We start from the raw sequence: 121,896 nt of genomic DNA on the forward strand, positions 1-121,896 counted from the left end.
GGGCAGCTATACCTGTGTCGACTCTTATTTTCAGTGGAAAGTTCCCAAACAACATTATAAGGGTGAATTTTCCCCCCAAGCTTGCTAACATGAAGTCATGCCCTCCAGTGGAGTTTCTCTCCCCCTCATGTCTCCCAGCGCTGCGGCTGCCTTCCTTCTCCTTTATAGTGAGCTGTAACTTGGTGATGAGTGAAAAATAACGTCTGGGATTACACACAGAAACAGACATGAAATTCAGTAAGTTGTGTTTTGCTTTGAACCTTGTAGCCTTTTCACTTTTAATTTGTGAAATTTGGTGAAGTCTCATGTCAAAACACCTAGACCAGGGGCGGGGGCTCTGATAGGTTTCTGTGAGGAGGGACCCTGTGACATGTGGAAAGACATGTTGCAGCTGTAGGTTGAGAGGGAACAGGCAATATTTACATTAAAGGGCATCAAAGGAATAGCTGTAGACTGATGTTACAGCAGCGCTCGCTAGACGACAGCCACCATGTGTTCCTCTTAACAGACACAGTGCACGTCCTCGGCTGTAAAAGGACATCACAGCTGTCCCTCTGCACACGTCCCTCTGGGGCCGAGAACATTAGACACATACCTCGTACCCTCAGCCTTAGCAAGGCTTTGTTACAATAAAACTAAGCTCTCGACAACTCTTATCCATTTCACCGGCCTCCTGAGTATCACTGGCATGTTTTTTTTATGCTCCGTGGCTGTTCCAGCTCTCATAATGAGATCCACTTACAGCAGAAAACCACACACTGTTTTAGTTCAACAGTTTTATGCACACAAACCACATCACATTCTTATTTATAATAACTGAAACAGGTGAGAAACAGGACAGCAAATCATAAATATTTCTGTCATCAACTACTCACTATCATTTATATAGACAGAAACAACACATCATAAATTACCTTCCAAACAATGCATAAATACTGATAATGAACAATAAGTTCACATGCCCCTTTAATCCAGCCTTATTGATGACAGACAGTATTGCACAGTTTGTGATGCAGGTGAAGATGTTCGTGCAGGCAGAACTCTTCTTCCTCACCTTACTTTTTGGCGTCTTTCTTTTCTTTCTTGTCTTCTTTAGCAATTTGAGCTGCAAACCAACAGTATATGTAAATACATGCAAATTTACTTTCCACCACCTCTTCTGGGGGGGAATATTTGGCTGCTCAGTGCTCTAACTTAACCAACTTTCAGCCAGTTATTCTATTTATAAAGAATGAAAAAACAGAGGGGAGGATTACAGGAGAAAGGGGATGGATTGTAAGTGGGTCATGAAAAGGAGGACAGAAGCTTTTCTGATACTTACGGCGAACCTCCAGTTTACACTCCACTACGTCTTCCCCGCTGTCATTGACCGCTTTGCACATGTACACTCCCCCGTCAAATGGACAGGGCTTACGGATCTCCAGCGTCAGGACGCCCTGCTTACTGAGCATCCGGAACTTGGGCTCATTTGTGATGTCCATTTTGTTTTTGTACCAGGTCACTTTGGGCTAGCAAGAAGCAGGACCACATATAATTATATTATGACTTTACTTTAGCTTAATGTGACACAATATATTTTATATTCCACGTATTTCCATACAAACAGGCGACTCAGCTGACCTTAGGTATGCCTCGCACTGAGCAGCTGAGGGTGGCGCTGTATCCAGCTATAATAGAGCGGTTCACCAGAGGATGTGTGAACTTCGGAGCCTCTGAGAAGTCATGGTCCTTGTAGGAGGGTGGCTTATAGATGATACCTGAGGACGCAGACAGGCAGACAGATGTGTACTCGGTACTTAAACAGACAGTCAGAATCCTGAGCATGTGCAATCACCTGTTTTCTGGATGTAAACACTGTCTTTGGTGGTGCAGGGCTCAGGGCTGAGACCCACCAGGTTGATAGCAAAGACTCGGAACAAGTACTCATTCCCCATGATGAGGTCGGACACGACGCAGTTGGTTCTTCTGTACTGTTCATAGACTGTGAACCACTCCTTTACATGAACCACAAAAGACAGTTCGGATTCAGTCTTACTGCTGAAACACATGAGTTTCTATGAGTGACCAAAAATAAATTCATTTTCTGGGTTTATTTTTCATGTCTCAAGCTAAATTTAATATCCACATGCATTAAGATAGTCTAATTAGATGTGTTGTTTGTTCACAAGTTATATTTGCCAATTAAATTATTATAATGATCCCTTATGGTGTACCTGAAACTAAAGAAGCTGTTTAATTGCTCATTTATATTTATTTAGATACAAGAATGAAACAGGATATCAAAGAACATGTGTCCTCAGCCTTTGTCTCTCTAACATGTACTGTTATTGGTATCGTGATAATCAACATCCCTGAGCCCGATATAGAATGTTGCGAGTGAAATTAATTTGATCTAATAATGACTACAGTGAAACATGAACCATCAGCTGCGCTGGCAAGGGAACAATGGCCCCGCGTCATCGGTCAGACAATCCAGACCAGGTCAAGGCTATGAGGATAAGATTAGTACATTCCTGGCCGACATTGTCCCTGGCAGCTCGAGGTGGAGGATGGTGGCAGTGGAAACTCTTGCCAAGAGGCCCATAATGCATTGCTGCTACTGGCTCAGAGGGGAGACAGCTTGTACGGGCATTGGCTGATTACAGAATGGGTATCACAAGGGAGACTAAAATATCGCTCTGTGCAGGTGCAGCATTCATCCCCTCTCAGACAACAGGCCATAGTGTGGTTGAGCTAAAATTGGTCATCTATTATTGATCATTATTCGGTGGAAGAACATTAGGAAACAACAGACTTTAGTTTTCAGTGGAAAAATCCACTGAAAAGTGAAGCCAAAAGTGCAAAAGTGTAATTCCCTAAGTGGCCACTTGAGGCTGGCTCCAAAAGTGAGTCAATCCCTGTAGACCCCCATGCTGAATTAAAAGCTCTTTACAGCTAAAATAATCATATCTAGAGCAGTGAGAGTCTCACCATGGTCTTCTTGTCAGCTTTCTGAATGGTGTAACCCGTTATTTCACAGTTACCGTTGTCCTTTGGTGGCTTCCATTCAAGTGCCACATTAAAACCCCAGACATCTGCGATCTTCAGGCCCTGGGAAGGCCCAGGGAGGTCTACAGATAAGAAATACGACTTATTTGTGTGATTATAGACAGTCTACTGATCATTCTCACATACAGCTCTCCATATGTGCAGCTGCGCTTACCAACAATCTGCAGCGTGACTGACGCCGTATCTTCCACGTTCTCAATCTGCACCTGCAGGTCATACTTTCCTGAGTGTTTTCTCTCCGTCTTGCGGATGAAGAGGATCGTATCTACTTCGCTGTTCCTCACACTGGCAAATGTGGGGTTTAGGACCTCCCCCTCTTTGCTCCATGTAACCTTTGGCCTGGGCTTACCCTGCATCACAGGAAACAAGACAAAAACCAAACTTTAAACACTTCCAGGTGATACAATACCTTAAAAACTGTTATAAAGCCTTTCAAAGCTTTTTAAATGTGGTCATTTTTTATCTTATGTATTAATTTTCCATCTGAATGATTTAAAGCTCTTTTAATGCCATTCATCATTCAGTACTGTACCATTTTCAAACCCTTTTGTCCCTATAATCGTCTGGACACAAAAGATGAAGGTTAGCATGTGAGATGAAAACCTCATGGCTGGATAATATTTTACTAAAGGCACCCGACCTGTGAAATATGACCATGAAAATAATGGAAAAGTTGTAATATAAAGTGACATTCACTGGAACAGAAGCCAAACTGTTGAAATGTCATGTAAGACTTCATTAGTTTTGATGTTTCTAATCTGTTTTAAGCGTCGTCGTACCTGGAATGGAATCACAATGTTGACAGTGTCTCCGACTTTCTTCATTAGAGTCTGCCGGAGGTTTCTCGGGAGCCAAATTTTAGGCCGTTCTGTGCGCAAAAAACACAAATGATTAGCAAGCTCTGTGAGAGGCACAGTACATGTTATCATGTCTCATTAAACATCCAACCTACGCATAATCTCTCTGATGGTGACAGGTTGAGCCAGAGTAGCCGGAGCGCTGGGTCCTGCCATATTGTAAGCTCGCACTCTGAACTGTAGTTTGTCTCCGGTTGTGAGGTCTTTGATAACCATTGATGTTCTGTCTGTCAGACCCTGCATGGCTGGGATCCATTCATCAGCTGTGACAACACAACAGTTTATTTTATGAGAGAAGAACAGTGAACAGTAACAGTGTGTATAAACTGGGTTGGTATATGTTATTAAAGCTCTTCCTTATCAAAAGCATGCAGGCGGCTGGCTCCAGCACTTACTGCCCTCCTTGCAGTACTCAACCCCGTAACCCTCCAGTTCAGCAGAGCCGATCCTCTCAGGCTGCCGCCACTTCAGCGTGATGGTAGTGTCACTGACATCGCTGACGCTCAGTCCTATGGGTTCACTTGTTGGCGCTAGAAATGAGGCAGAATGCAGTTTGAGGCAATGCATTAACAATAAATTACTCAACAAGCAAATACACCTAATTAAGAGCTTTGTTTGATGTTGCAACGTTTGTCAGGAACACCTTAACCAACACGTTAGTCCAACCACAGCTCAATAGTCCAGAATCATCTCAAACAGGACCAAACAAAAGGACAGGGTGAGGGCGGTCTGGCAGGTCATAGCAGCAGTAACTGAACAGACTCCTTTGTAATAATCCTTTAAAGTAACAAAAACCCTCACTAGACTTCCGGGCTAATGATAGATCTGGATTTATGTTCATACTCCCACCTTGAGCATGAAAAGACAACATAAAGGGTTGTAAAAATAGTCTCTTTTAAATTTACTGACATGTCATCAGCAGAGGCCGCAACACATAAATTCTCTTACACAACTATAGTGGCCAAAGAAAGTACTGTTGACCCTCAATGTTGAGATGAAGATGTATTACTGCAATTTATAGGCATGTATACAAATGTAATCCTATTATCAAAGCTAATATTCATTTGGATTTTAAATATGTGTCACCTGATATCAATCAGTCCTTTAACCTGTGAGCCTGTGAGTGGTGTCCTCTTTCATACAGCGGTAACATGAGCCGTGTGACTGACCTGCAGCTCACCACAGCGCTCAGCATCTGAGTGCCTGCTGTACTTTGTGTCCCGCGGGGATAAGATGTCATGATTTCAGTTTGCACAAGATATTTGCATCCCACGCAATACTCTCACTACACTACAAGTGTCAAAAGAAAACAAACACTAGCAGCATCATTGTTATTTACAAGCTTATGTAAGTCTATTATAAATGTATGACATTTGGCTGAGAAGGGATATTAAACTAATGGGAGCATTTTGTATTTGTCAGTTTAAATAGCAGGTTAGCCACTTAGTTTAGCACCAACTTAAGGAAATGGTACATTGTTGTACCTGTTGTTGTGACTCATATGCGGTGCGATTGATAAATTTGTGACCTTAACTGGAAGGTGTCAGTTTTAGAAAACATAGCACATTTTCTGAACATATATGCCTCCACAGTATTTATAGAGTAACAGTAGAGGTAAAGTCAGATTCAACAGCATCATATCTGTCAAAACCGCAACCGCTGAGCTTCAAAAGATGTAGTAAAATCTGTCTTTGGTGACTGCATGAAGGCCGTTGTAACTCATCTTCTACCTTATAGGCTGCAAACGTATCAATCACAGATACATGTTAATAATGGATGTGTGTTAATTTGGGCGGCTTTACTCCAGTGTCTCATCTCATATTGCATAAATCTTGGAACCAGAAAAACAAATGTCACCCCTCCATTCCAGGCAATGTTTCAGTCAACTGTATATTTTCATGTTGCTGCAACAACTTGTTGACAACATGTGGACGGACTGAAAGGTGTCAGATTGTAGTTGTGGCCTTCTCGTCACTGAGGCCACAACCTCCCTGTCACAGGAAGCACGCAAAGTATACAGTGCAGGCAAATGATGGGAGCATCTGTCAAAGGTCAAGGGTTTGTGTGTTTGTAGAAAGTCAACCCAGCAGGAGCTGTTTAAAAAGTAGCTCAGGGTAATCAGGGCTAAAGACACAGAGGGTGGACCAAGGGTGTCACTCATATTGTTGTATTTTCAAAAGCATTATAGACCAGAAACACTTACAACACTGACTTTAAAAACAAAATGTATGAATTAAGTGACATTTATAGCACATTATTTTCCAACATCTCAAAATAAAGGATGCCTACTGCAAACAGGTTGTGGCTCTGGCTCAGCAGCAGCAGGAATAGGCTCCACGGGGATCTCCTCGGCCGGGGGTGCAGCTCCCTCCTCTGCAGGAGGACCACTTTCTGTTGGGGGTGTGCCTTCATTCTCAGCGGGAGCTCCCTCTACTCTGCTGGGAGCTGCCTCTGCCGGTGGTTCACTGCTGGCTTCTGGTTCCTGTTCAGCCTCAGGAGGTGGAGGTGCCTCTGTCTCAGCCTTGTTGGCTTCAGCCTCGTTGGCTTTACCTTCGTTGGCTTCAGCCTTGTCTGGTGCCTCCACTGGAGCAGTATCCTCTGCTGGGTCAGCAGGTTTCTTTTCTTCCACTGGTTTCTTCTCCGCTGTCTTTGGAAGCTTAGGTTTTGTCATTTTGTTTTCCCAGTGTGTAGCAGGCCTGCTGCAGGCTGACGGTGCTGGTTGTTTGTGTTGGCGTCTTCTTCTAACCTACGCTCTCATTCTGTCTCTCTCTCACCCTTACAGACTCGTACCCATCCTACTGTCTTTCCAGTAGTTAAAACAACCTCCAGCAGCGATGCACCTCTTTGTGTCAAGCAGCTGGCCCCAGCAGAGTGGAGGGCATCCAGGCCATTATTTATAGAGAGGAATGCCGTGGCTAGTTTCCTAATCAGCTGTCTTACAGACGACTGGCCACCTGGACACAGTGATGTTCCCTCTTAAATCAATGAGTGGAAATCAGAGACTGAATGAAAGGCAATTGAAACTTTAGTCGCAGAATAAGGGTGCTATCATGGAGCAGCTTTGACCCAGACTTCCACAGAGCTGCACATACCTCTGTCTTTGTCCCAAAAATGACAAAAGTGCCAGAATGTCCAGGTGTTGCTGTAAATTTACAGGTGTCTGCTGCATGTCAGGATTTTCTTAGATATAAATACAGCAGAGATTTACAGCAGGGGCATCATAAACAAAAGACACCGGACTCCACAGACAAGTACAGGAGGGGCTAAGTTAGTGATCAGCAGTGGACAAAGACATACACACCGGTAAGATTCTCTGACACTATAGGCATCAGTATTCAATGCTGTAAGTATGACTCATTGTGTGGTCATTTATAAATAAGCCCAGAATGGACAAAGCAGTACAACAACGTAACACAATGACCACAGTATTAAAATAAAACAAACTAATGAAGCACTACCAGAATCAAGTGCGGAAAGAGCTAAAGAGCCACTCAGCAACCTGCTGAGTCACACTGTCTAAAATCAACACTACATTAATCTCTTATTAATGTGACATTAACTTATCAGCACACATGATTCACTTCCTGAATCATCCGTCCACACACACACACACGACTGATGTTAGGAATGACCTCTACATTCCGTATGTGAAACCTACATTTTTGTAACACACACAATCCACAGACTTGAATTACAACAAACGCACAGTAAACATGACCCCGTCCTGTCATGACCACAACTCAGCCAGGCCTCCTGACCTGAGTGAAACTCTACACTGACCACGCTAGACACCAGAGCCCTCAGACATCTCAACAACTGCAGCCATGACAAATCATCGGTCAGTCTGTTCATGACACTGAGGAGCAAGAAGGTGAATCAGTTTTTTCTTTCAGTCTTATCACAGATTCTATGACTTACCGACTGGCACGAACGGCTGCGATGCTGGACTGTGACGAGACATGCCGATGCCGTTGACAGCGTAGACTCGCATCTCATACGGCACACCTTCAATCATGCGCCTGGCTTCGTAGGTCGTACCGGGGTAGGGGTCAAAGTTCAGCCTCATCCACCTGTAGCTCTTCAGCTTCTTTCTCTCCAGCACATAACCTGAGAATTAAACTTAGGCTTGTCAAAAGAACAAAGGAGCTGTTTATGCTAACAAATGAAGAATCTTACTATGTTTTTACCAATGATTGGCTCTCCGCCATTGAATGCAGGGGGCTCCCACTGAACAACGCAGGAATCCTCTCCCACACTGAGGATTGTGGGAGTCTGTGGGGGATCTGGAACATCTGAGGAGGGAAATATTGCCCATGAGATCAGAAAAAAAACCCACTTAAACATTGAGTAGCTTCCTGAGTATGTGAAGTGACTCGACTGTTGCTCTACAGGGTGCGGTAGTTAATTGGCATTGATCATCGCAACACAGTCTTACCAACAACTTTCACATTGATGTCTGCAGTGTCTTCCCCGGCTGGGTTTCGAACCACGACAGAGTAGCATCCTTCATCCTGCCTCTCGGCGCCCTCAATAGTGAAGATGCAGTGGCCTTTGGTGGTTTCCACGTGGACCCTGCCGTCTCCTTCTGTGACCACCTGCACAATGAGAACCAGAGCTGAGGGACTAACTAGTTTGTGTTAGTCTGTTAAACCTCAGACTTTATTTTATGTGTGGGAGACTATTTTGGGCAAGTCATGCTTTACCAAACATCACATGTTGGTTTGGATATACAAGTCCAGATGCCATCATGCAGGACAAGTGATAGAAGTTTCACAGTTGTATTCATAAGAGATTGAGCTTAACTCCACAGGTGGGACATTTTCTTTGCTGTAAAATAGGAGGCAGGTAATTTAAAAAGCTACTTTCCTCTGACTCACATAATATAAAATGTACTTACTAGCTGTTTTCCTCTGATTTGTGTCTGAGGGAAGGATCAGAACATGCTCTTACCTTGTAGGCATGGACCAGTACTGCATGCATTTTTTTTATTTTGCCTCATAAAACAGAAAACACACATGAACATGTATAACCACTAAAGAAGGTGCTTTAAGTGCATGATCTGAAGCTGTCATACTTAGATAGCATTATCTTCATTCAGAACTCACATTTTGTGACCTCTCCTCTGGCTTCATACTGCACTGTGAGGCCACTGTTTTATTAGTGTCAATGTATAAAGTGAAACATGCTGTTTTCATACTAATAATGCCGATATTCACACATGCACACTTACCTCCCCATTCTTTGCAGTCCAGGTGGTCGTGCGCCCTGCTGTCTCTTCTCCTTCAGGTTTTACAGAACTAGCCTACATTTGAGCACAGCAAAGCGGTAAAAGCTGAGGAGGTCAGAGAAGACTTCTCCTCCAATCATAGACCAGTAACCAGCAGAGCATTATTGCTTCAAAGGTACACTTTAAAGCTATTAAGATTGTTAATTTAAAAGTTTTGAAATTTAACAAAACGATTAACCGAATGTGAAGAAATTACTATAGATGTATAGTAAAGTTAGCATGCTAACCTGCTAAACATGAACCATGTGCATCTGTAATACCACTTTGAACCACATGGTGGGATAGTGAGTCAGTGTTCCATGAGGTTTGTCCTCTGTCAATCATGTAGTCTAGGAAGAAACATTTAAAGTAACCATCGGAGATGACAAGATGATTTTCTGTTTTTCTCTCCAACACTTACCTCTTGCTGCTTTTCTTCTTCCGTTCAACTTACAAAATCTCCTTGGTCACCAAGCAGCAAAGGCTTAGAGGCCAAGAGGCTGTTTTATCTAGTCTGCAGCAGGTGTTTTTATACTTTTAATAAAACACTAAGAAACACATGTTTGAATCCTTTAACTTTGTAAAATAGGTCTTAGGGAAGCATTGCGTGTTCCTCCACACTGACCCACTACCCCCATCTTGTGGTACAAAGTGGTATTACATGGTGGTAACGCTAGCTTATTAGCAAGCTAACATCAGTAGATATCTGTGCAGCACTCAGACATCTTGTGTTTTCACATTCTGTTTATAATCTTTGTTATTTATTTTAACAATCTTACAAGTTGTACCTTTAAGCTGTTAGTAGCAATGCGCTGATTCAGCATGGTGAAAACATGATGTATTAGTTTGCATGATATGGAACCCACACAGTACACTTTTATACTTGAATTATCGCACATTATTTAAATATGCTACCGGTTTCTGAAGTGTTGCTTTCCCAGCATGCCTCAGCTTCAGCGTAGACCTTACCAACTCCACCATGGCACCAGTCTGCTGAGGAATAACTCAGGGCTTCATGTTTACGTTTTACCTTCTCTCCTTTGGTCCAGATCACGGTGGGAGCAGGGTCGCCTGTGATGGGGACGTCCAGGCGCAGTTTGTTGCCTGCCACTACTATGATGGTTGAATCGGTAGTGCGACCCATGCAGTCAAGGTGGATCTTTGGAGGATCTGTGAACGTAATGCAGCACCAGTTTAAATGCACTGTAGCTAGTGTGGCTTTCAGGAAAGAGAAAACGTATTTACGTACCTTGGCGGGGAACATAATCAATCTTCACCTCTGCAAAATCAATTAAAAAAGAAGAAGTGAGGAATCATATATAAACATTTAGCTGGTGTTATATTTTAAAAGTAATAAATATTACCCAGGAAATTGAGTTTAGCTGAAAGGTTGAAAGCGTGGCCGTCCGGCACGAAAGTGTAGTCCCCCTCATCCTCAGGTTTGACATCATCAATAGTCAGTTTGTGGATCCTACGTGTTCAGGTGTTTTAGTTCAGGTATCATGTGACAACATGCAGCATGTTCACCAGTAAAAGTGTCCTCACCTTCCAATATGTGTGATATTTATTCTGGCGTCGGGTTTGACTTCCACACCATTCTTGTACCAGATTCCCTTGACGTTCTCATCTGACACCTCGCACTTAAACACTGCCTGGTCCTTCGCCTTCACCGTCAGGTCTGCTATGCTCTGATAGACCTCCAGTTCTTTCTCTGCATGGTCGGAAATAGTTAAAAGTTAATAGAAACTATCAAGGCCTTCAGATGTGATGATGTGTGAGAATAATATGATAGAAAATAATGAAATGCAGCTACTGTATGTGTGGATATTATGGAAATAAAGCTTGAGTATGTCTCTTTGTGTGTTGTATCTTAGCAACAGACACAAGGGGAATAGTTAATTGGATTTATGAAGGAAAATAAAGTGAAAGGAAATGAAGAGCAGATACAGGAGCTTCAGGTTATGACTGTAGATCACAAAGAGAAATGTACATGGGAGTTATTGAAGTTACCCCAAAGTAGAAATTGTTATCTGGGTGAGATAACTCACACCACACTCCTTGTAAAGGTTATAGGGGCTCACTGCCAGGGAGGGCAAATACAGTGGGAATGGCATTATAATGGAGTTCTACTGTGGACTGAGGTGTTGATCCCTGCTATGGGATGGCAGATGGTCATTCTTGGCAGCCTGGATGTTCGATTAACAACCCACACAAACTTAAATGCACTGAGAGCAAGAACAAAGATCGGGTTTAAATCCAGGGCCACACACACACACACACACACACACACATGATGTCTATTGTTTTTGTCTACTGAGATGAAGTGGTTACTCAGTAAAACTATAGCTGGAGTTTAGACTGTATTTGGCCTACGTTCATGTAGGGATGAGTGTGCACTGTCACCATCCACCATTTCTAGATCACCTGTGGATTGAAATTAAGACCTTAAATCTTCCCCTGCAAAACATATCATATCCTATTTAAAACTTGATTTATGTAAGAGACTCACAACATTTTGAGCGGCCCTGTGGAGCTCTTTCATCACCATCACCAGGCTGCTTGGTACTAGAAGAAAATCTATCATCTAGTAATAAAACAACAACTTACTTTTATTTAAAAACATTCTTATCCCCCCCTCTCTTATGGAAAATAGCGTGACAAAAAGACACAGACATCAGATAGGGCCGCCCTTCAGGTGAAATATACATCTTCTAACTTTAGCTGGCATGTGGACTTCTGTCGCTGCGGCAACCTTGGCAGAGTGATGCCGGCTATATCCCAAAGATAGACAGCATGCCAAGAGTTGCAAGGCCTCACAGCTATTGGTGGGGTATGAGAATGTTCACTTGGAGAATTCATCTATGACAAAAGAGGTTCGCACTGTGCTCGCAGCCTGACCGACACTCACCCTGCACCATGAGCTCAGCCATCGACTCGCCGCCGTTTGTTTTAACCTTGTAGTGACCACAGTCTTCTTTGGTGGCTTCGTTAATGATCAGCACGTGCTTGCAGCCATCTTTTTTGAAGCGATACTTAAAGGATTCGTCTCGTGTCAGCTCCACACCGTCTTTCTCCCTACACAGCACCAGAATGATGTTGTTAATATTTCTGTTTTATAGAATCTCTAAACAACAAATCTACATTTATCTGCAGTGGTTCCCATGAATCATTTGTTTTTGACCTTTGGCCTCTGTTCCAATAAAATTATTCTGGAATCAGATCACAAACTCGTGTGCTCTTGCTGCAACTTTCTCCTTCAGAAAAAGGTCATGTGGACCCATAAAGTGCTGACGTGACCTTTTCACTGAGGTGATAATTTATGGCTTGTAGCACTACTTCAGTCTGTCACACAGGTCTGGCATCTGTCTGTAGACATGACCACCTCAAATGCCATCTACTGGGTGTCTGAGCAACTGACTGAAAACTGAAAAAGAATAAATAGAATGAACCCAGTCTGGGTCTATTAATGTTAGTTATTACAACTTTCCTTCAGATATGAACAGTTTGAATTCAGCTTGCACAATATTGATTTGATCCAACCTCATTCAAATGTAACTACTGATCATCAGTGTTGTGATCATCAGTGCAGCTACATTGTCATAGGAGTCAAGTTGTGTTTATAACAACTTGACTTTAGTTTCTTTTGGATACATTTAAGGACATATGCTTAATAATTGTGCAGTAATTTACATTTGAATTATAACTCTTCCAGCACTGCTAATGGCTGAGTCATGATCATAACTTACCATTTAACACTGGCTCCTTCCTCTGAGACTTCACACTCCAGCTCCACCCGCTCACCCTTCATCACCATCTGGTCCTCCAGATTTTTCACAATTGTGACGGGAGGTTCTGCAGCAAATAAAAATGAATTTGAAGAGATATTCAGCTCCTAATATTTTGCTGTTATTGTGCAATAGTCATTGAAACTGTAAATACCTTTAACAAAGAGCTCAGTGGTGCATTTGTCTTCTCCCACCACACAGGAATATGCTGCATCATCCGCCAAGGAGCAGTGGTTGATGGTGAGGTAGCGCATGTTGCCAACACTCTCAAATATGTACCTGCACAAAGAACGTCATGGTTTTCACACATGTGATACATATTATCAATATAAAGGAAATGTTTGCTTTATATTGACACTCACTTGCTAGAAATGTGACAGAAGGATGAAACACAGAGACACCGAGGCGGAGACATGAAACAGAGACATTAGTCTTAAAGGCTTGATGATGTTCAGTTCATGTGTTAAAGAGTCATTCAGACCTTCCAGTTGGGTGGAGTTCTTGTCCATTTTTTAGCCACTTCACCTCAACATCTGAGTTAGCGACTTCGACCGCAAGTTTTATTTTGTGTCCCTTTGAGACTTGATAAGCAGGATCCAGCTTCTTGAGGAAAGCTGTTAAAGAGCACAAAAAAACCACATTCGTCATAATCTTTATTTTTGACTTTTGTCAGCAGTGGATCAGCGATACTAACCTTCACTTTTCTTCTCTTCCTTCTTCATCTTCTTCAGTCTCTTGAGCATCCCTCTCAGGTCAGTTATACCATACTGAAAAGCAATCTTTTCATACTCTGAAGGAGGAGCGCTGGTGAGAATCTTCCAGACGTCCACGTCAGGGTCTGTGCTCACCTGCACCGCTCTGACACCCACAAACCAGACCAGCGAATGACGTTAACACTGATCCCACAGCACAGGCTAGACAGCAGTATTAGTACATATTCCATTCATTATCTATTCTCTATTGATGATGAACACACAATTTCTGACTATTTTATGATTTAAACGGCATTGGTTGGTAATGCATTCTTTGAAATAATCTGTTAGGTGTGATTTAATGTTTACATAGGATCTCTGGTTAATTTTACATTTTATTTGTAAGAATATTCTCCATTCAGCTTTATTATTTCCCCACAATTCAATTTCTCCTTTGAATAATCCTAAAATTTGGGCTAAATTTACAGTATCTGTTTTGCCTTGCATTTAAAATCTGTGACCACAAGTATAACTTCAAACCTTCACAATTCATATTATAGATTAGAAATGAGGTCATCTTACTATGACCTTATTTCTAACTACTAGTACTAGTACTATGGTACTATGCTGTGCTACAGATTATGAAGGAAAACAGTCATGTTATTAGGCAAGCAAGCAAGCAAATAAATAAATAAATAAATGACACACAACAACACAACACAACACATGACACATCACATCACAAGGTTTTTCCTGTGACACCCAGACAGCACGTCAGCAGTATCTTACCGATTGGAGGATTTTAAGAAACTGCTGCTCATTCAGAAGTAGAACCCAAGAGGCAAACATGGCAAGACAAACCAGACAAGTGAAAACACAGCATTTCAATCAGCATATTAGGAATATGCCTTTAAAACGAGTCCAACATTACAACATTAGTTAAACAGCATTGAAGCAAGCCTGCACACATCATGAGAACATACATCATACACTGACTTCATGCTTTGTGTGAAGTTTGAATTCAGTGTTCTTATGCATGGGACTGATGTGTGTCTACTAACAGTGGGTTTGGATTATGGAGGCGGGGTATGATGTGATGGGAGGTATGGACTTACACAAAGACTCTAAAGAGAAGGTTAATGGAGATTTTCAGTTTCAAGGTGAATGGTTGATATCTGATATTGTTATTGTTAGTTATTGTAAACAAAGTATACAATAACTAACCAAAGATGTAAAATGTGGCATCAGTGATGAGGGGATTAGCGTCATGACAATAGAGAGATAAGGTTGGGTGATGCACACGGTGAGACAAACGTGTCACCCTGACTTATCATGTTCAGATTAGATGATCATTCAACTTTTAGTTTGTTAATGCAGAAGTGGCTTACTCTCTGCAGACACAGGGCGGCCCAGACAGTGTGAGAGAGAGAAAAAAGTTCTGTTATCGTTGAAGTACTGTAGTCATTTCTTAATTTTTATGTTGTAGTAATTGCTTTACCTCTTTTTTAATAAGGCACTGAAGTCCAGCTCTCCCGAATCTTCATTTCCATCTGTGCTACTGCAGAAACCACAACATAACGTCAGCATCACAGATAGAGGCAGACAGATGTTACTACTGTACACAGACATGGTGTGTTTTAAATGAAACTTTCTGTTAGCTGTTGTTCCTAATATGCAAATGTAGAAAGAATAAAACAACATGACTGTACAGATACAAGCAGAGAAACACTGTGAAGATGAGATGGGAGGAGTGTATTGATGTGAATGTACACACAGATGTTTTGTAGAAGATGTTGCTATGTTTAAAGAAACAGTCGTCATTTTGGGAAATACAGTTTGCCCTGTTTATTTGTCTTTATCGCTCTCTTTTTGTGTTTCCTCCTCAGTTATGGCCCACCGGCTGGAGCATTTTTTTCAAAGTAATATAGAAATATAACAATGTTTCTGTCTTTGTTTATGGTTCGAGGCAATATTCAGGAACAGATGCATAAAGGGAGGAACTCATAAGAGCAAGAAACTCTGTGACTACTTTAATTAAAATGATTACTAAAGTGCATCTGTTAGCCTTTAGCAGGATTAGAGAGCTGACATTAGCCATTAGCCCGCCAGCTGGTGGCAGTGCATTCACTATAAGCGTCATATGCTAAAAGGGCTTACAGGTGAGCTAAAAGGCATCACATTCATTCTTTGGCTAAAATTAGATGCCTGTTTAAACAGCTAGCAGCCACATTTAGCTTTAGTTAGCTATGAAGTTCAGAAGAGTTAAGCAACAGATTTGGTGAGACACAGACAGGTTCCTGTCTGTCTATAAAATTACCCAAAAATCGCAAATAAACATGGACTAAATGAGAGCAGTTTGAGTCTGCCTTGCTCACAGACAGCCACATGAATGCACCCAAGACATTTTTTTTGTGTAAGACCCTGAACTTGTTCATTTTTATGTAAAGTTAAGCATGTTTAACATGTAGCTCTAGGGTAAGTGAGTTACTTCTTAGGCCAGCCTCAAGTGGCCACTTTAGTGAACTGCACTTTTGCACTTTTGCACTTTTGCTTTGGCTTCACTTGCTTCGCGTGTTAGAGTGTTAGCCATCGACTCAATTAAATATCACAAATCAATCGAAGAAGGTGTATTTCCCCAAAGAAGCGGAACTATTCCTTCAAGCCATGAGCAGCAGCAACAGCATCCAAGCAAAATCCAACACAAATCACTCAAGGTTAAGTAGAACACACAGATACAACAGAGCAGGGTCAGGTTGTCGATTATCAGTGGGATAAAAGGTACAGATAAGGGCGCAGGCCTGGCTGTGTGCTGGTCTCCTGCCTCTGATCTGACAGCAGGATTAGAAGGTGAGTCTGGTTTATGTGGTGAAGTTACAACACACATAGCTGCACTTCCTCTGTGGGGAAACCTCATGGAAGATCTCTGTTACTGAAAAGCCTGTGTGTCTTAGCACATCCTGAACTTTCAATACGATCAAACCACCGTCAAAGCTCACTCTGCCGGGTAGCTGTTTGTGCAGCTGGCTCTGTTGTTTTGATTAAGACCCAGAAAGAGATCAGAGAGAGCTGACGGATGCAGCCAGTGCATGTTACATAATGAACTAAACAACAGGTTCACACAATCACAGCTATGATTATTAGTTGTTGTATTTTTGAATTTTATGCCCACGCTCTCTCGTGGTCTTCTTTCTGTGGTTAATCTTTCAGAATTCTGCAAACTGGAGGCACACTGGTTTTGCATGACTCAAAGGCAGAGAAGAAACAGGCCACAGATAAGAGACCGGGTCTCTGATCCTGGCCCGTGTTTCTCTGTTCTGTAACAATCAGAGTTTGGATACAAGCCTCCGTTGTTGCAACAAACCCCCTTTACTACCTTTGCGATGGTCCACTTCTCTTCTTACCGCCTTCACCCCTGACAGGTCATCAGCATTTCCACAGTTATTTTCCACACATAACATCAGAATAATCCACTGCAGCTTAAAAGATCAAATCTCATCTGATGTATGTATGTAGTTCATATTCTGTGTCATATTTCTTATATTTAAACTAATTAAGTCCTTTTAGATCATTTGAGAACAAAATAATATAAATGGGTGCTGATTCTTTGTATTAATATCACCTCAGCTGTATTTCAGTCATTGTTGGGATGCTTAGATGAATTAATAGAAATAAGATCTGGACATTCGACAGCTTGAAGCAGGGCAACAAGACTCTAACAAGTCCAGTTACCCTGTTTCAGGCTGTTCCTCATAAGGTCTGAACAATGAACAGCTCATTATTCAAAATAAAATGGTTTGAATAAAAAGACCAGCAAAAAGAGGAAACAGCTTGAAATTGTGCTCATGATCCTGGACTCTCATTGGACAATAAATCAAACAGCTCGGCATGTTGTACTAACTGAAGTGGAACAGTGAGAATCATAAGTTTCAAACTTACGTGCGCCTAAAAGCTGCTCTTATGTCCAGACCTTCAGTAACAGGGGCCTCTGAAACACAGAGCAGGATCCTCAGTCACTGTGACTCTGAGGGACATCATTTCCAATCGCACTCACCGTGTACAGCCAGTTCGAAATTACAGCTGTCAAACTTGTCCTTGGATGAGACCTCACATCTGTAACCTCCAGCAAAGTTATTTTTAGCAGCGATGATCTGCATCTCAAATGTGTACACCTGGATAGACATGTGCGAAGAGGAAGATCAGTCATACGCCATGCTGACTCTTACATTATAACAGTGTTATTGATTTGAACTCATCATGAAGTGTGCGATGTTTCTTGTTCTATAATATTTGTCATATGTTTGACCTCGAAGGTAGCGTGTCTGTGGTACATTGTGTTGTCAAGATTGGCATCTGAGGCAAGAAGTTGCTCAACTGATGCTGGGACTGAAGCAATAAAAGTGTTTTGCACTTTTATTGCTTCAGTGTAAAATGTTACAGTTTGCAGTTTTATTATGAGTTTATATATATATATAGTCTACCTTGGTGTTGCGGTCATACGTCTCCTTGAGCTGCAGGTGTTTTCCGGACTTGCTGGCCAGGTCCATCCACTTCCCTTTGAACCATTTGATGGTGGGTTTCTTCAGCAGGGATTCAGCATTGACTTTAGCAACAAATGTTATGTTCCCACCTGTACAAAAACCATTCTTAGCTTGCACTTCATTCTCATGTCACATCAAAGCTCGTCATATCATTTCCACTGCTGCAGTGCCTTCTCTGTTTTAGTGTTTGAAAATGTGAAAGAAAAACTTTTTTTTTTTGTTGCACAAAATGTGACATTCACAACTAATTATACAACTTCCTCTAAGTGGAAAATGCTGTGGCATGTGTAAGACTTGAAGCCGCTCACCTACAGTGACCTCGCCACTCTGGGGTTTTTCTGTGAAGAGTCCGGTCAGGTCCTGTCTGGTGTCAGGAGGGTGTGGGTCTGCAAATGCAGCAGCAGAATTCCACAGCATGAGGATGACAGACTGATAATAAAACATGCTGAAACCAGCGTACCATAAAAGTATTGTATGCAGATTTTCATCATGCTAAGTTTAGAAAATTCTGCCAGTTACCAAAGTTAAAATCAAAGTAATGCAATCAATGTTCATTGTTAGTCAAGGTAAAAATAAACCCAGAAGAAATGCACTGCATCATGGAATCACATATTCTGAGCCCCCCTGTTCTCAGCTGGTATTAGCATGGGTGATCTGATCACACATGGACAGCTCTAACAAGTATAATTGTACCCATGACATGTGGAGATCACACCACAAATATAGTCTGGGCCACATACTAACAGTTTAACCTTTAATGTGTCATGGAGTTGTGATGTTATTATACACAGCAGATAGGTTCGATCTGATTACACCAGCTCACTCAAGTAGATGCTCATAATGCCAGGTGTGAACCAGACTTTTTCATGAGCTGGATCAGCATCTTGTGTGCAAAAATGTACAATTTGAAATGTTTCTGGGAAGCATGTTAAGCCTCAAGTAGACAGTATGATGTGCACTGAACACAAGAATGTGTGACTGCTGGAGAGAATGTTGCACAGAGTAACTCACCCTCAGCTGGAGGAGCATCCTGTGCTGGAGTAGGGCTCTCTTCCTTTGTGGGTGCTGCTGCAGGCGCTTCAGGGGCCTGTTCTGGGTTTACACTGGACTCCCCAGGTCCATTAACAGGGGTCTCAGCAGGGGCCTCAGCAGGGGTCTCAGCTGGGGCTTCTGCATTGCCATCAAGACACAAAGTTATAAAACAATGATGATTTATTAGGTCTATTCACACAATCAGTGAATTGAGCCAGTTGTTTTCATTCTGAAAACATTCTCTGGCAAACATTTATCATCCAAACATTTCTTCTGTCTTATCATTTCTGGGTGGCTGGCTGGTTTTCCATGTGCTATCAGCTGACTCTCATGTCTATCCTGAGCGCCAGTCAAGTGGTGGTTACTCATGAGGAAATAATGTGCTGGTGCAGGGGTCAAGGTCGGCATACAGGCAGTGCAAGTGTGATATGAGTCTCATACTGCTGTGGGCAGTCGTTGAACACATTAGTCTGCTGCCTTTCTTTAAGATTTGTTTACACCTTATCAAATCCAAACAAAAGACCTAAGCGGGTCATACTGACAGACTAATGGCACGAATGCTCTGTGACACACCATAGCTGCAGTAAAGTGCTGGACAAAGCGATTGTGATTGAACCAGTGACTGAGAGTGTTCACAGCCTTAAAGGCATAGCTGGACGTCTTCACTTCTCAGAGATACATGAAACAATGCGATGTGCAGAATGTGAGTTCATGTGCAGAAACATCAAATGCATGCAGACATCTGTGCTGTTTTATTTGTACTGAGTGCTTTTGTGCTAAGTGACCACTACACAGCCTGCAGGTGAGCGAGCAGGGTCCTCAAACGTACAGCTGCAGGATCAAAGTCTCCCACCTGGCTTTGATACAACCTTCAGCTCAAACTTGACCTTTGAACCCCCGGCAATCACTGCATAGACATTGGCATCTTCCTTGGTAACATCTTTTATAGTGAGGGAGTGCTTGTTCCCCTCAGCTGTCATAAAGTATTTGTTGCCACTGGCAATATCCTTTGAGTTGCACTGCCATTTTACTTTAGCGTCAGGCTTCTCGGTCTCGGCTTCAAAGACCACCGAGGATCCCTCTTCTGCTTCACGAGTCTTTGGTTTCTTGGCGAATGCTGAAACTAGAGAGGGTGGGGTCAAAATAAAAACAGTTGATGTAATCGTCACTGACTGCTCGTTGAGGAGAATGTGAAGATAGCATTTTGTCACTTAAACCTCAGACTGGAAGCTTCATCTATTCTGTAAATAGATGTAAAAGTAAATGTCATGTCTGCATAAGGAACAACAATAGTAACAGGAGAGGGAGTGAGTGATCGAGGCCAGTGACACTACAGTTTAGCAACTGAAGAAGCCTCCTGTGTAAAAAGTGCAGTCAGTGCTGTGCAGTCTGCAGCACACTGGGTGGGGCTAACTGAATACCAATAAATCTGCTTTTTGCATGCGGCGTCAATGTTTTCTTTACTTACAAAACAAAACTGAATTCTGAGTAAATGCACACATAACCTGAGGGATAGCCTCAGTCAGAAGAACGGAGGTTAAAATGACTCAAACAGCTGCAGGATTATTCAACATAAACACGGAGTATCCAGGTGAGGGCACATTTAAAGACTCAATACTCGAGTATCAGAGGGAAACTAAATGAAGAAGAAGAGAAAACAACAACAGCCTGGAGATGAAGCAGAAAGTACAGTGCACGCTCTGTGTAATGATCTATAGGGTAACACTGTTGATGAATGCACAGCTGCTTTCTTGAGCTTGTTTGAAAAGTTACAAGATGACCTCACCAATGTCCTTCTCAAGCACTTGGCCTAAAAATAGTGTGAGTGTAACTGTCAGCCCTGACAGTAGACGTGCTTAACAGTAACACCATGCTGCAGCTGTAATATACAGATGCCTGCCATTTCCTGGACTACATAGCATTCAACATAGCATCACCAAACCACACAAAACAAAAGGAAAAAAAATACCCTTCTATATGTCACCAGTTGACCCTACATGTTTAAATATAGGGTGTGTGTGTTTGTACTGGACTAATAAATGAGGCTGGCAGGCTTCAGCTGCAGCGGGGCTGCAGGTATCACAGTGGAGGGATTAGCTGGCTGCTATTTTTATGTCTCTGGAGGCAGAGGAAGAATGATGAGCCCCTTTTTGTCATGTTGTCACTCATTCATGATCTTTTACCTTTTACACATTCATCAGCGCACAGACCCTTTATCACCAGATGAACAAGTTGGAGTTTTTGCTAACCCTGTAAACTCAGTTTAGATACAAGTAGTGTACAGAATACATTATAGTTGTTGACATTTAATCAGTGTCAACACACACACAGGAGTTAGCTAAGGCATCAGTGTATTGTCAGAATGATTGTGCAGTAATCACAATTTAACTAGTGATTTCTTTGCACTAGTTAATGTCATAATATAATCTAATAATGTTTGAGATGTGTGTCATAGTGTTACAATGCTAATTAATATTTCTTTAGATAATGATTCATAATAATGTTACCATCTGTATTTATCATATACGGTACTCATAGGAACCACTGATTTTTGGGGATTTGTTGGCACTCAAAGTGAATTTCTTCACCTTAAAGTACATTTTAATAATAAATAAATAATTTATTATTAAAATGTTTTTGTAAAAGTGTGTGTTTTCACTAGTGCAATAATTTCTTCTCTCCTTTAAGTAGGTGAAAAGCTCCCTGTTGATTACAGGGGGCAGGTAATTATTGTCACTAATGCCACTGGCTCAAGACAATCATAACTGTTATTGTCTCTAACAAATCCTTCACACTAAAGGTCTTATCACACAACAAGCTGACCATTTGGGCTCCACTGTGTCATCTGATATGTTGGGGTTCTCACTCACACACACAAACAGCCATTCAGTCCCGCTCAAGAGCGCGAAAGAAAACTGTGGAAAGGCATTTGTCAGGTTGGAATCCTGGCTGGCATTTTTGGATCGGTGGATCATTTTGTGAATGCAGTGATGCTGGAAATGTGACAGTGTCAATTTCACATCAGACCATGTTTTCCACCTGCGCCATGTGACGTGATGCAACCAGAGCAGCTACCACACACCACTGGAAACATTTTGAACAGAGGACAAATAATTACATGTATATATGCTTCTGAGTTCTGCTAATGTTAGCACATTCACCAACAACCTGTGTCACCATTCTGAGGCGTTGTGAAACTCACTATACCACTACTTTTTTAACAAAATATACAGATAGACACACTGTGGTAAGACAATAAATAAACATAAAACCAGCTTCCACAGACTGATGGTATATCTGAGTGTTTATCATGATGAACTGATCTCAAATGAGCGGGTAGGTTGTGGTTTATTGTTGCTTAAGAGAGGTGTGGCAGCACTACGTACAGATTGGCACAAACAACATTTACACATTCAGCTGTCCATAGCTTTATATTATAGACAGTTTACATTTGTTCTGACAGCAACATAGTTTTATAAAATTCATTCTAGGTCCAGTTTGCTAAGGAAAGCTGTAGGACTAAAGTATCTGAATGAGGACACTTACCTGTTTTCTTGGCTGGCTCTGGCATCCTGAATGATTTCCTCTCCTCACCAGTGTGACTCACTGTTCCTAAACAGTGTGCTGTCAATCGAACCCCGCTGGCTTTAATAGTCCTCCTGTTTCTATAAAGCCTCCCCCCCTTTCATGAACCATCCCACCTCTGCTGTCATTTTTTATAGGCCTAACACAATGTCCAAAAAAACAACAACAGCCACCCACTCCTACTCCCCATCAAAGCTGATCCCATCCCAGCAGAAACCCGGCCCCCTCCCCACCCCACAGTCACGTCCGACAGGCATGCCCGACCTCGGGCTATATTTCAACCATCTTCTCCTCCAGCACCTCGCCTGAGTGATAGGCCTTGAGAGGGAAGGGAAGAGATGTAAGACAGCAGTTAAATTTAGACCTTTGAATCCAAAAAGAAAGTCTGTTTGGTGTCCCCACATCTGTGCTGCACCCTGTCACCCTTTAAGTCAATAATAACTTTGAAAACTTATTTTTATTTAGATGAGTGTTTTTCCCCACCACAGTATGAATGAGGTTTAGACTCTCCAGTGATCCTACCCTCTGTATGGTTATATGGTACCACCAAAGTACCATTATACTGTACTATGCTATACTATGCTATACTATACTGCATAATGCTATAAGCTTCTATTGTTTCTAATTCTAATATTCTTTTGATAATTGGACATAATTTGACATGATCTGAACAGCAGTACTATGCTATGCATAGCCATGTTATGCTAAGCAATGCTATGCTATGCCATGCCATGCTATGCTATGCTATACCATACAATACCATACCATACCATACCATACCATACCATACCATGCCATACTATGCTATGTTATGCTAAGCCATACCCTGCTGTGCTATGCTATGCTAGGCTAGGCTAGGCTATGCTAGGCTATGCCATGCCATGCTATGTATAATGCTCTAAGCTTCTCTCATTTGCCACATGTGCTATTATATTATATGTTGTGTTACAGATGTATTACTGTATTATACTTTTCTGTATTGTCCTATGATACATTATACCATGTGGCACGTAATGGCAAATATAAGGAAACTATGTCATAGTCGTAGGCCAGTTCTTTTTTCTCCCCCACCTGTTAGTTTAAGGATATCAATTACAGCCTGACCATTGTGGGGAGCTGTTGGCTTCTAAGAGACCAGGTGCTGTAGTAATTTTATGTATTCACACACTGCACATTGCATTTTAGCAAGCAGTTATTCATTATTGCTAGTATTCTATAAATAATCTAGTACTTTATCAAGTAGGCTAAGCATTTTTTAAACTAGAATTAAAAAAGTTGGGTGATTTTTTTCAGTTAAAAGATAGATGTGGTAGTATTTTATGTTTTTACTATTATTATCAGCTGAAAGCATGGGAAATTATAACTGAAACCCTTAGTGTTAATAAATATACATTTCAAAATATATTTTATATATTACCTGTTAAAGATCATATATTCTATAGACAGCTGGTGCCTGCAGTGTCTCATGATGCATATGGAAGATAAATGTAAGTACTTGGTGACAGGCCACTTAACCCCTCCAGGCCCTGTATTAACCTCATAGTTCCTCATTGGTCACCAATTATCTTTTTCGCTGTAATGACAGATGGCAGACGACACTTCAGAATTATACAGTGTTTGCCTCTGTTTCTTCTTTTGCGTGGTTTACCTCTGATGTCTCAATGATTCCAACACACATACATTGATGGACAATTTATTTATTTATTCATTTCACAAGAAATTCATACTTATACAGAGTTAATCTACTTGTACAAACTATTCTTATCATGTGACTGTGATGATGTTTTGTACCATGTAAATAAAACCTAATGCTCACACTTAGTCCATCTCATTGGTGTCCCCTGTTTTAAATAAAATGAAAAAAAATGAAAACTGCAAATGTAAATATGTACATATAATAGTATTACCAAAATTAAAAAGAGAACTTAGGCTGTCCAATACAAGCATCAAACACAGTAGAAAGATGGCTGAGGTCTAGATGGATGCCATGAAGCAAACTATGGACTTTAATATTAAAAAATATACAATTGTATAACAGATAAATGTTTGTGATTACCCACATATAAGAGGAGCATACTGAACACTACACAGAGTCATTACTGCAGTGAGTCTGTGCACATTCTGGTGAAGCCTATGAGAAACAACTTTAGAAGTAGATGAATGTGCAGGAAATATTGCCTTTGCTGTTTGTTGTTTTTCTTGGTTGGTTGGTTTTCTAAATCAAAAGCAATAAAATTAACAAACAATAACAACAAATATTTATACACTTTTTCCCCCCATTCACAAATATCTGTACACATTTGTAAATGACGTGGAGTTACATTTTGTTTGGTCCAGACTTTGATACTGCTCATTTCCAGACTTTTAGAGACAGGCTGAAGCTGAAGCTCGATGGTGTCCCCTCAGTACTTTGGCTCTTTGACTTTCTTTGACTCTAATGGTCATGTCTTTGGCTGAAACGTCTTCCTGGGGTGATTAGATCTGGAAGCAGTTGGCCCCACTGTACAGCAGTATTTGTTGCTACTGATATAATGCTATCTACCACATTGGTTAACTGAGTATCTACAGAATACCTGATACTTCGGCATCCCTCCTGTCTACATGTAAGCTTTTCTATCATGATGACTCTTCCCCAGAACTTCATCACTGAATTGATATGTTAGCTTCTTCTTGATCTTTTTCACCTCTCCGGTTTTGCCGTAGTTACGCAGCGCCCGAGCCATCTTCTGATAGGTCATTTTTTTGCGGTTTCCTTTCTGGATTCCCCAGCGGTGTGCCAGCACCTCTTTGTGTTTGGAGGAAAACTGGAATGTGCCTTTGTCTCTGTCCACCCACCAGATACTATCCTTCATATCTCCATTCCTTAAAAGGTCCAACAGGAACTGGTACAGTCGGATCTTCTTTTTGTTCCCTTTGAAAAGATCAGTTCCATCATTAGAAGTAGTGTCAATAGTGTCTTGTGACTAAAATGAAACCTAGAACAGCAGTCACTCTCTCACCAGTAGAAAACTACATACACCGTAATTCAGCTCCGTATAGTTTAAATAGAAAATATGCTGTAGGTGGCTCTGTAGTTGTACAAAAATGTCACTCAATATGGATATTGTAATATTTATCATTATCCTGAGAGCTCTTATCACTGGATCATTGGTATTTATATAAAGGCTTTGTTCTGTGGCTTGTGGGATTGACTCCTGGTGTGGGACTACTCACTTTTATTTCTACTTTTCTACTTTGTTCTGTCCTGTTACGTTATTACTGTTATGTTGTTACTGTAATTATTTGCATGCATTTTTTAATGTTCTGGCCATCGTACATTCTTAGGCCAGATTTAGTCATCAGTCTTCCTTTCACAAAACACACCATCATGCACTTATTCACACAACTCAATAAGTTTACAGACATCGAGTTACTTTGTCATGGTCACAGTATGTGATAATGCACCTTCTGATCTACACCTATGTAAATGAGACCCCTGTGTAAATATGGCAGTGATGTGATGTGTGTGAGGTGAATTTCTAGTTGTGAAAATGGTACAACACTGCACGTATTAAAAAGTACAGATAATGACAGTGTTTATCTCTAAGGACTGTGACCACAGATCATTTCCATCCTGCTAATTTCATACAGTGTGTAACCCCTTTACCCTGACAGTGTGCACACATGCATACACCTTATGGCTGCTGTTATTCACAATACATTTTAATTTAAGGACTGTGCATGTTGCCTCTGCCTGGTTAACCTTGACTAGAAAATGTTAATGAGAGAAACAGATGGTGAAAACTAAGGTCACTTAATTATCTGTCTGTGTTCTTTATTCATTTCCAGTCCTACAGGGACTCTGCACAGATGAAGAATGGTTGGCTGTGGGCATGGTGTTATAAGTACCAGTGAAGTATGGCATAAAATCAGTGACACTGAGGCACTCACCTTGGTGCTTTGATTATAAAAGAAAACAACCTCATGCAACTATTTGAAAAGGTACATTATGCACACTTCACCACAGCTAATGCTGTGTACCAAACATTATTCAGGCTCAGCTGATCCGGTCAAATCCTAAGCTTGGTCAAAAGTGGAAGTGCAGAGGCTATTTAGCAAGCCAACAAACCACGGCTAACAACAAAGACAAAAAAAAAAACAACAAAAAAACGCAGAAAAACTGACGCAGACACTCTGTGACTTTGGTAGAGCGGTGAGTCAGACCATTACACCATTTTAATAAACACGGAGTTAGACTGATTGATTTCCACAGTATTGAGACCAATGTTTTCAAATAAATAACAGATGTATTTTTTGGAGGGGGGGGGGGGCGGTTGGGCCCACATCCGTTCAAGATGCAAGACCAGCAATGTAAAAGCAATTGTGCAATTAGTAGCCGATCCTAAACTTAAGCTGTCAGCAGAACACAAAGCTGACTTGACTTACTGACCACCCCAAGAGACACCAGCCCTCATTCATATGTGTTTTCTGAATGCCAGCTATCATATCTAAGATAGGTTGTGTAAATACCCCCCAAAAAAACAGGGTGGAGGTTGGAAGGTGGCATTGACCGAGCTCCAGACTGACAGAAGACTGGGGTACATGTCCTGAGTCTGACCATAGGTGAGCAAACGTCTCCCCCTGCCTGGCCAGCAGAGCTCATTTCTATTAAGAACCAGAAAAAGTGAATCAGATTCCTTACCGAGCTCGCCTGGTGTGACATACTGCACTCGATCTCTCAAACACTCTTCATCAGACACTTCCAGCGGGGGACTCCGTTCTCCATGCTCCTCATCATCAGAGCTGCGCTGGGACGTGTGCGGCTGGTACAGGGTTCGAGGGAAGAACGTTACCTGCATCAAAATAAAAGACTGTGTAAGTGTGTTAGTCCTAAACTTAAGCTTTAGTCGCCTCAGGCTTCTTTGTCATAACAGAAATTTTCCTTGTAATTTGTCTGTGTGTAATTATTATAAAGTAGTTCATCCTCCATCTTTCATTTTCAAACACACAGCAAATGTTTTATTTTGGGCCTTCCGGCATTTCAGAGAGCTGAAAAGAGAGATTGCGTTGCTGCTGGTATCATATTGTACCTGACATCAGATACAGACCGCACACTGAAGGGTGGGTTTCAGCTAAAATGTTTTCACTGTAACTGAATTTCTCTCTGCTTGAGCTGTGATGTGTGGACGCCGCTGTAGCTGCTGTGTGCCTGGCCGAGCAGCACTTGTCAGTGTATTCTTAACATGCGCTAAAACAGCCGTGAGTAGCAGACCCCTAAATGTGAATTCCATGTGTGAAAAGTGGTTTTTCACTTTGCACATTTTAACTGATGAATTAGCGCCTTGTCTTTTTTTTTCCAAACGCACTGACCTTTCCCTCATGTTGTAAAAATGGCTGACCCTATTTTTTTTTTTAAAGGGAAATTTTGCTTGCTCAGAAGTGAAAACCATCATGTGAGCCAGAAGCGGCTGTGGGTACAGGAGCGGGCTGCGAGCTGTGTTTAGGAAGTTAGGGTTTCTATATGTTTAATACTGAAATGTCATGACCTTACAGTACAGTGAGGTCCATGACACATCTGAACTCAGATAAAGACACGGCAGGTTTGTTCTTCCTATCATGAAGATTACCTTCATCAATAAATATCACTTACTTGTCTTATGATGTGTGATGAAAAGACATTTATAATCCCTTATAACTTTAACACCTTTTTTTAAACATAATTTCTTTAAAGTCATCTGTACTCATGTATTTTTGTCTCTCAACCTTATGAACCTGTACGCACATTAGAAAATGGCAAGGCAAATAAACGTCCTAACATGATACAGTGTTCCTGGAATTTACATTCATTCCACCAGCATGTGTGTAGTTACTATATTTGACCTTTTATTCTTCTTTTCATGCAGAATTTGCACCTTTTAGCTTATAGTGGAATTTCCACTTAAGAGGAATATCTGAATATTTCTTCCATCACTGTAAACACGTGTTTATTCTCTGTTTTTAAACTCTTTTTAATAGTCTGTTTTGTGCTCTACATTACACATCAGTTCGTTTGTACTCATCTGTTTAACATGACTTGATATTCCTCATCAAATGGTGGAAAGGTGTCTGAATAAAAGCAGGGTTAGAGACAGTAATAAGCTCTGTTCCAGTTCGTTGGTTGGAGGGTTGATACGTGCAGACGTGGCTTCTAAGTGAACTTTGCTGAGTCTTCAGAATCTATTCAAAAAAGGTTTGCTATTAAAACTAAACTTTTAAAAAAGAAAACCCTAAAATTAAAGTGTTTCTTGTAACTCATAGATTCACTTCCTGATTTTTCTCACAGGACCTTAAAAGGCCTCTGTCTCCTGAAAGCTCCTCTGATTTAAATTCCAGCTGTGAAAAAAATGAGCTTAAAGGGATATTTTAAGGCCTCAAACTCATTTCCTGTTTGTTGTGCTTTACTTTCTTACACCAACAACATGCAGCGGCTAACTTGATGAGTGACTGTTGGCTGAGTTTGTGTTGTAGCTTGGTGGCAGAGGGACTTACTGGTTGCTGTAACACATGTGGATGTGCCCCGAGATTTGGATCAAGCAGGTTCTCTGTCTCATATCGTATAGCATCATGGCGTATGAGGCCCGGCGGGTGCAGAGCCTGCACGCTCTGCAGCTCTGTGAAGTTGGTCTCTTGAAGGTTTTCAAACTCTGCAGGGTGCACATGAGGGTGCGGGTGGTAGTCCCAGTGCTCTAAATAGAGAAGGTGAGAAACAGCCATTTAAATTCAACTCCGCTGTCTCAACATCTGACACATCTCATTGCAAAAAAACAAGACACCCAATAAAAACTCCAGATAGAAACTAGAAACATTTAACATCACAGGAATCCATGCTCAGATGCAGGGAGACGTGACTCATGAAACAGCCAGACAGCATTTCTATGAAAAATCATTTTTGTCATACAGCAGTTAAAGTCAGCTCAGCAACCAGCTGCTTACTCATAGTGCTTCAGTTTGCATTGACTTGGTGAAATAGTAAAGGACTCAGCATGAAGCTCTTTCCTGTGTTTGTCCCCCCGGCCGTTTGACTTTTCACGCTTTCTTTGCTGTCTTTAGCTTTTTCTCCACTCACAGTTTCAGAATTCATTAAGAAAATGGAACAGACCATCATTTTCCTATGTTAATGAAAGCAGGAAGGCAGCTAGAGAAAGATTAGTACTTTTAAAATATGAACTAAAATCTTGGCCACACATTCACTTAGACATTTCAAAATGCAGTATGTTGGTTTCAAACATTTTAACTGTGTCATATACAAATATTAGACATTATATGTCTTTTTTTTCACAAATGACAGCTGAAGCCTCTCCACCCAGCCCCTAATTTGAGTTGTTTTGGTGCAACATTCAAAACAGTTGATTACAAGGGAAAGTATAAAGCACCTCTCTTGTATCAACAAAACCCCATGGGGCGAAAGTTGTTCTATGTCTGTAGTTCTAGCGGCCGAAAGAAATGGCATCTGTTTCCTGTGTTCCATACACCCTGATGTGTCGCGCTCCAGCTGCACATGCAGCAGTCTTTTTATGTACAATACACCAAAAAAAGTGTGTGTTACCACATTAGGCCTTAAATCGAGAGATGACTAAAACTTTCTTTCCTTATGAAAATGAAGAGCAAAGAATTCAAATGTCTTTTAATCTCACGTAGTTAGTAATAGAATTTCCCATCATCCTCGTAGTTTTGATTGTTTCTATGTTTGCATTTTTAAAATCTTAAAAAAACAACTCACTCATTTAATAAATTCAATAAGTAGCTTTATGTATTTGTTAACGTTTCATACAATGATGATGAAGCGGAGGGTGAAGTAAAACTCACCTGCCTGGATATCAGGATCTAGTACATATGGGTTATAATATTCTGCAATTTGATGTCTGTAGATTTCTGCGTCATACATTTCTTCTGTGTGCTGCAGAGCCAAATAAAAACAGTTTCAGAAACAACATGATGACAGAGAAAAGTTTCACAAACACAGTGCAGACAACGAGCATAATATGATTACCTCTCATCTTTAAAAAGAAAAGAAATCATCTGTATTTTGTATTTTGTAGTTTTTCATATCTGTTTTTGAGTTTACATACAAATCAGATAAAGCCTTTTGTTTTAATGACCATTTCTTTTCTTGCCTCTACAGTTCTGAAACTCTCAAGAAGTGTTGAGTTTCATTTTCGTGTCGCCCGTAGTATAAAAGCCTTAGAATTTCTGTCCTGTTTTCAAACCACACTAAGTCATATAATTTGAAATGCTGTACAGCTGTCAGCTTCTGTGGTTATTTAAAGTGTTTGTGTGCTCCATTAAGAAAAAGAAAAAAAAGCAGTTCACGGACCTCTTTAAAGCCCAAGGTGCTGGGAGTTTAGAAAATAATGAAATAAATCATACTCACAGTTGGGATTAAGTAGCTCTCCATTCTGTATGGATGCAACATGGAGACCTTCTCCAACGGACCGACTCTCAGATGCTTTGCTGGCTCTCACAAAACCTTTCAAAACCTTTGCGGCACCATTGCACAATGTTTCAAAATTTCCTCTCACTCAACGAAAACCAAAAAATGTTTCCCTCTCTCAGATTGTATAGAATAAGCTTATGACCTCTCAGAGGCCTTAAGCTGTGTCAGATAAAATGATTTTAAGAGAAAAAAGAAAAAAGGCCCACTGTTTGACTGTAAAATGAAAAAAGGAACTTTAGTGGGTGGGAGCAATAGAGTGTTACAGGCTCCTGGCCATTGATGAGAGACCATGATGAATCTTCACATTTATTAGAGCCTATGTATTGCCCCCTCCCTCAACAGCCAATCATCATCAAAGGCTTTACACACTGTCAGTTTCTCCACGCAAAAAAAAAGTCTTAGAGGTGTTAAAAAGGTTGCAATGGACTGTTTAGATAATGTTTTAATGTCTGTTGATTTGAGTCCTTTCTCCTAGCATACTAACTGTAAATTAAACTGTATAGATGCTGGCTTTATTTATGAACATGACTTTTATATTCATTTATCTGATCTAGTGAGCTTGTGATAGAGTACAATAACTTGTCTGTGACATCCTGTGGCATCGAGAAGATTACACAGGACAGAGATATTTATTTAAAAGCATGCACAACAGCAGCCAACGGCAGCTCTGACAGTTTAGTTGTCTGCACACTGTATGTGTGATGTGCTACACTGTAAAACCACCATGTGTCCGCACTCTGGCTGCAGACCTGAAACTGGCAGACTGAAAGTGCGCCCTGTAGCAAAATGATTAAAAAAAAGTTGTTGGTAATGTAAACAGTGGAGTTAATGTTGAAATGTTGCACACACACACACACACACACACACACACACACACACACACGCACACACAAACACCTAAACCCACTGCAGGCTGGAAGATAAGATGAGAGTACATTATCTGTGCTGTTACCACACTGAGGTAAATGGAGATTATGATTGTAAGAGAGAGGAGATTCCTGAGAAGATGCCGGAGCTACAGAGTGAGGCCTGGCTTCAGCTGTATTGTGTTATGCATTCTGTCAGATTTCCAGATGTCAGACAGCGTCTCACATGTTATTGTCTGTAAACACATGTGGCATTCACACAATAGTGCAACCTCACAGTCACAATGATATTTTGTCTGAAAACAAAGAAGGAACATTTAATTTTTCATTCACCTGTTGTTTCCACAGCAGCAAAGTAAAAAAAATGCTAATTAGAAAATACAGCTCTGTGAATTCTCTTTTTGTTACCTTGTGACTGATCCACTGAGAAGTCAGTTATTCTTATTCTAGAAGTAACAAGCAGTCACTCCATCTGAATCCACCACCACTCTTTGCTCTGCTGTACCTAAATGTTCATATGACAGTAGGGCAGTGTCAAAGTTAAATACTGGCTGCCAGTTTTTGAACGTGTCACATCAAGTGTGACCACTGAAAATAAACACATATTTCCCAGATACTGAGATAACTGTTAAGTGGCAACTGTAATAGTGTGTAGCACAAATCTGAGTGGGCTATTGTTAGTGTGGCCTGTGCAAGAGGAAGAATGCAGAATTGTGATAAGACATTAGGCTGAAAATATACCTGCAGCAGGGTCAGAGTGGGTGCACAATTCTTACACATTGTAAACACGGTTGCATATATAAATGGCATTTAATTTATCTCACCCCACCCCCTTAATCACAGCTGCCTGAGCAGCACCGATGTCATGTATACAGTAGCATTTTCCGAGAGTATTAATACAGAGCGAGCTGCAACGCTATTTCTATCACAACTATTTTCAGTGAAGCTAAATGTTTGTGAGAGCAGCAGAACGGCTATAATTCTGTTAATTTAAAGTATGATCATCAAGTCTATCAGAAGAAAGAAAGAAAGAAAGAAAGAAAGAAAGAAAGAAAGAAAGAAAGAAAGAAAGAAAGAAAGAAAGAAGAAACATTCCGGTCTCTTTGAATTTTTAACACCACCAGTTACATTTGCATTGTTGGTCAAAACGTCATGTTACCTAAACATTTATACTCTGGTCCTTTGGTGCAAATTGATTGGGATAATGGTCTGTTGTCTTCATTGTACCAAAAGCTTTTCTGTCCTACCTACACAAACTGTGATTTTTGATTTGTCTTTAAACTTCCTATTAAAATGGAATCAGTCTTTATTTCTATAAACCCTAAAAAACCTAAACTGCCTAAAATGCTGCTAATAATAGATGAAACTGGTTGTTTGTCATGCTTGGAATTTATCAAATTATCACTGTTATAAATGCTGAAGTGTTCCCAACCTGCAGTGAAACCAGGCTCTGCTCTGTTATATTGACTGGACTAAAGCACATATATGTGTGGTTTGCTTCTCTTGTACATGTTTGTCTTCCAGCCTGGTGCTGCTCACAAGTGTCAGCCTTGTTTGTTTTCCTACGCGGCCTCAGAGATGCACAGCAGTTACATGCTTTTAAATGAGGAACTGGGAACTTTTCTTTCAGATTCAGTTCCTTGAAGGTTTAAATGAATCCATTTGTGGATTCATTTAAAGGATCCCAAACCTTACAGATCAGTAAGAGCTGGTTACCTTGTTGTTGTTGATGTGTGTGACAAAGTGTCATAGTAAAGCAGGTTTAATCCACTGATCTTTGACCTCTGTGCCTCATCTGAAAGCCGGGTTTGTCCTGCTGAGGTGTCCTTTGGCCGGAATGAGTAAAATGTGCAGAGCTGTTAAGAAAGTCAATGCATGTGTACATACAGTAATATTGCTGTGCATATACTCTACATAGTCGACATTATTATGTAAGACACAGACAGCAGTGAACAGATGGTAGTAGGATAACACATTTGATCTTTATTACAGTAAATTTACACACAACCCAGCAAGTTGCAAATTAGCTGCAAATATCTTCACATGTTCTTCAAATTTAATATTTAACAAATATAAAGAATTGTTCTCATCCAGTGATCAGCCTCCTTTTTTCCACATTCTGTAGACAGGTTGCAACATCATCAACTTGACCCATCACATGCCAGTGTTTGTCTTAAAGGTTTGTCATGTGCCAATGACTTTACACTGACTTTGACCAACATTTCTTGTGTGTACACGTGTGCTAATAGGCTCATTCAACCAGCTTTACATCACAACAAATTCAAATGTCAGGTAACACTGTTAGAGGTAACTTTTCCTGAACACCAGCTACTATGGTGGTGAGAATGAATTGGTTAATGTGTTGCATTAACAGACATATTGTACACAACAGAATAAGGAGCAGCAAAACTCCTGTGTGTAATCATAGTTCTTTCTTCTTACACAGGGATAAGTGTAGTGTTTAGTACATTTATGGAGACGGACTCTATGTCATTCTATAGACAGTGCATTTTATTGATACTTTCATATTGGCTTCATTTTTTGGGCCAAGAGGTTGCATGGGAGGATGGTCAAACAGTGAAAAACAGTGTAAGACTGTTTAATTACAAAGACAACAAATCCAAAGTGTGTGTACTAAAACCCTGTGGAGGCTGCTTCCTGCAGAACTGTATGACTCCACTCTGACATAGCTGCACCTCTGGACAGACTTTTTAAACACTCAGGAATCAGGATGTGGGTGGAATGTGTGTTGTTGTTCATAAGCCAAAATGTCTGCCTTGAAGGTGTGTCTGTAACTGAACGGACCATCGCCGCCAGGTCCAATCAGACAAAACTACAGTTGTCAACAATGATATATTTATCTACAGATGTGCTACACTGTGAAAATTACATACAGTGCTTCGAACCTGCATGTGTGCTCTGGTTTGGTCACATCACAGGGTGTGAATGAGCACTTGACAGGTTTTAGGTCTTATGCAGTCACAAGATACATATATGTGATGGCCTGTGCACAAACTGCTATACTGGCACCTCTTCATTTACAGACATGTTTGTCCCCTTCAGTCTTGGGGTCGGCTGTATGGAGGTGTCAATGTTCTCTTTGTTGTTAATGTATGCTTATTTTAAGAATTACTTATTTTGCTGGTACTCAAGTTACTCTGTTACAGCTTATTTAACACTGCAAAAAATAAGAAATACCTCTGTTATTTATAAGTCTGCCTCAAACAACAACTAAAGACATTTCACAACAGACTTGCAAAAAAATTGCCTGCTATTAAACATATTTTTGCTGACATTTAGACTTTTTCTCAGACATGTGGAGTCTCCCTTAAGTCAGTCTCAAAAAATTCACAGTGCAGGATCACGAGATTGTGCCCACACAGGCTTACAGAGAGGGGAATGACACGCATGACCACTGACTGTGGAAAACAGGATACAGGGTACGTCGCAACAGGAAGTGTTGCACTCCTCCTCTGCAGAACATCAGTTTGACCAGAATGACTGCAGTTTGATGTCCACACTCTGTAACTCCTGTGGCAGTATTCAAATTTCGTAATCGTCTTCGCTCACCATTTCTTCTGAGTCAGTTGAGTAATTCAGTTGAAAAAAAAAGTTTTTATCAAAAAAAGTAAAAAGAAAATCCCCCAGACTGTATGAGTCTAAATAAAAAGAGGCTTTAAATAATAACTTAAAAACACACAATGATTCAAGACACTGTGACGATTAGATTGTCTTATGGAGAAATACAACAATTACAATTTACTAAAAATAAATGTACAGACACTGTTTGTAGATCTGTGAATTTGAAGTAAAAGTGCTATATCCAAACAAGAAAAATTGGATAGAAATTTGACATCAGTTTGTCTCTGTCTCTGTTTGTGGTAAATAAGTGTTTTAGCACTATAATGCTAATTTTTAACTTAACATTAAAAACAACTTAAAAAGCGTGACACCCGTTTTTAATTGACTCCTACAAAACACAAAGTTAATTCTAAAACATCTTCTTATTTAGCACACTCCTATCATGAAAGTCAGGAAACGCCCACAGTCTCACTGAGAGAACAAATCTGCTCGGTTCTTACCGTCGCCCTCTGTGCAGCGTCCAGCGCCGAGCTGCAAAGGTGTCTAAAAGGCAGCTGCTGAACTACTGGAAGCAAATTGCCAAAGGTGGTTGAAAAATGCAGGCTTTCTATATATCTCTGAATTTGCAGGGGAACTAAAAACTTCCTTAATTCTACCAATTTAGGTTGGTGCCATAAGGCTTCTTCTTCTTCTTCTTCTCCTTCTTCTTCTTCCTTATTAAAACAAGAAGGTGACAAACTCTAACTACAACACAAGCTGTCTCAGCTGGGAATCCAGCATGAATGTCTGATAATGATGAGCGCGCTTGACCTCGGAGCGCTGGCCTTATTCTTAATACTAAACACATTAATTAGAAAAATGTCTCAATATCACAGACAGAGCTGTTGTGTGATGTTTTTAAGGCATGCAGGGTCTAAGGTCTCATGTTTGTGTGTGAAAATGCTAAATAAATGATAGTTTAAAGGGATCCTGGCTGCAGATGGCAGGTGTGAGGTTTTTCAACATCTGAATTCAATGACACTAAATTATCTTGAATTTTGTTGTGCATAATTGTATGCTACAGCATGTTAAATGAGTAAAATAAACATGTTAAACATGCATGACTTTTATTAAGTTTTGTCATAATCAGCTGCTCTATGTGCATATCCACCGTTATCAGCTACTGAAATTGTCACACAACTAATTGCAGATTCATTGTGCACACACACGTCTTGCAGAGCTGCTGTAGCAACCAGCCGACCGCTTTGACATGCAATGCAGCCTTGCACTGCGTGATGTGAGCTCAGCAGGCATCTCTCTCTCAATCCAGCAATTATGTGCTTTAAAATGTGGCCTCTGGTTCATAAATTGCATCAGCAACTGGCATTTGACTTGTTTCACATACTATTTTCTGATGAAAAGTAAAAAAAAAACAAGACAATTTTACACAGAATCTTTCAGTTCTGTGGGTGGACAGTCCACAAAGTGGGCCTATGTTTCCTGGTTGATAGCACCCAGAGGTTTCAGTGGCCATCATGTGTTTCACAATGACATGGAACGGTCGCTTGACAAGCGTGCAAGGGGACATCTAGGCCTCTCACTTCTTATTCCTGATTCCTCATTTTCTCTGGACTCCACGAGCCTCAGCTATCAGACTGGGCTGTGGGTATTATTAGACCAGGGTGAATCACAAGGCACATGGACACTCACACACACACACACAACCATTCACGGTGGAACTTTTTCAGTTTTTCCAGGGTGACACATGAAAGAAGTACTTTGCAGATTACTAAACCTAACCTACTGTCTCAATCGGACATTTGACTTGAACTTTTTTGCTTTAAAACTTCATTCACATACTATACTCACAAAAAACATACATTTACCCATATATGGCTCTGGGCCTCTATCCCACCAAACAACCAAGTTCCTCTTTCTTTCTGCGTTGCTCAAGTCAGACAAGGATGACTCAGTGCAGATATTAATCATGTTTTTTTGTGTTATCTTCACATCTCATGCTGCTAAGTTCGACTGTCAGAGCCACAATTTGTCTATTTATAAAAATCTGAGAACTTAAACATTGGTAACAAGTTCAGACCCTGTTGTCAGTTTGACTTCAATATGCTGATGGGAGATAAGATGATGGTTCAGCCCTGTTATATTTTATTATCACTTCAGCATTATAACCTTACGGTGAAGAAGACTATTCACTCTGCACCTTGTTCCTTGTCCTTCTCTGTAGATGTCAGTTAAAACTGATGCTGGCAGACAGGCTGGTTTACTACAGCTTACCCAGTGTATGTGGCAGACAATCTGGGGCCTGGAGTCACGGTGTAATGTAATGGTTGTGGACAATGACATTTGTTCCTAACTGTGTTTGGGGCAAATGTCACATCACAAGTCATGCAGTAAACGCCTGTCACATGCACCACCTGGTGGACAGGCAGTTTATTAGAAGGCTCACTGTGCTGGACTGAGCAACAAGAAGTGAGGTAGCAATGAGGAGCCAAAGGGGTCAAGAGGCTGCTAAAACCTTTTATTGTGAGTCCTGCACCAAAGATTTCAAAACATAAACAAAACATAGCTTCACACATTCACTCTTTAAGAGCTACTAAATGCTACTAAAAAGTTAAACCACCACCACAAGAGAATATTAGAAACCACTCAGCAAGTTAATAATAAAGAAAAAAATGTATCATGCATCATAGCATTTTGTTGTAGCTGTTGGTTGAGATTAAGTATTTTATCTAACAACAGATGGACATGTTGCTTTTCTTTTCATAATCTCTAATATTCTGTTATCTTTGTGAAATTCCCCCCCAAGTACTTCTATTCTATTCTATTTACACCTTTAAAATAAAGCACCTGTTCAAATATTGAAGTGAAAGATTTTTTTTATTTTTCTCTCTCACACACACACAGACACATATGTATAACAGACAAAACACACACATTACATTGATTAATGATAATGAAAAGCCCAGAGGAAATGTGTAATGGCTGTTTTCAAAGGACTGACATAAAACCTGCATGCATGGCACACTGACCTCTTCTGTTGCTGCTTTCACTGGTGATGAACAGAGGTGAACTTCACTGGCTGCTTCTTTCAGCCCATAATAACACATACATTGTGTAATGCTGTTTAATAGAGTCATAGAGTCACAGCCTGCTGTGATGGGGCTCATGAGGACAGTTTTTATTGCTTTAAAAGAAAAATACACATTAAAAATAAATATGACATAAAGTAGTTGTTATTAACATTAACATGGATTATGAAAAAAAATGAAATAGACACATAAAGCCAGAACAACTTTGATGTTATGAATGACGGACACAAACTACTATTATACTTTCTGTGTATAACTATCCTCACTTTTCACTCTTGAGACGTGTCCGAATGGATAAAGTTCCATTGAGGGGGGAAGTGAAGTTACTTCCTGAGTGGGGCGGGGTCCACGCTGTGACTCTCCTGTTTATATTTTCCCCCTCCAGGATCCTGATACGTGGCTGTTTGGGAAACCCGCGGTGACCCACAGTTACTTGTGTGCTGCAGCTAGCGGGTCTCTGCAGGAACTCAGCGACGCAGCACTGCCTTCATCCAAGCCAGCCGGCCTGGATGGCAGGGACACACTGGTGCGCACACTGCCGAAACCACAAGGTATACGCAGATAAGATGCTACACTTCACGTTTAGCATGAGGGGCCACTGTCGGTACCAGCAAGTTTGTGGAAGTGATGCTAGTTGTAGCAGGATAGCCGTTAGCTTTAAACTGCAGTGTCTGCTAGTCTGTTTAGCAAAGCTGCGTGTGTGTCTGAACGCCGGCTAACGTTAGCCTGCTAACTTTTACTCGCAGACGTGAGTTAGCTGGTTCACATAGTTTTCAGTGTTTGGCTAATTTCATCGTATTGTTTGATACTTTTGCATCATCATGGCTTCTTGATTTGTTTTCAGTTCATTTTGAATCGCAACAAAACGGTGGTGAGTTATCTGAAAGATTCAGTCCTGCTAACACACACACACACATTACTGCGTGTTTACATTTGGCATTTTTTTTCTGCAGCCTTTCTCCAGATTAATGTAAACAAATAGGTGAAGTACACCCCCAACTTTTTAACGGTGACTTTTAAAGAGGCATTGGAGGAAGTCAGGATGGAAGTCTGCCATTTCTGACTCTGCCTCAGCTCAACTTTAACTCAGAAGTTTGTATCTGAGTTTCAAAAGTAACTTAACATACTTTTTATAATTTTTATAATTGACTTTTTACTGCTTTGTGGCACAGATTTATCAGTAACAGGAAATTTATCTGCACTTTAAAATGTCTCAGTTTATATCATGAGCACCATATAATAATTATACTAATTTTTTGTAAACTTGTAAAAAAATCTATGTATGCAACTTAACCATCAGCTGCTGAGTTGTTTTAAGGGGCAGAAAAATGCAAAAAATGTGATGACATCATCTCTAACTGACAGAGACAATTTCCTCACTGTTGGTGGTGTAGGAATACAATCCTGTGTGCTTTAATTGTACCCTGGGGACAAATAAAGTATTTGAATTTGAAAGGGAGAGTCAATTTTTAACAGCCATTAGTATGATTATTACAAATCCCAGAATGCATTGTGTGTAAGCAAGCAGCTCACTTAATATTGTGTGTGTGTGTACACCACATTAGAGCCTGGCTGCTACTCTGTAGGCAAAACATAACATGTTACTGTCTCAGTGTACGTGTGCTGGCCTGAGTTCTCTTTTCCACTTTATCTTTGGGATATTAGGAAGTTGAAGGACTCCAGGAACCAGCTGGTCCAAGTGAGGAGTAAAGTTTTCCTGCTCTGTTCTCGCCAGTGTTCATGGGCTCCCTTGTGAATTGAGTTAGGGACAACGTCCAACTACAGCAGCCCACGCTAAAATTCACATAGCAGAATAATTCCTCTTCTGTTGGCACTGGAGAACAAGACAGGCAACACAAGTTGCTATTTGAAGATTGAATCCAGCAGGGTGCTTCCAGAATCAAAAACTAGTTACCAGAAGAAGAGCAGCATTTTAAGATAAACCCTTTAATAATTATTAATTTGTAAAATGTTTGTTAAAAATGTACAGAAAGCGGCTTGTTTGTCTCAAAGTGTGCTCCTCTTACAGCATTACTGGTTGCAAGTGCTTTTTGGACCGTGGGACGGATGAAAGGTGGTAGCTGTAGGAGGCCCAGCTGGGCTGTAGCTGCTGTGTTTATCCCAGTCGCCCTGTTGGTGCTGACCTCCAGGGGGGCATCAAGCAGCCAGAAGATGACACAAACAGCGATGGCTCACGCAACGGCTGCAGGCCTAAGCCCAGGCCTGACGGATGACCTCCCGGGCTTTCATGCAGTAGTAGACGCTTTAACCAGCGAGCATGTGCATGTTTGGCTCCTTTCCCTGGTGGGCTCTGTTGCTGTTGGTCTCAGTGGGATCTTCCCTCTTCTTGTCATTCCTATTGAAGCTGGAGCAGCCCTCAAAACAGAAGGTATGGGAGTAATCACATTGCTTTAATGTTATGATATTTGTGACTGTAGTGACAACACACTATGTCTGTATGTGTGCATTGCGGAGAAGACGTCGGCATCATAGCTGGGCTCTGTATTTTTAATACACGCGTCAACACAGATGGCACCATTAAAATGCTAAACAGCTATAAAGTGAGAGTGTTGAAAGCAGAGGAGATCAGAGTTCAAATGTCTGCAGTAAAAGAAGGAAATATCTTTGCCCAGTTAACCCAGCTGATTCATGTATCATGTTTATGTGCATGTGTCTGTCCCAGAACCTACAAACAGACAATTTATTCTTATCCACCCGGCCACGACTCTCACACTTAAAATAAACAGTGTCTGTGTAGCCATCCTTGGCTCTCATCAGGAGAAAAATCTCTTGTGGGATCAACAACTTGTTCTGCTGAATTCTTGTCAGTCCCAAATCCATAAACACAGCTGCACCTTCGTCATGGTTTGAGATTGATTCACAGTTTTTTTGTTTAAATCTACTTTGTGGAAAGCTGCTGGAAAACAGAACATCCCCACTTGGGACCTCATGAACAATTTTGCAGTGTTGAGCTTGCCAATAATATGTTTTTGTCTGATAAAGTCAAAAATGTGTAAACCAAACTAACGTGGAGCTGAGGGCACAAATTTGAAACCAATAAAACAGCTGCAGAATCCTGGCAGAATTGTACCAGTTTAGATTGAGATTTATTTTGAAGTTCTTAGATGAGAAGAAAGAAGTCTGTCTGAGTATAACTGAATACAAGTGATCACTGCAGCACCTTGTACGCCCTGTAACGGTTAAATAATATCATAATAATCCAATGTATATTTTGTTGAGGGTTTTATAGTCAGGCCTACTGTCGTTCAGCCCAAGGTCCTTTCAGGTGCCCCACCCTCAGAAGAAGCATTCTAGAGGTATTTTAGGCTGTGGGTTGTTAAGTGCAGTCCTCACCACAGCTTAGTCATTTCCAAAGGAAACTCCTTAAGAATAAAGTTTGAGTAATGAGTAATTCTAGTTCTTATTAGCAGGGTGCACCAGAAGTAGTTCTGCATTTACAGTGTACATTTAAACTGATGAAATAAATTATTGGTAGAACAGAGCAAGACATTGTACAGCCTTTGCCCCATTTTCCTAATAACACTGTACAGAAATCTGTTGTGTTGTTTTTTGTGTCAGCTGGAAGCCAGAAGCTGAAGCAGCTCTTAAGCTTTGCTATTGGTGGTCTCCTTGGTGATGTGTTCCTCCACCTTCTTCCTGAGGCATGGGTGCTCTGTGGCTCCTCAGGTAAATCTTTTTTCCTCTCTTCTCATATTACAGCTTTTGTATTTAAACTAGTTTGACCCAAGCTTCCCTTTCTGCATTCAAAACAAGGGATATTTCTATCAAAATGGCTTATGATTCACTCTGACTATCACTGCTACTGCCTCACAGAGACACTACAGACAGATGTTGATTTCATAAAGAATACATTAGTGTAGCATTATCTGCCACAGGATTGCATATGATTTTTTTAGAATAAAATGTATGTATGTATAATGCTTTGCTGTAGTTAATGTATTGTACTAGCACTCACAGACTCGGTACTGGGCATGGTATAGCTTCTCACTAGCTGTGCTGGATCTCTCTTCTTGCCTTCTAGCTGGTAAACAAAACCACTACACGACTCCGGGCTTGTGGGTAATCATCGGTCTGCTGGCCTTCCTACTCCTGGAGAAAATGTTCCCAGACCAAGACAGCCTGGAGGATCCCACCTCAGATGCTGACCTGAATTTTAACTCTGCTGTAAGTCTTTTTTTAAGAGGAGAGCCTCTGCCACTGCACACATGTCAGTACAAGCCTTCACATATCTTTGTTTTTATTGGAATTCTTACTACACACTGCAGCCGTGCTCTGTCTGCATATTTCTGATTGTGGTGTTTTTGATTGAGAGTTTACAGCAATAGATTTGCTTATTCTTGTGGAGAGTTGCATAAAATATTAATGGCAGACACCTCAATCTGGTCTGCAAGATGTCTGTTAAGATGTAAACGATTTAATTAAGGCCCTTTTCACTGCAGCCCTTAAATTCTTTAGGCATCACTTGGCAGAGCACTATGTGAGAATGCAAATGTCTAAATCAGTTGGACCTGACATTATATGAACAAAGTACAAAATGCATGTAGTGTCTAAATCCTTTTTGGTAACTGAACAGGTCTGAAGAAGTCACAGTGAGTGATTGGGCATGTTATTTATATGAATGTGTCTGCATCATATTCTTTTCTGCATACCTGTGTTTCTTTTCACTCTTTATTTGATATTGCAGTGCAATATTAATATTTATATCAGTGCAAGAATCATTAGAGAGAAGTCTTCCTTCATGCACTACTGAAGCACCACACCTTACCTAAACCCAAATATTGTGTTATTGAGTTAATGTGTGAACATTTTTGTGTGAAAGCTTTTTTAAGCATTAGAACTGATGGTGACAGTGGCAGAATAGCCATTCTCAGTGTTTATGCTTATCTAAGTGAATTCTGGTTCTTTATATACTCCATTCACAATCTTAGGAAGAAAAATTACGGATACTCAAATTTTGCTCTGGTGGATCGAAACCAGGTTGTAAGTAGAGCTTCAAAATGCAAAAAGAACAATCAGGAGGAAGAGACAAACCATATCTAATAGGCAATTTTATTAAAACTGAAAGAGGCTATTCAGCAGCTAATTAGGACTATAACCTTTAAAAGTCAGAATCCTCGATCCACGATCCTCGATTTCTTTTAATGATCTAAATGAGATGCTTTTACTTATTCACATCTATGTTGAAGCTTGTTTAGAAATGTGTTGTCCAAATGATAAAAAATGGTCGACATTGCTTCTTTGTAGACGAAGGCTGGCTGGTTGCAGTCTGTTTGTAAAGGCGCTCTCATCCTCCCTCCTGTCTTTCTGATGCCATTGAGGGAGAAGATTGGAATCCACGGCTCAGCTCCTCCAGTAGTGTCTATTTATAGTGCCGGGGTGAAGCAGCTGCTTTTGCCATTTCAGTGTCCACTGGAGAACACTCAGCTTATAGAGAGAGGCAACAATAGACAGGGACAGACTGTGACAGCGTGTGTGAGAGTGATGTATTTTCTCTTAAAATGTTTTGGGTAACATACTTAGGATGGCAAGAAGCTGAACTCCATTTTACTTGAACTAGGTCAGGACTTTTTATGGATGTCTGCAGAGCTGCAGTACAATGCTTAATGTAAAAAGGAAGAAAAGATTGTATCATTCTGACTTCAGGTCGTTGTGAATTTCTCATTAAATGAAATGCAGTGTTGACAATTGACAATTTAGCTCCAATCTGTTGGGAGGAGATTGATGGGCCTAAAAATTCATCACACTTTATTACTTCCTCATGCCTCAATCACAGACATGGAGCAAACATTTCCTTGCGGCAACCCAGAGGACAGCAGTCTATTTCCCTCTCGTTTAATTTGAATATCTGTTTAAATGGCAACGTAAGTGGTTTCTGAATGGTGGAAGAGGGAAGTTGGCTGTTCTCGGAAAAACAGAAACTACAGCCTGAAATGAAAGGATCTCTACTTTAATATACAAAATATAAACCTGTTGAACAATTTTGGAAATTCGGATGGTTATTTGTTATATCTGAAGTTCAAATGGAAAGCAGTGACTGCTCTGTGTAGGTAAGAACGCAGAGAAATAATAAGAGTGTTCAGCAGCTGTTCTGCTGCCACTGACTTAACCCTTTGACACACAGCGGGGGCCACACTAAAATGTTTATTGCACTGTAGGAATCAGACATTGCTATTAATGTACTGTTTTTAGCACAACTGGTGTTTGTGGCCATGGTGGCCCATGTGGCTCCACAGGGGAGACATGTTCATCAAGTCCATGGCATACACACAAAATTAACTCTGATGTAAAGATTCATAAGATAAACTTTTTTAATATGGGGTAATGCAGGGACAGCATGTTCACTGTTGCCTTGTTTTTCTTCCTTTTTTTTGTCTTCACAGACGCAGGCTAATTCAGTTTTCAGTGGAAAAGCAGCAGCATCACTCAGAAATGGGCACCATGCTGAGTCATGGAAATCCTCCAAGCAACAGAGTCTGCAGGAAAGATCAGAGAAAATCAAGGTAATACTGACAACCAAAACGTATCCCCCTTAACAAAAAAGACAGAAAGTGGAGATGGAAAAAGGGGGCACCATTGGGGGGTAAACAGATGGTATGGTTTGCTTAGATAAGCCCCCCCCCACCCAACCAGCAACCTGGTGGGCTCAATACAACTTTGTGTTTTATCGCATCCTTTCCATTAGACTGTTACCCTGTGATTCTTTATTTATTTTGTAGCACATAGTTTGGTCTTTGCACCACTCTGCATATTGTATTGTTCCTTTTTTAAACCAGACATTACTTTCATTCCTACAGACTGTGTGGCCCAATCTAAGGATTACAAATGTGTCATCACAAATTGACCACCTCTTTCCTTAGTTAAATAGACAATCAAAACACAATCGGTCAGAAAAAAACAAAGATTTTCAATGTGGTTTCATTACATTTCAGCACATAATAGTCAACAGCTAAGGGGAACTGGTTTTAAATCATATTATTTATCATATATCAGAGAAAAAAATACAAATACAAACAAATAAACCCTAACCCTAACCCTTACTTTTAAAAAAATATTTAAACATTTGACTAATAAGGTGGTGCAGAACTGTGTGTGGTGACACATATGTATGTCAAAAAATGTGCAAAGCTACCAGTTAAGCCAATACAATTCTTGGGTTTGCAGACAAAAGCAGGATAAAGGGTTCAGTAAATGTAGATGTGTTGTTACAGAAAGACATTATGTCAGTCATTTGCCTGCTTATTGTCCTGATTAGAGAACGAGCCCAAAAGATACTGGGTGACAGGTGGAATTAATAACAACAAACCTTTGTAGAAATTTGAGATTCTTTGTATTCTTTCCCTTGTCTCAGTTTTCAGATTCTCAGATCATTTACAGGCTTTTTAAAAATGTGATCCATCTGTTCTCATAACCTGCTTTTTCTACACAGGGTTGTGGAGTAAAATGTGGTCAGACCACAAAATAAGTAACCCTAGCTATTAAGACTCATTATGTACTCAAGTTGAGAAACTATGGATGTATGACTAATATAGTGTAACTTTTGTCATTCTGATCTTCCTATGTCACAGACAAGTGGATACTTAAACCTACTGGCCAACTGCATCGATAACTTCACCCATGGTCTGGCAGTCGGAGGGAGTTTCCTGGTCAGCAAAAAGGTAAGATGCTGAATTAACCTATGATCTATCTATCGATATCAATCATTTCCCCTGCCTTTCATCCCACAGGCCTATTATAACTCAATCTATTACTTGGATTTTGTGCATTGAATAAATACATTTATTTGTGCGGTCAGTGACTTAGAAGTAAATGTATGTTAATTTTGAACTTCTACCTGCTCTAAAACAAAGGAGATGAAGGCAGTCATGGTTCTGGGGATGTTTGTGCTGAAGTCGCACCACGCTGATTTGGCAATGTACTAATGTGAAAGTGTGATTACATTCACACTTAGACCTCCTCATGCATATTTATAAAAAAAACTGCTGGAGTTTCTAAACAGTAATTGCAGGTTCTCCCTGGGGATTCACACCAAATTGGTACACAATCACTAACTGACAGTTATTTCTAAAATACAGTATATTGAAGGTTTTTATCATTATATATATCATTGTGAATATGTGTGAATGTAGATTTGCTTGTTTGTACTTTAAAAGGTTGAATATTAAGTACCATAGGAGAGCCTCAAATGGACAAAGCGAAGCACTGCAGCATGTAATGAAAGGCAAAAAATGTGACTGTGGTTTGCTCATACAACACCTCCATGTGAGTACAGGCTCACAGGACTGTTGACCTGCTTAGCTGCAGTCCCCCCCACTCAGTGGACTGTCATCACAGTAGCCTATACCCTATCTGTTTGAAACTTTTTCTTGTTTAATTATGATGAGCTGTTTGAAAATGGTGCAGTTTAAACTGCAGTAGCATGGATTTGTACCGCTTCAGTAGGTTAGTGTATATTTGTGGCTGTGGGAAGAGAGTCCAGCTGGAGAGACATAAGGCTAGCAGCATGAACTATGGATCGATGTGCCAGAGAGGAAGTTAACTAGATGTCTCAAACAGCACATACAAGACATCGCACCAGTGTTTTCTGTTTACTTGTACTCCATCCATTTATCACTATATCATTTATATCACAATGATCTTTTAAACTGTTTCATTGAAAGTTATCTAGATATAAATTTATAAATTCTGATCAGACAGATGTATTCATTTTGTAGTTCTTTGTAGTTTCATTTGATTTTAATTAATTAATTTATACACAGTTGATATATATCTTATATAAAACACATTTTAGGGAACAAACAAGCCACTTTATTTCTGATGAGCAGGTTATGGCTTTTTTGAGTGAAAAACTGTAATGGTGTAAGAGAATTAATTATAACCTGGTTTGACAGTGAGGTTGTTGATGTGCTGCCATGGATAGAGATGCACTGCCTCCGGAGCAGGGATATGGACGGTAGAAAATAGTGACTACCGGTACATTTATATTGTCTATAAAAATTTCTGGATTCCCTTTAACCACTTCATGAGTTCTGAAAGGACACATTACTATTTAATACACGGTAGTATAAATATTTGATTTCAGGGTGAACTGTACCTTTAGCTCTTTGCTGACAAAACATTACATGTACATGCATGTGATGGCTGTATATCTACAGCTACATTCTGTCTGTCTTCAGACAAAGCAACAATAACAAGATGTTTCTTGCAGGTTGGGTTCCTCACCACCTTTGCCATCCTGCTCCATGAAATCCCTCATGAGGTGAGGAGTTCTTGCTAAATTGTGTAAAATAATAACTAACTTTAGGATTTTATGTTTGCATACTGTAGTTGAAGGCATATTAGAAATATCTGTCCGTGTGTTTATAAACAGTCTAAATGTTTAGCCATTCCTGCGTTGAGAGAAATGTCATCATCTGCAGGTGGGAGACTTTGCCATTCTGCTGAGGGCCGGGTTTGATCGATGGAGTGCTGCTCGGATGCAGCTGTCTACAGCTCTAGTTGGGGTCTTGGGAGCTTGTTTCGCTCTGTGCACTCAGTCACCCGAAAGCACAGGTACGACAAGACCTACATACAAGCAAACACATTGGTGTTAACTGGAGACAGTTTTACAGTTGCTGGAATCAGTCATAAGTTTCTCCTACTGTTACATAGACAAAGCCGGTGCCTGGATATTGCCCTTCACTGCTGGAGGCTTCCTCTACATATCCTTGGTGAATGTGGTGCCTGACCTGCTAGAGGAGTCCAGTTTAAGGTACTTTTTGCCATTTTAAATGAATAATTCAGTTATTTTCTAAATCACTAACATTCTTCTTCAATAAAAAAAAAAATCCCTCTCCTGTGTTCAGATTTCATATTTTCTGTTTGTAGTGTAGTAGAGCTATCCTCACAGTACATACTCTTACATGCAGTAAGCACATGGTTAGCACAAATAGCTCTTTGTGTTAAGTGTGCGGGTTGGAAATGTTGTGCTAGTTGTGGATGGATGAAAGTAGATCAGTAGTGCGTAATATATCTGTAGGTAAGCACACTTAAAATCAGAAGTCAGAATTAATATAATTTTACTTTATTTGATTGCCACACAGCTTATTAACTATGCAAAAAAGTTAGCTGGGATGTTGCTAAGTGCTAAGGCATTAGGTGTTTCTCAAGAACTGTTCCAGTGTCTAAGAAACCTTCAAATTACAAGGCTCCAAAGAGGATTAAGGATGATTTTTGTGTGTTGTTGGACATTCTTAACCCAAAATACCAAGACAAATTACACTTGCCTAGATGGCTAAAAATATTTCTTCGCTGTGTTACTGGCCACATCTTCTGCAGGAACCAGCCTGGTCTTCTGTGATGACTGCACTATGTAATGAGATGTGTGGTGTGAAGGCAGATGGCATGCTCCTTTCATTTCCTTTCAATGGGTTTGAATGTGTAACCCATTTTTGTTTTCTTCCAGGCACTCCCTCCTGCAGATACTGCTCATTTTCTGTGGCATTGCCGTCATGGCTCTGCTGTCTGCCATTGTTGACTGAATATGGAGGAGCAGGCCTTTTGCCTTACCAGACACCAAAACTCGGTGCAGAGAAATGTTGTTGTCCACTCCCCCTTCATTCATGTTTAAGAGATTTTTACGATATCTTTGATATCAATATCTTGTTACACTAAAATATCTGACAGAAGAATGGCACTTTATGACTGAAAGGAAGACTGACGAGACTTTTGTGTGGACGCCTAAAAATGTGCCATGCTTCAATAATAAGGGAGGGTTTATATGGATATCTGTTACCAAATTTGTCATTGTTGATCAGACAATCACGATGTTTTGCACATGGTACACCTGCTGTACCTGCTCAGAGCAGAGAAATAATAATGTGTTCACAGCAAAACAGGTATGACCAGCCCTGTGCAAAGAGACCTCCTCCTTTACAATGTATTCAAACCTAACATTGTTCAGATGTTGTGTGTATTGTTACTGTTTGTTTGATGTAGTTGCTGCATATTTATTGAAAATGAGAACACTTTAATCAGACGTGGATTCACACCACGTCATCATGTAGTATAAAGTGCTCCACACCAAAGTACACTTTATCTTCTGTGTCTCCTTTACACAGTACAAAGCTAAGCTTTAATAAATAATTGATAACGTTGAAAGTAGTTGGACAAAAAAAAACCTTGGTACCATTTGTTCTATTTTATTTTGCCCTCTTGATTTGTATTGCTAACAATTGTTTTTGAGTAACAAGTCCTAGAAAAGTAGCCATGCAGGAATATCTATGTCATATTGTTGGTCAAAGTTTCCATTTCTAAAAAATAAACTAATTATAATACACAACACGGCTGGTAATTTTTAATTTGGCATATAAGCATATTGATCACAGTGGAATTAGGATGTCCTGATATTGATTTGTAGAGGTGCTGAGGTAGCCCAGTGTGTAAAACGGACTACGACACAAAAAACCTGCAAAGGTCCTTTGCCTAAAATGTCATATGGGAGTGGAGGGAGGGGGGTATTGATCGTGTGTTCACACTAGTCCAATTTCAACAACCTATTTGGCAAGCTTCTGTTGCCATAACGACTCCACCATGGGTCGCCTTCCTTAGTCATCAGCCTGTGAGCAGCTTATTGTCTGTGGGAGCCTTCCTCTGAAGGACAACAAACAAACACTATTTACTAAAGACACTCAGAGCAGAGGAAGAGCAAAAAACACACGAGTGACACATCCTCCAGTCCCAAAACGAAGGAGTTTAGTCCAAGTACTTCATTCCTGCACTCTGTGATGGACAGATGACACATTGTTGAAGATCAGTTACAGTGAGCAAAATTAACCTTTTAAAAAACTAAACTTTTTAAATAACGTTGAAGTTGATTTGTTCTTCCTGCAATGGAATCAGAATTCAACTTGTTTAACATTTAGGATTCATTTTGAAGAACTTGTTTGCAAAACTCTGAATGCCTTTTGTTATTCTAATTTCCTATCTGCCTCTTACATCCTCTGCTGAACGTTTTGATCCACTTTTCCTTTGTTTAATTCTGCTTCTTTTATTTATTTAGTTTTTCTTTGGTTTCAACCACATTCACTGAAGTGCTATGATTCTTTACTTCTAAAGTTTTATATTGCTTGTTTATTTGCAAATCTGGGCCCAATAGAAAGTTCTTTAAATACTCAGCTCCACTCTACTTTTGTAAAACTGAAAACTGTTTTTGGTCTGCTATTGTACTTAAGCAAAGCAGAGTGCTGCTCTTATTGAAACAGCTCATTTAAAAGGTTCCATTAATGAATAGGACATGTTGTGACAATAACATGTGGAGATAAATATAAGTCCATATCTGTATATATCCTAAGTTATGGTCAATAAAACTAGAAGTGGCCCTTGTAGACTCTCATTAACCATTAGGAGAACAGGGTCAGTCATACATAATCTTTAACAAATATTGAATCTCATCATTATAAACAACTTTTGTGCATTTCTATAGAAAATCAATGAGAAATTGAGATGTAAGGTGCTTCCTCCTCCCTCCACTGCACTTGTGTTTTATATGTTTACATAGTCCAAAATGTGACCATTCAAGCATCACAAATGACCACTCCCCCATAACAGCACATTCCCATCCCGCAACAACCTGGAGGAGAGACAGCGCAACTACATCACTGCCCCTGCCTCCTCCTCACAGCGTTGGTCGCCATCCATCCCCTCTCCTCCCGTACCATAACAGATGGTGGGAACAACATTGCAACCACCGGGTACCACAACAATAGACCGCAGCATCCAGCCCGGACAACACTGGCCTCGCATCATCATGCTTCCAGTGCAGGACAACGAGAGGCTGTGAGTGCCGTCGTGATTTATTTCACGCGGTACCATCACCACCACCACGGCCACGGAGGAACCTTCTTGCGACTGTTTGGGCTCTCCATCGAGCGGGGAAGATGGCCGCTATGAAAATATTAACCAGCACCGGGCTCTTCTTGGCTTTCTGTGCGCTGGGGCTGCTCGCCATGGCGATTTGCACCGATTATTGGTACGAGACCGACGCCAGGAGACACCGAGAGAGGTGTAAAAACTATGCCAACAAGAGAAACGACCCGGGTTACATCTACATTTCAAACCACAACCTCCCCCTCCAGATGCCCCCAAAGAGCCTGGAGAGGAAAGGTAGCGGCCCAGATGCTGCTCCGCTCATCAGGGGGAAGCGGCACTTTGTGGCCGCAGCCTCTGCCATGGAGTCTCATTGCAGTCGGCAGTTTAACTCCACCATCTCCGGGCTGTGGAGGAAGTGTCACCGGGAGGGATTCGACCTGGAGACCGAGGACCTTATTTACAAAGGTAAACAGGAGCAGTGCGATGTGCTCGGCTTTCCTTGTGTGCAGCAGGCCGTGAGAGCTCAGCGATGAGCTCACACCTAGTCTGACAAAAACACAGGAGCACCCAGAGGCCTCTCACATTAAGCAGTCTGCGCCTTTACATGTTTAAAAACTCGACACTGTGTCTGTTTTTACACGCTAGTATTTTACATGTATGTGGAGATGTGCGCTGTCCATGGTTCTGACTGAGTGGTCCTCATCCCCTGGTTAAGCCCCTCTTTCTGAGACAATCTGTCTGACTGTCCTTCAGGGGCTCAACAGCATCTTATGCTGGCATAACAAATGTGATTCCATAGGATGAATCTTTGACATATTTAGTTTGAAGATGGGGTGACAGCAGAGACAACACAAAGCATAGCTCTGCTACTGAAGGCCTCCATACCTGATCCAGGCTGAGGTCCTACACAACAACAGGGAAATCTCACTGTGGGTGTTAATGTGATCGGAAGAAGATGAGCATAAACAATTATAGCGATATGCTGTCAGACAAATATGTTTATACACAGAGACATAATAGAAGATAAGAAGAGGCTTTAAGACTTTGGAATTTACTGTAACTTGTGTATCCGTCCCTCAGAGTTTTACTTGATGACATAAACACATTGCTTAAATCCAAATTAAGACTGGAACTGATTGTGTTTACATGTGCAGTCTAATCCAGGTTATGATCAGGGGTTTTATAGGATCCTGGTTATGATGTCAGAAAGCTGTGTGCGCTATCTGAGTCAGGCTTTTGATTATTCTGTGCTGGTAAAGAATATAGAATTATTCACAGATGTGAAAACACCTTCAAGGTGTATTGGTCATAACTGAATCATCTCGTGTTGGTGCATGGGTCAGTCCTGCAGTCTTTTGAGGGTGGTGGATATTAAGTATTTATCTGGACTGTATCCATTCTGCATGCTTGCACAGTGAGTGTATTTACATGTATATTAGTTTTGTGCCTTAATCTGGGTTTGATCATAGTCAGGATATGGTTTTACATGAGACACACGTGACCTTGTCATCCATATATCTATTGATATGATCATAACAGAAACATCTTTAGATGTTCACATGTGGACGTTTGTGTCTGTTTTTCTCGAAACACATGTTCAAGTCTAAACATGTGATACGTCCAAAAATACAGGATACCAGTGTGCATGTTAACATAATCAGTGTTTCCAAAGGTAGGCCTACTTTTATGTAGCCATGTAACACTTGTGAATATAATGTCTGGTGGTGTACATGATGTCATGTCCACACCTTGTACTCCATGTCTTAAACTACCCCAGAATCATAAACACCACATTTATCTGCTATAAATGAAGGATCATTTAGCTCCAAGCTGCCAGATTTGGAGGTCTTGGTTAGAATTCAGTTAAATTTAAATTAAAATGTAATTTGTTTGTTGTTAGTTGTTTGTTAGTTCTCACATCTTCAGTGTTAAATAATCAAAATAAAGTAAGCGCCTTGTTATTCTCTTTGCAATTAAGCAATATTATACCCTGTCCACAAGCAAACAAAATACACAGTATTGTTGTTATAATGCACTGAAGATGAAATTGCACAACAAACCCTACATAGACCTGTAAAGTTTACTCTGACCTGTGTCTAGTCAAATAACTTAAATCTGACTCTTGAGTCACTAGTGAAATTAGCAGTTAGACTTTTTAAAGTAGTAATCATTAAACTAAGTCTGTGAAACAGTAAGTGTCACATGATAGATTTTATAAAACTCTGCTCAGAATCTGGCAGGATGAGAGAAAAAGCTGCAGTCTTTGGACTGTTATTTAAGCGTGTATGCGTAAATACTTAACATTGCACTGATTTGAACATTTAAAGGTCGTATACTGCCCCAGACATTTTAACTGATTAGACCTCTGCTAAGATTAAATGCGGTTGCTTAACTGAGCAGGAACAACAAAGCTAACATGAGAGTCATGAAGATGTCACTCAAACGCAGCCTGTGGATTCACACATGTCCTGAGAAGAGCAACAAAAATGCAAATAATCTACACAGATGTGTGTGTGTGGGTGTGTGTGTGTGGGACATTCAAAGGACTTGCTGCTGTAGATGCAGTTTTGCATCATTTATTGTCTTTGTAATGTGACGGCCTGTTGGGAGAACATGGGCCAAAAAGCACCCTGATGTGAAAACAACTCCATTTGTAGTCTTGGATGTCATTAAAAAGAACATTCATTCATATCAAAGTCTGAAGATCACAAACACCAAGAGCAGATATTTGAGAAATGACAGCAGCTGTGAGAATTGTACTATCTAATGACATAAAAACATTTCACATGTCTCCAGTGACATGTGCTGACTGTTGTCTAGCTTAGAAATCACACAGTCCTTCCCTAAAATCATTCGATCAATCCATAATAAGTTAACTCTGGACTCCAAATACAAAAAAATATAAAGCGATTCACTTTGAGTCAAAACAGTTCAATTGGTGGAATAATCCATATTGCATACTGTTTCCTAATCCTCTCTTAATAGCAATGATGGAGTGGCTGTGAAAACAAGGTTAATAAGGGCAGCTCAGAAATTTAAAAATCCGTGTGGATGGGAAATAAATAAAGCTTCTCTGCCGTGTGTTTATCTCATGATCCCAGAAGTGTGGCAAAGGTTCAAAATGCATTTAGTACTCGATTTTCTTTTTCGTGACCCCTCTTACTGCTTGATTTAAAGGGTTTTTGTGCTCTTGTTTTAACTGCCTCCATCACCTTGTTTGTGTTGTTTTTTTCAAACAGGAATAATTCAAAGATGTACCCCAGTCAAGTATCACTATTCCTCGTCCATCCTACCACGAAATTTACCCATCAACATCACAAAGACTATACGCCAGGATGAGTGGCATGCACTCCGTAAGTCTAAAAAAGTGTTTTTGTTTTTTTTGCTTGTTTAATGAGCTTTTATAAATTGTATTCTGAAGTCATTCTTTCAATGTGACACTGGTGTGCCTCAGGGTAGGACTTTGGGTCCCGTCTTATTTTCACTGTGCTTGTCTCTGCTCACATCTTTTCCAAATAACTGTTGGAATAAGAACCGGTTGCAACAATTAACCAGCAGTCTGTTATTTATATCAAAGCAGAGTTACAGTAGGAATAAATCAGTCTTATTGTGGAAATGCGTGCCGGTTTTGGGCTAACAACAGCCGCAGACTGTTAAAAACATAATCTCTTAGCGTTGTCACATCACAGAATACACCACCAGGAACGTTGCATTTACTGACATTGTGATGATAATGCTGTTTGAAAGCTATATTTACCACTTTTAAGTCACTCGCTGCAGAATTTAGCTCTGACATGTGTGCGCCCTTCTCTATGATCTGAAGTTATGAGGTCACCATGTCAAAGAAGTGCTGTTAATAAGAAACCGTTTATAGTTCAGACCCTCCTGTGTCTCCTTAAAACTCTTGGATCGGCCCTTCACTGTTACTTGATGTCTGTTTTCAGAGAGATAGTCAGAGAGTTGCTTGACCTTGGATTGCATCAGTAGGGATGTTCAGTGTGATGTATGAATGCTTTTATCTTATTGCCTTTAGGTGTGTCGGTTTATATTCTGTACAAGTGTTCTAGTGTATTGACAACAATACAGTGTTCAGTGCAGATGTGTTTGTCACACTGACATCACAGCGTTCGTTTAATTATTATTGTCATTATATGTGTGTAAACCCTATAGCACATACTGTAGATATCCTTTCTATGAGGGAGTGGTATCATTGTGTAATCCATTGTATTATGCTTTATTAAGGCTTAATTTAATCAAGTTAATTTAATTTCTTGCATTATTATCAATAAATAACCAGCACGACTGTGTAATTTAAATAATTAGAGCCCTTCCTCTTGGTTTAGTAAGTGCACTGGTGGTTGGCTGAACATGAAAAGATATGTGTCTAGAGCTCAGTTCAACATACATGACAAACATGTTTTAGAATGATAGATAAATTGTGAAATAGAGCTTTTCCTCCTGTTTTGATGCATGATGTTTCTACCTGACTGCAGATCTAAGAAGAATGACGGCTGGTTTTGTGGGCATGGCTGTGTCCATCATTCTTTTTGGCTGGATCATTGGAGTGCTGGGATGCTGCCAGCAGCATGACCTCATGCAATATGTAGCTGGGCTACTCTTTCTCATGGGAGGTACTGTGAAAGCACATATGCCCAAATCCACACATGAACACGCAGACAAAATCCAATGTTATTCAATTTCTGTGTTAAGTTGCTGATAACTGAGAGCACATTTGGGTTAACATGAGCTGGCAGATCAATGTCCTGCAGTAACATGATTCTCACAGATTACGTATAGGAGCCATCGTTAAACAAAGCTGCTCTTTTCTTCTCACGCAGGAACATGCTGCATCATCTCCTTGTGCACATGTGTGGCAGGAATCAACTTTGAGTTGTCCCGCTACCCCCGCTACATGTACGGCCTCCCTGAAGACATTAGCCATGGCTATGGCTGGTCCATGTTTTGTGCCTGGGGAGGCCTCGGTCTCACATTGCTGGCTGGCTTCCTCTGTACCTTGGCCCCCTCCCTGAGCACTCCTGCTCGCACAACGACCCACAAGCCGAGGCAGGAGAATGGAACCGTGTGACAGAGGCGTTGTGATGCGACTGACCCACCGAACGCACAAACCGCACCCTTCCAATCTTGATGTTTTAACTCTGAAACTGTTTCTGTCTGATCACCACTTCACAACACTCTCGACATCGCCATCCCTCTCTTCAGTGTTCAGTGTGCCTGAGTTGTGACAGAGTAACAACAAACTTCATACAGTCTTGAACATCTTTTAAGGGATTTACAGGAAGAGAGAAACACCTACAGTAACACATGACTGGGGCATGGCTCTCATAGCACAAAAACAAACTTTTCTTTCTTTTTGACCTGCTGACTTTGTGGTGATTTAAAGGTGACTGTTTTCTCTGAAGAGAAATTATCTTAAAATGGTGCTCTCTCAAATACATAAAGCCACACACACACACACATTCACACACACCAGCTTTTCACACAACACATATTGAATTACTGCAGATGAGAGAAATCCTCCACACACTCAAGCACACAGAAACATCAGGCCAGAGCATCCTGTCAGCATTCCTCTTTCAGTCGAGTGATGTGTGCTGTGTTATTGTTCATAATGAAAAAAAAAAAAAAAACCTCTGGCGCTGACTGCCCACTGCTTATCTTCAGTGTAGCACACTAACTGATATCAAACATAAGCCCCGGGGAAGACGTCTGCTCTAGCAGTGTGGTCAGCACGATAAAATACACAGAAGTAAATTTGCCTTGAAAAGCAAACTATTCTATATGTACAAATGCATCTCTGTGTAGATCCAGATCATTGTTTGTGTGAAGTAGCTTTTGAATAAGAATGTTTGTTTTCTGTTTGTCCAGAGGTTAAAGATGGCGTGGAGACAGGGTGAGGGGTGCAGCAACATCAGGTTGATTTAATGAACAAAGAATTAGAGTAAGAAAGCATAAAAACAGAGCGGCTGCCTCAGCTCTGCTGTTACTGCTTTGACAGACCCAGTTCTTTACATAAAGCTGAATCATAACCTGACAAGAGCACAACATGAAATCAAACCATGGAGGAGGTATTGTATTGTTCCAACAGTACTGGTCAGCCTTTTTATTTATGTGTAATACCCTGCAAGATAAGCAGTTTTAGAAGAAACAAATAAAACTTCCGATCCTCCCTTAAACACAAAAGCACAAGCTGCATTCAAAGTCCTTATCTGCACCAAGTGGCGAGGGGTGACTGATATGTTTGTGGCCTAAGGGGAAGAAGATTGTTATATACACATGCAACTCTTGAGGTATTATATAACAAAAAAACGTGTGAATAGTATTTGTGGTGTTTCTGTTTAAGCTAATTAAAAATTACAAGTCAGCACTGACTGATGAAATGGACATTTCCGTCAGTTTCAAGGGCTTATCACCCGAGTCATCAAATGCATTGCCGTAACACCATGAGTGGGCACTTCTTCTAACAGCATTGTGAAGAGGACGTGTTTAAACTGTAAAAGAAAAAAAACTCTTGAAAACATGTATCCTCTTAAGGGTGTCCATTTTCTCAGCCAGTGCTCATACATAGGCCACTGACTTTTCAATCACACCTTGGCAGACATTGGCCCAAAATGTGGACTGTGGAAACAGGAAGAATCAAAATAAGACTATTGTCAAATGTCCCGCTGTGTTAATGATTTAGATGTTCAATAGCTTTTCTAAATATGAACGTGACATCCTAGAAAACAAACTCAGATAATTAGGAAGTAGTAATCGATCCCAGAGTCACACTTTGAAATAGTTTATGTCAGTAGAATACACATTCATTGTGTACTAGTCTACAAAGTGGTATGTAGAACTTTAAGGAATATTTTCTTACTTTTGTGGTTTAGAAAAAAATACCTCCAAATTTGGTGCTGGGAACATAAAAAAGCACAAATAGTAATTTGACAGCAACAGCTTGTATTAAAAACTCATTTTGTGTTTTAATTCACACATGGAGAATTATTCAATGATCAACATTCATACTGAATGGCCTGAAGTGTCTAATGGCCATAAGATGAAATGAGCCCTTGGAAAAGTTTGGCACACACCTTAATTTCTTAGTAAAAAAATAATCAGTAATCAATATGTGTATTAGTGCATGGAGTGGATGATGGAACAGATTTTGAGTCTCTAAAAGAAAAAAAACATTATTTATCCCACATTGTGTTTTTATTTTTATGTTTGTCCCCTGGTCACTGATTTGTTTTCAGTTTATGAAACGATACAAGAATATAACAGCCATGTGTGGTGACGTTTTTATAACCCTTGATTGCCTGAGATGGCTCAGTTACTTTTCTTAGAAAAAAAACAAAAATAAAAAAAAAAACAGTGTTATAGTGCGTTAATGACACTGTCTGGTTCTTTCACTATCACCATTAACAAGGAAATTAACTGAGGCATGATTGAAAAAAATGTATCTTCGGTGTTGCGTTTGAATCTTTGCACTTTGCTGCGTCTCATCAAAGTCAGTGAACCTGAAGCAGGTGGCGTGTATACAGTATGTGTTTGCAAAGTCACAAACGGGAGCAAAAGATGATCAGAGCATGTAACAAGCACCCCGTCGTTCGGGTTTCTACCATGTTTATGTGTTCAGGGTCAGACGGTATGGGCTCTTATTGTGAAAACATTTATGCCAGAAACTGGGACATGTGATAAACATGGAAATATTTATATCTTTGTTCTGGCAGTTGACAGAATCTGTTTGGTGTTTTATAAGTTCACACTCAAACTGATACACAGCAATACATGTATTACCGTGTATCATTAAACTGTAATGTATAAGTACTTGGTGCAAGTATAATGTGTTGAAGCACACTTGCACACAACTCTTTCATTTTTTTTTGTTTTTAGTTTTGTGTATTATAGGTGGGAAAATCTTTACTTTTCCTGTACTGATATGCCGCTACTGCACATGTGCAGTGGAGAAGTATTACAATTTGAAAGCACATATTTACACTCCCCCCTATATCTCAAATGTCAAGAACACTAACACGAACAAGTGTCTGTACTTTGAAGGTTTGTCATTGACTCAATACAGAAGAACAGTAGCACACAGTAGCAAAATCTACAAATCATTAAGAACAATGAACCTTAGAGAACAAATGAGTGCAACACAGTGTAACGTTGTATTCAAAATTGTTGTAAAAATCCCTCTGAAAGTGACGACTTCCTGTGTTTCAAGAGGAACTTATGAGATGTACTCTGTGCGATAAGAGTCGCCCTGTGAAAAACGCCACCGTTTAGAGTGGCGCTCCTTTCAGTAGCACAGCTATCATTTTCTACAAAGTCATTTATACTGGTTCCATCCACTGCAGATGTTACGTGAGGATAAAAAAGACATTACAGTTCTTGCATGAACTCATTACAGTTAGTTTCTTTTAATGTATGAAAAACTTGTGTCCATTTTTAATTAATTTATTTTACTGAAATAAAACATGTAATTATTATTATTATGTTGTGACTCTGAGTCTTTGCCTGAGTTCTGCAGCTTTGCACTGTGACTCATTCTACTTTTTTTTTTTATCTTGAAAAATTTTAGTGTGTGACTGAATCGGCTGACAAGGCAGCAGAATGTTTTGTACCGTTGAATCTGTGGGGACGTGGTTGTATGGTTGAACCTGAAAACAGATCTCCAGTCCGGCTCAGACATGAGTGTACAGGCGACGTAAGACACCATCACAGCATGTCAGTGTGGCAGCACCTTCCTCCAAGCAGGCAGAGAGGCGAGGCCTGGCCATGTGTCACTGAGGACATGGTGCCATCTAGAGGGAGGACTCTAGATGTCTGTTTGGTTTTTTTCCTACTCAATATTAACTCTAAGACAATATACGATGCAAAACATAATACAATCATTAATCAAATTTTTAAACAGTTTATTTTAAACAAGTGTATTCAAGTATTACTGTATAATACTTGAATGAAAATCATTCATTCGGACTATGGCTGGAACTTTGGTGTCTGATATACAAAACTAAAAAGTACAGTAAACACATAGCAGTAAACCTAATGACTGCATAGAAAATGGATGATCTACCAATTATTAATAATTATTTCTACACAAAAGAATATTTTGGTATAAGGAAGTGATAACTGATAAGTGCGTGGCCTGAGGAAGAAGCAGATCTACATACCTTTTTAATGATTATGCACAAAGTCAGTGACTTTTGTGGTATTTCAGGGAAATTCTTATACACGTATTCACCTGGTTTGGCTCAATAGTGTCTGTTTGGATTTTCAGTTTTTGTATCACTAAGATGATCAGAAAATGTATACCATTTAGTAGAAAACTGCTGCATGCTTATGTCCATTGCAAAACTGAGGTAAACGTGTTCAGAACTGCAGCCTTATGTTGAATCACTGACCGCATACAGTTTAGTGTGATTAAGTAAATGTTCACACTGCTGCTCTGAGAAGCTACTTCTTGCCACGGTAATGGGCACCAACCACCATGTAACTGTCAGGTGAGATGTTCAAACTGTGTGGCTTTGCTCTGTCCCGACAGATCCTGACCGCAGATTTGCTCACCAGCCCTCCTACTCCTCCTCCTCTGCAGGGGTCATGTTTTTGCAGGTAACTTATAAAGGTCTCCCATCCTCCGCCCACACGCACCATCACATGACGCTCATTCAGCATCTGCAGAGGTGACAGCAGACAGCAGGGAGGGAATGGTGGGAAATAAAGTGAACATATATTTTCTGGCTGATATATTGCACGGATCTTCATGGATTCTCAATTATATAAAAAGCTGACACACACACACACACACATTGCTTTAATATTTACAAGCATGTGTAGCTGTGGCTATGAAAGGCAAATGATCTCTTGGATAGCTTTGTCAAAATCTCATTAAACCAAATGAAACAGCACCTCACGGCGCCAGCTGAGCACACACGCAGCACAAATCCACATATAATGCACACACATGCAGTGACGCACAAAGACACACCCACACAGACCTGCAACACAAACCGCCTAACAAGCACTGTTTTAAACATAATGATGACTGCATATCCAGTCTCTGTGGTAACACTAATTTCAGCTGTATCTGAATCAACACATCATTTACAGACAGCCATCTTTACAGCTCAAAACCAACTGCTGCCATGGCAACTGCTGCCAAGATATAAAGCCTGGTAAAGGAAAAAAAAAGATAGGGGAAATTGAGATGAGTTGAGTGCAGACCTTCAACTCCCAGCAGAGATTAACATTCCCAGGAGGCCTTGCAAAGCCATCCGTTGTTCTGTCAGCACCGGCCCAGCCCCCACCTCCCCCCTCCTCCTCCCGCCTTATCGCCAATAAACCCTTCATTATGAAGCCATTAAGAATGTGATAATACAAGCAGATCTGCTCGTCTTATGTGGGGAGGTGTGTGTCACGTGTATAAGATAAAAAAAAATCAATGGTACAAGCACAGACACGTTCATAAGCAGGAGACACACACAGGCAGCAATAGAGGAAACTCCAGACGTGGCCCGTCTCAGCTGTCATCCTGCAGATGAAAATGTTGAGGTTGACAGGGGTCAAGTCTAACATCCTGAATAAACCACTTTCCTGTCAGGCGTGGAGGAAATATCAATCTGACTGGTCTTCATTCTCAAAAATTCAGGCCTCCACAGATGAATTTCAAATTCTTTTGTTTGTATTCACACAGTGTGTCTTTTTTAGCCGGTTCACCCCATGTTCTGTAATATTTAAATGCATTTGTTCAACATGTAATTAAGCTGTAAATGTCTAGTTTGTTTTTTTTTAACATTAAATTAACATAAATCAACACCTTCTTGTAATGTTTGTTTCTGCTGATACAGTGTACTGTACATTACAAACAACCACACCTTTAAAGCAGTTGCCTGACCATGTAAAGAAAGCACAAAGTTAGCTTCTTTCTTTGGTGGAGAATTCTACACAAGTCTACTTTGTCAAGCAGACTCCTGTATTTCTGTCTCTAATACGCTCCCCCACTCCCTACATCCATGTCTTTGTACAGAGTGTGCTACGTCTGCAGCCCATAAACTACCGCCTGGGTTCCCTTGTGGCCTCCCTGGCAGCTTCATTGATTCCCTCTTTCCTCTCCTGCTGAAACATGCATGAGAGTACTCTAAGAAAGAGAGGTCATCTGAGCCCTTGCCAGTAGGGGGCAGGCTTTAGCCATATCCACTGCTTTTGATGCAATACCTAAATTTTACAGTAGAGACAAACTAATATATTGGACACATATTATTTTTTTACTTTTTCTCCTTCCACAATTTAGTTTCTTCACACTTGAGACATACTGAACTCAGTGAGATTTTCCATTAAATAAAAGGGCGTATAAGACTAGCAAGCTGTCCTCATGGCTCCGGGCCAGTGGTTAGCTAATGCACCCTCATCAATAACGTTGATATGATTTGATACACAGCACATAACAGACCTGCTCAACTCTTATCATTAGCATCACAGGAAAAAAAGCTTCTTCTGACTCAAGGACAGTCAAAGGAGAATAATGAAGGGATTTTTTTCTTGAAATCTGGTGCTGAAGGCAGGAAAAACATTCTTGGTTTTGTCAATTTTTCTCAAATATATCCAGTCTGTTGTGTGTGTGTATGTGTGTCTATCTTTTAGATAGCCACAGACCTGATGGAGTATGATTTGTGAAGTGTTTTAATGTCTTTTCATTCTGCATACAGTCAGGCAGGACATGCTACTACAAAGCTGGAGGAGAGCCTAATTGGGCGCAGAGAAGAAAGAAAAGCCTTCCTCTTTTTTAACACCAAAGAATGGTGGAGCACTCCATGGCCACCGTGATTGAATGGTCTCCAGAGGGAATAGAAAAGGAAGGAGGGGTGGGGGGGTAGAAAGTTTACATGTGAGGAGGGGCGGTCATGCTTAGTCGCCCATTAACAAGCTGTCTGATTAAACCCCCTTGCTAATGACTTTGTCGCTGTAATCAATAGTATCTGCTCTTTAAAAAAAAGGTCTATACACAATGAATGGAACATTCTCCAAGGAGCAGCATGGGGGGGTTAACGTGGTACATGGTAAATGAGGTTTATAGTGTGTTTCCCTGCACACGTGTAGGGAATGGTGAGCTTCAAGGTAATGGATTGGGTATCGCAATATTCAAAGGGCTGAGGTGTGTTTGCTTGTCAGGAGAAAAGAGAAGGGGGCAGACTACAAACTAGCAGTTATTTCTGAAACCTGACCGATCCACACAGAGTTTTAGAGAAAACCTGAATCTGCAATGTTGCATAGCACTAGCTAAAACATATACTTCTGATACTAACATAAAAATTTAATGTTTTTTTATTGTCCTCATTGAATTTTTTTGGTTTATATTCCTTTCTATCCATAACATGCTCAGGTTATCACATCTTTATTGCGTCGAGTCTCTTTGATGTAGTGTTCAAACACATATTCCTGTCTCCCTGACAGGTCTGCTGAACAGAAACAGGTGTTCCATGACTGCAAGGGGAGCATTATTTTCTAAATGGGTAGTAAAAATATGTCGTCTGTCAACCAGTCAAAACGTAGCTGCGCCAACGGCACTGATTACCAGTTTAGTGAGTGCTGGCTCAATGGGGTTTTAATAGGTTTCAAAAAATGATGAACATAAATGACCAACAGTGTTAATACTTTGTGCATATTTTTGAATAACTTCCCACAATGTACAGTCCATCAACACTATACACACTAAGCTATACACATATATGGATGGATGTGTAGTGAAACCCTTCCACACTCCTCCCCACATAGATGTGCTCTGACTCCCCAGTGAGCTGCCATTTAAACCACACACCAGGGTCATAATCTTTGCAGAATCCTCCTGAAAGAGACGTGTTTGTTTTTCCCCCCAGGTTTGAACTCTCCACTGAAGGTCTATGTACTGAATACAATCATTGTCAGCCCAGTCTTATCCCGACCACTGGTTGCCAAGCAACCCTGCCTCTCCTTCCTTGCGCCTTCATACAGACGCATACGGGTGGATCATGACTCAGGGAGGCTGAAAGGCACCAACGTCTCCATCCTGACTGATTGCAAATCTGTCACTCTGACACACTGCACTTGTTGCTGACTCAACTGTTGATTAATAACCTGAGGGCCTTCGCACCTCACATGTCATTATGTTTGGGAGCATCTATGACGCATATTCATTGGCCAAACATTAAGTCTAAATTTATGTGTGTTATTGTGCCATACATCCTTTTCATCATTTATTTACCACTTTAAATGTAGAATTTGTTGAAAACAGATAATAAAACGTAACTAAATGTATTTTAAAAATGTTAAGTAAAAACATTACCTATTAAAAAAATCACATGCTAATGATTTTATTTAGAAGAGTCTAGATGCCAGTGCTAGCATTTGCACACTCACCCGTATATACAGAACTTTATCCCCAACACGGTAGCACCCTTTAGGTTGTTTCTCAACAAGGAACCTGGTGGGACAGCTGCAGGGAGGATTTTCAATGATGTTTCTCACCTGGAACAGACAGTGAAGACAAATCAACTAAAAAAAAAAATTTCAACAGCTTTAACAATTCAAAACCCTATGTGGAAATAAAATACACACAATATCATCCAAAATGTTGCTGGTTCCTGTACTCCTCCGGCTTTTGGATTTGTTGGATGAACGAGGTGTGATGACTGCAGGTGGGGAGGCGATGGGAGATGTGCCTATGGCAGTGTGACCGTTTATTGCAAGGGAGCAGACTTCAGCAGTGGATGCCAGGGTTTGGCCTTGTGAAGGACCTGACGGTGGAGTAGATGCGTTGGTGGTGCGGGATGATGAGAACAAAGGTGTTTGTGTTGAGGCTGTGGTTGTACAAGGGTTAGAGGCTGACAGGGAGGACTGAGGAGGGGATAAACATGCAGGTACTGGGTTTGTTGTGGCTGATGGAAGATCAGAGGCGAAGGAGGCAGCGAGGGGTTCAGACAGACAGGTTGTGCTTGGAGTGAGGGGAGCAGGTGGAGGAGAGGGGGAGAGGACTGGGGGGAGGGATGATGGTGAATACAATGATGAGGGAGGAAAAAAAAAGAGAGGGGATGATGGAGATAGGCACCCCGCCTCTTCCCTCTCTATTTCTCTCTCCAACTTCACCAGCTCTGGTGGTTCCACTCCATACCTGAAAGCAAGATTTAACAAGAATATATTATGGATAAATCAACCTTATAATAATAATAATAATAATTTTCAATTTTCAACAGTCACTTAAGAGTGAACACATGTTTCAGTTACCTCAGTTTTTTTTCCATGGGTGGGTACAGGTCTACTTACCTGGCAGCAATCCGTCCAAGCTCCATCAGGCACAGGCACACCTCCCTGGGTTGTTTGTGGAGGACTTCACACAGCACATGCATGACAAACAAAGGAAGGGGCAGATATGAATTGAGACTCGTCTGAAAGGAAAGATGCTTCCGGAGATAAACTTCTGTCAAAAGAGAACCGGAGCACATTTCAGGAGTCACTCTGTCTCTATTGTGCATCTCTATCTTTTGAAGCTGAGCTGGAATTCCTGTGGGCTCTGAATGCATGCAGCTGAGGGCATGAGGGCTCCAAAGCCAGATCAACAATTCCAGCTCTCCTGCCTTCAGCTCCACACGGGCTCTGCACACTGAGAAAACCCTTACATTTATCCACTATATTTGTTAAATAAAGCACAATTATATTCATGTATAGGAATTTAATTGCTATCCACAGAATGAAAGAGAAGAAAAATAATATTATCTGTATCCTCCTGTCACTGAGACTGTGGACAGAGACCTGTCAAGTACAGTTAAGTGTACCTATCTCGTCACTCAATTAGTCAAGCAAAGTAGGTTAGTCTGGGGGGGTAGGTCATTGTTTGTGGGGATTAACCTGCACATTATCATTCTCACGCATCAGTCACCATGCATAGACATGCCCCAGTATCAGAACTGCATGGAGCAAAGTATGTTTAGTGATATAGACACATATAAAACGCAACAAGCTAACCAAAGTAGTCAAACAAAGGTTAGTGGCTAGTACCAGCTCATCTGATATTTGCTAGGTTCCCTCATCAGAACTGAATGTTTTATTTATTTAGAAATGCATTAGGATGTATTACTTTTTGACACAACATGTTCAGACACAAGCCACTAAGTCTGAGGTGGAAACAATAAATGACAAGGAAGAGATTTAGAAGAAAGAGAATGATTAAAAAAGGAATTACTGTTCTCATACAGGCAGAATGATTCAAATACATAAGTGCATAGAAACAGTTCTAAGTTGTTCCAGGACACTACTGTCATACTGTACATGTAGCAACACACACTTCGTTTTAGTGGTAAAAAGAAGGTCAGAGCCATTGTGTGACAGGCCACCTCCGGTCTAAACTCACCCAAATCCTCAGACTCAAAAAGGTAAGCCTCATCAACACCAATCTTTCGACACCAGTACAGGAAGTTGGCTGTGTTGTCTCGGGCAAAAAATGATCCAGAAGTTGCATTATCTCGCCAGTGAATCACTCTTCTCGTAAAAGGCTGTTTGTAACATAAAATCAGAGCAGGTGAGTTAAACATTCATGAATACACGCTAGTTTGTGTGCTTTAGGATACAGACATCAGGACATGTGCTTGTTTTTTGTGTTCATTGAGTTCAGTTTAAAATCTGCACAGCATGTCACCTACGCAACAAGATCATGTTTTAGTTTTTATAGCATGTTATTTCCTGGAATTTTAGGCCTCAGGTGCCTTCATGGACTATGTGTTTTATATTGCATGGTTTTAAAAGAAGAACTGTAGTGTGAAGCCATGTCTCGTGTTGTGTTGCCGTACCTTGCCATTGTTGGCATGAATCATTTTCTCCTGGAGCTGCTGTGCCAGCTGACAGAGGAGAGCACCATTATCTAACCTCTCCATCAGACTGTCTGCTGTCAAGTCCGCACCTGAAGAGGAATAAAAGCAACATGCTACAGTAAGTAAGTAAGTGTTTTCACATCACAAAAAGTCTAATTGTTGATCCACTAGAAAGAACTGGTCTCATCAGGATTCTCTAATAATGATACTAATTCAGAATAATCTAATACAAAGCAGCCCTTTATAGGATTACATGTCATCGACATCGTCGACAAATGCAACACACTTCCTGATTAATCGTTTTGTTTTACACAAAACCACAAATACCACGAACAGCCACAGGAAGGCCTCCTCTGAGAAAAGCTTTCAAGGCACAACAAATAATTAGCTTTAGTTGTAACAAACCACAACTGGAGCTAATATTATCACTTCTGTGTTTAGAGACAAATCACGCTCACTGAGCCACAAGCTGTTGACATATTTTCCCTTTTTCTCTGCTGTAACATCAAAATCCTCCTTTTTAAGTCACTTTCCAGACATCTGCCGACAGGTTGCGACACGTGCAGATGCACAAAATGTTGTGAAGTTGGAAGAAACTTCCCTTTACTTGTAGTCCCACAGAGGCTTTTCAAGGATTTGGGATAAGTAGGTTAATGTGTCTGTGTGTTGACAGCTGTGTTCTGCCACCTTCAAAAGTCCTAATGACAAACTCAATCTGTTGGGTGGAAGACAAATTATAATCTGTAGTTTTTTGCATTAAAAGAAAATTATCTCACTCATCAAGGTGTTGAGCCAGAAGGCCAGGTCTTCCTTCATGGGCAGCAGGCTGGCGTCATGGCGGTAAGGCAGCCACTGGTGATACTCCTGAGGATTGGCGAGGCCCGGCCCTGAGTGTCTGTACTTTGGTGAAAGAAGACAGTTCATCCCCAACCCGGTAAGGTGCCTCGGGCTCAGAAGAGCGTCAAGGCTGGTGTTCACTGCTTCCACTTCACTGTCCATCCTTTAGCTCCGGCTGGTGTTTGATTAACCCTGGTGGACCAAATCATTGATGACAGTTTCAATCGTGCTATCATCTTAAAGAAAATTTGTTGAAAGAAAATATCAGGCCTACTAAGCATATCAACACAAAGGAAAATATAACTCATATGAACCTGCGTGTAAGCAATTTCCAGGATGCATTCCTCCTGGTAGTCCTAGCAGTAAAAAACACATATCTTCCAGAGATAATCAGAAGTATCTTCCCTTGATGAAAAATCCACCTAAGTTCTGCAACACTAACTGATGAAACTCCCCATATTTACACAAACTGAGAGCAGACACTAAGAAAAGACTACTACAGTATGAAAATGAGGTTATACTGACAAATAAGTGAGCAAATTTCAAAATCTGTTGAACCACTGTTGAAAGACTAAATAACCAAAACATAATGGTTTTTCAGGGTAATCACTGGGCGTTCTTTTGGAGTGAATGTACAAAAACAACACATGTTGAGAACCTTTGCACTCCTTTCAACACCAACATCCATTATACCCACAACCAAACAATACACACAATCATTAATCAAAGGGATTAAACTGACTGACTGCAGGCAGCTTGTGTTTAATAAGATGTACAGCCGCAGCCAGTCTCCTGGTGGTGCTGCATGGCTCATTTGTCCTGTTCCCAGAGCAGTCTCCATCATAAAGCTCAGACCCATGCAGAGACATGCTCTGACTGCCAGTAATACTCGCTGCTGCTAATCAGCTGGAATTAAGACGACAGCATATGCACTGGGTCACTGGGTCTGCTGAGTAATGTACAGTACAGAGACAGAGGCTCCATTTGTGCCGGATGACTGAATTTAAAGTTTGATTATGAAATCCATTAAAACAACACAGGTTGATGGGTGGGAGCAGGGTTTTTTTAAGGTGTGGGCAGCAGATCAGCTCATTTGAAGCTGCAAAGAAAGGGAAATTACATTATATACAATATACATATATGTATTATATAGAGGTAGCAATTAAATCTTTTTTTGAGGTTTTTACATTCATGTTACAAAGTAAAATGGCAGGAATGTGAACACATTATCCTGCTGGATGATACTGCAAAGGCAAAAATCTTAAAAATTCATGCACTGTCGCCATCCTGCCTGCTGAGATCAGGCTGACTTTGACCCAGGACACTGTGTTGTGATTTAAGATTTAATTTTTTGCTGCATCTTCAAACTGGCTGGCATTTTACCAAAGGGCCGATGTTATTCTTAGTCTTTTCAGCCCATCTTTACCAGGAAGATGGCATGTTTCATTAGCAGAAATTTAACCATGTGTCATATCTGCCGTTTTATTGAACAAATGCTGTGTTTTTTTTCTTTGTCAAAACATGTTGGTCATTTGCATCAACAGCCCTGTAAGCAAGCAATTTGCTAACTACGTACATGTAACCTGTCATAAGTAATGGGGATCTCAAAGTCATCAGGATGTATCAATCTCATTGTGCAGATTCATTGTGCGGATTCAAACCACACAGATTAAGAAACATTTCACTCAAATCGGGCCTCGAACATGGCAAGAAAAATCTTATTTCTAAAACTTTATCTTGAGTTTATCTTTGTTTTATGACTGGCAGCAGAGGTGTATTAAATAGTTAAAGAATAGTTTGTTGTCACCTTGCTCTGAAAAACATGTACAGGAAGTCGGACAAAGTCTATGTTTGTCAGTGAATTCTGGCTTCTGGCTGAGTGTGATGAATGTGAGGATGTTACAGCTCTGAGTGGACAGAGTGAAATGTGGGTTTTGCAGATGTGAGACAGGGACAATAAGGTATATGTAGAGGGCACAGTGTGCCAAGGTGGTGGCTGGTTTACAGGTTGAGCAGCAGGGCATGAGAGCCTCTGTCTCTAATGAAACATCCAGGTGCAATATTCACACCTCTGCTACAGGATGGCTCTGCTGGGAAGGGAAGGCAAAGGTCAGCCAGTGGCCCAGCTCTCAGACACTGGCAGCCTTTATATTCCTGCAGACAAACACACACATTTCTGCACACAAACACACAGGTCCATGCATGTATCAGTGTTTCTATTCCACTTCATTTACTTTGCGCAACCTTTAATGCTTCTGAAGTAAGATTTGCTTCAGTGGCATTTCACAGCCTCTAATTGTGTTTTCCAATGAAAGCTGGGATCTTCACAGCCTAACCGGCTATTACAGGGAAACAGCTAAAATTACACACCTGCCTGCCTGAAAGATGTGTGTAAAATGATGGATCCGAGCTGTAGAAATGAACTGAATACCTGAACATGTGCAGCCTATATGTAAAATGACAGCGTGATTGATGATTTGGGTGCATGCTGCCTTCAGCACAGCTTCGGTGTCTCCAGAGAATGAAACCAAAGCTTGTGTCAGGTAAACAGCTAACTTCACAACTAGTTAACAAAATTTCCTCTCCTTACATGGCAGCACAGCTCTCATGTTTACTCTGCAAAAATTTGGAAGCAGAGAACTTGCAGAAAATAGTGCTGTTTCTGCAAGTGAATTTCAGTAAAATTGAACTTTGCTGTCAATGTAACCTGCAGGCTTGTCAACTATTTGAAAGAACTATTCATAATATGCAAGATAAATCACTGCAAGTGTCCAGAAGCACTCTGTGAGACTGTCTAAGGTGTCACTTTTTGGATTGAGCAGCTTAAAAGATGTAATGTTAAACTAGTGAATGAATAAAAGGCACTGACTTCATTGAACTGCACAGTGGAGGTGTAGGTTTCAACTATAGCTTCGTTCTCACCCTGTGGCTTCTAGACTAAATAAACCTCATATCAACACAGGATGGAAGGGTCCATCGCCTGCTGTCTGAACAGTGGCAAGGTACTGTACTCCAACTCCAGTGAAAACACAATAAAATACATTTTTTGGCACCAAGTTTAAACAAAAAATCCATTGATTGTTTTTGAGAAGAGTCAAATAAACTACAAGCATCTCAGAACAGAAGTTCTGACCCCATGACACAATGAACGTTGGACTTTTTTTTTATCTGCACTGATCAACTAAGCTTAAATGAGATTTACAAAACACAAATTTTACATTCACTGACAAAAGTACTTTAAAACACGTTTGTACAAAAAGAAATTAAAAAAGTGCAGAACAAATGAATATAACGTGTTTTTAAATGTCTTATTCCACATTTAAAAACTCCTGTTACCTCTGTCTAAAGCAATGCAGTTTATATCCAACAAAACCTGTGATCACTGACCCACATTAAAACACATATGATGCAATAAAAACGAAGTAAACTCAGGACAAAACACGTTATATAGCATATTAATTGTGAAAGACGTATTAGACATGCTTCACCAGCAACACAACCACTGTCAACATCAAGTTCAGCGGTTATTAAAATGTAAAATGTACTTACAAACTCTAAATGCAAGGTTCTTCTATAGATGTCCTTTCCTCATAAAACTTTCTTCGCAGCGCCGTGTTCTCCCCCCTCACACACATGCACACATCACTTACAACCAGATGTTCATCGCCCTGCAGCTTCGCCACATGTAAGTACACAACAGTGAAACAGGGGCCGTCACTTTTAAAACAAACTATGCTGTACACGCCTGCAAGTTTGTGGCGTCGACTCGCAACCTCAAAAAAAGAAAAAGAAAAAAAAAACGCCCCAGCGGTTCTTCACGGTTCTTCAACACACGTTTTGAGAACAATATATAGTTTTAGGGGAAAAAAAATCAATATGAAACACCAAAAAAGGTGAGTATGTGTGTAATCATTAGCTATACTCTGAACTTTTTATGTAAACTGCTGATTTCAACAACTGACAGGAAGCAAACTTTGTTTCCATAGCCACACATTGCGCCGCTGCAAATCAAAAAAATCAACTTGCAAAAGATTTACTATATAACAACTTTGATTACAAATTGTTTATTAATTATATTAAAGAAAGTTTTAGACATTTAGTTACAGGTCAATAAATGATCTGGATTGGAGAGACAGACTACCCACACTGCTAGATTAGTGTCAACCTATTGTTGTTAGATGATGAAAATGTTTGGTGTACGGAATAAATCAGGAGCGCGTCAGGTAATACATTGTATACACGCATTAACTGTAGTTTCTAAGATTAAACACCGGTTACATGAATGAAACTGTTTAATATTAATGACATCCGCACATGTGATTTGATTGGACCAATAGGCGCGTTGCGCGCTGAACCCTTGACCTTACTTCTACTTCCTGGTAGCCCGTGCGCAGTCTTCGTAAACCGTTCCGGCTAGTAGTCAAACATGGATGCGGAAGCGTTGAAGAGTTAGTTTTTCCTCTGTAAGCACGGGAATACAGTTTAAACCTGAACCGACTGTGACTGAGTGTAGTGTGACTGAAACCTACAAGTGAGCGCAGCTAACCTGCTGGGTCGGGTGTTTAAAGTCACCTTCGTGCTCAGACATATCAACACTTCGTTTGCTTCTGAAGACTTCCAGTGGTAAGTCTGTGTTTTATTCGTCTGCATAATCTGTAGTCATCTAATGCCTCTTATGGTACTGTTTATGTTCGTGTTTGTATGCATATGTGTGCATTTCTTGGCAAATTCTCCTGTTAGCCTAACGACCTATAGGCTACACAACTTAGAAATATTTCCTGTTTTCCTCCTGACCACAGATAAACAAACAAACAAACCATCGGTTATATTTGACTAATAATCTGCTGTCTTTCGATATAAGATCCTCTAACATCTAGCATTTGTCTGTAGTGGAAAGTGTGTTCTCCTTTGTCAACTAGTATAAATAGTTTAATAGTAAATAGTTTTTTATTGTTTTTTACTACTCTGAGTGGTTCTGATGTTGAGAACGGCTCTGAAAAATTATGGATTGTATAGATAGATAGATTCACCCTTTGTGAGGTCACCATAGGTTATTTGAAAGCTCTCTCTGAGGCCATCCTTAGCAAACAAAGAAGTGGAGTGAGGGTGGTGCTGGGGTGGTTTTTGATTTTAGTTCCATTCTCATGTGACTATTTGAACGACTATATCTGTAGCCACTTGGTGAAAACTGTAATATTTATAGCCAGTTTTTCTAATCTCCCACATGGATTACATAATCTCTGCATCGCACATAATAACCATAATGTACTGCAGCACCAGTGCACGGTTGCACTTACTATACTGGATATGCACATTTACATCCTGCATATGTTTAATTCAGAAAAGGAGCTGTGTTCTCTGATGGGAAGTCTGTAATGAAAAAAAAACAACTTTTGACCCAGTTTTCTCTTCATCAATTTAATACACCGTTATAAGACTTGTTCTGATGCTGCTTACCTGCTTAACCAATAACCCCCAGTGTGCTACCACAGTTCACCGACTCATTATCTGCATCAGCAACAAATATCTGTTCTGCCATTTTTTATCTCATTATAATATTTTAATTACTGCTGCCAGAAGGGACTGGGTCTTAATTACACCTCCTCAAAAGGATATGGTGTTTTTTTTTATTAAGAAACAGAAAGCAGCTTCAGGGCCTCAATCAGTCAGGTGGTGGAAGCAGTATTCTTATATCGTGTGCGTGTGTGTGTGTAGTCCCAGGTGTGGTTGTTGGTTCATTTGCAGGCTCTCTCAGGGGACAAGTCCCTCATGTCGCTTCGCCTATCAGACACTCCCCTCTGCCTTCATAAGCACACCTCCCTGCTGCCATCCTGCTCATTTTCACTGGTTAGCATTCATCTGACCTATGCTATTGTGAATATATTAACGATTGTATATGTTGGTGCATAAGTCTCACTTTACGCTGTACCCACATTCTACATTATTAGAGAAAAAAAATCCAGCACAGAGTTAAATGAACTGTGTTTTGCTGTGACTGTGTGTGATTCACATCCTGTCTCTGTTATAGAGGCCTTTGAGCAGGTAAGGTATGGCGGACATACTGATGATGTTTTAAAGACCTGTTAAACTGTTTTAACAATGACTCAGAAGCACCCACAGAGTTAATAAATAGTCAGTCCGCATCTGGAACACAGTCTGGATTGTAAAATGAAGCCAGACAGCACCGTTTCCTTTTTGTCAAAACACTTTAAAGATAAAGCTGCCTTATTTTATGTTTCTTTTTTCTTAGCTTAGTTAAATCATGGTGACATGACATCTTGTATTTTACCAGCAGGTCTGTCTGGCATTGATTGAATTAAAACAATGTCTCAGCTACATGATGTGGATCAGCACACACATGACAGATGGCATCTTGGGTTGCCAAGACAACTGAACCCTAATCCACCTCCCTCTTATCCCCTCTGCAATGGTGGAGGGGAGGGAAGGCGAGGGGGGGATAATTCAGCACGGCACCATGTGCTGTGTACCACTCAAATTGGTCCCCTGGGTCAAGAGGACCCAAGGCCCATCAGATGGGGACACACTTATTAGAGACTCACAAGTGTTTTATCATTCTGTCAGATTAAAGCAGATATTTTGAGGTGAAATGAGGTGCCTTCATTTAATTGAATATATTGTGTCTGTGCTGCTGTTGGCAAGATGTGTTTTTTTTATAATACAGTTATAATATTTTAGATCTTAGTCAGGTGTAAACATTGTTTTAGAGGTTATAGTTTAATTGTACAGGGTCAGGGTACTGGTCATGATGAACTAGACAGTTGTATAATGTTTATATTCTGTGGCATTGCAGGAATTTGATTAGAGCAAGCTGGTAATGGAGACAAAAACTGATTATAAGAAGCCTATGGGACATTTATGAGCCATGGACAGTGTAATGTAAAGATATTTTCATGTGGTTGTTTACACAAGTGATGCGTGTTGTAAAAACCATGTCTCTCTGACTCGTTCAGTCTAAAATATTTTCAAAAGTGATTTGAAAGGATTCCAAAAAAGGAAAGGGAGTTCCTTTTCTTAATCTCAAAGCAATTTAATGTGATGGAAAGCTTGTTATTGTGTCTGAATAGTGATCACAAGCATGTCTCATTGTCACAGCCTGTCGGCGGGTGTGTGGCTGTGCGATGTTCATATAAATGACTAATAAATAATATGTCAGCCAGTCTTGCACATGACAAATGAATGCGGGTTTCCTCAGCTCAGGCTGGCAGGCCAGGCGGTCAGTAGCTGCAGGGCAGACCTTTGCTTTAATTAAACTACCTGTCACACTGAAGCCTCTAAATGTGGAGCCAGTCTGGAAGCACAGCCAGGAAATTACTGTACTTTACCTCTGAGTTTGAAACATAAAAAACTGATTTATTTACGCTGTATATTTTTGCTATTTTCTATAGAAAATAAACCAGCATCAAAACCACAATGGTTTCTCTGAAGTGTTAACAAATGGACAGCAGAGGGCAGCATAGCAACTTGATCACAAGCCTTTGATACCAGACTAAAAAGATGAAAAGGGAGCCATGTTTACTTTTAATGGAGTAGGGCGCAGCCATTGTGTAGTGATTTCACATGTGTCTGCATTTAAAACAAATGCAGATAATCCAACATTGCGCAGGCTTCCTCCTGAAACCGCAAACAGCAAATGGACTTTCTTGTGGGAACAATAACGGACTCTGCTTTTTTGTACCTGTATGCCTATGTTGCTCCATGATTATCTGACAAAAGCCTAATGCACTTCAAAACCTTTAGGCAGACATGGAGAGGACTCAGCTCCACTGGCGGCTGGCTTGCTGTCATTCGTCTCTGTCACAGTGATTCCAATCACTTGGATTTTAACAAGATTACCAGAAGCGAGTGGAAGCAATGGAGTAGCACTGTAATGTAATTATCAAGTGATGGAGTGCCTGAAATGGCTGTATTATCACTGGCGAGTCGCTTAACCCCTGTCAACACATGAAAGATCGTACCCTCAGCCAGTCTTTGTGGGGTGATGAAAAAAGGTTTATCATGAGCATAATTAGATCTTAATGATTTTATTCTAATTTGCACAACAGAAGTCTTGTTTCTGTAAATTTGCTGTCTTGTAATTTCATAAGTCATAGTAGATTTCAGTAAAAAGAAATAAATGTGAACAAAAATCTTGCTCTTTCAGCCTCAGACCTTGTGGGCTTAGAGTGTCTCCTGACAACCATGTTTCTTTCTTTTGCCACTTCCTTTTTACAACATGTATCCCGGTCTCCATAGCAACTCGCCTCAGTTTCAGAAACATGGACAAAAGATGCATAGAAAAGAAAAATAGGCAAGGGCATACAGAAAAATACACACCTATTAATCAATACAACATGCAACCTCATACCCTTTTAGTATCAAACACACAGCAATGTGACTGTCAAGTGAGCACAAAAGGAAAAAAAGGTTTTGGTAGAAAAGTGGTTTTCTGTCCATTACAGCATTTGTTTATCGCGACATTAGTCCAGCCTAACAACTACTGAATAGAATAACTTTGTCTTTCATTTTGCATCATCTTAACTGTTTGTTACAGTCTGTGAAATGTGCCCTGCTTGGCTCTCTTACATCACCTCATATCATTTTCATTTTTGAGTCTTTCTGCTGGTTTAGGGCAAAATCTGCTATAATGCATGTGGACAAAATAGGATCTTATAAGATCACCTTTATTGTGTTCTTGTTCAGACATAATCATAGAACCTGATTGTACAGAATTTAAGATTTCAAAATTTTTATTACTGTTTGTTGTCATAGTATTTTTGTATCATATTTTAGCAGGCTTTATGGGCAAAAGTGTCGAGTACTTTATAGTGGTTTTAAACTGAGTATAAACTTTCTGGTTGTAGTTTACGTCTCTCAGCTCAAACTCCATTCTCACGTTTCAAGCTGCATGATGTTGGACTGTGAAGAATGGAAAGTGCAAATCAAACAGGCACTGCTGCCTATGTGGAACAGTCGGTTTCAGTTGTTGAACTAACTCCACATTATGAATCAGTGTACCTACAATGGCCTGTTAGCAATGGAGAAATAGAGGAAAGTTGATGATTCAACTCTGCATGAAGTAATTTTAGTGTCTAGTAATTATGCACCTGAAAAAAGAAACATTAAAACCTTAGAGTTGAACAGTTGTTTGGGCTGTTGCACTTGACTAGGCTGCAAAGTCTTGCATGTGTTTAAGATTGTGTGTAGGGCAGAGAATAAGGTGTGTAATGCCAAGTCTGTAGACTCTTGTTTGAGCAGCAGGGAGAGAGACTGACAGATGGACGTAGAGAGTGAGGGGATGAACATAAATGTTGCCCCTCTGCGGAGCAGTGGATTGACAGATTTACTGTGTGTACAAGCTACTTGTGCAGCAGTGGTCCGGACAGTGTGAAGGGAATGCCATTAAAATCAGCTTGTTTGTTTACAGTACAATACAATAGGTGCTGAGGTGAGTCTGTGTTTAATATGTCCATCATGACAGCTCAGCCAAATCTGGAAAACTTTGAGTTAATATGTTAGTGCAGCAGTTTAGTGGTTATAACCTGCCTCTGTGTGTTTAAGTGGCACATGTGTGTATGCGTGTGTGTGTGCAGAAAAACTTTTCAAAGGTGGACAGTGTCCGAGCGGTGTGACTCATCCAGTACATCATTCAGATGTAGCATCTCTGCAGTGTCTGAGTCACCATGCAGCAGTGACAGAGTGAGAAGCATGAGGGAGGAGGAGGAGAGAGCAGATAACAAAGGAAGCTGATATGATGAAAGAAAGATCATGACATTATCTTATCCTTTTCATCAGACTCCTTTCTACAGCCTTTAGTCTGAAAGGTTTTATCTAGTCGTGTGATTGATATTGTGTCAATCTAAAGCTTGTAGGAGGTAAAGCTTTTGTAGATGTTTCAGCAGGATGTGCTGAAAAGGGACACAAAGGTAGAGTGTTGGACTCACCTCTGTAGTGTTATTACTAAAAGTAGAACAAAAAAATTATTTGTATTTCTTTAGCTGAGTTGTATTTGAAAATGTTATGATTTTGTTTCCTTGGTTAGTTTCCTTGTCAATATGCAGCCTGAAACTACAATAAAATGTAATCAGTTTTGGTGTAATATTCCCACTTGTGACATAAAACTAGTTGTAGCCTCAGCTCTGTTGTCATGAAATATCAAGCTGCACATTTATTCCGTGATCTTTTCAGCTGAAATATCAGAGGCAGCTTCTCCTCTGTGTGTTTTGTTTATTGTCTGTCCCTTCTCTCCCACACACTCATCCCAAGGTGTCTGCTCTCACAGGCTCTCGGCTCTTAAAGGTACCGTGCATCAATATTTTATCACTGCGGCGACACAGAAGAGAAAAAAAAAAAATCCATTAGATGAATGCAAATGTGCGATCTGCCCAAATTCTCATTAAACATGTCTGCAGGAAGTCGGTAACGAAGAGTGAAATGAGAGGCTGTTTGGATTTTGTTTTTCAATTGAGGAGCAATTGTGTGGTGCCTCTTGTAAATGAGAAGTAATTGCAGGCAATTTTAAAGCAATTTCTAAGTAATGGGTAAATTGCAGGGTGTACAGAAAGGGGCTTGATGTTAAGCCATTCATACTGGCAATTATAGTAAATGCATGAGCATGAGATAATAAAAGACCTGCTTTAAAGATTGAGATTGTTTAACATGTTTTTGTCAGAGTTCTTAACATAAGTGAAAATGGACAGAGGGTGGTCTGCTTACTGCATTGAGCAGTGTTTGCTGAGCCGGCTCTCTAAATGCAGAACAAAAGGGCAGGCAGTGATGGTGTTGTCCTTGTGTTATCCCTCTTTGTAAGACCTCTCTATCTGATATGTCACATCAGTGTAACTAATGAAATCAGATGAACAAGAATTGGTGACAGCTTGAAATCAATACAGCATCAATGGAGCATAGACCTACAAGTTATGTGTATCTCTATAGCCTATAAGGTTATGCTGAATATTTTTAATATGAACACCAAATCAGTTTTAAATCACATAGCTTCTACAACATTTCTTTTATGTTTCCAGCAAACCTATTAGATATGAAAGCCCTCCCCCTCCTCACTTCTCACTTTTTAATGAGATTTGGAGCGTGTTTGTTACCCCACTGTGAAGCCATCGGTGACAGGCAAGAGGACAAAAGGAGGCCTGATGCTTGGGTTTTGGGAAATACCCCCCTTCTCCTCCTCCTCCTAAGCCAGACACACACACACATCTACTGCTAGCTCCCATCTGGTGATGGCACACTAAGAGGCAAGTCTGAATAAGAAGCTACAGATCATGCATGTCCGTGCACAGGCACACACACTTTAATCCAGGTACCTTAGCTGCATTCATTGAGGGAGAAAATGCCCTCCTCCATTTCCCTTTCTGCTCTATTCACCCGCTGCTCCTATCCTCTATTGAGCTCACACTGAAAAACTGCTCTGCTTTCTGTTTCTGTCCAAATATTATTTCACAACAAGGAGAAGAAAAACTGGCAGTAGCTCTTTAAGATAATTTAAAACATATTTTGCTAAACAACTATGTCACAAATCAGCATTTTTCTAAAGGTTTCTGTAAAAAAAATTCTACTGTTGAATGCATAACAAACAATAGAGGTCAGAAAGTGGTGCAGCCTTTTACGGTAAAAAAAGAGAAGGAAAAACAATACATGAAATACTTTGCAATCTGCCTCTGCACAGTCGGTGCATGTAATCTTGCATCACACAGCTGTGTTTTGTGTCTTTCTGTTTGTGCATGTGTGTGCATGATGTTAAAGGAGAGTTTCTGACTTCCTAATATTAGTGCCTCGCCCCAGAGGCTCCCCCTTGACAAGCTGATGACGCACTTCCCGACAAGGTGGTGAAAGGCATGGGAGGGGGGAAAAAAGGGGGTTGGTGGAGGTGAGAGGTGGGGTAACCAGCTAAATATATACTAGCTGTGTTGTTAGTGCTAAAGGCTGGCATGTGCAACCAATCATGCGTTCTGACCCATGCAGGAGGAGGATCTTACCGCTGTTTTCGAAACCAATCGCTGCTGATGCAGAGTCTACTGTGAATGTGTGTTTGTATAGAACTGCAGCTTATAGAAGAGGAATGTTTTGAGGTTTTGAATGCCGTTCCATATAGTTTTATGTCTGCATAATGCATGTCTATGTGCAGGTTGCTGAACACACCCTGTGGTTGCCTTATGCAATGATCCTTCATTGAGCACCATGGACAGCTCACATGTGGATGTGTGTGACTACAGAAAGCAAGAGAGGCTGCTTTAAGTTGTTTTACTGTTTTAACTCAAAACTTTTTTTTGGTTTGTCATTATATTCACACCATAAGCTCTTCAAATATATGCTATATAATGCTTTGTGATTTGTAGTGTTGTATCTTGCTTGGTCCCAAATCAATATCTCATCTAAAGAAATAGTTTTTCATCATCCTGTGAGCTGCTCACAGGCGCTGGAGGCACATTGTGCAAATCGGGAGCTTATTTATGTGCCACACATGATCTCAGGGGTCTGAACACAACATGCACACAGCCCTCCGAGTCATTAAAGAGTGATTTTGGCTTCCACTCCTCTTAGACCTCCCCCTACACCCCATCCCAAGGTCCCGTGAGGCCAAGGCAGCACCTGCCCCCACCCACATTTCGACAGCCATTTAAGATGATGAACATATGCGCACTCATTCTCTCAGTTTAGCATCCATGCTGTCAGACACACCCGCCCACATGCTGTAATTATATATATATATATGATGCAAGTGAAACAATAAAAAAAGAACATTTCAAGAGATGGGGGATGGCGTGATTCTGCACAACACTTGCATCAGCATGCAGACAGAAAACCTTTTTTCAAACCTTTTCAGTGATTTATTTATTTTGTAATTGGTGGATTGGTGGTCACAAAGGGTTATGGGTCACCTCCCTCACTTGTACTTGAAGGGGAGGAAGGTTCAGGTTGGTTGATTGTGAGAAAATACTATTTAGGCGTGACTGGTGACACGTTTATTGAGCCTGTCAACTTAACTCAAGCAGAGAGCTGAGCCAGGATGACACACACACACACACACACACACACAGACCATCTGATCCTGAAGTTGTGCATCAATCACACACTGATCTTTGTGTCACCTTGGGCTTTTGAGAGCTCCTGCAGAGTTGTTTGACGTCAGTGTTGTACTGAAAGAGGATGTGGTCTGAATTTTCCCTCACTAATACAGAGTGCAGCGGTCCATACAAAAAAAAAATCTTTGAAGATGAACACTGAGTTTTCCAATGAGCATATATACAAGTTAAAAATTATATAGGAGTTTGCTTATATTTGATACGGCTACTGTTATATCACTGGTGTGTACATACAAACACATTAAACAAATGGAAAATCTAGTATCAAATAGCAATTGCGGTGTATTCAAGCTGGATGATTCATGTTTCTATATCGCACTTGCATCAGCTACACATTGAACCTTATTGGCTTATGGTCTCGCTATACTGGGTACAGCATTTATATACACACGTTGCACACATGTGAACACAGAGAAACTTTCCTTCTTCACAAATGACTCTGCTGTGAAAACAAGATATGGGAATATTTCCATTAATTAAAAGAGAAAATGCTGTCTTATGCAATAACATCTCCTTGTTTATATTAATCAGATGATAGTTTGTACTCAAAAACATATTCTAGGATACAGATGTGTTTTTGCATCTGTTCATGAGCTCTAATATTAATACCATATAATTAAGAAAGTGGATGTAACAAAATGCTTTAGAATGATCCATTTTGCATTTTGCTTTTAGGTTCAAATTTGTGCATTTTTTTTCCTTGAGTAGAATAAATATCTAAAAATATACGCAAATACCTCTTTATTAGGGCATCTTTTGATGTGATGAAAGTTGCACTTATTGCTACCGATTAGCATCGGGCCATGAGAAATTTCCAATGTAGGCTGTGTTCCCGCTCTAATACCCACTCTAAAATACTGTTTAGTAGGCACCTAAAAAGAATTATGTATTATATCTCAATTTATCAGATCTAGTAGGCCAATGAAAAACCCAAATATTCTATCATGCCTGATTGTATTTTGAATTAAGAGGGCATTTGACCCATCTTTGTATCATTAAAATGACTTTGTTTCCTGCCTTCAGCCCAATAAAAGTTTGCAGAATGACAGAATATGTGTCATCTGACGGGTTTTCACATGCGTATCACAGACTTAATAGCTTCATGCTGACTTGCAGGGCTGCTTATAGGAGCAGGAGAAACCATAGAGAAATGATGCACATGCAAGAGGATGAGGCTGATTTTGATTAGAATATAAAATATTTATTCTTACGTTATTTATCTATGCTGCAGCTTAAGTGTTTTTTGGTTTGTTTTGTTTAGTTGGATCTCGTCATCTAAGTACTGTATGCGGAAGATTTGTGGGTAGAGGTCGAAGTTAGCTCTTAAGGCGAAATAACACCTCCAAATAGCTCAATAAGTGCTTCTCCTCCCTCTCATCTCCATTAAGAGGTTAGAACAGTCAATAGGTCCAGGCGAACACTGGGGACTGACCCTATTGATTTCACAGAGGGGGAAGGAGGACGGCCATTAACGGTGCACTTCCTGTGGCCTTGGTGGAACTGCTAAATCTCTGTTTAATAAAAAACCTACTATACTGATATTTTAAGAGTTTTTTTCCACTAAGTGTATAAATAAAACCATTGTAGTAATTTTTGCCTGGTAATCCACATTAAAGCATATTCACAAGAAAAAAAACAATTGTGGTTGATTGCAGCTCAGAAACATTGATTGAGTATTCAAATTTATTAGCCATATAAACATCATTAACATGAATGGAATATTGTCTTTATTTGGAATCAAACCAGAATGTTTTTTTTATATTTATCTTTATAAATAAAAAGATCTCCTTTGCATGAACATAGATGTTACAGTGGCCAAAGAAAGTAAGCCTAATAAAAATGCAAAAAAGGCCCCATTGTTAGCTTAATTAAAATGATCCTTTTATTCTCTTTTTATTGTTAAAAAATTGTAATTGTTGTGAAATCCACAACAACAAAAAATGTGCCAGTACATCAGATGGCCGTAGTTAAAGGTGTCCTCACAGGGCCAACACTGACGAAGTCTGTCAACAGAAAACCTGATTAATATACAAATCCCCCTCACATACATCCCCTTACCTAGGATTTAAAGCCCTAAACTTCACAAAGTGGAGACATTGAACTCACCAGTTAAACTTTTAAATAATGATAATAATATGTATTGACTATGCACGTGTGTCTTATAAATATTGTATGAGCATCTGATGAACTGGCTGTGCTTTTTCAGTAGTTGCAATATTCTTTAAATTAAAAGATGATTAAACAATATGGCAGAATGCTAATTGCAAATACTCCCAACTAGTCTTCTTTGTCATCCATAATGTAATACATGTAATAGTGTTTGCCAATAGTTTTCCCCCATGTATTTCAAAATGTTCCTCAGTTATCAACCCGATTTATTGAAATTAGGTCTGAACTGATTTTTGTGTCTGGAAAATGAAACATTTAGTGACATTTGGCAGCCGAAGAAGCTTCAGGAAATGGTAGAGAAGAAAGAGAGAAACAGCCAAAATCACTTTGTCATAAAACAACACGTGTATCATTAACTGACTTATATTCTCTTCTTTGTTGCCAGCACAAATACTCAGGACACACTCAGATTTGTTTCTTTTTTTATATCAAAAAAAGATATAGAGTATTTCATTTTGACATCAACAAACCTCTCAATTTACACAGCAACAGAAGCCATAGAATCACACTGTAACTTCAGAGGCACAAAAACAGGAAAACTTCTCACTATTTCAGGTTGCACATTTGTCACTTTTCAAAATCACACATTTGGATTTCATCCTTAATGTCAATGTATATTGTGGCAATAAAATCTGAGTTGTAAGGGTAGCTGTGCGGAAGGGGTGGGGGTGTGGGAGGGGTGGGGGTGTACATGTGGTTAATTAGGGCAATGGGGGTCCAGCCACTGAATGAAAGACATTAATCCAACTAAATGCTCAGGAAAGAGAGAGACGGAGTGAGAGAAAGCAATAGACAGAGAGAGCGGAAGGAACAACAGCACACTGTCAGTGTGGACCACACCTAAAAAACAAGACACACAAACAAGAAGAGCAACCGCTTTCAGGCAGAGCTCCTGTATCATTCTCATCTGGTGAGCAGCCCAGTCACAAAATCCTTGCACTTACTTGTTGCCAAAGATGTTTGTGCTGGACTCTATTACTATATTTTTATACAAGTATTTCTATTTTTTCTTCTTTACAAGTGTTTTTTTTCTACATTTGTTATCACAAAAAACACGACTTTTGAACAAATGCATAAAAACAGTTACATAATGACTGTTCATGTGGTTTGACCAGAACTGTTACTATGGATTTATTGCTTTGTACACTGAGTGATGTTTGGTGCCACCTGCACATGGCAGGTCCAAAATACTGGAACCTCGCTGCTGATGGTCTGTGCTTCCTTCAAAATAATCAGACTTCCAGCTAAAACCCAGCTCTGTGTTCCTCCTTTGGTAAATTGTGCAAAGAAATTGAAGCATCAGTAACAGTTTCTGAGACAAAAACGGCAAAGTTTAAAAGAAACAGAAACATTAAAAAAAGGGACATACTACAAATTCCACATTGTTCCATGCATAAATACACATCCACACACACGTCTACATTGTGAAGTGCTGACTTGAGGTCTCCACAGACACAGTGACAACATAAAGAAACTTGGCCCCCTTCAGACCTTGCCAGTGTGAGTGCAGAATGAAGACAAACATGTGGTTCTGGTCGGTGTTGTTTGTTCTTTTTAGAAGGCTAAAACACTTTCACAAGCAGATTTTTTTTTTTTAATGAATAAGGGCAGGTCCTCCTTCCTTAAACGCCTCATCTCACTCCCATTCTGTAGTAGAATTAGACAAATATCCAAATGGCTCTCACAAATGAATTCCCCTCCCACCATATCTCCTCTGTAACTTGAAATAGAACTCTTCTCTTTTGGCGACTTTTATGTGTAGTGTACATACGTGTAAACATCCAGGTGCTTTACTGTTATTTCACCATTTAAGTTTTTAATTTTCAATGTTCAGAACACCTATTGTGTCTGTCTTTTCTCACTGTAAGCAATAGTGCTAGTCTAACTGGTTGACTCTTTAGTTTTACCCATAAAACCCATCTCAGTATTTTTCTTTATTTTAATGACCGTGCTGTTCTCACTTACTAGCTGACATTTCCCTTTAGTTTTAAATACCTGGAAAACGCATATAGTTGTATTGTTTACCACTTAAAATGATGAAACTATTCTAACATGGCTACAGTGCTTCCCTCATTTGTTTTTATTTGGCTACACTGCCATTTTCACTTGTTACTTACTTACATCTTACTTTAGGTTTTGAAGCCCAGTCTTTCTATTGCTTCAAACAACAATGCTATTCTCACTGGTGTGAAATTGGAAGCTGTGCTAGTCTTACAGGTTTAGATTGTTGTTTAAAATGCCCAGAAAACATATCATCTTTCTCTTCTACCACAATATTGCTATTTTCACTATTTTTAAGTGGGCTGTAATTCTTAAGAGCTGGCTTTTTAAGTTCCTCTTCCTTTGGTATTCACATGTAAATTTTTTTGGCCTTAAGACCCAGTGAGAATAGCACAGATGCACAATATGTGTTTGAGGATTGTATTGTCACTATACTGAGTTGTTGAGTGACAAACATAGACATATAACGTAGTTATAGCTATAAACATTATGTATTAACATTTATAAATATTATTATTCTTTTTCATAAACTGTTCTATTATAGTAATGGACTATCATACTGATTTTGGTTTGTCCACAAAGCATTGCACAAACCCTTAATATTGTACTCTAGCATGAACTATAGTTATTATAATTTATCTATAATATCTTTTTTTGAGACCAATGCATTGGTACAACTAGACTTTTTCCGTATTATATTAATAAGAATGGGTTTAGTCCTGCACTACACTGCTGAGATGTGTTGGGCTGCAAAGAAAAACAGATCCTCAAATCCAACACAGTTACGAAGTGGATTACAGGTATCAATCATCTGACAGACATTTTTGACCTTTTTATGTGTATAACCAGACGGTCATCACGCGTTGTTATGCTACTTAGCAAAATCTCCACACCATGTAGTCACTTACATATTCAGGACTAAGATTTACACACACAGAGAGAAGCCAGTGATGAAAAAACAAAAATAACCATATTGTGCATTTAAAGGACACACTAATCTTGAGTGCATTCAGGAGAGTTACAGTACAATCTACAGAGTGTCTACTTTGCTCACAATGCTGTGCAGTGACATGTATACACTGAAATGGCTGGCCTCTAGGACATTGAACTGTACTGTTAATTTAATAGATAAGGGGTCAGTTCTGATGGGCAGCTTCTATGTCATCCTACAGGCTTCAGTACGATCAGGAAGCCTCGGCAGATGGTATGAAAATGTACACACAATTGCACTCCAAATAAATATATCTATTACCAATATGCATAATAATACATTTACAGACTGCCAATTTGATATGTTACACCTCTATTAATCAAATATTTTAGATTTTTTAATGTTTAATAATTTTACATTAACTTGATATTTTTTTAGATCTTTTTTGTGCAAACAATACAACAATGGATTGTAGCTTTTCTCATTTGTTGATATTTTTATGACTAAAACTGATGCACACTCAGCAAAATAAGTCTACTCATGTGTTGGTGAATGCGTGTTTGGTCTAGGAGTATCCGTCATCCTGCCTGTATCCATAGCCTCCTCCTTGTGCTTCTTCTTGGACGTACTCCTCCGTTTTCTCCCAGCTGGCAGCCCACCCTCCGTTCACCTGCGTTGTCGCGCCGTATGTCTTAGCCGGACCACCAAAAGCACCGTAACTCTGAGTGATGTCGCCTGTTTCTTCTGCTAGCTCGTCCTCATCGATGAAGCCACACTTCTCCTCGCTGGTCAGTTCTGGGTCGGCCCAGGGCTGTTTTTCTCCCGATGCAAAGAGCCCATAGAAGATCACGCCCCCGTAATGCACCAGAGAAGCTATCAGGAACACATACTGCCACTCCTCCCGTGTCTAAATGGGGAAAGCAATACAACGTCGGCATCATTACCAATTTCATGTTGTTTATATAAAAAAAGATTTTAGGTTAGCAGGTGAGGAAATGTGACGCTTCCAAGCATCACAATTGTTACTTTCTGTAAACCTCCAGCTAAATGTGTGTTACGTCATTATCCTTGGACATTGTAACTTCTTTCACATAGAAAATGATTGAATCTTTAATGCTATCATGTTTGGAGGAATAGGCCTTACCTTGTTCTTTGTCATAGCACCAACAATCAGTGGGCACACCATCCCAGACAGGGTACCCACACCATTGGAGATGCCCATTAGGATACTGGCATAACGTGGAGCAATATCCAGGTGGTTAACGTTAAAGCCTGATGGGACGAATGAAAAACTGATTAAACCATTTCTGATGTTTGGCAAGCAGAGCAGCGCCTGTTAACCAGATTTAGATTCTGCACTAAAGGGGACAGCATGACAGTATGTATGTAGGTGAATATAAGCAACAGAAGGACACAGTTGTAGACAAAGGCACTACAAATGGTAACCATCTTGTTGCAGAAACAGGCATCAACTCGCCACACATCCTGCTCCTCCTCCCCCTCCACTTTGCCTGGCTGAATGAGTAAGTGTCCTTGTGAGCTGCTGCACACTGCCTGCCTGGCAAATCCCCCCGAGACAGCTAGCACTGAATTATTAAACACTCCAGGAGAAAAGCTTGAGAACAACAGGCAAGAAACTGATTTTGCGCACAGTCACTGATCTCTGCATCCTTTATTAGCATAAACAGCAGGTCTCTTGAATAAATGGCAAAAAAAAAGCTGGATGCAAAGACCAGTGATGTTGCAATATCAGATTTATAAAGTTTTACCATTACACTGATCAAGCAAAATGATGAGGAGAAGAGGGAGGCAGCTAATTGGCTCTGTCCACAGATCTATTTTACCCAAGGGTTAAATGCAAGGCAATGCACTTACTTTATAGAAACAGTCATGGAAACGAGGCTAATTGGCTGAACAAGTTTCTTTAGACAATTTTACTGTCAACATATTGATTGCGCAATCAAGTAGTTTTTTTTTAGCCTGTTAGCTAATTGACTTTTGGCACATAATACAGTGTTTTAAAACAACCACAAACATCTAAAACGCCATCTTAATTTCTTTATATTCTGATTTAACTTCAAGCATGCTTACTTATACTGACCTGATATAGCAAATCCACTGAATCCCACTGCCAGCACCAGGAAGGAGATCGCCACCCCTTTACTGTGGGAATATCCTACCACAAGCAGCAATGTGGCTTCCATGCCAAATCCTAGCAGAGAGAGACAGCAGGTCACACACACACAAGCACACATAAAGCCCACGGGCTGTTGGTCATCATGGCCAATTGAATTAAGCGTTATACGCGGTCTGCACTCAATTACGTAAGTGAGAGATATGAAATCAATGTCACAATCAGTCAGAGTCAACTTGTGTACTGAAGAATTGAACCAATAGATTTTTAGAAAAAATATAAAGTCTCTTAAACCCATCTGGCAGTGAAGACAAAAAAACGACAGTATGGATCCAACGCCATGAAAGTAAGGGTGCAGGGAGAGGTGTGAAAATGTTTCATTTCATCCTCGCCTCAGAGTTCTCACCTCCACAGTTCATGATTTTCCTGACAGTGGTAGTTGACAGGATGTTCTTGCTGCGCAGGTAGTCGGCCAGCTGGCCACCAAAGGGCACAATGATGGTCATCACCAGGTGGGGGAGGGCAGACAGTATGCCAACCTACAGCCACCCAAACAAAACCAACCAAATCAGCTGCAGTTTAGAGAAAGCTTGTACTTATTTTTCCTTATTTTATTTACTATCAATTAATATATTGTGATGGAGGCCTACATTATCACAGATTATTGTTCTATAGTAAGAACAATGTGGTACTGTTTCCACAGGACAGAAAAAAAAAACATTGTTGTAAATTTTGTTTGGCCACAGTTGTGCAGTGAACTTCTGGCTCCACTGGCGGTGAAGTTGATGTCACACATTCCTTATTCCCTGCCTCACTCTTGTCAGACCTTAATATCTGATATAATAAAACAGAAATGGGCCATATTAATGTAATTCTATTCCAAATGATTCACCTTTTTGTGTGAAAATGTCTAATGTATAATAGGCAACACAGACGATTCTTCTAAAATAACATAACCTTTCACATCCATTGTGAACTGATTGTACCCTATTATGCAATGTATCAATACATCAGAAAGAACCGCTGGCTACCAATTGCACTGACAATTGATTCCTGACAGTGAGGCTAAATGTCACATGCTTTGTAACATCTGACTCTAAAACACTACAGTTGTTTTTTTTTCCATAACCTATTCGATCTGTCTTTCATTGATCCTTCTTTCATGCTGCATGTTTGCCAGATGTCCACTGACTTGTGTTTTGAGCTCACCTTGCTGATCTCAAAGCCAAACACTTCCTCAAAATAAGCAGGCTGGCTAATCAACAGCAGGTAGAACGTCCAGCTCCTGCAGAAGTTGGCCACAATGATTGCATAGACAGGCATAGAGGTGAAGAACTTCTTCCAGGGTGTCTTATATTTCTGAAGCAGATTATGACAAAGAATTTATGCAGGTGTTTGTATTTATTGTTTTATAGTTTATCAACTGCAGATTGACCCGCTCACCTCTGCAGGACCCGTTAGCTTGAAACTCTCTCCAATGCTCTCCTCAATGTAGCAGCGTTCTTCATCAGTGATGGATGGATGTTCAGCAGGGCTCTCATAAGACACAAGGATCCAGAACATGTACCAGAAGATGCCAAAGCACCCTACGTATTACAGACAGACAGAAATACAGATGTAGCTAATTTGACCTCGGCAGTAAGCTCATGCAAACATTTTTGCAGGCCAATCTTTCCAAAAATGACTGAGAGAATAAAACTGAGTTGGGAAAGCCAACTGTATCCACTCCAGAGAGAAAGACAGAGGGGGGTTATTTATTGACACACCAAAACATCGAGGGGGAGGAAATCAATACACAGTCTGCCTGGATAAATCCATTTGACTTTCCCTGGACACTCTTTACGTCAAACTGTTGAGGCTTAACAACATTTCATCTCATAATTATACTTTTCCTTCTTGTTGTCCAATGACACACATGCATCATATATACATGCTCTTATTTATCCATCTTACCGTAGACATAGAACACTGAGGACCATCCTGAATACTGAACCAAGATCCCAGCCAGTGGCATTGCAATCACAGCACCAGCATAAGAGCCTGTCAGACAGACAGTATTTTAGCATGCAATATGTGCATTGTGAACTTTGTAGTGAAGACAGTGAGGAATAATAATATGCTTACCACAGAATGAGATGGTGGCCAGGCGACTCCTTTCTAGTGGAGGAGCCCATTTACTCCAGATTCCATGACAGGCTGGGTAGGTTACTCCCTGACAACACACAACAACAGTCTAGATACTGATGGAAACACAGCTTCAGCCTTTATTGTTTTGAAAATCTTGCCAGTCTGTATACTCATTGTATGATATGCATACATTTGTCTGCTGTGTATGGTTCCTGCCAATAAAGCTGTCAACAAGTGTTCAGTACTCCATCCGACTGACAGCTATTTGATACCATAGCTAAAAAAATTAACATTTTCCCCCTTGTAATTACCATGAACAAACCACACTGTGCCTTGAGCAAAGAGGACCTGATGAGCTGTTCATGGAGCAAAGCATGCCTGTAGATATTACATGTTCATCAGCCACTAATTTGAACAATCTGTGCGGATGCAAAACCCAATTTGCTGGGACTTTCTCACAGTGCAGTGTCACTGTGTAAAGGACAAAATATTCAATTGTTATTTATTCTTGACATCTAAGCTATTAGACCTTTGGTAAACATGGACTTTAGCACAATCTGACGACAGGCCTGAAATGTCTGATAAAATCATAATTTGTTACACAGTACCATAGTGTAGTAGTGGCTTTCTGGGCTTTTCCACTACAATGGTCAAATTTCATCAACATGCCAACATTTATTACACAGCAGGCAAAGTTCTAGGATTTCACTATGGAGCCAGAGGATCGTGTGCTCAAGCATATCAGCATTTTCCTTCTCATTCATGCATAACAGAAGCACTTTGTTATTGTGTATCCATTATACACAGTGTGATAGTAAAAAAAAAAAAGGCTGGACCAGCTGTAGTGGACTGGATCAATACTGCTCTGTTTCCTCTGGCTGATTATTTGGTACACATTTCTCTCTTCTGTGTTTTCCCTTTTAACAATGCATCCCTCAGATATGACACTTGCACAATGCAATACTTGTCTACAAGCAACAATTTTATTGTAGGAAAAAAAGCACTATAATATACCGTTAACATTTTCTTACCTCCACAAGCCCTTGTAATATCCTGACAAAAATGACACACCCATAATGGACTCGTGCAGCCGATGGGATGAACATGTTAAGAGTTGAGGTGAGGACAATGGCTCCACCGAATACCCTGAAAACATTAGGATTTGATACAGTTGGCACTTCTGGTCATATCTGAACATTATAACACATTTTAGCTCGATTGATGAAGATGAGGGCAATTTTATTTTACGTTTATGTACATTTTACAATATTTGACTGAAATCATGTTGTCTAAATGTATTTAGTTTTCATCTTACTTTAAAAAGCACAGATATTTGTCACATAGAGCACGTATATGTGTGAGACGCCTTCTCGGTTCTGATAGGTTCTTCACCACACGCGCTTTTTTCACGTCAGAGGAATAAATATTTTATTAAGCAGCAACGCCCCATTAACACTTACGTCTGTGTCGCTTGGCAACAGCCTTCACTATTCAAGAAATATGTTTCTTTCCATGAAGAATGACATTTAATTTTTTAATTTAATACACTGGTAAGAAAAGAAGACAGTTTATTAATATTAGACTTAAATATCTGTTATTAAAAAAAGAATATAGGCCCAGTCTGATAAAAATGGCTAGCACTGACAATTCTTGCAGTTTATGAGGCTTTTTTAGGTAAAATGGAAAGAAAGAAATAACAAAGGCCTTCGTGCTGTATTTATTTTTTCGCCCTTTTTTCCCCAGTGAGGGAACAGGTGACGAACTGAAGCGAGGCCATCCATAAACACAGAGCTAGTTCTTATTTCTGTCACGTCCTCCCGCCCCTCTCATCTGCACGTGGGGGGGCAAGCCCTAATCCGATAGAGACTACTGTTGGGCACGAGACCAATTGGTTCGATTACATTCATGTGTCAATCAACAGAATAGGAAGCCAACGATATAGAGGGGGAGAGAGAATTTAAACAGGGATGCACCAACATTAAAATTGGTATAGCTACAATTGTAATTGTATTACAGTCTGTGTATTTTTTCGATAATTATTGTGTAGATAATGAATATGTTTTCTTTTAAAACATGTGTTTGGGCCTCTGCTGAGCTATAAGCACATATCCTTATCTTTTATCCCAATAACGATTACAAAGATGGTCCCAGATAATTACACTGTCTGTAACATAACGTCATTATAGTGAGTGACGCATTGGCAGTGCTCATGTGAATTAAAGCCTTTGGCGACCAGACCGGGTCTGGTCTCCATGCCCTGAGAGAGCGACAGATTAAACCCGGCTCCCCCCAGGGAGCTCATTAACAGGTGGCAGAAAGCCCTGACACCGGGAGTCACGGGCCTGCCAGCCCGGTATCCCTACTGCTCTGCATCACTTCAGAGCGGCACACTGCTGCCTTCATGTAGCCTGTAGCTGCTCATCCGTTTCACTGCTCAAACAGGAGGAAATAATGGCGCCTTAGCTCTGTGTTCTTATTTATTTAATTTCATGCCAGTATCCATGTGCAGATTTTTGTTTCAGATACATCAATATATCAAACATTTTGAGAGTGCGCCAGGGGAGCTGCTCAGTCATTTTTTTCATCAGTAAGCCAAGAATCATAGCGACCTCAATATTTCAGTTGCCAAGTGAATGTATCCCGGCTGTGCGCTGCGTTTATGGTAATTCAGTGGCAGTGCCGCCTACCTGTTTGCTGCCAGCCGGGAGGATATGTATCCTCCCGGGATTTGTGTCACGATGTAGCCCCAGAAAAAAGATCCGTGAATCATTCCCACTGTCTCTGGATCCCAGTTGAACTTGGCTTTCTGGAAAGCATTAAAATACAGAAAAAAAATGAACAAAAGCGATGAACAAAAAAGGTGACATTAAACGAGTATCTATTGCTTTTAATGGAGAAGTAAACGAATTTATCAAACGAAGGGCTTTGTGTAAATTAAGGCCTGCCACGTTTATTTGAATTTGGTGACCTTGATCTGATCCCCTGTGTTTATTGCTGTATCAGAATACATACATAAATAATCAAACTGCTGCATAGATGCCTAGATGAGGCCTACTTTTAAATATGTGTGTCATTTGCACGAATTTGGCTTTTGTTAAAATGCGCGTTTTTAAATAAATTCCTGCTTAGACGCTACATTTCTACATGATGAAATTTAAAACCAAAATAAACAAATAATAATAAACATACTTAATATGCTCAGAAGTATGGCCACAATAATGATTGATTGTCATCATAACCTAAACAGGATCAGCTCACTTTAAAATATGCAGGTACCTGTTAAAAATGGCGCACAAATCTCTCTCTCTTTAATATGGAGAGGGCTCATCGATCATGATTTTTAGAACTGCTTTTAGTTTTTTTAAATGGTTTAATGGTCTTATATGGGAGCAGTAGGCCTCATAGTCACACACAGAGTAATTCATTTTTCCCATTTTTTTCCCCTCTCTTTGCAGACAAAATCAGAATCAGGTGTCCTGCGTCTTGTGGCACGCAATCCGCCTTCATTAACGTGCTTTCTGCGTTTTGCCACACCTCTTTAATGATGATCTTGCCGTTCTGGTGGATGGTGCTGTTGTTGACCATGCCCACTATGGCCACGCCCAGGTTACATCTGATACCGAAGGAGATGCAGAAACCCAGGCCGCTCATGATGGCGATGATGTAGCGTTGAGGCAAGCCGAAGCACGTGCAGTTGCACAGCGGGGGTTTCTTCTCCGCGGCCTCCCGTGGCCTCCCATCCTCCGTCAGCTCGATCACCTCCCCGGTTTTCTGCCTCCTCTCCATCACCCTGCAACAGCCAGGTGAGGATAGTACTGTCTACTCAGCCCCATGAGAAAATCAACATTACAAATATGTGGTGATTGTGCTGAAAAATAAATGTTTAAATAAACATAGTTTACAGTAGGCCATTTTGTTTCCATAGTTTTTATAATGGGCGTGGAGCTTGGGTAAATCTGGATGGTGAGGCTCCTCTACTGTATTTTCTTAATGGAAAGGACAAGATTCAGGTCAGTTGACCCCCCAAAAAACAAAAAAGAAATATAAAGGCCAACGTACATTCATCAGCTGTTGGTCTTTATAAAAATATAAAACTAAGTTCAGCATAGAGATGAAAACAGAGCAGCTTGTCCCTGACTGTACCGCATTGCAGCAGCGCGCTCACTTTCACACTCATTAGCATTCAGAGACAGAGCAGCAGCTCCGGCTTGCAGACACACACACACACACACACACACTGTGTCTGTGGGCTTTCCTCAGACTGTTTTTTTTCTTTCCAGGAACATCAGAAATTTGACTGGAAAATGATGAGAAATCTAAACATCTAAATGCACAAAACTAAACCACATCCATCAATTCAGACTAATTTAAACTAGGTAAACGAAATAACCTACAATAAAATTAAAGGCCTGCTTTTTGTAGGCAACGCCTCAGAAGATAGAAGAGCTAATTCTGCTTTTTCTCTTCAACATTTTAGACAAATGTAACACAACCAATGCCGCACTAAATCTGGAATACAGGATGAATTAACAGGGAGCAGCATTTACCTAAACAAGACTAAAATGCGTTTAAAATGTGTTTATTCAACAACAGCATAAAATATGTAAAAGATAGCAGAGTCCTGGTTATAAACGCGTGTGCTTTGGTTGGTCTATCACTTGGTGCGTCACTGCTTTCAGATATGATATGATATGAATTACAAATTGTGAATGAATCCCCCCAATTTTTTGCGCGTGGCCCTCGCATCCTGTGTAACCTGTCTGCCAATGAGATTCATGTGCAGGCCCCTGCATAAGGATCCAGTGGCATCCAAACCCTTGCCAACACACGCACGCACGCACACACACGCACATTTGATTACATAATTTTCTTCTCACGTCTAGAGGCGTGACTAGACATCTCTGTAAGTTGTAAAACAGTTTTAGGTGGCCCGTGGACACACACACACACACGCACAGTCGTGTCTGGATAAAATCCAGCACGCAAATAATCACCAGGTAATTCCCACAATAGAGGAAAAAAAAGTCTGTCCTTACTTGTACACATGGCCCAGGGTCTTCCCCGCGAATTCCTTCATCCCAGCCGCGGCTTTCGTCTTCACGGACTCCATTTCCAGTTTCTGTGTGTAGGCCCGTTTTCTTAATATTATTTTACTGCTTATGCGTCATGTTAGAGCGCAGGATGGCCGACCGCTGCGGTTACACCGAAAAACAACAAACGAAGTTGTAAGAAATCTGAGCCCAGAGAGGCGACGATCCAGCAAACGAATCAAATTCTCAGCGCCGAAGTGCTAAAGTGAAAACACATTCGCGTAAAAAAAAAAAGAGAGAGGGGGGAAATCAAACGAGCTGCGCGCCCTCATCCACCACCAACTCATCTCCTGCCTGGCGTACAGTAGCCAAGTGCCATCACGACGAGTGAAATCGATAGGCAGCGGATCGTAGAGAGATATGGATCTGTGCTCGCAATAAAACGAAAGAGAGCTAATGACAGGAAAAAAATAAAAAAATATATATACGAGTCAAAGTTCAGAACGCAGAAGTGGGTGTTTGGAGTGGCTTCAATAAATCAAAGAGGGAGTGAGGCTGTATCGTGTCTCCTGTGGTGAGCGCAGGTTCATCTGACGTCGTGTTCAGCACCGAGGTCAGCGACAGCAGCTCCACGTCCAACATCTGGCCAGCTGCTCAGTGCAAAAGAAGGTCAGACCAAAAATGCCACATTATCGGACTTAATTATGAGTCCGTTTTTCGGAATACGTGAGTATAATATAACAGAAAAGATAGAAAACGTTTACAGCTTAATTCATTACTTTATTTTGCTGTCTAAATGATTTGAGACAAAGCAAAACTGGATTTCGATTGTATATGTTATAATTTTTGGGTTTTATGCGTAAAGAACGCACCGAAATAAAGACAGTAACCCCAGATATGAAAGCTGCACTTCTCCTGAGGGCGGTGCTATGAAAAAATCCTACCCCTCCTCTCCTAGCCCCCCCCCCCCCAACCCCGCCGCACAATCTTCTCTTCCTGATGTAGGAATTCATCAATAATTTAAGCGTCTCCCATCTTTCCATCCTCCCGACAACCACATCTTACCACAGAAGCATGAGCATTTTGTCTTTCAAGCACATTTCTGAAAATAAACAACATACAGCACAATAAGAAATACATAGAGTCGTGCAGGCTGTGTTAATCAAATTACAAACAATAATGATAATAATAACAATAAGAATAAAATGTATTTGTTTGATGAAGATGTTTTAAAAGAGATTTAAGAAAAGCAAGCGTGCCTTTCTTTTTATCTGTGGTCATTGAGCGCCACCTGGTGGTTGTAAGTCTGTTAACCCCTTTTTTTAGTATTTCTTTTTAATTGTATTTCAGTAATTTGTAGGAGTTTTCTTAGGTCACACATATTTGTCTTTTTATACTAGGTAAGGAAACTTATAGTGGCCAGTTGAGATATGCCCTTTAATATGTATTTCATTATTATTCATTAAAAAATGATATTAAAATTAAACAACAAACTCAACATGTAACGCAATCAAAAACAAGGTAAAATAAATAAATCGTATAATAGTATCATTTAATAATAACAAAAGCATAATTTAACATATGTAACAACTTTCCAGCCTCATAAACTATTGTATTATAAACTTGTAGTCTCAGAAGGAAACATCATGTCTTCAACAATAAAAGCTTTTATCATCCTATTTGATATAGAATGCAATGATTCACAAATCGCATAAACACATATTGTATTCCCAATAGAACACAATGAACATTTCAGATGTTAAAACAGACACATTTTACAATTTCATGGAAAATATTAACTTATATTCAATTTGATGGCAGCAACACATCTCAAAAAAAGTTGGGACAAGACGATGTTTATCATTGTGTAGCATCCCCTTTACCTTTAACTACTGCCTGAAACGTCCAGGAAGTGTTGTCCTGTTCTTGTCTGATGCAGGATTCTAGGTGTTTTAGTTCTATGATGCACCAAATGTTTTCTATTGGGGAAAGGCTATGACTGCAGGCAGGCCCGTTCAGAATCTGGGCTCATCTTCTGTCAAGCCATGCTGTTGTGATAGATGCTGTATGTGGTTTAGCATTATCCTGCTGAAACATGCAAGACATTACTTAAAGAGATGTCTGAGTGGGAGCACATGTTGCTCTAAAACCGCTTATCAGCATTGAGGTCGTCTTTCCAGATGTGTCAGCTGCACGTGCCAAAGGCACTAATGTGACCCCATGTTATCATGGATGGTATGGGGTGGTAACAAGCTGGACTGTTTGACCTTTGGCCCTGTCCTTTGCACACAGACACTCCTTCTGATTCTCTGAAACTTTTGATGATGGTATTTACTGGTAGGATCTTCAAAGTCTTTGCAATATTATGCAGAGGATCATATTTCTGAAATTGTTCCACAATTGTCAGACACAGTTTGTCTCAGATTGGTGAACCTCTGCCCAGCTTTACCTCAGAGAGTCTCTGCCTCTCTGAAATGCTGCTTTTATACCCAGACATGTTACTAGTGTTCCTTTTCTTGCCCATCCCAACTTTTTTGAGATGTGTTGCTGCCAATAATTTCAAAATGAGGTAGTATTTACCATGAAGTAGTAAAATGTCTGTTTCAACATCTGATATGTTCTATTGGAAATATTATGTGTTTATGAGATTTGCAAGATTACATTCTGTTTTTATTTGGATTTTACCACAGTTAGCTGTAATCTGTCTTTATATATATTGCAAAACATAACAAAGCTCTTTCTTTATTTGTTTTTTTTATTTATTAAGTTTACCACCTTTGCTTCCTGTTCAGTATGCTTCAGCAGACTTACAATGTAACTGACATATATACACAACAATTCATGCACAAAACAACTACTGTAAGTTGCAAACAACTAGCAGCAGCAAATGATATGAAACAGGTTTGAAATTCAGATAGGAAACTTTGTCATTAGAAAATTATACAAAACTGTTTAAGGCATTTGTTTGTTTGCGACTGTATCTTTCAGGATGATTTTCTGCACACATCCGCAACAACAAACATTTAGAATATATTTAATCCTGAGACCAGAGTGTGTAATGCTGACAGCTGGAGATAACTGAGTGCATCATTTACATTGTGAATTAATTTAAAACAAAGGAATCTAAATGATATTATTTTATCTGTTAGATCTCCTTTGTCTCCTATAGAAGGTTTTTTCATGTCTGTTGTAGTAAGTGCTTTAAAATAAAATATGGATTGAAGAGCTGTCTGTACTAACACTGCTTGAGGACTTTCTGATAAGAGTGAGTTATGTAGTAATTCTTAATACAAGCTTCAGACTACAGAGGAGAATGTCTGAATGCAAATTAATTGCACTACAACACATTTAAATAACATATTGTTCATAAGAGCAACATCTTGACAGATTGCTTAAACTAATCTATCACCTATTCCAATTGTATTGGTCTCACAGCAGGTTGGTAATGCATGTGGACAATGAGATGTGAGCCTGCTGCCGTCGTCTCTTCTCGATACAGCATGGAATGAGTAATGTCACACTTCTTACAATATCACTGAAGTGTGATGGAGGTACTTGGTTTGCAAATGCACATTTTTTTTAAATAAAAAGCTTTTTTTTCTCTGAAATAATACACTCACATGACAAAAACAATCTATTAGCCCAGCTATAGATCACTGGAACTAAATATTATGTAGCTACCAATTGAAAGTAAAAACTATTCTGAAGCTGATAAATAAGCACGGCTTATTAGTTTTTTGTGTTTCATCACTGTTACATTTGCAGGTCTGAGTGTTGTCTACATTCATAGTAACTGATATTTATTTAACTTTTACAGCTCATACATATTTCAACTTTTTTCTGGATATTTCAGTCCATCTTGTATTGTCATGAAAAGAATAACATGCAGTAATTAATGACATCACAGTAACCCCCTTTAAAGGTGTTCAACATCACATTAACTATCAGCACATACAGACATTTGTTTTCATCACAGATGTAGTTTGCTGAGGGAGGAGACGCTGCATTTCTGCCAATTTCCATCATTTCAGCATTTTTCTTATGGCACAGAAATGAAGCTGATTGCAAAACAATATATAATGTACTGGATATTTTGGATGCCTCTATACCGATCCTACCAATGCATCCTGGCAAATGTTTACAAAATATTTTTTCCAAGATAGAAGCCCTTGCATAAGTTTGATGTTCTTATTGAGGAGGAAATGCTCAAAAATGTCCACTTTTGGTTTGGTTTTTATTGAGGATGTGATGCAGGGGGGCTACAGGCACTCAGACAGCACTTCGTGCTTGTCCATAGACAGAGACATTTCCGACAGCGGCTCTGTGATGAAGCTGGCGCTCAGCTGCAGTTTGAGCTGCTCCACCTCGTAGTTATGCAGGTACTCTTGGATCAGGTAGCGTTCTCGTTTAATCCGTGCCTTCACATCTGACGGGACATCTGGGATCATCCATGCCACAAAGAACTTCACCACAAAGACCACATGCTGCAGAAGGACAGTTATCATGATAAGTTTTATATTTCAGTTCTGCTGAATTAATTTTTTGCAGTAAGAGTGGGAAAAGGCTGTGTTGTCTTACTTCCATGATAATGATGAAAGCCATTTTTGCTGCCAGGATGTGCCAGAAATGCATAGTGTGAGTATATTCCCTCTTATGGCCTGGAGGGTATCGGTAGTCCCGGTATCTGTAGAAAAAAACAAGCAGAAATTATGGCCTGGTGACAATTTTTGCTGAATTTGTTGCTGTGTGCAACTGTCACTTGTTTAAAGAAATATATTGATACGTGCAGATTTACACCTCTTAAAAGTACTGTCTGTACCTGCAGGTGCCAGTGGAGTTATCAAACCAGCGGTCCTCCGGCATGTTTATTTTAGGTATCTGAGTGATGTTGTATATTGATAGGCTTTTGTCGATGTAGCCATTCATGCTACCGTCTGGACTGTAGGCATACAGGTACACCATACGGGGGATCATGTCTGAGGTGAACGCCATGATGAAAGCCTGGAACAGAAGTAAGCACAGTTTGTTTGATGTGTAGTTTCAGGATTAAACAGTTGCAGAGAGGACACACTATAGAGTAAAATCTCACATTTGTAACAACAGACAAAATGGCCACTGCATTGAGGATTTCATGCCACGCTCCTATGTTTCTGGCCTTAGATGCTACTGGTCGTCTGAACTGGGTGGTGAACTTCCAGGCGTCCACCCTGATTTCTAGAATGTTGTTGAACAGGGCCAGGAGTGGGGCCAAGGGGAAGGATGCCACAAACAGAGTGATGAAGCCGAACTGGACCACTGAAACGAGAGGTGAAAACAGAAAATGCAGAAAGTGCAGAGATGCAGGTGTAATTCAGAATTTAATATAAACCTAGACCGATGAAGTAACTCACCCATCTCCAGGTACTCGTAGAACAAGCCCAGCTGGCTGAAGTTCAGCAGGACATGGTCCTGCTCCCAGCGGCTGTAATGGTTCTCAGGATTGTGTCGGCCTCTCCTGCTATTCCACCAGTTACGCATCAACCTATGTTGAAAAGTAACCAAGAAAGCGATGAAGAAGAATTATTTCCTATACCAACAAATTTAGGTAGATTTACGCAAAAACTGTGCAAAATTGACATTAGTAGACGGTGTTGAAGGAGGACAAAAGTTTCATGGACTCACGGCAGCAGGGCTTCCTGTATGTTCCCCCATAACTGTTTCCCAGCCATGACGATCACCAGCTGTGTGGTCAGCTCTATCAGACAGCCTCCAGGATCGCACTACAACAGCAACAAGTTTTATTTTATATAACACTTTATTTGATGCACCAGATTATAAACTTTTAAGTTCCACATAAACTCACCTCTTCATTCCGGAGTTTGCTTAATTGGCCAAACATGTACGAGTATTTTCCAGGATAACCCACAAATTTGCCTTTGAAGAAGGCCACATAGAAGCATGAGGAGTAGTAGTTGACAAACTGGAACAGAAATATCTTCATGGTCAGCCTGTTCTCATACTCTAGGTGCGTTTTGGGGATTTCTGCAGGACAGAGCAGAGGGCCTCATAAGACAGCAGCCATCATCAGCCATCATCGATTCTGTTTACATCTGCTGACATCTCCTCACCCATATCAGTGATCCAGACAGCCACCTTCTCATAAAAGAAGTTAAGGATCATGATGATGACAAAGTTGATACAGGAAGCAGTGACAGAAGTTGCTAACTGTGGCGTGATGAATCTGCCCACCACCTGGATCTTCCTCAGGGGGTCTTTAATGATACTTGCAAAAGCTGCATACACAGCCAGCCTGTATGCTATTACCCCGATGATGCAGGCCACGATCAGAGAAATCTACAGAGAGCACAAACATGTAACTGCGCCTGTGTATCATATTAACTGCAAAAATAAGGTTAAGTATTTAATTACCCAGAAGAGCACAGTGGCTGCAGAGAGGGAATAACGTGCACACTTGCTGGTGATGGGGAGATATGGCTCCATTTCCTGAAAGATGGCTTATTGTCACTATGTTCGAATGTGCAAACAAAAAATAATTGTCATGTTTAAAAGTCAGTTCCTAAGAACCTGTGTGATCTTGTTGAGTCTCCTGTTAGTGCATCTGATCTCAAACTCTGGCCGAATTTGAAGCTGCTGCTGCTCCTCCTCAAAATCAACCAAGTCCCACTCATACTCCAGCCGGGCCTGGCGCCGCTTCCAGAACTCCAGAAACAGAGTCACTGAAAAAAGAGAGAGATTTAGGCTAATCACTGTGTGTTTCTTTGTACAGGTACATGTTTGTGTGCCTTTTGACTTTAATCCTGCTCCATTTTTGTGATGTATTTTTGAACACGGGGCGCCTGTGCTGGCTGTTTGTTGTGTCATGTGTTTTAGCTGTGCCATGACACTGATCATGTCTTGGCTAACTGTGGTGCTTGACGCCAGTTTTTAGGCCCACGGCGTGCTGGCAAACTACGCTGCATGTTGCACATAGCAACATAATAGTGTTGGCATATTGTTCTGGGGTGAAGCAGTTTGGATAAAGGTTAACGGTTCAGTGTGAAAAGGCTTTAACTGTGAAAATCTGTGCTACAGGAGGAGGGGGGTTCATTGGATCTGCTAAACCAGTTAAACACAGTAAGAGTGGCACAGACTGACACTTACCCCAAATCCCCATAAATATGGCAAAGAAGACTGTTCCCTCATTATCAAACAGATGGGATTGCTGGAAGAGAATATGGAACTAAGTAAGTTCCTTGGAGAAGCAGGTGACATGCTGGGCATGAATAGGGGGACATACTGGCTACACAGCAGGGTACAGGTTATTTCATCTGTCTGGTATGATTAAATGTGCAACAAACACAATAATAAGGCAAACCAGCTTTCAATGTGCAGACGGGCATAATTACACACAAATTACATAGATGTTATGTGTGGCTTTGAAATTGTGTCCAATTAAAATGTGGAATTAAATAATTACCCAAGATGAGAGGCATGTGGAGTTGAGCCTCCAGAAAGGACACTTCTTATCACAGAGAGGACACATCACTATAGTGCCGCCAATAGTAGCATTACATATTTCTTTGCTGAAACAATAGATACAGTCAGTCAAGTTAAACGGATCTGTAAAAAAAGGCGCATGTGAACACACAACAAACGCACACCTCTAGGCAACAATACAGTAACAGAATTCAGTTAATGGAACTGGGACAGTTATGACTGACAGGCCTCACTTAACACTTAACAGTCAGCCTGTCGGTACCAGATTTTTGGATTGCCACCACAGTAATGCACAGATGTGACACTAAATAATTAAATTCATTAGGAACACTATTATTGCAGGTTTGCAATGACACTTTCATTATGAAGGTTGAAGTTGTCTACTTATATTTAGGTCATTTTGGAGGCCTAGAGGCATGTGTTGTTATTAGTCTATGTAGTTTTGGCCACATTTTTGTGAGCTCTACTATGCCCTCTGGTGGTACTAACCTTGATATGTTGTCATCATAACTGAGCACTCCATAGGTGAAACATATGAGACCCATGACAGCTGCAAAGAACAGCATCTCTGTGTAGAAGCCCAGCCAGGCAAAGTAGATCCCGATCTTTTCCCCGTAGTACTTCCTGCATACCAAACAATCACTCGCATGTCTTACATTTTATTGAGTCCAGATTCTGTGATTAGATTTTAAAAGACAGCATGATGTGATGTTTGTTTACCTGATGAGATTTAGAGGCTGCTCTTTGTAAAAGCAGAGAAACCTGGCCCAGTGCTCGTACAAGTTGAAGCGTTCGCTCTCACACTTTGCATTCCGTGCCTTTTTCCAGTATCGGCACTGAAAGCAAAAAACCACCATTAATATGAGCTGTCAGTGTATTCAATTTATCACATCTTAAAACACACAAAGAAGCATATTAATGCTGTATTTTAATTAATTATTGAACATGGAGTTGTGTATCTTAACTCTCTGTACATCATCATATCATAAATCTTGCATGCACAATTGTACTTTTCAAGAAAGTGAATTCAGAGTGATGGATAAGATCCTTGCCTCAGAGAGTGAAGTCAGTTTGAGCAAACTTGTTGTATGATTTAATTTATATTTTTGGCCATGAGCAAGTGGGCTGACATGTTGGTTGTTTTGAAGTTTATTGTCACTGATCTCCTGTGTAGTGTGGTGATGGTGGTTATCTTTGAGGCTCTCTCTGCCATGTTTATATTCAGCAAGTGTTCACCATGCATAAAAGAGAAGCACCCTCCATTCCCTTTGCCACCATGTCTTGAGGGCTTCCAGTAGATTAAGGCCTCATGACTACTCAAAGGACCATGCTGTTTATTTATCAGCCAGCACTGACTTTCAGTTATTAGTTAACTGTAGCGGTGATGCCATGGCTGCATTTTACCTTCTTCCAAAGAGACAACCTTGTTTTGAAAAACCTTAAAAACTCATTCAGTTCATTCAAGCTAATTTTAGTCTTTGTACACTACATAACCAAAACAGACGTACCACCAAAAAAGGTCATTTCCTTCTACCTTAAGCTACAAACTTATTAACAACCTGCTGCTATATCTTACATCATGAAGTGGGAAGGCTGCTGTGTAGGTGCCGTTACTGAGTAAACGCTTGATTCCCGTCTTCTCTTTATCTGTCCGTCCCTCTTTGTAATACGGACAACGAGCCAGGATGTAGAACACCTAACAGGAGAGGATTTAAAAAAACATTAAGGGATTTCATTTTTAAGCCAGATGTGATTTTACATTTAATTGTCACACACACATTTTCTAACACTGTAGAAAAACACCCTAAAATAAGCACACATTATCTACACAGTCATCTTGGGTCAAAATCTCTTCAATGTTGTAAATACTTACAAATTATTCAGACTAACTTACGATTCTGTTTCTTGTGGATGGTGGGAAGAATGTGTCTTTGTCATTGATGAGGAAGAAGTCAGTCTTGCCCTTGTCAAAGGGATAGGTGAAATAGTCCTTCTGTGGGTGTGTAATGTGGCCTGGCAGGCGGAAAGGATGTGAGAGCCACTCCAGTGGGGCGCCCTGAGGAATATCACTTTCTTTGAAGGGAACCTTTATTTTTAGGACATCAGCATAGGTGGCCAGTACATCCCACGGAGCATGGATCTTCAGGAAATATGTCTTTTGGTCCTTGGAGTCCTGATTAAACAAATAGAGGAAGAAATATATATACATATATACTGTAAATTTATGAAGATTTTTAGTTTTTTGATGGCAGCGTGATGTGACACAGAACATCCCTTTAAGTCTGTGTGCTGTGCCTCTGCAGACTGTCCACTAGGTGGAGCAGCTGCTCTATGGTTGAATTTCTTACCGATTTGTCCTCTGTCTCCAGCTCCAGTCCTGCTTTCTCCAGGTTGGCCTCAAACTCCCTCCTCCTTTCCTGTAAATATACACACAAACCACAAACATCTGAACCATGCAGACACTCATGGGCCCAGCTTTTCTTTACCTATCCATTGTAGAGAACTTTCTCAAGTCCTGTGTCTGAGGAGTTCTGCAGTTTAGAAGTCCTAAAGTGTGACTTCTTGAAGTTGAGGGTTAACAAAACTTTGCTTATGTTTGGCCACTTGAGGGCAGCATATACTAGCTGTGAAAGCATCATTGACTTTTTCCTCAAGCAGTTGCTTGTTTACATGAGCACTATACATAAAGCAACATTAACATTCATCAGACGTTGTGCTCTAGGGGCCCATTTAGTTCCTAAAAACACTAAGTGTGACCACTACTATGTGACCTAATGCAGATTAATGTGCATTAATTGTATGTATACTGTGTTATTTAATGAATCTAGAGCTGTAAGCAATAGTGGTCAGTAGCCTTTTAAATTCATTGCTGACTGTTTAGTGTGTTAGCTAGTGAACATTAAATGCCTGAGGAGTTGTGCTGAGTTGTGTGTAAAACTGTGCTTCCTTCGATCAGGTTCCTCATGTGACCAAAGATCACATGATTATATTTTCACAGAATATATTTTTTTTTGCCACACAACCAACACTACATGTTTTTGTATTCAACATAATGTGTGACTAATTCTCTGTCACATTGTGCTTTTCCAAATGTAATTAATCTGTTAAAAAAAACACAAAAAAGTTCTGTTCATTTCTCAGATTTTAAAATAAAATTCACGGTATCTCACTTCTTCTTAGCTCCATGCATCCCTCTTCTAAATTTAGCTTGTGTAATAATCATCACCATTTAGTCACAGCATAAAACGCTGAGCAGTCAAACCATGGTGACATGGTGGCTACACTTACTTACCTGTTTCTTTTCTCCATCTTTATCATCAACATAAGACAGCACAAAGTCTATTCTTCGCACTCCGTCCCTGAAGAACACTGTGTCTTTGTTTGAGTGTAACTTGTCTGTCTAAAAGAGAAACAAACAAGTAGCACTTTTAGCTTGGAAAGTGGGCAGCAAACGCAGACACTTACTGGAAGACTTACACTAAGTACTTGTGCTCACACTAACAGAATTAAAGTATATAAAGAAGAATTGGAGGTGTCTTTTACTGCTGACTACTAAGTACAGGGACATTCACATGACATGCTGTGAATGATTCATGAGTATGTACAGGGTGGATAACCATAATGCCTGAAGACAAACCCACATAAAACAGGAACTTTTAGACGCTGTACAATCACGGCCTACCACTATGCAAAAATAGCTGATGGAGGAGGAGAAACATGTTAGTATATTTCAGTCATTGTTTTGAACTTTAAAGAAGTTTCTGTTGTTAATTTTGCATCACAGCATTCAGCTCCACAATCAGTAGTAATTTAGTTACGTTTAGTTTGATACAATTATAGAAATGGGTATAGGATCAAGTCTTTATGTGACATCCTGTAATGAGTGTTTACAATATGCCTTACATATTTGTAGTGCAGATACAGTAATGTTAATGAAGCTGTATCTCATACTCTTTTAAAGGTAGCAATGTCACCAATCTGTCAACAATATTTTTTTCCACACAGTTGTGTGCCCTAGTTCCGGCTGCTTATAACTGCTGTACTACTTTACATCGGTAGCTGTTTTATTTAATGAAAACGAGTCTAGACTTTAATGAAATGTGCTTTTATTTAAAAATCAACCCACTGTGAAAACTGATATCAAGTTTATCTACTTAGTTCAGTTTAGATGTTCACATCGTTCATGAAACTAATAAAATATAAAAACACTGAACAAACACTAAATATAAACACTGATTTATTTTCGCTTTCTAGTGGAAGTCATGATGTCATTAATGTGATGTGTGACATTGATAAAGCTATTGTTGTACTTTCAGAAAAAAGATTTTGAATGCTCAGTATGTTCAGCGTTTTACTGTTACTGCCCAGCTTGTTTATCAGACCCTTACATCCACCAACAGACCTTGCAGGGGCGTGAGTGCTTGAATGGTCTTTCAGAGAGAAAAGACTTTGAACGCTCTGTATGTGCTGCAGTTTTCTGTGCTCCACCCAGCTTGTTTATCAGACCCTCACATCCACCAGCAGACCTTGGTGTAGCAAGGGCGTGAGTGCTTCTTGTTATGGTGTAATCATGTTTTGACTTAGTGAGAAAATTAAAAATAGTTGTGTTAGCACTAATAATAAAGTGTTGCCTTACAGTATTAAAACCTAGACTCGTTAATTACATGCATAATCAATTAGGATGGATAAGCCATCTGCTGGATGGCCTTGTTATATCACTGAAAACCAAACAGACTGACAACAGAATCCTATTTGAACAGCATTATTTCTGTCTTGCTGCTGAGAAATGAGAGGAGCTCTTTGAGATGTTGTCTTGTGACTCAACAATCAGAGGGATTAGGCTACACAAAGGTCAGACGCCTACAAAATCACACAAAAATAGAGTAAAGGTACGATCGTCTGATTGCAAAAAAATTACAAATGTTATTTTTTGTATAACAAGTCAAATATCAGATAAAAATGTATATATGTTTGAACTTCAACAATTAGAATAACATGGTGGTAATACTAATACAGTTAGCACAAAGCTCTTTTCATCAACTTTGCATTCAGTGGAAAAACAGGTCAAGTAACTGCATACATGCACACACACACACACTAAGCCTCAAGGTAGCCCCATGTAAACATTGTGGTTGGATTTGAATTAGTGTTTGAATATTGGTAAAGGCTAAGGTCACCTATGATAAACTCACACACAGCTTCAGGTGTAACATACAGATATAATCCAGCCATTTTCTTAAACTGGCCCACATTTTCCTCCCCAGGTTGTAAACACTAATTAAAACTGCCCTCAGATCCATCAGAGCTTACCTCTGCATGTCCAGGCAATGGAGTGGTTTCAGATAATGAGTTGACCCCATTTCCACTGCTTTCATCTGCAAAATAAAATGAAATAATACAACCAAATGAACAGAAACACAAAGACTGAAGAAAATGTTGTATCAAAGTAGAAAGTAGTAATAAGACTCTTGACGTTTCAAATTCAGTGAGTGCTATACCTGTCAGACATTTTATGTGTACAGCAGCATAATGCAATAAACATGTCATTAGTAATATATAGAGTACGTTATAACCCCCTTTAAAAAACTTACGCTTCTTTCCATAAGTCTGATTGAGCACCCTGGTCATCTTCTTCTAAAAAGCAATTGTAGGATGGACTTGGTGTGTTCATAAATTATGTATGTAAATTATTCTGTTTTCATTCAGTACGACAGCTGCAGGCTTTTGGCTGATATGGACACTTAAGTGTATTAGGACAGGGTTGGCAGAGGCAGAATAAGCATACAGATGGAGATGTGGATGCAGAAGGAGGGTCCTATGGCAAATGTTGCAAAACTACCAGTGATCAACTCTCTATCATCCATGTCTGACAGGGGCTTCAGTGATTTGCCATGCATCTTGGTATTTGACTATGGTAAACAACATGATGTATGTATTGTCCTAATGGGTCAGGTTATAGTGCAGATATTTTGCTCAGTCAGTGGGTGAAAGTTTATATTAAAATAAACTCAATGTAAAATGAGATGAAATGTTGCAGACTCCACAAACACCCAAACATCCTGTGTATAAGCGCCCACACCCAACAATACCTCCAAAAACAATGTGCTCCATTCTTATCCTCAATGACTTGCAGTCACTTGCTGTCGTTGAGCTAAACTCCATTTATATCCATGTGGGATACGTGATATGCAAGATAATTATAATGTTCATTTAAAGGCAGGCTTTCCCTTTAAGAATAAAGCAGCCAGCAAGCGCTATGGCTGCACATTCATCTCAGCCTCAGGTTAACAAGGGCCCAATAAAAATCCTGCAGGGTTTTGTCAGAACTTGTCATACCATATTAGTGAGCACTGAGACGAGTGAGATGAAAAACAAAGGCCACAACACACACATTATGCAATGACAAACAACATTCCAGCAGTGCCTCTTTCTCCCCCTGCATGGCAGACTTTGGCGGAGGGAATGTGCTCACATAGCATTGTGCCGCTTACTGCAGGCTCCCCCTATTATCCCTGAGTGGTGGGAAAAGCAGCACTTCCTGTGGTGGGAGGCTACATGAAGACATCATAGGGGGGGAGGAGCTGGTAGCTGAGGTCACTGCTGTTTCAGAAGTCCAATCAACACACAGGCAAGCTTTTTCTCCAACTCCAGCTGAGCCATGTTTTCACTAGACAGAATGATCTGATAGGCAGCAATGTGAGCCAATGAGAAAGGATGATGTGGAAAATATGAGGTTAGATCTGAGGACTCACTAGAAAGGAATGGGCATGTGCTATATCAGTTAAACCATAGAAATCCCTGAGGTATCCAAAGGGCAAATGCCCCCATGTTCTTTTATTGGCCTTGTGGGAAGCGATGCTGAAATTTTCCTTGGTTTTTTTCTTCCCTCCATTTTTGTCTACTTTTTGTGTAGTCCAACTATGCACAGGCAATTATCAAAGCCTGGCAAGAGCAAACAGAAGCAATAGGCCAACAGTGTGTCGTTCCTACTTCCACAGAGAGACCAATAAAAGGAGACTCTCTGTCTGTAGATTGACACAGTTGGCATAAATATTCATTCACCGAATAACTATGCAATGTATCCGAATAACCAAGTTATCCATTGACTTGGATCAGTGGCTTTCATTTAAAAGTAAAGCTCATGTTTTCTAACCTACTTTTCATCCCATCAACCTAGTTAACACGTCTACTGCTGTCTATTTACAGCAGCTAAGATATTCTCCTGTGAACTCCCAAACAGAATGCCAGTTTTCTGAAAAATGTCACAGACTTGGTGTCATTTATAGCCACCCCCAAAGAGTTAATTATTGTCCCAGAGGTCAGCAGCTGCCTCTGATATGACAGATTCAAAGTCCTTCAATATTAATTCAAGACATAGCCTAAATAAGTGTGATTGTGCCTCAGTGTCATCTTCACAGATCATATGCAAAACCAAGAAAGTTCAAGGCAGACCAAACTACAGTGGCCCTGAAAGCTTAATGCACTTCAGTTAAAGAAAACAAGCTAAAACCAGAACCAGAAACTGATTTACATCCACTAGCTGCAGCTTTAAAGGTAATTCTCCCTCACTGTGAATAATTAAAGAAATCAGTTGGAAAACAAAGTGCAATCAGCTGTTAATCAGAGGAAGAGGTCAGGAAGCTGCTGATCATGCAGACACAAAGCTACAAACAATGCCACAAACAAAGCTGCACACAGGTGAAGTTTCAGTTCCCAGTAAAGTCTCGCTCTGGTTTCCACAGGTTCATTTTGTATGCCAGCAATGAATAACAGTCAGGACAGCGGCCCTCTTCAGTGTGACCTACATTGAGTCATGGAAAAAATTATTATGAAAGAAAAACTTTCTCAATCTGCATCGCAATCCAGGGCTGAATATTTGCCTGACAAGAGGATGTGAAAGGATACATGTCAGCCACCCACCTCCCCCCAAAGAATGACGCCTTTAAAGTACATTTTTTACATATTTTACTCACTTCAAATACTTGTGTAGGTATGGAAAAGCATGTAGACCGGCAGCAATGGACTGATGTATTTCACTTATGTCCACTTCTATTCCACATTTCAGGTTAAAAATATAGTTTGTTGTTTTTACCCCAACTGAGATTATCTGAGTTGTATTTACCAGATAAAAAAAGTGTTACACAAATCTGGCAGGGCCCACTACTTTAACTCTTTAAGTAAAAGTACAAATGATGAATTATAAATGGTGGACCTTAATCTGTCCATTGGTTTGCAACATTGCACACAATACAGCATAAATGATTTAGAACATTCTGTATTGGTCGCTATACTTACATCTCTTCATGATAGCTTTGATCCATTTGACTATATATTTGCTATGAGCGCATGCCTCACTGAAGCATATGATTGCAACCATATTTTACACTTCATCCATTAACACAGGACAGTTAAAGAGGACATTTTATGCTCATTTCCAACTTTGTATTTTTACTCTGATTCATATTTGCTTCTTTGATGCCTGCTGTTTCTTGATCTCTGGAAGCAAACATGTTTTTTTGGTTTGTTTGTTTTTTTATTGTAGGTACTGTGGGCGCCCACACAATGCATGACATGTATTTGGACACTATGTTGTTATAACATTGTGCCTTGAATTTCTTCCTTCTCGTCTTCCTTGCTTTTTTAATCTGAATATTTTCTTCTTTTCATTCCATGTCTAAATGTGGTAATATTGTCCCATTTGTGCTTCACTCAACAGCTGAGTCATGAGACATAACAGCAGAGAATAGTGAGTCAGAATAGCCAGAACTTCCTGCTTCTTTTTGGCATTATTCATTTGGTTTGTAGTCTGTACATAGTGTAGTTATTTTCACTGATTTAGTTGGTGGTCCCTTTTGCAATGTATCCAAGATGCTGATCATTGAGGATGTTTATTTTCTATTTTTATAAGCACACCATCTAGGAAGGCAGAGTGTGTTGCTGTCCTTGTCAGTGTTAACACACACATGGAGGCAATAAAAAGACACTGGAAGTACCCTGTTTGAGACACAGCCTGAGTGGTTGCCTTTGTTAACAGATGCACATGGAATAGCTGGTGCTGGTAGTCATGCTGTGTCTGTGGTAGGTGACAAATAAGCTGCCATCATAAAAGTACTTTGTTTTTGAAGCCTGAACCCTTGGCATGCACTGACTACTTTTACATGTGTTTACATCATTAGTTTAGTTTAGCCTCAATTTTTAATGTATGGCAAAGAAAAAAAAATGCATAATAGGTCCTCTTTGCAACCAGACGTTGAGATGGAACCGATACAGCAGACAGGCATGAGGATCTGATTAGCAGACTAAATGGAAAGCAGCAAAGAATTGGCACAGAGACAAATATAGTCCACTACTGAGCTGAGTTCTGCATGAAGATAAAATGGAAATAGCAGAAGATGATAAGAAAAGGACGGACAGACAGGCATCACATAAAGCCTCTGATCTGCCCGTACCTGAGTGCAGGTTTATCCTGAAAGCGGTCAATACTGCAGGACCATCTTAAAAGAACAGACAGACATCAGTTAGTAGGTGATATCAAGCTGTAGGTAAGAAGAAGCAGACATGCAGTTTTAATTGGCACTGATTTGTACAACAGCATGTAGGTCTCCTAATAGAGATAAAATCAACAACCCATAAGCTTGTCAAAACATTTTATCACTGGTGGCAATCTGACCAGTTTCCATCTGCTGCAGGAGCATCTTCACAAATGCTGCTGAATGTCTGCAAAGAGTGCAGTGTGTCGTGTACTTTTTAATTCAGTAACAACTTCTGTTTCACAATGACTAAACCAGGCCGTGTGGGTGTCTGTTTGAAAGTACCAATAACAGCTCTTATGTAGTACTCCCATGGGCTGGCACACAGCAAGACTGCCTTGCTTACTCCACTCAAACACATCTCTTTTTTACCATATAAAGAACCCTTCAGATAGTTAGGCACAAATGTAGACTAAATACGGAATTGCATTATGACAATCTAAACCTTTCCCTAAAGGAAAGCAATACAAACATGTCGGATCATGCTATAAGTGATGCTCTAGGCAAGATAGTGGCAGATGGTTGAGAAACAAAAGACCAGGATGCATGCAATATTAATAGAGCAGAGCTAAGTACAGAAGTCTATGCATTACTCGATAGGCCAAGGCTGTCTTGATAGGCGCATTGAGCTGGTGACAAACTACACATTTTGTGTAGACAGTGTTGTTTAAAATGTGTGGATAGTGGAGAAGCTTGTGCATTCTTCTGCATTCACTAAGCCCACCCCAAAATTCTGACCAATCAAACAATAGTCGTCTCAAGCTGTGAGACCTCACAAACCAGTACTGCAAGCGCTGCAAGCCAGAACAAGTTTCTTGTTCATGTGGAGTATGTTACGGCCTTTAAGCAAGTGTAGCTAGCTATTCAGTGTAATGCCAAAATACTTGCTGTTTGTCATCCTATAAGTCCTAATAGCACATAGTGAAACCCATCCTGAGCTAAAACCCAGCTCTTGGTCTTCTCTGATCTATTCCGTATCTCTTACAACACATTTCCTGCCAGCTTTTTGCATTCTAAACAAAAACATAACACTGTACTCCAGTGTCATTTAAGCTGTGTGTGTGTGTATGCTAAAAATGAAACAAAAACGATTTTTAGGTTAAAAATAATGACAAACAAAAATGTCAAAAAGATTTGTAAATGTTAATGATATGTTCAATGGTTTGTCAATGTTAGTGATAGAAACCCATTGAACATGTTACAACAGTATTCCATTGTTGTGCTCACAGCAGGCTTGTGTTGTGACATGTTTCCTTTCTTATCATCAGGATGTTGTTGACCCAAACGGGAGATTTCCCAACAGTCCTTGGAAATGCAACCACAAATAGAAGGTCATGAGAAGTGCAAAAGGGATAATGCATTATCTTCCTAAGCCATAACGTAACACACATGACCAATACCACATTTGATGGTTTGTAAAAGACGGGATGTTTTAGGAAAAATGCTTTAAAGAAAACTGGTTAATAGATTAGGACAAACTGAGTAGCTTTCATTCTTGTGACATCCTGCCCATGGATGACTAAGGGTTAAAGCATCCTGTCTTTATTTTGTCCTTTAATCAGGTTATGCATTACATACAAGGGAGTGGTGAAAAATAATAAATCCAGTAGGCACCGCTGAGGTATAAACTAAATTTAACATTTTATGAGACTGTTTTCCTTCATCTACATATTTTATGACAGTATGTACCCAAAAGGTAACAGACAAATATACACTGTAGCAGCTTGGATCTAAACTTAGAGCAGAAAAAGTGTTTTAATCTATGATATAAACCCGCTCTGGCAGCACAAAGAGGTTTTGTGTAGATGTCTGATAGTTTGTTAAGACGTACTCTTGGTTGCTCTCCATCTAAGATTTACTATCATACCACCATTAAAAGGGATAATGCAATTACGAGGCCTGTTCCCATAGCAACTCTTTGGCTCTGTTTCACCTCTGACTGGGAGATGACTTCATCACCAAGGCTGCAGATAGCAGAGAGAGAAAACCTTAAAAGGAGGCAACCATTGAAATAATCAGTAATTACTATTGTGGACACTAGGAGAAGAGTCATTCGATGATTCATACCCTGACTACGCTATATTGGTGCCAGAGGGAGAAGAAAATAGCAGCCCACTACAAAAAACTCTGAGTCTACGTAGTAAAAAGGATTTACTAAATGAGGTTGACATTAGGTAACAAGTGCATTTAGGTATTTGCGATTAGAAACTATCCACTGACCAGGTCTGGCCAGGTGTGAATGGGGTAGTACTCTCTAAACAGATCCCTTTCTGTGCCTCCTGTGTGTCCTCATGTGGCTACAGGTCTGCTCTGATAAGAGCCTGAACAAAGCTTTTGCAGAACACGAACAGTCTATTAATTGACAGCTGGCACTAGATAACCAGGCATGTGTCTTTATTACCAGCTCACTAATTAACACAATAAAGAGCAAGGGAAGCAAATGGAAGGTTTGATTGTTCAATAGAAGAATTATTAACAGAATGAGCTATAACATCCAAAAGGGCTGCATAGCAAAGACATCTTATTCATATAAACCGTAAACATGCCAAACAGCTAGTTTTCATAATGATGGGCATGTCTTTTAATGAATGAAATGCTACAACAATGGGTAAAGCTTGCCAAGCAATTATTGGAAAGTAGGGCCCTTTCTCATCAAGAAAACATAAAGAGATTAAAATCAATATTTCCTTGCCTCTGAAACCATGAGACCCATCACCATGGTAACCAAAAATGATGGGTAAGGATGGGAATGTTTTTTTTCCTCAATAAATGGCTCTCTCTTTTAACACAAACCACAATCCACTCCTAAACCTAGCCCTGCAGTTTTAAAGCCTAACTAACAAGTAAAAATGAAACATAACTGCAAGTGAAAAAAGGGCTTTTGAACGACTTGAGCAAAGTTATAGCCCCAATCTTTGCAGACTTTTGATGACGCATGCATGTCAATCACACAACCAGATGTGCCGCTTTAAATCAGTTGCTTCTTGCATAGCTTTGCACATTTCACTTAGTGCTTTGAGATTTTGCTGGTCATTCTTACTGTCCAGCATATATGTGACTAGCTGTTGTTGAATAATAACTGAAAATGCCATTCACTTGCAGCATTGCTCTATGTTAAGTGCTGGGGAGATTGTGTAACTCATCCAGTCAACAGTCATGCAGGCTGGTTGTTGGAGAATTGAAAGCAGTGCTCAGTTATAGTACAGAGACATATGGGCTATGATAAATGAAGGAAAGACTTTGTTTGCCTTTCTAATATGTATAATTATAGAATATTACTTTTAGATAATTAAACACTATTTTATCATTTTTAGTGGATGATCTTTGGCAAAACCTCAATTCTGAGGACAAACTAAAAATGCAACATGTGGAGGGTTCACACTGTTATCAGAATTAGACCGCTGAAGAGGAAATGTTAGTGTTATTCTTGAGCCATCTTGACTGTCCTACTCATATTACAAGCAGACAGACCTTTCCAGCATATCTACAGTAAGTAATTTATTTGTAGGAGGTATCCATACATTCCAATGCTCTCACTGCATTTCTGAATACCTCCATTTGCTCTTCTTGTTATGTTAATGGTTCTGGGTTTCTGTTTGAATACCAGAATGGATCCTGGTGATGTTTTCTTTCTTTCATAAACTATGAAATGTTAAAACGGAGGGAAAAAATGCGGAGGCTAAACAGATCACAGAGAAGATAAGGCATGAGATACTGAGAACTGTATCTTTGTATATTGTTTCAGTGGAAGACACTTAAGGGCCATTACTTCATAAATGTATGTCTGACTAATCTGTCACTTTTGCAGTTGTTAATGAGGTATTTAAAGAGCACTCAGTCTTCACCCACACAAAGTGGCCTTTTCCATTTGTCCGTACTTAATTCCCCCTCCATTACACAGTACATTTTCAAATATGTGGGAGAATGCAACCACTTCTCTGTTGCCTGTGACAAACAAACCAAATTATTTACTAACACAGACTGCCCTCTATTATAACATAATGAAAGAGATACAGTATGTGTGCACTCTTCACAAACAGTTGCTATGGAAACATAACCCAGGATTTAAAAGCCACAGCCCCTCCCACAGTTATGCAGCTATGACATATAGCAAATAAAGCGTTAAGGTCCAGCCATGTAAACATTCAGATGGATTCTGGTAAAACCGCAGTCTGACCTGAAAGTGCTTTACAGTTTAGCAAAGAGTCTGTATAGCCTGATGATCTCAGAGAAGACAATCCAATTAAGACATGGACGCACATGCTTAGGTTGACAGATAACACAGGGTTTTGTTTACTCACACGCTTCACTTCTGACCCCTGAGATGAAGACGACTCATGTTAGGATGTTCTGGGACTACAGGGTTAATGGTCGTTTTATTACTTGAGTTAAGTTTGTGACCTCACTGACCCCTCAGCCACCAGTTTTAAGGACTGTGTACAGTTAACCAAGACATCAGTCATGGGCTCACTGCTGTCACACACGTTGGTAACTGGCTGTGGACAAAACACCAAGTAACCAAATTACAGTGTAGAATAGTGCCAGCCATATTTCACTATATTGACTTTAACAGCAGAATGATGGCTTTAGGTGGACTTTAATGAGATTATATGTGGATTTATTCTTCTAAAGATGAATGTAGTTGTTTCCCAAACTGCTGGGATTATATTTTTTTGCTAGAGCAGCGGTGTTGAAAACAAAACAGAGCAACAGTTAACGTTTGCTACCACAGAAAACCCTCCACAGACGCTGTGACAGAGGATGAGCTCATCTTTTACCTGTAATCTGTGATTCCCTGGGGCCCTGCAGCTCGATCAAAGTTTCATCCTTCGTCTTTCCTGTTATTCGTCTCATAGTGTCTGGCAGTGATGTTGTGAAGGCTTCACCTTCTCAGGAAAGTGGGGAAAGGAAAGGCAGTGAGGATGCCGCTGTCTCCAGGTCGACGAAGAATCCAACACGAAAGCATCAGCGGATCAGCCGCTGATATCTGTGATTCAGATCAATGAATGGCAAAAGGATCGGTTTTACATTATAAAAGATTCTCAGTGAAACTGTACCGTGCATGGCACCCAAGCGCAACCCGAGGAGACCAGGCAGGGATAAAGGGGAGTGGCGTCGGGTTTTTTCGTCGGCAAAATATTACGTGTGTGTGTGTGTGTGTGTGTGTGTGTGTGTGTGTGTGTGTGTGAGAGTGAGAGTGAGAGACAGAGAGAGAGAGGGGGGGGGGGGTGCCATAGATTTTGTGAGTCCTGTTGGTGTGGTGGGTCAGTGGTGGACACATTTAAGTTGGAGACAAGTGAAGCAGACTACCTGTGTGCTCACAGAAAGGAGAGCATTGACTTCAATATTAAACACTGTGTAGACACCTAGTGGCCATTCCCAATAGTTCACATGTGTTCATTTAACCCATAGGAACCCACACCTTCCCTACTCTTAAAGGGAAATTATGGGGGAGATAGCACAGGCTAAAGAGACCAAAGAACACATTTATGACGTTTTTTTTCAAACCCCCCCCCCCAGTTTCAAAGATCTGTAATGTTACATATATGTCCCATTGGGCTTTAGGCTTCCAAAAGTATATGTCAGTGTCAAATCCCTAAGGTATTTGACTTTCCCCCACCCCAAAACACTGCCCCTACTGTCAAAAATGTGTAATATGACATATATTACAGATTGGTGTTAATGGTAAATTCTTCATTTTAAATAAATTAACCTCGACTTTATTTGTGCCACCTTCATAGTAGGGTTGGGCGATATTGGCAAAAAAGTTAATCACAATTAATTGTGGCATTTAGCCGATAACGATTAATTTGACGATTAATTGATGACAATTGCTCTTACATGTTTTTGACTCTAAATCACCACATTGTTCTAAAATGATTTTGACAAATCATCAGTCAAGTAAACTACTTCATTTTAACAGGTTGAGCTGGTAAGTAGTGATTAGTCACCAACCAGCCATGTTTGAAATATGTATTGATAACAGATGCACAAAGCACAAACTGCTTCAAAATAATAATGAAGCAAACATTTAAAGTAACTTTGTCCTTCAAATGTTCTTATCTCAAGGTCACAGAGGAGTGCATATCAACATTAAAATTAAACAGTACAAATAAGTTCAGAAAAAAGTCACATCAGTGATTATTTCAAGTTAAATAAAGTGTGCAAATTAACCTGTGACTGGAATATGTCCCACATAGTGCATGTTTTCACTCATACTGTAGAACAGCAGCAGAAAAAAAACATTACAAACAAACTGGACAATTCCACATTTAAATGTATGTGTGTGCAAACCAGCCTGCCTTACGTTCTTCCAGCGCTTAGTTTGGTTGTAAGGAGCACAATGACCAAACGTATGGTGGATTATAGGCTGAGTGGAATTCTTTCCAATATCTGCTGGAGTAGACTTGTTTGTTTTCCTATCTTGTTGTGGAGTCCATAAATAAAAATTGGGAGGCAGCTTCTCCAGTCTGAGTTTATTCTTTTGATAACAACAAGCATCCAGTTACTATGGCAACAACCAACGCTCCACGTTTCACACCTAATGCATGTCGCGTATGCATGCGCGGAGTTGTGGCCTCGTCATGCTTTCTTCGGCTTTCTTTGTACTCTGGCTTATGGTGACAGGCATTGAACCTCTGTTAGGAACGTGCTGCTCTGCATCATTTAACTAAACACCACTGCCTTCCGCCATTATTGTTATTGTGGGCTCACTTGTGCGCGCTTGCGGGTGATGGTGAGTACGTTGCATATTAATCGGGGACAGTTTTTCTGGCGATTAATTGCACATGATACGATTTTGCACAAGCCTACTTCATAGACTGCATAATCACAGTGGATTCCAGTAGGGGTGGGCGAATCGATCTAAATATCGATAGTATCGATACCAAAGTTAGGATTAGTATTTACTCGATACTAACATGATGAGATCCATATTTCTGTGGAAGATTCTCTTCTGTACCTTCAGCAACATTACTCGTATTTACTGCACAAAACTCATGAATATCCAGTAGATGATTTAAAAAAGTGAAAGTTTAGATTGAGTAATCTGCAGCATGAATTAATATTGTCTGTAATAAGTGCAGTAATAAGACATGCAATTTTAGCAGAATGACTGAACAGTCATCATATCACCAGCTGAAATAAATCTTGATTTCTCAAATTCCAAAATATATCTAATAATGTAGTTATATAAGTTTATATAATGATATGTATTTATTATGCTTAATATATTTATGCTTTTGTGATAACTGTTGATAACTGTTCTTCATATTTAGGCTACATGCAGATAGGTGCTAGACTTTTATAAAATTATCTTAGGTATGCTGTTTCACCTACATGATTCACAAAGAGTCATGGCTGTCACAAGGAGCATCGCTGACATGATTGTAAGGTTAAAATTTCAAACTTATACAGGTCTGCACTTTTGTTTGCAACTTGATTTACTTAACAAATGTTTCTTGTGTATTATTATTCTGCTAATCACGATCATCTAATTAAAGGCAAAAAAGAAGGCAAAAAAAATAATTATTTATGATCTTGAAATTTCAAAGTAAACGTATCGGTATCGGCGATACTGGCCCTGTATTTACTTGGTATCAGATCGATACTGACATTTTCAGTAACGCCCACCCCTAGATTCCAGGGAAAGAGCAGGGGCTCCTTTTTCAGTCCCCAAGGGTGGGGCTTGCCCCTTATATACTGCCTTATTGGACAGCGAGTCCCTCTGAAAGACACTATATGCTCATCAATGGAGTTGTACTCCTCTGGGATGATCTCTGAAACATATCAAGCCACGGACGGATCTTCAAGCACTTATTCTCTTCTTGTCTCGTCTTGATGTTTAGTAGGTGTCACTTAGGGACTTTATGCATTAAAATTAAGAACAAAGCTATATAAGGAGCTTTACAGAACACTTAATGGACTGGTGACACCTGATTTTATGATTTAAAACATGTTTTCAAACATGTCGTGTATAATATATCCGGGCATGCTATAGTCTACAGTGAACGCAATGTAACTCTGTTCGTTTATCTATTACTTTTTTTTACCATGTCAGTGCCATAACACACCAAAATAGTGAGTGGTGCAATTGTGCCTTAATGGTGGTTGCTACCTAATGAAATAAAGAAGACAGATGAAGACACTTTTTGATATATTCCTTTCGTTTACAAAATTTCAAAGTAAATTTGTTAACATGATTTACTCGTGCCACAATTATCGTGTAATGTAAATGTAAAATTGTGACTTCCTAACATTCTTGGTCTAAAACCCTGATTATGACAAAGGGTTTCATGCAGAAGTTTTTACCGAGTACCAAATAAAAACCTGGTTAAAACTTTGTGACACAAATTAGACGACATGCTTTATGTGCATCCTCAAATGGACCTGTTGACCTTTGACTTCCTGGAGAAGCAAACCGTTATAGCATAATTAAATACAGATGGCTTCTAATAGTTTATGTGCTTTCCTAGTGGCATTAAAAATGGATCAATTAACATTATAAACTTTATCTTATTATATGCACACCAGGCCTGCAATGGCAGCTAAACACTGTTGTGACATGTTGCTCACATCTCAAAAGATCCTTTTAAAAAAATCATCATTATCAGCTCCAGGGTAATCCCTGTCATTCAGAGCAGCTTTGGGACAGCACAGAACAACTCCACACCACACTGTACCAATTAAGTTGGTGCAGCTTAATGGGTTGGATGGACTTCCTGATCTGAAAGGCCCCTCTCAGCAGATTAAACAAATGCCAGAGACAGCCATAATTGGTGTACAGTGTCTTCAACCAAAAATGCAGCTGCTGTTTTCAGTTGATACTGGAGCTCTCTTTATGACTTAATGGAGGCCTCTGCCACAAATCCCACACTCCCCGAATAATAAGCCAGGAGCAAAGACTATGCAAAAAGCATGAAAATCCCCTTGTCACCTTTTAGCCTCACTGTCAGGGGTGAAAGAAGCACTCAAAGCCTTAGGAATAGTGCAGTATAGTGAAGTAAAAAAACATTACAAGAAAAGGTCTTAAATTTAAAATCCTACTTAATTATTGATGCATATCAATTTAAAAGT

At 40.1% G+C, this 121,896-nt stretch overlaps 7 protein-coding genes across 20 annotated transcripts; 2 read left to right on the top strand and 5 right to left on the bottom strand.

Annotated features, from left to right (window-relative positions):
• Positions 1 to 852: 852 nt before the first annotated feature.
• mybpc3 (myosin binding protein C3) lies at positions 853 to 22,888 on the bottom strand. Of its 12 annotated transcripts, XM_028402058.1 has the most exons (34): positions 22,765 to 22,888; positions 19,198 to 19,356; positions 18,495 to 18,572; positions 18,127 to 18,275; positions 17,700 to 17,817; positions 17,585 to 17,633; positions 17,022 to 17,060; positions 15,147 to 15,206; positions 15,037 to 15,039; positions 14,438 to 14,461; positions 13,651 to 13,814; positions 13,438 to 13,570; positions 13,319 to 13,321; positions 13,111 to 13,235; positions 12,918 to 13,023; positions 12,080 to 12,246; positions 10,717 to 10,882; positions 10,536 to 10,642; positions 10,421 to 10,450; positions 10,202 to 10,341; positions 9,960 to 9,983; positions 9,136 to 9,207; positions 8,341 to 8,500; positions 8,093 to 8,197; positions 7,824 to 8,012; positions 4,301 to 4,435; positions 4,001 to 4,168; positions 3,828 to 3,916; positions 3,203 to 3,398; positions 2,971 to 3,110; positions 1,835 to 1,994; positions 1,621 to 1,757; positions 1,322 to 1,508; positions 853 to 1,105 (listed from the first exon to the last, which is right to left on the bottom strand). In XM_028402058.1, exons 1-34 carry the CDS (start codon positions 22,787 to 22,789, stop codon positions 1,056 to 1,058), a joined length of 3,657 nt encoding a protein of 1,218 aa, XP_028257859.1. In that variant the 5' UTR covers positions 22,790 to 22,888; the 3' UTR covers positions 853 to 1,055. The 12 variants fall into 12 exon arrangements, with proteins under 12 accessions (XP_028257859.1, XP_028257863.1, XP_028257860.1 ...); XM_028402062.1 differs by lacking the exon at positions 17,022 to 17,060; XM_028402059.1 differs by lacking the exon at positions 14,438 to 14,461.
• A 1,596-nt stretch (positions 22,889 to 24,484) lies between these two features.
• Positions 24,485 to 31,533, bottom strand: spi1b (Spi-1 proto-oncogene b). Its single transcript, XM_028402418.1, has 5 exons — positions 31,193 to 31,533; positions 30,628 to 30,718; positions 29,311 to 29,507; positions 27,485 to 27,635; positions 24,485 to 25,714 (listed from the first exon to the last, which is right to left on the bottom strand). Exons 1-5 carry the CDS (start codon positions 31,232 to 31,234, stop codon positions 25,401 to 25,403), a joined length of 795 nt encoding a protein of 264 aa, XP_028258219.1. The 5' UTR covers positions 31,235 to 31,533; the 3' UTR covers positions 24,485 to 25,400.
• Positions 31,534 to 39,159: 7,626 nt separating this feature from the next.
• On the top strand, positions 39,160 to 50,127 carry slc39a13 (solute carrier family 39 member 13). 2 transcript variants are annotated; one of them, XM_028402464.1, is made up of 11 exons: positions 39,160 to 39,340; positions 39,634 to 39,660; positions 40,819 to 41,178; positions 42,369 to 42,476; positions 42,832 to 42,974; positions 45,191 to 45,310; positions 46,376 to 46,465; positions 48,016 to 48,066; positions 48,227 to 48,359; positions 48,459 to 48,558; positions 49,252 to 50,127. In XM_028402464.1, the coding sequence occupies exons 3-11, from the start codon at positions 40,857 to 40,859 to the stop codon at positions 49,325 to 49,327; spliced, it is 1,143 nt and encodes a 380-aa protein (XP_028258265.1). In that variant the 5' UTR covers positions 39,160 to 39,340; positions 39,634 to 39,660; positions 40,819 to 40,856; the 3' UTR covers positions 49,328 to 50,127. The 2 variants fall into 2 exon arrangements, with proteins under 2 accessions (XP_028258265.1, XP_028258264.1); XM_028402463.1 differs by lacking the exon at positions 39,634 to 39,660.
• Positions 50,128 to 51,484: 1,357 nt separating this feature from the next.
• Positions 51,485 to 57,002, top strand: tmem276b (transmembrane protein 276b). Its single transcript, XM_028402163.1, has 4 exons — positions 51,485 to 52,121; positions 54,896 to 55,009; positions 56,150 to 56,287; positions 56,495 to 57,002. Exons 1-4 carry the CDS (start codon positions 51,725 to 51,727, stop codon positions 56,740 to 56,742), a joined length of 897 nt encoding a protein of 298 aa, XP_028257964.1. The 5' UTR covers positions 51,485 to 51,724; the 3' UTR covers positions 56,743 to 57,002.
• A 3,158-nt stretch (positions 57,003 to 60,160) lies between these two features.
• gas2b (growth arrest-specific 2b) lies at positions 60,161 to 72,154 on the bottom strand. The gene is made up of 8 exons (XM_028402076.1): positions 71,879 to 72,154; positions 68,269 to 68,521; positions 67,472 to 67,581; positions 67,036 to 67,177; positions 65,952 to 66,015; positions 65,247 to 65,799; positions 65,049 to 65,156; positions 60,161 to 61,331 (listed from the first exon to the last, which is right to left on the bottom strand). The coding sequence occupies exons 2-8, from the start codon at positions 68,489 to 68,491 to the stop codon at positions 61,113 to 61,115; spliced, it is 1,419 nt and encodes a 472-aa protein (XP_028257877.1). The 5' UTR covers positions 68,492 to 68,521; positions 71,879 to 72,154; the 3' UTR covers positions 60,161 to 61,112.
• A 12,063-nt stretch (positions 72,155 to 84,217) lies between these two features.
• On the bottom strand, positions 84,218 to 96,056 carry slc17a6b (solute carrier family 17 member 6b). Its single transcript, XM_028401230.1, has 12 exons — positions 95,822 to 96,056; positions 94,320 to 94,575; positions 93,473 to 93,591; positions 91,817 to 91,931; positions 90,783 to 90,870; positions 90,612 to 90,698; positions 90,102 to 90,244; positions 89,868 to 90,017; positions 89,065 to 89,197; positions 88,626 to 88,736; positions 87,669 to 87,796; positions 84,218 to 87,431 (listed from the first exon to the last, which is right to left on the bottom strand). The coding sequence occupies exons 1-12, from the start codon at positions 95,893 to 95,895 to the stop codon at positions 87,090 to 87,092; spliced, it is 1,746 nt and encodes a 581-aa protein (XP_028257031.1). The 5' UTR covers positions 95,896 to 96,056; the 3' UTR covers positions 84,218 to 87,089.
• Positions 96,057 to 98,552: 2,496 nt separating this feature from the next.
• Positions 98,553 to 117,964, bottom strand: ano5b (anoctamin 5b). 2 transcript variants are annotated; one of them, XM_028401228.1, is made up of 21 exons: positions 117,879 to 117,964; positions 117,600 to 117,808; positions 108,602 to 108,666; positions 106,584 to 106,691; positions 105,640 to 105,708; positions 105,186 to 105,464; positions 104,868 to 104,987; positions 104,012 to 104,127; positions 103,781 to 103,915; positions 103,272 to 103,377; positions 102,956 to 103,016; positions 102,380 to 102,531; positions 102,224 to 102,298; positions 101,923 to 102,148; positions 101,658 to 101,836; positions 101,477 to 101,574; positions 101,206 to 101,336; positions 100,905 to 101,110; positions 100,635 to 100,816; positions 100,394 to 100,499; positions 100,075 to 100,299 (listed from the first exon to the last, which is right to left on the bottom strand). In XM_028401228.1, the coding sequence occupies exons 2-21, from the start codon at positions 117,673 to 117,675 to the stop codon at positions 100,075 to 100,077; spliced, it is 2,715 nt and encodes a 904-aa protein (XP_028257029.1). In that variant the 5' UTR covers positions 117,676 to 117,808; positions 117,879 to 117,964. The 2 variants fall into 2 exon arrangements, with proteins under 2 accessions (XP_028257030.1, XP_028257029.1); XM_028401229.1 differs by having other exon boundaries at positions 98,553 to 100,299; positions 117,600 to 117,914.
• Positions 117,965 to 121,896: the final 3,932 nt, after the last annotated feature.

Source organism: Parambassis ranga, chromosome 3 (genome assembly GCF_900634625.1).
Source record: "Parambassis ranga chromosome 3, fParRan2.1, whole genome shotgun sequence".
NCBI lineage: Eukaryota > Metazoa > Chordata > Actinopteri > Ambassidae > Parambassis > Parambassis ranga.

Bases quoted from the DNA above. Each gene is read 5' to 3' on its own strand.
- mybpc3 (XM_028402058.1), bottom strand. From the start codon at position 22,789: ATGCCAGAGCCAGCCAAGAAAACAG. The intron at 10,883-12,079 runs GTGAGTGTCGGT...CCGACCATGCAG, and splicing joins GGCTGAGCTCATGGTGCAGG to AGAAAGAACTGGAGGTCTAT. The intron at 10,451-10,535 runs GTAATATTTATT...TTGATTTTGCAG, and splicing joins AGCTAAACTCAATTTCCTGG to AGGTGAAGATTGATTATGTT.
- spi1b (XM_028402418.1), bottom strand. From the start codon at position 31,234: ATGTTGCATCCATACAGAATGGAGAGCTACTTAATCCCAACT. The intron at 27,636-29,310 runs GTAAGTCCCTCT...ATTTTGATGCAG, and splicing joins CACATGTGTTACAGCAACCA to GTAACGTTCTTCCCTCGAAC. The intron at 25,715-27,484 runs GTAAGGAATCTG...ATCTTTTCAAAG, and splicing joins TGTCACACCAGGCGAGCTCG to GGAACAAAAAGAAGATCCGA.
- slc39a13 (XM_028402464.1), top strand. From the start codon at position 40,857: ATGAAAGGTGGTAGCTGTAGGAGGCCCAGCTGGGCTGTAGCTGCTGTG. The intron at 46,466-48,015 runs GTAAGATGCTGA...TGTTTCTTGCAG, and splicing joins GTTTCCTGGTCAGCAAAAAG to GTTGGGTTCCTCACCACCTT. The intron at 48,360-48,458 runs GTACGACAAGAC...ACTGTTACATAG, and splicing joins TCAGTCACCCGAAAGCACAG to ACAAAGCCGGTGCCTGGATA.
- tmem276b (XM_028402163.1), top strand. From the start codon at position 51,725: ATGGCCGCTATGAAAATATTAACCAGCACCGGGCTCTTCTTGGCTTTC. The intron at 52,122-54,895 runs GTAAACAGGAGC...TTTTTCAAACAG, and splicing joins CGAGGACCTTATTTACAAAG to GAATAATTCAAAGATGTACC. The intron at 55,010-56,149 runs GTAAGTCTAAAA...ACCTGACTGCAG, and splicing joins GGATGAGTGGCATGCACTCC to ATCTAAGAAGAATGACGGCT.
- gas2b (XM_028402076.1), bottom strand. From the start codon at position 68,491: ATGGACAGTGAAGTGGAAGCAGTGAACACCAGCCTTGACGCTCTTCTG. The intron at 65,800-65,951 runs GTAAGTAGACCT...TCTTGCTTTCAG, and splicing joins CTTGGACGGATTGCTGCCAG to GTATGGAGTGGAACCACCAG. The intron at 61,332-65,048 runs GTGAGTGTGCAA...TCACCTCTGCAG, and splicing joins ATAAAGTTCTGTATATACGG to ATGCTGAATGAGCGTCATGT.
- slc17a6b (XM_028401230.1), bottom strand. From the start codon at position 95,895: ATGGAGTCCGTGAAGACGAAAGCCGCGGCTGGGATGAAGGAATTCGCG. The intron at 89,198-89,867 runs GTGAGCTCAAAA...GGGTGGCTGTAG, and splicing joins TTGGCTTTGAGATCAGCAAG to GTTGGCATACTGTCTGCCCT. The intron at 88,737-89,064 runs GTGAGAACTCTG...TCTCTCTGCTAG, and splicing joins GAAAATCATGAACTGTGGAG to GATTTGGCATGGAAGCCACA.
- ano5b (XM_028401229.1), bottom strand. From the start codon at position 117,675: ATGAGACGAATAACAGGAAAGACGAAGGATGAAACTTTGATCGAGCTG. The intron at 102,149-102,223 runs GTAATTAAATAC...TGCTCTCTGTAG, and splicing joins CAGCCACTGTGCTCTTCTGG to ATTTCTCTGATCGTGGCCTG. The intron at 100,300-100,393 runs GTAAGACAACAC...GTCCTTCTGCAG, and splicing joins CTTTCATCATTATCATGGAA to CATGTGGTCTTTGTGGTGAA.